The 122,515-nt window shown below is 40.2% G+C and overlaps 8 protein-coding genes across 13 annotated transcripts; 3 read left to right on the top strand and 5 right to left on the bottom strand.

Moving 5' to 3' along the window:
- Positions 1-184: 184 nt before the first annotated feature.
- On the bottom strand, positions 185-2,953 carry abhd14a (abhydrolase domain containing 14A). The gene is made up of 5 exons (XM_086087183.1): positions 2,590-2,953; positions 1,760-2,040; positions 1,525-1,640; positions 1,031-1,266; positions 185-877 (listed from the first exon to the last, which is right to left on the bottom strand). The coding sequence occupies exons 2-5, from the start codon at positions 2,020-2,022 to the stop codon at positions 695-697; spliced, it is 798 nt and encodes a 265-aa protein (XP_085943309.1). The 5' UTR covers positions 2,023-2,040; positions 2,590-2,953; the 3' UTR covers positions 185-694.
- A 734-nt stretch (positions 2,954-3,687) lies between these two features.
- On the bottom strand, positions 3,688-10,338 carry hyal2b (hyaluronidase 2b). Of its 2 annotated transcripts, none has more exons than XM_086088151.1 (3): positions 10,252-10,338; positions 8,092-9,044; positions 3,688-5,741 (listed from the first exon to the last, which is right to left on the bottom strand). In XM_086088151.1, the coding sequence occupies exons 2-3, from the start codon at positions 9,013-9,015 to the stop codon at positions 5,265-5,267; spliced, it is 1,401 nt and encodes a 466-aa protein (XP_085944277.1). In that variant the 5' UTR covers positions 9,016-9,044; positions 10,252-10,338; the 3' UTR covers positions 3,688-5,264. The 2 variants fall into 2 exon arrangements, with proteins under 2 accessions (XP_085944277.1, XP_085944276.1); XM_086088150.1 differs by lacking the exon at positions 10,252-10,338 and adding an exon at positions 9,649-10,045.
- Positions 10,339-11,282: 944 nt separating this feature from the next.
- On the bottom strand, positions 11,283-15,081 carry tusc2b (tumor suppressor 2, mitochondrial calcium regulator b). Its single transcript, XM_086087683.1, has 4 exons — positions 14,950-15,081; positions 14,173-14,401; positions 12,658-12,778; positions 11,283-12,052 (listed from the first exon to the last, which is right to left on the bottom strand). Exons 2-4 carry the CDS (start codon positions 14,319-14,321, stop codon positions 11,987-11,989), a joined length of 336 nt encoding a protein of 111 aa, XP_085943809.1. The 5' UTR covers positions 14,322-14,401; positions 14,950-15,081; the 3' UTR covers positions 11,283-11,986.
- Positions 15,082-15,357: 276 nt separating this feature from the next.
- Positions 15,358-24,077, bottom strand: rassf1 (Ras association domain family member 1). The gene is made up of 7 exons (XM_086087682.1): positions 23,811-24,077; positions 21,346-21,839; positions 18,917-19,041; positions 17,495-17,599; positions 16,160-16,442; positions 15,971-16,086; positions 15,358-15,886 (listed from the first exon to the last, which is right to left on the bottom strand). The coding sequence occupies exons 2-7, from the start codon at positions 21,611-21,613 to the stop codon at positions 15,737-15,739; spliced, it is 1,047 nt and encodes a 348-aa protein (XP_085943808.1). The 5' UTR covers positions 21,614-21,839; positions 23,811-24,077; the 3' UTR covers positions 15,358-15,736.
- A 1,419-nt stretch (positions 24,078-25,496) lies between these two features.
- On the top strand, positions 25,497-28,536 carry cyb561d2 (cytochrome b561 family, member D2). Its single transcript, XM_086086426.1, has 3 exons — positions 25,497-26,130; positions 26,219-26,256; positions 26,605-28,536. Exons 1-3 carry the CDS (start codon positions 25,998-26,000, stop codon positions 27,106-27,108), a joined length of 675 nt encoding a protein of 224 aa, XP_085942552.1. The 5' UTR covers positions 25,497-25,997; the 3' UTR covers positions 27,109-28,536.
- On the bottom strand, positions 28,534-46,173 carry rad54l2 (RAD54 like 2). Of its 2 annotated transcripts, none has more exons than XM_086086422.1 (22): positions 46,003-46,173; positions 43,711-43,939; positions 43,331-43,628; positions 42,108-42,244; positions 41,862-41,996; positions 41,424-41,656; positions 41,142-41,324; positions 39,919-40,052; positions 39,638-39,834; positions 38,816-39,158; positions 38,550-38,727; positions 38,277-38,474; positions 38,064-38,182; positions 37,582-37,700; positions 36,566-36,665; positions 36,249-36,454; positions 35,994-36,166; positions 35,428-35,624; positions 35,131-35,309; positions 33,932-34,021; positions 33,761-33,853; positions 28,534-32,110 (listed from the first exon to the last, which is right to left on the bottom strand). In XM_086086422.1, the coding sequence occupies exons 2-22, from the start codon at positions 43,886-43,888 to the stop codon at positions 31,152-31,154; spliced, it is 4,449 nt and encodes a 1,482-aa protein (XP_085942548.1). In that variant the 5' UTR covers positions 43,889-43,939; positions 46,003-46,173; the 3' UTR covers positions 28,534-31,151. The 2 variants fall into 2 exon arrangements, with proteins under 2 accessions (XP_085942548.1, XP_085942549.1); XM_086086423.1 differs by lacking the exon at positions 46,003-46,173 and adding an exon at positions 45,489-45,549.
- On the top strand, positions 45,775-55,411 carry bap1 (BRCA1 associated deubiquitinase 1). 2 transcript variants are annotated; one of them, XM_086086425.1, is made up of 17 exons: positions 45,775-46,594; positions 46,873-46,902; positions 47,010-47,064; positions 47,699-47,831; positions 47,921-48,040; positions 48,309-48,370; positions 48,463-48,605; positions 48,716-48,794; positions 48,871-48,994; positions 50,352-50,490; positions 50,572-50,735; positions 51,051-51,184; positions 51,272-51,735; positions 52,768-53,006; positions 53,083-53,175; positions 53,267-53,339; positions 53,598-55,411. In XM_086086425.1, the coding sequence occupies exons 1-17, from the start codon at positions 46,558-46,560 to the stop codon at positions 53,729-53,731; spliced, it is 2,223 nt and encodes a 740-aa protein (XP_085942551.1). In that variant the 5' UTR covers positions 45,775-46,557; the 3' UTR covers positions 53,732-55,411. The 2 variants fall into 2 exon arrangements, with proteins under 2 accessions (XP_085942551.1, XP_085942550.1); XM_086086424.1 differs by having other exon boundaries at positions 45,777-46,594; positions 52,765-53,006.
- Positions 55,412-56,409: 998 nt separating this feature from the next.
- On the top strand, positions 56,410-117,252 carry bsnb (bassoon (presynaptic cytomatrix protein) b). 3 transcript variants are annotated; one of them, XM_086086418.1, is made up of 13 exons: positions 56,410-56,709; positions 62,923-63,313; positions 74,543-75,319; positions 96,998-97,207; positions 99,341-105,520; positions 106,676-108,785; positions 109,115-109,923; positions 110,927-111,038; positions 111,121-111,267; positions 111,382-111,437; positions 111,618-111,743; positions 112,985-113,118; positions 114,541-117,252. In XM_086086418.1, the coding sequence occupies exons 1-10, from the start codon at positions 56,528-56,530 to the stop codon at positions 111,420-111,422; spliced, it is 10,959 nt and encodes a 3,652-aa protein (XP_085942544.1). In that variant the 5' UTR covers positions 56,410-56,527; the 3' UTR covers positions 111,423-111,437; positions 111,618-111,743; positions 112,985-113,118; positions 114,541-117,252. The 3 variants fall into 3 exon arrangements, with proteins under 3 accessions (XP_085942544.1, XP_085942543.1, XP_085942542.1); XM_086086417.1 differs by having other exon boundaries at positions 96,998-97,789; positions 106,679-108,785; XM_086086416.1 differs by having other exon boundaries at positions 96,998-97,789.
- Positions 117,253-122,515: the final 5,263 nt, after the last annotated feature.

The raw sequence follows: 122,515 nt of genomic DNA, 5'->3' as shown, positions 1-122,515 counted from the left end.
AAGCACCAGAACCCGTGACTTTGCATGAGTAGCTACTAACATACTGCGTGAGATTGAACATAAATGTTGTAATCCCTTAGACATTATTCTGTGTAAGAGAAATGCTCAGTAACACACATAAAAAAAAATAGTGTTTAAATGCAGACTCATTTACCTGAAAATAGCTGTACAAACTCACTGCAAATGCTGTATATTAGATGTTACTTTATTATCATAATACATAAACATTTTTTTTTAAACATGAACTTCCTCACATTTTTCATTGCAAAGCACATCTGTTTTGCTTTGTTTTTCCTCTTTTGCGCTCAGCTAGAATAGCTGAAATAAATACAGACCAGCTGGATTGACTGAAATGAATACCGACCACTAACTTTTCCTGGAGCACATGCACCTGCTGCTGCTACATTTTGCACAATTTACAGCAATCAACTCGCATGTCACCTACAAAAATGGCAACACTGATGCAAACTCAATCCTTTTTTCTTTTTCTTTTTTGCATGCAAGGGGAGCTTATTGCACATATTGTTTTAATGATGATGAATAAATTATACATAGTCAGAAATCTCATTTTATTGTCTCATGACAATAACATTTTGTACTCTTATTTTGCCAAAGCAAGCCCACTAAACTCATACCAGGCAAAAACTCCAAGTCCCTCCTCATTTTTCCTTTTTCATCTTTGCCGCAGCACATCTCACTTCAGCTTGCCCAGAAAGTCGATCAGCCCTTGGTGAAAGGCTCCGGGTTTGTCCATGTAGCACGCGTGGCGAGCTCCGTCCAACTTGAGCACAACGTGACGAGGAAGCTGGGCCAGGTTCTTGTGGGACTGGGCGCCCAGATTAGTGTCCAGGGCCCCGAACACAATGAGGGTGGGTGTCTGAAGAGTACATTACAGAGTCAAAATATGACTAGTTGATTAGCTTTGCACATAGAATAGTAAACCTTTTAATATAAAATTGATTAAAACTGTGTGGCGTACCTACCTGATAATGATTAGATTCGATTATTGTGTTGTGGCATCTTTCCTCACCTGGATATTCTGATACTGTTGTGGCGTGTAGCTGCGAGTGCCGACAGGCGCTATGGGAACGAAGCCTCGCAGCTGTTCGTTGTTCTTCATGAGGAATGGGATGGAATAATGTCCGCTCATGGAAGGGCTCACAAGCACTGCTGCCCTCACACCTAATGACTCCATGAACCTGGAGAGCAGGTCCACTCGAGACTGATCCGTCTTCAGGGCCTCAGAGTCGGGTGATTTACCATAACCTGAAAAAAAAAAAAGTATTGCGAGATTACAGATATACAACTATACTTTATACGCGAAATAGGGATGACCATTCTCATTGGGCATACAAAATAATTATTTTTTTAAACCACAAGAGGGCACATTGCACATTGTTGAGTCAATATAGGGGTCACAACTCATACCAGTTACAATACTGCGTAGGCTTGTGCTATCACATTTTACCTGAGCGTGTACAGCTAGCTCAATTGACCTTCTCTAAACTTGACTGATATTTGTACCTGGCAGGTCCATGGCTAAGGCCTGATATCCATTAGTCGCAAGTAGGGCCATGGTACCAAGTTCTTCCCATGTTTTGGATGTGAAGGCCTGGCCATGCAGAAGCACCACTTGTAACCTGCAATAAGATATATAACGATATCTCATCTGAGAATCCACCTCACTTACTAATTTAAGTCGTACGAGAGAGTTAAAGAGACGTTGATAGACATTGCTCAGCTGTGCGGCGGCGCTCACCTGGGCAGTATCTGCCGTCCAGCTCCGTCAATGGGTAAAGCTTCTCGGAAAAACAGTGGCGGGTCACCAGGCAGCTGTCCTGTGCGAACTGACACATTGATGTTGAGAAGCGGAGGCGGCGATGTCACCAAGAGTCCAAGTCTTTTTGCGTTGAGGGATGGCTCCATGCTGCCATGACGCATGGAGGGCAGCAGCAGGTACAGTAGTAAGGTGGCCATCAACACCATGCCGAGGACCGCCATACGATTACGCAGGAAATTCATTTATGTGAGATGAACGACCTGGAAAAAGTGGTGAGAATTGCATTCTAATGGATTTTATTTATACCCATTATTTGTTCAAATGTGTCTAAACATCAAAACATATACAGTATATGAATTGTTAAGTAAGTAAATGTTATCCATGACATATTAACATATACTTGCAATTATTTCTGACCACAGTGAACACTTCAAATACACACACTTGACATCTAATCGGTAGAATTAAGTATCATCTAGACAATATCATGAACATTGCTGGATTACAACTTCCTCCTTAAAAAAAAAAAAACAATAACTGATTTTATACTTTTACTAAATGTGCGTGTAGTTTACAGTAGTGTAAAACTGCATCTGTCATCTGTCATAAAATTTCGGTTAAGAGGCAAAACAAGGCAAGTCCCTAGTATGATGAAGTATTTCTACAGCACTGTATTACAACCATAACATTGTTAAATACCTCAGCCCATCACATCATCAGGTGAAAGAAAGCTAACAATATTAGCTAAGCATGCTATGCGTCTCAATGGAACGCTGAAGATTAATTAGTAGGATCTGAGTAAAACATACCGGAACAAGAGAAGACACTGCAGGACAGTCACTGACGATAAGACGATTCTGTTGTCTTTATCGTCATGTCTTCCGATTCAAACCTGTCGGGTTAACGTAAGCTGTTTTTAAGAGGCTTGACGTTGGTTAGCTTAGTATTCTTCTATGCAAGACCATCAAAGGAAAATGAGTGCATCTATTCTAGCAGACACTCGATGCGTACTTCGTAACGTTAGAAACTAGGTCGTGCACAGTTGTTTACTTTGCAAATGAACGACAAAGACATCTGCGGTAGCTGCTGTCATAGACGAAGGTTGATAAACATAAATTAGCTCTATATTACGTGTCATGTTAAAACACTGGCCTTTAAACATTTGTTGCTAGACGGACCACATTACGTGTTGCACACAACAAACGGCAATGTGGTACGTAATTTCCTGTAACTATTACTGCCTAATCGTGTGTGTAAAATATGATTTTGTCAGGTTGCTATTCAAGATATGTTCTTGAATGTAACTTTGTGTCAAATTGTCTCCATAAAAGCAATTTCATAAAATAAAATAAATAAGCATGTGTGTAAAATATCCTATTCTAATGCTAACATGAAGTGTAATATATATATACACGACGCATTCAACAAAAGAGGAACAAAATAGTGCCTAGACTGAACAGTTTTTCTTTAACTCTCCACCTGATATAACGTGCAAAAAAAGGTTTTTGCCTTATAAATATTGTATTGAAAATAGTCAACTCAGTAGTAATTTTTCATGCAAGCTTTTTTTTTATTCACAAACAAAAACGTTACAAATGTTTCCCCAGATTTATGTTTTTCGTGCTGCACTTAAAATCCATATCCCATGAATCTTTAGTTGTAAAATAACCAGATGGTTGACGGTTAATTTGATCATAATTATTTAATCCCCCCCCCCCTACTTTTATGTAATAAGGTTAACTCTGGAAAACACATCTGCAATGGATTCTTATTGCATTTATATGGAGAGATGTTGAGAAATTCCATGAATATTTCAAAATGTTGTTGATTGGTTGATTTGATAAAAAAAAATGTTTTGCAGGAAAAAGTGGTTTTGTTTAGAGAAGACAAAATAATTGCTGTACAAGTTTAACATATTTCAAATGCATTTTAATGTAAAAACAAAATAAAAAAACATATCTGATCAAATGAGAACATTAAATAGTCAGATACTTAATTAAAAACATGTAATCAAACATTGTTTGTTTTCCTGGTTTGGTTTCAGACTATAATAAATGTGAGCAATACTAATCTTGCAAACACTCCAAAAAATGTACCTGTAAATTCCAAATGAAAAATAACAATGCACTGTTCGTCCCTGTACAAACTTTATGCAGCAGCCTATTGCTCAACGGAAAACGTGTTAAAGTGCAGAATTCCATAAAGTTTGCAGCATTGTAAACATTTTGTAATAGCATTTGTGATATCCCTTTTACTGCCTATACATTTATGTGGCACAATACTCTTTTGCACACCGCACATCATGAATAAATACAGAACCTATTTTGCATATAAACTGTCCAGCTAGCGCCAGCTAGCAATGACTTAACAAATATACTGTATGATGATGTATCTTCAGTAGTCGCTGTCGTCACAGCTGCATTTTCAGGAACTCAGACAGGAAAACAGCATGCAAGCACTTAAAATTGAAATTGAGCCCAAAATGATACATATACTGCAATTGGAAGCCAATAAAACAGGTTTTCATGTAAGGAGTCTTTTTTCATAGCAGGACAAGAAAATTCTCAATTCTACATGAAAGTATATATTCATTAATAAAAGGCTTCATAACCTTTACTTTTCTTGTCCTCTCCCTAATACTCGAACAATTGTCCTATGACAAACTGAAATGCATTTGTACCGTTACAAGACACTAAACCAATACAAGGCTGAGATGAAGACTGCATTAAAAAACTTCCATAGCATCAGTAAACAAAGAAACTCTTGACTGCAACATCACGCTTCTCAAATAAAACAGCTCAGGTCCAGCCACATTGTTTTGGAGCATTCATTAAAAAACCAAAAGAAAACATACAGCCAGGTTTTGGTCAAGCTATTGGCGGTTTAAAAAAAAAGGTAGAATTATAAACACAAAAATATTATTTCAAGAAACTTCAGAAATGATTGTTGGCTGGAGCAGGAAAACAAGTTGGAGGTGAACAGAAAATGCAGATATTGATATGTGAAATGTTGAAATGATTATTCTAATATGAAAGATGGCTAATTCAGCACCTTGTGGCATAATGAAATGTTCAGCTTTTAGAACACCAACGTGATTAAAATTAAAACGTTGCAATAAAAGGTAAAAAAAAAAAGTGCTGTCATTTGTACTTATAATGCTTCTCCTTACGTTTCCAGTAATAAGGAAAAAAGTGTCTCTCTCAATACATTCTGCGGTCGAGTGTCTCACCATCTGGAGGTCAAGGACAGCATGGAGCATGAGAGAAAACATTACATCATATTACTCTTGTTAAAAGGGTGCTGGGAGGGCAAAGGAAAAAATAAGATGAAAATCTGGCTACCGTACAAAATAATTGATCCACTGTTTATTCAGCAGCAGTGTTATTATGAATGAGGAATTTGGAGCCATTTCATGTCAAACAGCCCAACTGTTGTTTTTTTGGTTTGGCACGAGCAGTGAATATTTTTAGGTTGCTTCATTTCCTCACTGTAACAGAGTGAGGAGTCCAAGCGGCACCAAAAAGTAAAGCGACAATGTTCCCAGAACAGAGGCGGCTTTATTCTGCCCCGTGGCTCTGAGCGCACAAGCCTCCCCGTGGTAGCCGGTGTAGCACTGGCACTGGAAGTGTTGACGGAAAAGAGCCAGCTCGGCCTCGCCGGGCTTGCCGCTCACCTTCAGGCCGCCGTCCTGTCGGATGATGCTGTGCGTGCTCGGGCTGAGGTGCAAGTACACGTCGGCGTCCGGCTGACCGCGCTGACAGCGGCCGCGCAGGTTGCACCGCGCTCGGCTGCACTCCTCCGCCGCCGTGGACGCGTTGAGCAGGTAGCGGCCCAGCGCCCCCATGAGAAATCCTTTAAGGTCCGAGCAGCTGCTTTCGCTCGAGTAGGACGAGTCGCCCCAGAAGATGACTCCCGCCGCTCCCAGGGCAACGCTCTCGCCGATGGTGGAAACCAGATCTGTCTGTAAAAGGCAACCACGGCAGGTCACATATTGGCCACGATGAACATAGAAACGTTTTCTTCCGGGGGCCACATACAGAAAAACAAAGATTCAAAGGCCACTTAAAAAAATATATATAATTTTTTTTACTTTAACTTATTTATTCATCACGGTCAAATCAATGAAGCAATGATACATTGTTTTTCGGTCATATGGCAAAATAGTTCAGGATTTCTTTTTTAGGTTTTGGGTTGATCCACTACATATCGTCCTCCACACTGAGCAGCAGCTGAATCCCAAGTCAACATTCTACACCACAACAAGAACAATCTGCAGTAAACTGACCACATTTAAGAACTATTCATGTGATGTTTTCACTAATCGGACCTTGACACTAAAGCAAATTGATGAAAGCATTTTTGTTTCTGAAACTGAATTATATATATAAGGCTGTGCAATTAATCAAAATTCAATTACAACTTCAATTACTACACGCCACAATTAAAAAAATCGGCATAATCGTGAACAAAAATAAAAGATTATCAATACTAATTTTGAGTCGTTTAAATGTATATATTTCCACCTTTTTATTTAAAAATGACTAGTTTAATAAATCTTGATTGGCCCAAAGGAACTTGCATAATTATATAGCGTTTCAGATAAATGTATTTGTCTTAATATTTTTTTTACGTGTTTAAACATTTTCATGTTTTGTGCCAAAAAAACAAATGATTGTCCCAATCGGCATTTCAATTATTACCAAATGAATCGTGATTAATATTTTCTTAATAAATCGAGCAGCCCTACTGAATTATCTTGATCTCCACAGTGGTACTGACAGTTACTATTTTAGCTGTAAATGTATGTGTTTTTGCATAGCTAGAAACGTTTAATCCACCCTTTAAAAAATATAATAAAAAATGTGGCCATGTCAAAAAATTTGGGTTGCAAGTGAGTGATGTCAAAATACCTTACTAGAAAGCAGCTAAGAAGAGTACTTGCTTACTCGCATATAGACGCAATCAACAATTTATACTTCGATTAACTTAACATGCAAGTTTTAGGAACGTGGGCCAACAAGCAAATTCCACACCGGAAGGCCTGAGCTGAGATTTGAACGCAAACCCCAGAACTGTGAAGCAGATGTGCCGAGCACTCGTTCACCATGCTGAGTTAGAATAAATGTAGGCGTTCTCATTGAATTTTTGTGACGTCACCACAAAATGTACCAATGATGGCGCAAAGGAAACTTGGTGATAACCACAGGACAGAAAATGGAAGTTACTGCAATGGAAGAAAGCGGTACAACATAGCTGAAGTGACAATAGGTAAATATCAACAATAAAAGATGCACTTTATGACCACCACTGTCCTTTTCTTACAAGTTAAAGATGAGGACACAAGTATATGATTAATAGGGGTGGGAATCTTTGAATGTCTCACGATTCGATTCCAATTTTGAGGTCTGTGATTTGATTCAGAACGATTTTTGATTCAAAATGATTTGATTGACAATGACTTTTGCTTCAATCAATAGATGTGCAAGGAATTGTAATGATCTACTCCAGTCTGACTCGCTAATGCTAATTAGCGCGCTACTCGCGGCACTTTGATCACTCAAAAGAACAGCTCCACGCTGAAAAAAACCCCCACTTTTATTGGAATAACTTGATCGTGACTTTTTCCTTCTACTCTCTAATGTGGCTACAACTTAACAGTGTATTAGACCGCGTGGAACCACACTGCCCCTCAGTGGCCAAATTGGGTACAACATGAACAGCGCTCCAAATAAAGCCACACACAGACAAAGGTAAGACCGTATAAAATAATTTAAATAAAATTGATTTTGGGACATTTAAAATCGATTCTGAATCGTACTAAATGAGAATCGATTTTTTGGCACACCCCTAATGATTAATGGCCATACAACAGTGTACTGCAATTTGTGTTTTACAATAATACATCACTACATCTAGAATTTTATAGATACCTAAGGCTAAAAATCAAGCCTCTCAAAACATCCACACACTGCTTTAATGTTGCCCATATCCTCCCCCTCTTTGTGGCAATCCACTTCTTCTTTGACAATCACGCTATGTTTTTGTGGTTCAATTCGAAATACGTAAAGTATTTGGTATGTGGGGCCTCAAAACAGTACAGTTTGCTGTTGGTGTGTGATGTGAATTCATGATTTTACTTTTTGTGACATTTATGGTGCACAATGAGATTGTAATGTAAAACAAATTTCACACTTGTATGGCTTAAAAATGTTACTTAAAACATTGGTGTACAGTCAGCTAATATTTTATGGCGGTGCACACCTGACTGACATGTGAACCTAAGCCCTGTGATGTAACATAATCCAACTAACCTCAGTGAGGCGAGTCATCTGATTGATGTACGTAGGTCGAGTGTAGACGAAAACCGGGCGTGCCAATCCCTCGCCAACAGACGCCAGGCGCATGGCCTCCTTCACCCTGTTGCGCACGAAGAGGCGCCCGTAACGTGTTGAGCTCAGCACGGATCCCATGTATATGGAGGGGAAAAGCGCCGTGCACTCCATCCACAGCCAGTTGAGCTGGTCGTTACGGGCCATCTCCAGCTGGGGGCAGCGACCAGTGTAATTCGTCAGGCCGTTCCTGTAGTCGTGGTTGTAGCAATCCGGAAACAAGTAGAAGCCCCACAGTTGATTGGGCCTCAAATTCTTTGCAAGTTTCAGCGTTTCCAGCATGAATTTGCGAGCGGACAGCTCAAACTCCTGCTGGGCCACTTTTGAAGCTTGCTCCTGGCTCCATGTTGGGTTCTTCTCGAGCACCATCTCTCGGGATTGACTTCGATAAATGTCTTTAGAATCCCAGTTCCTGATCCACAGTGGGCGCCACTCTTCCCAGTCGATAACAGCCAAACCTTTGGCCTTCGGCTCGCGTATGTATTTCTGCACACCTTCTGGCATCTTTTCATAATGTTCAACCAGGCTGGCAAGCTGCGGAAGGCCGCCGTTAACTGCAGTGCCATCATGCTCATAGTAAGGGTACAGGCCGAGGCGCTCTTTGTAGAATATGGTCAAGTTTTGTCGGACGAAGCCCTCGTTGGGCGAGGCCACAATATGAAACTGGTCCAAGGGTAAAGTGACACCGTGCCTCGGGGCACAGTCCTGCGTGGGGGCATTCCAAACCAGGAGAACCGGTGTCTGGGAATATAAAGGCCATCTTGTTTGCTTTGCATGAGTCGCACACACACCCGTCCATGTTGTTGTCACGGTCAGGATCAAGCAGTGCAGCCAGATAGCCTCCATGGCCAACGCTCACCTTTTCTCCTGTGACTCTGCCAATAAGAACACATCATACAACAATACTTTAGTTTTAGTTTGAGCTAATTATTGGGTACAGCGGACCCCCCTTCCCCCACCCCCGCATTTTTCTAGTTTCTTATTCTTTCTTTTTTTACTTTTTGTGTTTTTAAATACTACGAGCCTCGTCGTGTTTTGGAGTCAAAGTTTGTGGTATAGTTATTAATAAAGGCAGTTTTAAACACTTTTTCAGGGATCAATTACTGAGTATATCAATTACTTATGAAGATTTTTGATCATTTTCTTACAAAGACAAAAATAGTATCGTCATTATTTAAAGAATATATAAATTTGAAAATTAATCATCGACAGTCCGCAAACGCATCATTTGCGTTTTGTTGTGTAACTTCAAGTGATATCTTCAAATCCTTAAAAAAAAAAATATATATATATATATATATAATAAATAACTGTCAAGGTCCATACATATACTGCATACAACTTTACTTTTGACAGCTTCGTTAGTTTTAAATGAACCGACCACCGGGTTTAGCTCCAAGCGGAAGCTTTCAAATGTGCTGAGTTAGCTCAACGTGTCTGCTCAGTTCAGTCAGATCTGTTCAACTTCCTTCTACTCACCGATTGATAACTGGCTTTTCCACGTGCCTGCCATGAGAAATATAACCGTCATAATTCTTCAGTGCATGCTGTTCATTTAAAGAAAAAAAAATCGCACTTTGGACTCTGAGACCGCCGCAGGAGAGATGACTGGAACGACGTTTTTCAGTAACAGACCAGATATCTGATATCACTGCAGGGGGGTGTCCAAGTAGACACAAATTAACAATGCGATCATTTCCTCTCTATTTCGGATTATAAAAAAAAAAAAAATTGTTACTTGCTACAACAGTTTACCACTAACGCATATTTTCGTACTCATTAGATCAATATTGCTCACTTATTGATACCGCAAAGATATAAGTCCACCCCCACAGATAAAACCAATCGTTGGTTCCTCAATCGCTGCTGTCCACTGACTTGGCGGAAACAACTTCCGGTGAGGGAAGAAAATACAGCAGCTTTTGAAAGGTTCCTAGGATGCGCCTAGTTTAAGTGATCGCTCACAAGTTAAATATTATATTGTACGTATATTATACAGCACATAAACTAATACATTGTTTACGCTCATTACACCTCTTTGAGGGAAGTGATTTTGCGATAATATATCAAAGTATATCTTACCTCCTCTCAAAAATCAGGATAATTAGAATACAGCAGTTGTATAGTTCTTTGAGGGGTTCCTTCTAATCGAAGTGTGGTCGTCTCCGCTGAATAGATGAAATGAGTTGTAATCCACCTTTGGCTCGTATTTAAATCTCTATCAGACTCCACCTCTGATTGCCCTGAAATGCCTCACCAGTTGGGCGTCAACTGCACTGGAATTATAACTATTATTTAGTCAATGTTTTATTAGTCATCAGCTCACCAAAGCATGTTATATATTTCAAAACTAAATTTCCGATTGTACACATGACACAAGGTTTCATGTATCTACATTTTGTAGAGTAGAATTACCAGTATTAATTTCTTGAGATATTTGGGCCAGAGTGGTCATTGCTGTATTGTGGACATAAAGACAATTGAGAACTTGTAAGTGGCTCCACATATCCAGACTATCCTCACAAGACATTTAAAAAAAAAAAAAAATTATAAGTAAGAACCATTTTTGAAAAAGCAATAAAATGGGATTTGAATTCAGTACAGCCCTGATTCATCTCTTTATCCGTTAAAGATAACAATATTGAGGAGCTTTGCTGAAAGCATTTTCCCATGGAAACATTAATGATCTTTGCAGACCTCTGCCTCTCCTTCAGCACGCACTCAACTCTGCCTTTAAGAAAATCGCGTGGCCTTGCAATTTCCTTTGCAGGTGGGTCAGGTATTAGTCATCAGTGGAGGTCAATAACGTAAGATTGAAGTACAATTACATTTGATGTTGTTGAGGTTGGATTATTGTCAAATAGCTCATTTAAAACAGTGGACAAACTAAGACAGTAATACAAGCATTTGGGGATTTTTGTTATTAAATTAAACACACAATTGGGAAATACTACTAGTAGAGCAGAATTAAAGCTCATCTTTGATGTTGTGAAATCTGGTTAAATTATTAAATGCAGTCATTCCTCACAAGTTGGAATTGAAAAGGTTATTGTGATCCATTTGAACTGGATGTCCTGCAAATTACATACAACAATAAACCCAAAACACAGTGATGCATTTCATAGTGTATTTAAAAAAAAAAAGTTATAATAAATTAAATGTGAAATACCGTATGCAGAGAAGCAGCAACGCACACACTCAGCTCTCACGGCGGGCGTCTCTACTAATGTTCCGTGTGTGACATCTAGCCAAAATCATTGAAGCAATTCATTTTAATTGGAGGGCTACTGATTGTCAACTCCCTTCCTTATTACAAGCAATCACCGGATCCTTTCCCCATGCATAGCAAAGTCAAAAAGAAAAAGAAAGAATAAACAATGCTTAAGTGTGCAACTACTTTCCTTCTGTAGATAATACGACATGTGGGGAGGGAGTTGGTAATAATCCCCTTAAAGAGTTCAGTAAATCATACCTGAAAATAATCTGCAGCAATCAATTCAGGAGTCGAACACGTCCCATGTCTGCAACACCACACTTACATGCACACACACACACACACCATGTAAACCGAGTATGTTTTCCCAACTTGGCGCCATCCTACATCTCTCCCATAGGTGATCTATAAAGCGTCGCTAACAACAGATCACATGCAGAGGCTCAGCTCACATGACATCATCTTGACCACAGATGCACTTCAAATATATCAAGAGATGTGTGGTGTGTTGTCGGAACGTTTCTGGTCTCCAGGTTGCAGGGGGGGGAACCGCGGGACGGAGCTGACACGGCGTGTTTGTCTAGAGACGCTTCTTGGACATCGTCAGACTTCACAAAGGACGACGGGGAAATCTACGTGGATGCACGGGAGGTCCAGCTTGATGATTCCCTGCAAGAGACAAAAGAGCGTGTGTATAATCTTTACACAGAGCAAACGACTTGGCTGTAACCAGCAGTTTCTCATCTCAACTTCTGATTGTATATACACACACGTGTGTGTTATTCACAAGATTTTATGGTATTAGGATCTTCATTAGCTTTGGGGATTTTTTATTTAATTTAGATTTTATTTTAAAAATATATACATAAACACAGAATCATTTCACAAAATGTGTGCCTGGCACAGATGATCAAACGCTGTAGTATATATGCCAGGCCTGAAGGGGCGCTGTAAAGCTGCCAGTGGAATTAACAAAAAACAGAAAATTGAGCATGTGCAATGTAAACGTATAACAATGGCAGCAAATTCAAAGCGAACAACTAAAAATGCAAGGCCCGCTTTTTTCTAATTTATTTGTCCTGGGACCTGGTTTCAAAATATTCAGGATCCCCAAATGCCAGTTCCATGTGAACGAAACATAGACCCAATAAAATGTCAAAATAAGATCAAATAAACTTCTGTGGATGGGCTTTGATCAATTAAGTGCTACTTCTTCCGAAAATAGTTTCAGAAAATTGTCAAATGCCCATCGTTAATTTCAGCGCACTCCTCACCTGAGGTGTCAAGTTTTTGTAAATCCTCCTCAGTTTGGCTTTTTTACGGCCATTTTTTGTCACAATAGTCTCTTCGTAGAACTCGTGGGCCAGGTCGCCATCTTCATCCAGGAACAAAGAGCTGCGGCGAGAGAGAGAGAGAGGTAAGAGTAAATCTTTTGTGAGGTTCTGAGAATTACTAAATTGAGCAGATTTAAAGGGCTTCAGATGTGTTTATCATTCATTTGGGGAGCAGGTGGACGAAAAGCAGCTTCCAGTTCGACCCCTGGATGGGATGAGTTAGGAAAATGATCCTCCTGAGCTCAAGATCAGGGCTGCTGGGGGTCCAAAGCTTTTCTAACTGTTATTAAAAAATGCACAGCCCTTTAAAGTGCGAGTAGGACCCACAGACTGTGAGAAGTTTGGCTTTTAACATGTTATTAACAAGCTATTTCCTTTGCTATTAATATGGGGAATTGTGTGAAAAAGTGTGACTAAGATGACCAAAACTAATTTGACCTTTATTCTGTGCTGCGGATGGGAGGTGAGTAGCGCCCTGCTGTATGGTGTGCTTCTTTTCTCTTTAATTCAACATAAAACAGTGACACAAAAGCAAATTTTGCAAGAAAAAAGATGTCTTCTATTCCTTAGTATTGTTTTGGGAATAATTTTCCTGCATGTGTCTGACTTTGGGCATCATCTGTCATTTTTTTAATGTTCTGGGCTGTTTGGTATTCATTTGTATAATCCAGGTCTTCATTTTGTCGTCCATTTTCCTCTTGCGGCCACCCCTATCATGGTTGGCTACCGTTGTGAGGACCTTGAACTTTAAAATAATATATGCAATTTGTAGTTGACTAATTGTCACTCTTTAGACAGGCAGATTGACTGATTACAAGTTTGAAGACACCTCTGATCCTAATGGAGAGACTGTACTTTAGTTTAAAATATCCCTATGGTCAAAATATTTTCAAATTTTCAAGGTATTCCATCATTTTGTTCCAGGTCTGTTTCATTAGTTTGGTTTTTACACTATTCAAAAGCAATGCCTGATTTTCATTGGTTTATTTTCAGTTAATTTGTATGTAATATATTTTGTCATTTTCAAGTTATTTCAGTGACCACAGTGGATTTATTGATTTAATTAAAAGAGAGGTACCAACCTACAAGTTTGTCTATAATTTTGTACAAGGCACTTCCGGTTCTCTACCTTAGTGTCTCTTTTACCTTTTGGAAGAAAAATTTGAAATTTGCAACAGTGAGCAATAACTGCTGTCGAACATTACGCTAACCTAACCCCAACTTATCAATTAGCTAACCTAACCCCAATTTATCAATTACAAACATCACCAGCTGACATGGACAAAGTATGTGTGAGAATGTTTTCTGAACTAACACAAGTACAATCATTTGATTGCAGTCGTTTGCTTATGTTGTCAAAATAGTCCCATCCTGGCTCATAGGTGCATTTTTGACGGGTTAAGATAAACGCATACAGTATAGCGAGAGAGATGATGCTGCGGAGGAGCCACTTACCTTCGCCTGGTAAACACAAAAGGTGTTGCGCCTGGGAAACTTCGCGCTCTCGCCAGTGACTGCTCATTTCCATCTTTGGCTTGGTCATCGCCACTTCCTGAGCCAGAGAAAGGCCAAAATCCTTTGGATTTGGAGCCGCTGCCACCCATCTTCAGCTGCAGCACATAATTTACTTGGGCGGTGCTCTTAACAGTTGAATGTGACACCACTGGATGTGATACCTGGGAAACTAACAGACCCAAGAGATGTTTCTTCATTTTGATATAGTAGATATGATGATATGCATTACAATTAAACTGTATGTACAAATCTGATAACGAGTTGCCATTTTATTAATTAAAAGTGGTAAATCGGAGGGGAAACAATCTGAAACACCATGTAAAACAAGGGAACAGTAAGCATGATAATATATTAAAATAAAAAATAACTCTTGTATTTGTATCAAGAAGAGCCTCAAATAAATCAACCATGTGGGTGTAACGCGGAGAGTGAAAACATAGCCGAGTTCCCAGCAGGAAAGGCGAAGCTAAGCAGGCTAGCTCGGTTTGACTAAAATTACTGACAGTGTAAGTAACATGTCCAAATTTTACCAAAGCTATAAAACATAATTACACTACACGCCGCCTACTCTCTAACACGACTACACAACAGCAATAGTGTACCGTATGACATTAACTCAGGTCAGATTGCACTTAAGTGGTTTACAGAATGACGCTGTCAAAAGCTACGATTTAGAAAAAATGACAACTGTGGAATTCAGCTTTGTCAATAACATACCGAGCGAGGCCTTTGATCGTTTTTGAAAAAAATGTGTTTTTCTTGACGAACTCGATTTAACAGCTCTAAAATCGGGTGTACTTCACTAGACCTAGCAAGAGCGGTAGCTAGCGAGAAAAGCTATTGGATGTATTTCTTTGCTTTTTGGACGCTGGTGAAGGGGCCTTATCGAAACGCACCGCCCCCTGTAGGACAGGAGCTAAACTGCTCCATTACAGTACAGTACTGTATGCTGAACTATTAGAAGAAAGCGCTGGCCAGCGTCTTATATTAATCAGGCCGCACATATAATGGGGAGCTATTTTAATGCATAATTCATAAAATTTAAAAGCATACACGTAGTTTCATTGTGAGTTACTTATGACACAACACACCAAGTACCAAAGTACAGTCACGAATACCCTAAGATCAGATAGTTATCATCAGTTTATTAGATAATTGTACTACAGTATAAACACAACAAACACATATTTCCACAGGTTCTCTAAAGTGCCAACTTGTAAGGAGTGTTGCTAATCTAATCTAAACAAAACTAAATGAAATAAAATATATAGACTAAATGTGTTTTTGAGCTCACTATAAACAATGTAAACAAAGCAGCATTATTCTCAAAAAATACAGGAATTCAAATAGACTATTCACCCTGGCATGTATGACCCAAAACATTTAAATGAAAAAAATATCACATTGTTTAAAATTCAGTGTCTGCCTTTTTAGTAAACTTTATTAAAACATTTCCAAGTCTGATAGATTTCCCTTTGTTTTTTAGATGCCTTTCCCCCAAATGTCAAGCAGGAGCAGTAATCCTTGCCATGGCCTGCTTCATCGTGTCCCTGGTGCGAGCGTAGCGCCCCACTATCTGCCGGACATGTTCTTCTTCCTCACGCTGTAGAATACGCAGGAAGTTGCACAGCTCAGGAAAAGTGAACGCATGCCACTGTGAGGGAGAACAAAATGTAAGGCGCATGCCATGTATGTACCTTTATATATTGTTTTTGTCAAGTTTTCGGTATGACCTTACATTCACGTCACCAGTCTCATTCTCTTTGAGGACCAGACTTAAGACTTTTTCACTTGGTCCCGCACACAAGCGCAGATGGAGGGGATACTCATCGTCGCTCAGTTTCCGCATAGACACTAGCAGAGAAAAAAAAAAACATACAGCAGTTGTCATCTTATAGTCGAGTTTGCTCTCATTCGAAGATCTTACCTTGGTTCTGTCTGTCGGCGCGCTCAAACAGGGCAAACTTGGCTGGGTTGTCCACCAGTGTGAACTTATTGAGCAAGGCCTCGATGACTTCTCGTACCCGCGTTTGAGAGCTTATGTGCAGGTGTTTTGCAGCGTCTTTGGGGAGGTAGAAGGATGTCCGTCGCGTCAGCCGCCAGCCGTACTCGTGCTTCTCCTGTGTTGGGCTCTGGGGAGGAGGCAGGGTGATCGGACGGACGAGCTGAAAGTGGACTTTGATGAAACCAGTGTAGGAGCCATCTTTGTTCTGAAAAGAGGACGGAATGAGAGTCATCAGCGGTGCCACTGCATTCATTACACCACCGAATTGTATTATTTTTCTTTCATTCAATACGCTCTTAAAAAAACGGTGGGTTAAAAATAACACAAATTGCTCAGAAGTGGACATCTTCGGATATGTACTGGTCAGAAAGTACTGAAACGTGCTATTCGTGTTGTTTGCGGTTGTGGATACAGAGACCACATCATGACATTTTACCAGTTAATATACAAACTGCATTTATAAAAAGGGAAAGTGAGTACAAATTAGGAGGAACAGACATTTTTTCCAAACCTAAATATAGAACAAAACAAAAAGAAAGATGTATTTCAACCCAAGGTTTTGTAAAACAAAATCTACTCAGTCTATTTTTTATTTATTTTTTTAATGTGTAAAAGCACAATTACTGCAAATATATATATAGCACAAGGACACACAGTTGAATTATTTCGAAATATTTTGTAGTATTGTTACACTGACCGCTCGCTGTCATAATTATATATATTTTTTGACCAGGGGCAGACAAAACAAGTTTTACTTCTTTCTGTCCCCTTTCATTTCTTTTACTTTACTTTGAATTTGAATATTGCCTTATATTGTCTTTTTTACAAATGAATGAAATAAATGATTGCCAAGAAAAATGAATGTTGAACAGTTGGATATTCCAAGTTGAGAGAAGGCCAAATGAAATTCACCTGTAAAGGTTACAGACATTGCAATTTAGGTTCATCCTGACATCGGAAAGATGAATATCCCGAAATTTTTGATGACTAGTGTATCTTCGTTATTTTCTTAGTGTGTGTGACATACAAATTATGCCTAGTAACACAACTGACATAAACTTGAAATCTTAAATTGCATTTTATAATAAATGAAGGATTATTTATGTTGTCTGTAGTGTACAATCTAAAACAAAAGCGCACGAGGCAGTGAAATATGTCACTATCATTTTAGCTATGGAGATTCCCACCATTTTATTAATGTAAAGGCCCCACAAAACAGAACAGAAGATGCCATGAGAAAAAGGTCAATCGTCTCACCACCACCATGTAGAGATTGCTGTTAATCTGAGCATTGTACTCGTTGACCTTCTGATGAACTTCGCCAACACTTAACTCCTGTTTGCGCCCGTCAGTCTGCTCATCCTAACAAGAAACCAGCAGCTCCAGTTTAGTAAAAACAGAAAACATGTCCTTGGATTTTTGAGGTTGAGAAGAAGGCAACCAAACAGTGAATAATAAAAGAGACGTGTCAAAAAAAAAAAAAAGGCAACACAAAGCTCACCATTTCCCATTTGACCATGTGACTGAAAAATTCACATACAGCTCTGCTTGAAAATCACTGAATGCTTCCCCGATTGCCAAAGTCAGCGCAAAGGTTCATGTGCATCGTCTTGTACAAAAGCATGATGACAATAACTAGTCTGCGCTCAATGCCCCCCCCCCCCCAGTCTCATTTGTACCACCACATTTACATTCGCTCCGCCCTGACCATAAAAACCCACCGTAAAAACGCCTGTCAAACAGCATGTTATTGTGTCCATTGTGTGGGAGGAGATATAGCGTGCTTCCGATAATGGATGCATTAATTCTAAAGAATAGCTTCATTTTACTGTCACCCAAATAATGTAATGTATGTAATGTACAATCCAATCCAGTGATCAAATGCTGGCTGTATTAACAATTTTGCTTTTAAAAAGAGAATAAAATATTTGAAATTGTCACATTTAACACTATATTTGCTATTGTGGTTATACAGTGCTTGTAAAAAAAAAAAAGAGTCTACACTCCCTTGTTTAAATGACAGGTTTTTGTTGATATAAAAAAATCAGACCAAGACATTTTGTTAAAAAAACTTTTTTCCATTATTAATGTGACCCATATAACTCAATTAAAGTCTTTCTTTTTGAGAGAGGAAGTAAAAAATAATCAGAAATTATAACTGGAATGTCACAATCACAATCAGCCATCTTAAATGGGAATCAGAACTCGCTATTTAAAGCGCTTCTGACGTTCTAGTAGTCTTTTCCTGACTTTTTCTTCTTCTTTTTTTTTTACAATTTTTTCCAGAAGATGCTTGTGAATCAAAACATTCTTCTTATTATTTTTTTAAACAAAAGACAATGGTGTTATAATAAAAAAAAAAAAATTGCACCCCAAATGTTAGTTTAATAATAACTTGTGGCTGTCCATCAGATGTCACTACCTAATTGGTCCTAACAACAAAACAGATGCTTTGTCAACCCACTGCCTCTCATCAGCACTCTCCTTAATGACATTCCCGACAGATACCGTAAGAATGAGAGGGCATAAAAGCGAGCCGTGGAGGACATATGGCTGTACTGAACACTGCTACAATGGTACACTGCTTTTATCACTTTTTGCAGTGACATGCACACACAGAAACAGATGTACTGCATATTTCAATGCAACGAAAAGTTTGATTGAGACTTTACTCCTCACCACATTTGTGTCCGTCTCAATGGAGTCAATTGAGAAATCCACCTGCCCTGCTGGCAAACTTCTGTCTGCGCTGCAGTCCAGCTGGATGAGCCGTCGGCATCTGTGGTGACAAGTGTAGCAGCAATCTGAGAGAGAGAGAGAGAGAGAGAGAGAGAGAGAGAGAGAGAGAGAGAGAGAGAGAGAGAGAGAGAGAGAGAGAGAGAGAGAGAGAGAGAGAGAGAGAGAGAGAGAGAGAGAGAGAGAATGTGCGTTTTAACATCACAAAATTCCACATTTTGGCTCATGTTGGGCGTCAATATACACATTCTTGTGAATTTGTTTCCATGGTAACACAGCACATACATATCTGACACATGTTTCAAGGCCTAACACATCCCTGACAGATCTTCCTACAGGTTCGAGGAATGGTAACAACACAAGCCTCTTGCATTTGACTGTTAACACAACTTCGGCTGTGGAATCCTAATTCTTCATCTTATCCTGCAACGGAAAAGCGTTGAATTCATTTTTACATGCTCGGAATCAGCTCACACATATTCTCATGATGCATCATCGTCGTCATCGTCAACGCGGCTCCCGTTTGCAGGAACATGATGACTCAACAGAGGCTGACAAACAGGCCCGTCATCCTGCCCGGTTTGATTCAGATTTCGTGCTTCTGAGCTATATAGGTCATCGCCTCCAGTGCACATGCTAACTATAAAAAAATCAATTAATTAAAATCAAATAAAAATGAATTGATTAGAAGCTAATTGTGGTTGTTCTGGCCTATCTCCACCTTCAAGTTTTATTAATTGTACAGTATTTTATTGCATATTTATCAGAAATCTATCCACCCAGGTAGACAACATTTTTCATTATCAGCATTGCTTTCCTGTGCCTGAATGTCTCAAGGAAACAGTTCTACCACCTGAAAAAAAAAAAATACATTTTTTGCCTTAGTCCTCACCTTGGACTTAGACTGTAACTCCTACAAAAATAAAATGGCAAGAACAATGTTTTTTTTTATTTGCATGATAATGCAAAGAAAATATATGAAAAATAAAATGTCTGTCTCCGGCTATTGATGCAAAAACAGAGCATGCTTTTTGTGGTTGGATGATTATAATCTATTATCTATTAACAGGCTGCTCTAGCTAGCCTCTCCAACAGATTAAAAAAAAAAGCTGCTGCTCAAGTGCTGACTAGAACTAGAAGAGATTTGACAAATACAAATTCATATTTCCTAATTACACTACTACCTCATATTGTTCTTTTTTATTTTTCTTACGACTGTGACTTTGCCCCTCCTTTGCTGGCTGATGTCGAGAAACCAACAGATTTGATTATCAAACTGCTCTATGTACTCCAGCGGATCCAAAATGTTGCTGCTCTAATGCTGACTAGAACAAGAAGGACTGACCAGAAGACAATGTGGACAGATGACATTGTTCATGATCATTATCTTTCTTACAGACATTTGATAAAATTAGGCAGTTTTAACACATCATATTAGGATATGCAGGGTCAGTATAATAAAATTGTTTTATTTCTTAACACAGGGGTAAGCTAGCTTTCCTGTCAAAAGAACCATTTTAGGCCAAATAAATAACCAAAAATCTGTGAGTAGCCACAAAACATTTGAAGATTGTGATGAAGAAAACAGCAATAGCAGCATCCAATACGTTGACATTCATTTTCTTCTACCTGTCATCTTCCATTTTGGAAAAAATAAAATATTGGTAATTTTTCATATTTAATTTTTTATAATGTTTTCTGCATTAAAAAAATATACATTTTATGGCTTTTTTTTTTCCATCTTTTTTGCTATCAATTCCATGACATTTTTTTTGTCAATTTTGTGGTATTTTAGGGACTTCTTATGATTTTGGACATTTTATGGTTACTTTTTGAACATTTTCTTGTCTGCCTTTTTCATTCAATTATGCATTTGATGGTAATTTTCTGCTTTTCCTCGTCCTTTTTGGACATTTTACTGTCACTTTTCGGACATTTACGGTTGGCATTTAAAAAAACTTTTTCAACAACATTTTGTGTCTTTTTATCTGACAACCTAAAAATTTGGAATCTGACTTAAAAAATGTTTTTATTAATTTGTATGTATGTATTCATGTATTCATTTAAAGAATATTTTATCTAAAAAAATAAAAAATAAAAAAATTCTACAAATGAGATTTACAGGGAGCAATAGAAGAGGGACTAAAAGAGCCACATGTGGCTCCAGAGCTTATTTATTCATTTATATGTATGTATTCATTTAAATAATTTTTTTATCTAAAGAAAATGAAAATAAAAATGTTACAAAAATTTTTTTTTTTTTACAGGGAGCCATAGAAGAGGGACTAAAGAGCCACATGTGGCTCCAGAGCTGCAGGTTGCAGACCCCTATCTTAACAGAAGCCTGTTTACACTATAGGCGGAGTACTTACTAGTGCATCGTAACGCCTGCTTATAAAGACCCCAGATGAATTCTCCACACAGGTCACACCAGGTGAGGTGCGTGTGACCGTAAGGCTGAAAATCATGACCCACACCAGCTTCTCCAGACGGGGCCTCGATGCTGACGGTGTCCCCAACCAAACGGACAACGTGGAAGTGACTGCCGTGACTTGGAGCGGCGCGTGGCCTCGAGGCCGCTAGCTCAATGGGATCATTGACACTGAGGTCCTTCAGCTCAATCAGCTCACATTTAGACATCCTGCTCGAAACCCAATCACGGACATGTCAAGTGAGGTGTTGATGTCCGTGAACCTGTGTGGTCTGGGATCCACCACGGCGACCACATCAGTATTTGAGGACTCGGTGAGTGTAGTTCAGCATGTCACGTTCATGTGTTTATTTGGGTGGAAGAAGTACAAGATTTGGCTTGGATGCCTCGCCAGCTTCATGTGCCGCTGCAGCGAAGCACAGGTCACCACCAGCCCTGAGGAGATGAAACAAAGCAACTGCTTGAAATCATACACAAGTTCACGCTAGAGCGCACTCTTAAATGCTTGGACCATAATGTAATCTTCCAATCTGAAACATTCGCTTTTACTGCAGTTGACAGCACAGTGCAGTTGAGACATTTGTTGTTTATAGACTAATGTAAGCGTCACACGTGCCAAAAACAAGAGATTAACTTCTGTTATCTGATATCAGGATTCATGCGAAAACATAAAAAAAAGTGGGACAAGATGATGAGGATAATCCTGTACAATACAAACGTGACTCTTCATACGAGTATTCACTGCATGTGACTGAGTGGAAAACCAACATGTGTTGTATGTTGGGGACAAAAAAAAAAAGCAGGTCAGAGAACAAACATTACTTCACAAACAAAAACAACAACAACAACCTCCTCTTGAGGATTTTAGGAATACCACTGCTTAAATGCCAGAAAACGTACAATATTATTTGTTCACATTGTTTATACTAAATGTCAATATTAGGAAGAGCATATATATATATATATATATATATATATATATATATATATATATATATATATATATATATATATATTCCATCTTTTCCAGAGATGTTGGCTATTCTGTCCTTTTGTTGTGCAGTAATACGATTACTTTTTTCTTCTTCTTTTTTTTTTTTTAATCTGTTAAGCAATTCTGGGCAAACTGTCAAGGTTTTTATTTTCAAACACATGCTCATATGCTACAATTACGCAATCATCATTTAAAATGTAGGGTAATAGCACATATCAAATATCATTTTAAATGGATACATTTCATCCCATGGTTTTTAATACATGTAGTTTTGTCCTAGTGTGTTTCATGATGTTGTCATGGCAACGTCTCTTGCTGAGATTGAAAAAAGACCATCATGCAAATAATTTTTTTAAATGTGTTAACATAAAATCAACTGAACTCTTATTAGTGAATCTGGCTATTATTGAAATTAATATGCATATGAATAAGTAAGTACACCCCAAAAAAATTTGAATTGACTCACATAGTGATTTTTATGTAACATTAAAATTTGGGAAATTTACTTGCTTCAATTCAAGTACAATTCAACAGAACAGGACCTCTGTTTATAGCAGGGGTGTGTTATGTGAAACCAAATAAGTGTTTAATCACCTCACCTCATCCTATTTTTTACATATACACAACAAATTAATGGATTACTGAAATGTAAGGATAATACAGTAGTTGGTTCAAGTTACTGCAAAAATGGTAACAACAAAATTCTCAATATTCTCAGTTGGAAAGGATCATGGAAGTTGACACACATGATTTGCTTTCACGGGCCACATTAAAAGATGTGGCGGGCCCGATCTGGCCCCCGGGCCTTGAGTTTGACACCAGTAATACGGGCTTCCTATTCGGTACTTGTCAAACTAACCAAACTATAACGTTTTTGACTTTGAAAATGTCTTAATCAGAAGCACATAATTTCTTCACACATTTGTTGACCATTTACAACAAAATGATATCTATAGCTCCATGTCATTAAAGAACATGTGACCCCATGCAAAAGTGTGCACATCTTGCTAATGTGCTACCACTATTATTTAAACCACTGCATAAATTCCAACCATCTACTCTATCTTCTCTTTCTACATGTGAAATTTAGTGGCATCGTTTTGCAGTGCAGGCGCTGCATTGTGAGTTGCATATGAACAACCCGGGATCTATATTAGTGCCAAGTGGGTCACCGCACGGTCCATTTAAACCAACTAACAAGAGAACATTGTAGTCCAACACTACTTTTTGTGTGCAATAAGTGTTTAAAAGCCCGATGCGTGTCGAAAAAAAAGTTCACAATGTACTGTCATTATGCGTGTGCGTTGCAAACGCTCAGCGGTTCAACAACCCGGATTAAGATTGAAACAGAATAAAGACAGTGAAACGCACATGAATCGCATCCTTTGACAGGTTGAATAAAACCACGTTACCTTGATCAATTCATCCCCGGAGGCTAGAAGTGAAGAGGAGACGAAGTGACTGAATGCAATTTGTCGATGAGTTAACGAGCAGATGGTCCTCTTCCGACACTCGCTCACCTCACTTCGCGCATGCACAAAGCGAGGTTGTGGGGATTACTTTTTAATCCCGTATGGCTGTCAGTGTCCAGCATTCAATATAGAGAGGAATCCCCTCTGTCGGAAATCCCAGCAGAAAACACACAGCGTCTTCTCTGCTGTTGCTTATTATCTGCTGCAGCCACCAGTTCATATAAATGCAGCCCATAATAATCACTGTCATACTTTATATAAGAAATGCACAAAATTCAATTTCTGGAGGAAAAGATGGAGAGGAAAAAAAAAGAAGTGTTTTGAATATTTAATTTTGCCCCATTTGGACATCACTCAGAGGGAAAAAACCCTCAAGGCTCAAATATGGAGATCAGATAGCTAACTATAACAAATACAAAGCTCATTGTATAATTGTATCAAGTAAAACTACTTTATAAATTGGTTTTATTTGAATGAATTATAAAAGATACATAAACATGACCATTGCCTTGCATTGGAGTATTTATTTATGCATGACTGCATTGCATAAATAAATTATTTTTCTAAAGGTTAAGGAATAAAATCTGATAGTGGAAGAAAAGACTAGTTGCACACCACATTGCAATCTGTTGACCGTCTGTACAAGTGTGTGCAGGCAATGCACAGTCACAAGCTTATTTGGCAGTAATTGGAGCACAATAACCAGAGGACAGCTGACCAGTGATGGTCCATTGAGTTGTTGGTTGTGGAATGGGTGCGATTAGTCTGAGAAATGGTGTGCATTCAGTCTACTATGCAGTAGTTTGCAGGCACCAGGGCGGAATTTTATTGATATATTTGTGAATGCAGCCCATCCACCATGAAGCAATTCAATAAATTGATACATTAATTCAATAAAATATGCACATGGGAAACAGGATGTTATTAAACGTGCTAATTTGTAGGCTTTACACTATCAAGATTTTTCAGCCGATCACAGATCAGCGATCAATGCCTTTGAAAAAAAAACAATAATTGATATATATTTACTCTACAGTCGACTGCCACCGTTCGCGGGGGACTGGCTTGGCCTACGAATATTGAAACCCCACGTATTAGTGATGCCCATTGAAACAAAACATAAACACCCAGAAATTCAACAACAAACAAAAAAAGCTTATAAACATTAAATATTGCATTAAGCAATTGGGCAATTTAAGAAATTACAGCCGAACACAAATTTTGGATAAAATGCAAATTAACATCTGATCCGATGCAGCTGATTGGACCAGTATAAAGTTAACTAATTAGTCACTCGTGAAGTAAAAATTATTTAACAACTGGACAATATTCATTTAACTACCAATCCATCCATTTTCTGTAGCGCTTGTTATCTTGGCCAGGTCACCATTGTAAAAGTCTCAACTGGTCTTTTACATGGGTAAATAAAGGTTGAACAATTAATTATTACAAAAATAAATAAAGCCAACATGCATGATTTTGGTATGTGTGGAGGGTAGGCGGTCAGATACGTTGTACATCAAATAAGTAAAACCTAAAGTATTGACTTTTTTCTGCTAATTATTACAAATAATGAGAAATTGACCTACATCTAATTGTCACCACAATGATGATCTTTGAGCATAATACTGTATGACTTTGATAAATTAAATTAAAACCCATTGGGTTTAGACAGCTAAAAAAGTTCAATAAGTGATAAAACGATTAGCCTTTTGGCCACTTCTACTAAATTACTACAAATCTGACTCTTGTCGTTTGGCTATTTTGTTGGGTGACTAGCAAAACAAACTCAACAGTGACACTATTGTGAAAATTAACCGGAAGTAGCTGTGAAAAAATAGCACTTTAATATGAAACGGAAGTAACCGGAAGTTACTCGAATTGGTTTTCCCGGCACGGCGCTGCCAACAGGTCACATCAATTATGTCCATTACTCATCACACCGCTGAAATATGATAGTTATTTAGATTTGATTGAATGACTTTCTTGATGCGTTTAATGCCGACGCTTTTCCTTCGGAGTTACCTTTGGTCCCGTTTCGTTTCTGCGGGCAACTCTGGGTGACACGGTGGCGTGTGTGGGTTGCCGAAAGCCGTCAATATTATACATTTAGTATTTTTGTCGAACATGGCCCAAAGCAAAGAGGCAGAAGCGGAACCTCGACTGTTCGCTTTCGCCCGAGTAGCTTCCGCAGTGCTGATACACTTTCTCGGCATTACCCTCACGGGCTTCGTTGCTGTTCTGGCTCGACCAGGTTCAAGTGAGTGAATCATTCATTATTGTCACACACGTTCCTCTTTATGTATTATATTTTACTAGACTTGACCAGTTGGTTTAACATTTTACAGGTTTGTTTTCCTGGCATCCTTTCTTCATGACACTAGCAGTAAGTTGCATCGTTTCAAAATAAAACTTCAAACACGTGACACGTGTTCTTTGCTGTGATTGGTCATTGGATCTGGTGCACCTGAATCTAATGAAACTTGACGGCCCAGGGCCAGTGTACGCACGTACCCATGTCTTAGTGGATACATTTTAAAATATTTAATATTACATTTTCAAAAAGCAAGAATACGTTTATTTCATCATATTTATTTCTGAAATAACATTTGAACCCTGTGTTCTAGAAATGGCTGATCGCTATTTAAAATGTTGTCTCACAAGGCAGAAAATCGACCAGGCGCCAACTCGTAAGTTGGAAAACTAACGACTAAGTTGTTTTCCTATCCACCAGTTCTCCTTCTTCATGACAGAAGCCATCCTCCTCTTCTCACCCCACGGCTCCGCCATGAAGAAGTTTTCCCACAAGGTCAAAGGTCGCGTGCACTGGATGCTGCAGTGCGCCTGCGTGACGTGCGCCGCGCTCGGCCTGGCGGCCATCTTTTACAACAAACACCAGCGCGGCAAGCCTCACTTCACCTCCTGGCACGGCCTCCTGGGCGTGATCACTGTGTGCACGGTGGCGGTCCAGTCGCTGGCCGCCGTGCCACTCATCTACAACTCTCTGGCCAAAGGCTGGTCGCTGGCTAAGCTCAAGCGGTACCACGCGGCGTCAGGGCTGGTCACCTACCTGCTTGGCAGCGGCAGCCTGCTCCTCGGCCTGACTTCTAAGTGGTTCACCTCGTCGGTCAGTGACGCCATTTGGTACCTGGCGGCACTTTGTCCTGTTCTCAGTGCACTCATCATCATGAATCAAGTCACCAGTGCTTATGTGGCAAGGAAACGTTTGCAGTCCTAATCGGTGGTGGGAAGTAATGAAGTCTAAATACGTTGATTTGTTAATATACTAAAGCTGATCTTTCAGATTTGTACTTTACTTGGGTATTTATTTTTATGATGACTTTTCATGTTTGCTCCCTAAATTTGAGCACAGATGTCTGTACTTTCTACTCCTTCGTCAAAACACAAGGCTTGTTGAGTTTTTTAATCTCACACATCATAAAAAAAGACACAAATTGAGGCAGCCGTGGTTGAGTAGTTTGACGCGGACATGGTTATCTCCAAAAATAAGTCGTAAATGCGTTGTTTTGTGCCAGCCTGAAATGATCAAATTTGGCTGTTCAAAACTTGTAAACTAAGAAACACGTCCAGCTATGGTCCAGTTTTGTTCAGTTGTTATTAGCTAATTCAATGTTTGCAAAAAAATATGATAAAACATTTTGATAGCATAAAAGTGTTATCCAACACTAGCAATCTCCTGGTTTAAAAATAAAGCATTTATTCCTTGTGGCAAGTCATCAGAACAGGTATTGTATAAAATTAACAGTAAAAATAAATTTTTACTTTTATACTTAAGTATGTTGCTAGGGAAGTCCACCCAGAAATGTTCTTTGCAACATGTTGTTAAGCAGCCAAATTCACCCATTTTTATCCATCTGAGGGGCGGCCATTTTGCAACTTGCTGCCTACTGAAAGCGACATCACAGTTGCTCAGGTAACACCCAATCACGGCTCAGCTTCAGAAAATAAGTGAACTGTGATTGGTTGTTATCAGTGCGCTGAGCGATGTCATTTTCAGTCGAAAAACAAGTAACAAAATGGCCGCCCCCTGAGATGAATGAAAACAGGTGGATTGTGCTGCTTTACTCATATTCCACAAACGCAATATTTATCAGAATGAATAAGACTAGTATGTTGCATAGAACATATTATTGTAAAGAACATTTTTAGGTTGACTTCCCTTTCAGAGTATACTTTTTAACTTTTATGTAAGAATTGTTTTTTTCTCCAGTAAAACTACATTTTTACTTTTATACTTAAGAATGTTTCAGAGTGTAGTTTTTCACTTGAGATTTTTTTGTATTTTACACAAGTATCTGTACTTTTCCTTAAGTATACCGTGTAATTACTTTTGCCACATCTGTTCCAAATGAAGTTTGCAATATGGATTCATAATGTTACTGACACTTATTCAGGGACTATGTTTTGTACAAGGCCATTAATTGGATGTATTTATGGTTAACAATTGTTTTCACAATGTACACTGATACTTACTGACATTGTATATTTCTGTCATTTAATTTCCATGAATACATTTTTATTCCACAAGAACCACAACTTGTTTTTTTTGGTGGTTCTCGATCATATTGCAGACCAAAAATTTACTTCTTTTTTTTTACTGGCCAACCAAAGCTGTGTTGTTTATTAAAAAGCAAATTGAATATTCACACAATAGAAGTGTTTTATTTTTAAAATAACATTGACAACACATTTTCTGCTTTTGTCTACGTGGCATTGATGGGCCATCTAAGTGAACATAAAAGTAATAAAAATAATAAATACATTTCAGACACTACAAACACTGAAATGAGGGAAGCTACTATAGGGTACATTATGAAATTATAAAAAGTATTTAAAAAAAGAAAGAAAGAAGCCAATCCATAAAAATGATCCTACTAGACATGAAACAACAGATTTGAACATAAAGCAATGATATCCATCATCAAATTCTAACAAGAGTACAAATATAGACAAAGGATCTGCATTTTTTCCCCCATAATTCACCTTTCAGAGTCACTTTACAAGATTCCAAGACAGGCTAAAAAAAAATGTTGAGAAAAAAAAAATCTCCACCACTCTACTCTTTACAGGTTAGGTTGTTCAATCTCATGCTCTCCTGTTTTTTTCCCCGTCTTAAGTCTAATAAATCCACTGCGTCAACCAATTTGCAAACAGATTCCTAAATCTAAACACCAGTGCGGCGTCATCACAACATAAAAGACAACAAGGCTAGAGAGCAGCAGAGACCTAACACGCCGCTGACAGAAACTACTTACACGGGAGGCCATTGCAACTCGGGATGGCTGGCCAAGGCCGCAGCACCACCTGGCCCGGCCGCCTCTGCCACAGTCGCCGGCGGGTGCGAGTGTGAATGTGATGCAGACGCTGACTAAACACTCGGACCGCGTTGGGAAACGTTTGCTTGCTGCAAGGCTCCGCGAATGTCAAATGAGTGTGTTGCTTTGACTCGATTGTTTTTTTGTTTCGGGACACAAAAGCGTGTTCCCGTTTGTTATCACAATGGTGTACAAAAACCCCCAAACCCAAGTTAAAATCAGAATACTCAAGACCTCTTTGTGTTATTTAAGGCTAAATATGACAGAACACATGAGTGTGTTACTGAGGGCAGGTTAAGATACATTCATTTGAGAGTTAATAGGGGGGGAAAGTGACCCCCTTCCCAAACCATAACAAAACAATGCATGTTATCTTCACAGGTGCTGTAATTATACACCTCCCTACACATTGAACTTGAAATATAAACAGTGACAATAACTGCTATGTACAGATATCTATCTACATGATGCGATGAGTCATAGAACCACAATCTCTTTTCAATAGGGGATGCTACACATTTCTGCAGACGGAAAGATTTCAGTTTTTTTTTTTATGTCTGGGCTGTAAAAATAGTTTGTTGCTGGAGTGAGTTTAATGAATTTTGGGTGGTGTGAAATAAAACTGCGGGGCGGGGAATTCGGCCGGTGAGTGCTGCTACAAACACTTGCTCCATTTCACAGCAAATCCAACACGAAAGGCAGTTTTATTCAGCATAAAGATTTGTTACCGACATGTAACATTTATTAAAGGTGCAAGAGGATTCTCTTGTAGATGTCTCTCTGTGGCACTGTTGGGAATGCAAGAAGAACTAAGGAACTGCATGGTCAACAATGAACATCTTTGAATATTTAAATTAATAATCTGTTAATTTTTTTTTGTCAATGATTCAATGAATCTCATAAAATAAAAAGGCTTTATTTGCCATCCCTGTATTAAAAAACTAGACATTATTTCAAATTAACAGTGGAGAAAATTTAGATATTCGTATGATTCATTTACTGGTTTGGCCCTTAAAGGGATACTTGACTCATTGAGCCATTTTCAGTAGTAAAAAGTTAATATTTTGTCCAGAATTAATCTTATAACTTCATTACTTTTCATGTAAAAAAAAAAAAACCACAAAAAAAAAACCACATTGTTTCCCCGCTCGGGAGACCATGTTTGTGTGAGAGAGTGAAGAAAAATAATAATAAAAGTTTTTCCACTTGCTATCGACTGACGATAACATCACCTGTGCTGAGGAAGCAGGTAATGACCAATCATGGTTCAGTTTGCTGACCAAACCCAGAAAACAGATGAGTCGTGATTGGTCGTTACCTACTTCCTCAGCACAGGTGATGTCATTTTCAGTCGACAGCAAGTGGAACAATTACTTTTTAAAAGGTATTAATTGCACATGAAAAATAATGAAGTTATCAAATTTATTCTGGACAAAATATTACCTTTTCATTACTGAAAAGGGTCTAATTAGTCAGCATTTAACATATCAGAAATAAATTTTTATTTTGATGAGGACAACAAAAATCAGAGTTTTTTTAACTGTTAGCTGCTGAATATTTATTGTTGAGAAGCTGAGATTTGGAGAATTTCTCATGGAAAAAGGTATCTAAACAATTTCTTGTGTATCAAATATTTGATACATTTTGATAATCGATTAGTTGCCGATTAATAGTTGCACCTCTAATTTAAATGAAGCTATTTATGGCAAACAACTGCAATTGGCTGACAACCTGCCTACTGCCCGACACCAGCTGGGATGGGCTCCAGCACCCCGCGACCCTTGTGAGGAATAAGCAGTTCAGAAGATGGATGGCGAACAAAGTAAGTATTTGACGCATATGATTATGCCAGGGTGTTTTTTTAGAAGTAGTACAATTTGTCAAATCACATCCCGTTTCCATTAGCATAGCCATGATTAACATTTGTGTCCAACAGCACCAGTCTTCAGTGTCCCGTCACCTCTATGACATCATCATCGGAACTATCGCCTCCGTTCTCTGCGCTCCGATACCGGTCCGGTTGGATCAGAGCCGCCCCCAACAGGCTGGATGTGGGATTGTTGAAATGGGAGAGGAAGCCGGACGTATTGGAAGCAGAGTTTGCCGCGGGGAAACCTGCTGACCCGGACAGAAGAGGGTTGGGGAACATCCGGGGTTCAGGGAGCAAGGACTGGTTGTAGTTGATGGGGAAGCCTGATGGAAGCAAGCCCGCCACATTGGGGCTCATCAAGTATGGCGGCAGAGAACCCGATGCCAGTGAGGAAGTAGTCGCGGATGACAATGCCGACGATATGGGAATGGTGTTGGAGGCGGAGGTGGATAGAGCTGATGAGGAGGGGGGAGGAAGTTGTCCGTTCCCAGGTGCGGAAGGGAACATGGTCTGTAGGTCTGCCAGTGTTTGTCCTGGTGTCTGAAGGAATGAAGATCCGCCACTTCCACCCATCAGAAGAGGGTGAGTCATATGTCCCAAGCTCCCCAACAGCGAGGACGAGTTCAACCCCACTGGTGGAAAACTGAGCCCACCGGAGTTCAGGGACAATCCGGGGTAATGCGATGCAGCCAAAGTCCGTTTGGCCGCCGCGGCGCTTTGACTTTCAGTATGCTTGCGTTTCACCCCTTGCGTCTGCACACTCAAACTCAGGAGGTCGTCGTCAAGTGGTGGGCGGAGGTCCGGGAGCACGCCGCCGCCATCTCCCGCCGCATCCAAAGAGGAGGAGAGTTCGTTACCTGCGCTGCCGGGGCTGTCGCTCGTGGATGCCGCGTAGTTGCTGAGCTCGCGGAGAATCTCCGAGCTCAGCGGAGAGGACGACTGCTGCTCCACGTCAATTTCAGGCGAGTGTTGCAGTTGCTCCCCAGGGGAGGCGCAGCCATTACTGAGTGGATGGATCACAGAACGCTGGCTATCTGAAAGGGGAGGGGGGACATCCAAAGTGCGAACCATTAAAAGTCGCTCTACTTTTCAGATATTTATTAAAAATTTGCGATGTCAGGCGTTTAAAATTTGTAATCGTAATTAATCGCACGACTTCAATAGCTAAGTCACAATTAAATGAAAATTGTATATCTGTGCTAAATGTACAATAAAATATTTTAAATACATTTCATACTCTTGTTAACATAAAAGTGGAAAAAATATTAAACTAATAGAAATATGGCTACATCTGTTGGTCACTGGTACAGTAATTTCAGTAAAAATTAAAAAGATGTACTGTACTGTACAAAACGAGTGTGATATTGATTTGTGTTGGTCATTTTTCTGCCACTAGATGGCATAATTGCATTTGTAAGACGTTAGTGACAGCTCAGTGCATTTTTCTTTTCGTATTAAGAGCTATCTAATCTTTAACATGAAGTAACTTGTGAAATTCAGCACATTTTGAAAATTGTAAAATACAACTTGACCCGACTCCAAAAATATATGCATGATTATTAAATTTAATACTGCTAAATTTTGACATGGATGTGTATGCTGCGTTGCAACTGGAATTCCCCCAGTACAGGCGTTCCAAGTAAGGGGCAGTCACTAATCGCGCATTAAAAAATTTGTGGCGTTAAAGGAACTTTGAATTAACTCAAAATTAACGCATTCTTTTTACCCCCCCCCCCCAAAAAAAATATAATATTGTATAAATTACATTCAACTTGATGATTGTGACCCACTTAAAAATCTAATTTTATATCTTTAAGTTTGGCCATAAAGGGGAACTAATACTTTTGCAACACACTGTATTTTTTTCAATTCATTTCAAAAGGCATCAATTATATATGGATTTTCACTATTTGGTCCCTATCACCAACAAATAGTGAGCTTCCACTGTAGACAGACAATCTAACAATACTTAGCCATATATTCGCTATCGTCTGCAAAGAACGACCCATTAGCTTAATGCTAACACACAATGAAAACGGCGTAGCTGAGATAACAGACAGCATTGGTGTCACGATGTTAAAACCCTTTAAAGCAAGCAGTAGCACAACATGTAGCCAATGCAACAATACTTACGGGAATATATTCTTTATCCTCTACAACGAGCGACTATTACTGCCGTACTGAGGCGCTCAGACTCTATGTACAATGTGCGCACACACACACACCATCAATCATTTGTTAATGTAGAACACTCCAATACAACAGCAACTGTGTATAATAATAATAATAATAATAATAATAACAATGATGTGACGCAGTTCAGATTGCAAGGGCAATATTGTATTGATTTGGATGTATGCTTGGGGGTCATTGTCATGCTTGCCATGACTTTGGAAATGCCTCCATCCTAAAGCTCCGATTGCAGGGAAAGGAAAAGTAAGCCCAAAAGCCTGATATTGCGCCGCCATGCATCACTGTGGCTATGGTACATTACAAAGGCTACGTTTAGCAAAATAACAATCCCATCAGTAAACATGAGGGGAAATGTGTTCTAGTCTGATAATATGAAGCTGTATTATTCCGCCACTGGCGCAAAAACAACCCCACTCGCCTGCCTCCGCTCAGAATTATGACAGATGGAACCCGTTGTTTAATTACAACAATAAATCAAGATGCCTGTGTACCTCTGAAAACAGTGGCACCCCCGACGGATGGTCTAGTGATTTTTCCAGATCTAATTGCAAAAATTCGTCCATCATTCGTCCTTATGTAAGTACCTGTGGACATGAAAACGCCTGATGATGGACTCGGTACACATATAATGAATACAGAATGAACAAGGAGGTTGCATCTACCTTTGGATCCTCTGATAACATGGATGCTCTCGCCAGCGCGAATTCGAGCTTGGACATCTGTTGTGCTGTTGGATCCTGGGATGAGAATGTCTATAGATTTACGGACATGGAACATGAAAACACACATTTTAATTAGGGCTGAAATGATTAAGCAGATAACTCAAATAATTTGATTACAAAAAAAAAAAAGCTAAACATCTGCCTCGGAGCCTTGCCGTGATCATTTTGATGAAGACAGTGCAATCCGTCTACTGCAACAGCATGTCAGCAATCGCCAACGCAAGGTATCGACGCTAACTCATTTAGCCTACCACTGCTAGTTAGAACAAATGGGAATGCTCCCACCACTGCTACATGTAGTAAGCATACTAACACACAAGCTGCTACAGCGGCCTGCCCGACTTGAACACACAGCAGCAAATTCTACACTCATTCACTGACTCCCATGTCACTCACCAGGCCAGGACACTCAAAGTCAAAGATATTATAGTGTAGAATCTGAGGGTGGTGACCCAAACTGGACTTTTGGTTACTCGATTAATCTACTGTAACATTAGTAGAATAATAGATTCCAAAAATATTTGATAGCTGCAGCCCTTTTCTTAATTACTCAAAATTAGGACTGTGATAAAAAAATTAAATAAATCGACCAAGTCGGATAAGTCGACTTTAAAAATAGGTGGACTGAAAATGTCTCAAAGCGTCATCGCCGTCCAGGTTTCTACACGGACCTTTTTTGCAGATGCACGCAGTGGACAGGAAATTATTTAGGCAGCTCGGCTCCACTTTTCCTCATAGATTATTATTGAAGCATCATCTATAAGTGACTTTAATAAGGCACTATTACATGTGTATGTGTGAACTAAATGATAGTGTTTGTTTACCTTAAATGGTCATCGCTAGCACGCTAATGCTAATCACAATTGCTACCGGTTTAGCATAGGCTAATTTTGTTGTGTTTAGTAATACTCACGCACAGAAGATAATAATTAGTAGTTATATCCACTCAACTCAAGTCATGTAGATATAATGATGTGTGTGAACTAAATGGTAGTTAGTGTTTGTTTACCTTAAATGGTATTTGCCAGCGTGTTAATGCTAATCATGATTGCTAACTGTTTAGCATTGGCTAATTTTGTTGGTGTTATACTCAAAATAACAGAATTTGAAAAAACAACAACAACAACATTACACAGTACCAGTTGTGGTGACAATACGCTGAACGTAAACTCCAGCCTTCTGCAGGAAATTGACAGGCAAACTGCCAGGGGAGCTGCCCATGCCCATGACAACCTGGCGAGGCATCATGGGGATCGGCGTCGACTGGATCGGCCTGACACTTGCTACTGGCTTCTCGTCCGGCCGGGCCATCTGACGCCTGGAAATAGGAATGAATGAACTGATCAGCTGACTATGACTGAACTTTGCACGGCAAAGCAAACCGACACGTCTTGTCAACTGCTAGTCAGACGAGATTTAAATATAGTGAAACTCACCAGCCACGTTGACTGAATGCCGGTATGTTAGCAAGCGCGTGGTTGCTTGTTGGATAATAAGGGGCGTAGGAGGGTCGAGAGTAGGGCACGGAGGCTCGTTTTTCATCCTCGTAACTTTTTTTGGCTGCTCTCTTTTCCGCTTTGGTCAGTTTGGATTCCTTCCGGTCCATTAACAGAGATTCATGTTGGAAAGGATGCTGGAGACACAAATGGAGAGAAAGACATCTACCAAATACATCAAACACACAATGCACCCTGATACCTTCATTTCATGGTATTGTAATCGCAACGCGGCCGTTTAATGATCAGGAACTAGAAATGAGAAAATTGCCATTCATTTCTTGCAATTTTGAGGAAACATTCTATAGTGGGATATATAGGTCCTTCCTTATTACTTGAATTATCTGTCAGGTTTTTTTTAAGGGGGGGGGGGGGTGTTATGTATCAAAACAAAGTACTAGTGATATTGGTGACGCAAGAGAACTTGTACTGGTATTGAGTCTGGAAAAACAAATGGCATTGAACATCCCTATTCACTAATAATAATAATAGAATAGTCATTGTACTTTAGTGATGAGGTGAGGGTAGAGCTGACAGGCTTGATAGATGACTGGCTCATCTTCCAAAGTCCTCAGACTTATCTTGTCCATTTCAGGTTCCTCCTCAACAAAATGCAACAACGACTCCACTTCCTTTCGAGTGAAGTTTAGTGCCGGGTTCAGGTCATCCACCACCCGGTCTGCAATCATAGCATTGCATAGTGAGCTTTGGCGAACACAGAAAACAATTTCAATTTCTTTCTTTCTTTTTTTTTTTCTCACCGGACATGCCCTGTTTGGAGACCTGCCGATCATAGATCTTCTTCTCCAAGGTGAAGTCACAAACCAGGCGGTAAATGTAACAGGGTTTCTTCTGGCCGTAGCGGTACACCCGGCACACCGCCTGGGCGTCATGACAGGGGTTCCAGGACGCATCGAACACGACGACACGGTTCGCTCCAATTAGATTTACACCCAGGCAACCGGCTCTGGCGGGAGGACAACAAAAATGGTACAAAGATGCACAGGTTTTATTGCCCGTCAATGGGGGAAGGGAACGACGTTTAACGAAATGATGCAGGAAGAACTGTGACACACACCTGGTAGACAGCAGGAAGAGAAACGATTTGGTGTTCTCTGGGTCATTAAACAGGTTGATTAGGCGTTCTCGTTCTGAGGCAGATGTACTCCCATCCAGTCCTACACAAAAACACATTTAAAAAAAAAAAACAACAACATTTATTTCTAACAGCAGTCAGTGCTTCTCAAAGAGTAGTACTCAGGATCACTTTAGTGGTATCAAAAGGATGACTAAAAGAGTGCATTTGTTAAGTACGGAAGAGGATTAGAAAAGGAAAAAAAAAGGTTTGATAGGATTCTAACTTTGATCTCAGAATTTTGACTTTGAAGTGAGAATTATCATTTTATTCTCATAATTCTGACTTTCAATTCTGAGATAAAAGTGAGAAAGAATCCTGCTAACTTCTTTTTTCTGTACTGGCCCTGATCCCCTTCCGTAGTTATGTACAGTTCAGTTGTATTTGAGGTCAAAGTTACATTTGCATTTAATTATTTACCTGTTTTCAAACATTTATTAACTCATTCACTGTCATTGACGGCATTTGACGTCAAAAATTCATTTGAACTATTTTTATTATCTTAACATTTTTTCCACTTTTGTTAATAAGAGTATGAAAACCTAGAAATGTTTTTATTGTACATTTAGAACAGATACAAAATGTATGATTAATCCTGAGTAAACTATTGAAGTCATGCGATTAATTACAATACGAAATTTTAATCGCCTGACGCGATTAAAAAAGAAGAAAAGATTATTAAAAATTAGGAGTGTCAGACGATTAAATTTTTTAATCGTAATTGCATGACTTCACGAGGTAACTCACGATTAATCACAAATTTGATATCTGTTCTAAATGTACAATAAAAAAATTCTAGGTTTTAATACTCTTGTTAACAAAAGTGGGAAAAAATGTTAAACTAATAGGAATAGTTAAAATGAATATTTGACGTCGAGAACCGTTAATGGCAGTGAATAAGTTAAGATACTTTTCCCCCCAATCTTATACACAATACATTCTAAGAGCACAGAACTTACGGTAATAATTGAGATTGCGAACCCAGTTGGGGTTCAGAGACTCTGCAGCAGCGTCTTGCGATGGAATGGCTCTCTTTGATAAGAAGTCCTCAATGACTGTCAGGGTGGATAAGCTTTGACTGGCAATGCAGGAGGAGATATTAAAGAAGTGAATGAGCTATGGCCGCCATTTGAGGTGAATACATGCATATGACTAACTATCAGATCATCGATACTGTATCTCTATCTTACTGTAAAATTTATGTTTTTAAGTGACATCTTAAAAGGGGAAGCAAACGTAAACATTTCTTGACAGTAATGTTATATGTGACCTCACCAGTCTAATCATTACATTAAAAAATTACATTTGTGGAATATGAGTTACGCAACAAAATCAAAACGTTTTTATCCATTTCAGGGGGTGGCCATTTTGCCACTTGCTGTCGACTCAAGATGACATCACAGTTGCTCAGTCTCAGGCAACAGACACCAAAGCCACTTACCTGAAGACCAAAATCTTGTCTCCTCTTCTGACGCTCTCGTCAATCAAATGAAAGAGCAGCACCATTTTGGCAGAGTGTTCCAGAAGTCCTATCTGATAATGTGACATGATCTCCTTTGCCTGTGTCAGAAATGAGAATAATACAGTTGAGAGCGCGCAAATGATAAGTAGCATTTTTATTTTTATTTTTTTTTAAACAGTCACTGCTTCATACCCATTCATAAGTGATGACTTGATTGCTTCGATCCTGGGAGGGATTGAGCATGGGCGGAATGTTATTGGCTTTGCTGTTGCTGGAGTCTGACACTTTGCCTTTGGGGCCGCTGGCGATGTCATCAAGGTCCAAGTCCTGCTCGTTTGCCTGATTCTCTTTCTGTACGGCTTCATAAAGCACGTCGGGGTGATTCCAGATCTAGCGTGAAGATGAACAACAGTTTCAATGATCAAAGGCGTATCCTGCGTGACACTTTTGATTCAAGAATCTTACCTTGCAGCATACACAGAAGGCCTTGAGAGGGTTTAGGCCAAGCCAACCATTATTTCCCGCCTCCCTAAAGCGATTCATGAATTCGGTGTAAAGCGCTTTCTGTATAGGAGACAGCCGCACCAGAATCACATGCTCCATCTTAATGGGAAGCTGGTGCTGCAGAATATCATGGCCGCGCCTATAAAGCAGAGAGAGAAAAAAAAATCATAACAATGAGCAGTAGTTATTTTTCTTCCAAAAACAGCCCATTTAGCAATCCTGCTCACCTCTGAACAAAGCCCTCCAACAGGCTGTGCAGCACATGGCTACGGTAACGCATCAAGCGGACATCTTGAGGCGTGCTGTCCATACATTGCCCATTCAGAATGGGCCGCTCAAACATGTTGCTGAACTCCTGCCGTGTGCCCAAGAAGTCGGGCCTAACAAAGTCCACCATGCACCAGTATTCGATGAGATTGTTCTGTAACGGGTAACCTGTCAGGACCACTCTGCGCCTCGAACGGATATTCTTCAGAGCCTGCGACGTGCTGGCATGATAGTTCTTAATGCGATGGCCCTCGTCACAGATCACCACATCCGGACCAGGTCGGAGAATCGACTTTTCAATACCTACATTTAAAAAAAATAATGGCATATTATTACAATAATATGTTCCATGCAGCCCCACTAGTCTAAATACAGTATTTTGGTTGATATTGTGTTAGTGGAATATGAGTTAAGCAGCAAAATCCAGCAGTTTTTACCAATATCAGAAGACGTCAAGTGAAAATGACATTAAAGTTGCTCAGATCTCAGGTAACAACAACCAATCACAGCTCAGCTTCAGAAAACAGGTGAGCAGTGATTGGTTGTTGCCCGAGCCCTGAGCAACTGTGATGTCATCTTCAGTCGACAGCAAGTGGCAAAATGGCCGCCCCATGCGATGGATAAAAACGACTGGATTTTGCTTCATAACTCAATATTCCACAAATGTAATATTAATCAGAATGTCACATATAACATATTATTGTCAAGAAATGTTTAACGTTTACTTCCCCTTTAAGCACACATCAGAACACTGCTATTATATACTAATGGATTATACTTGCCTTTCATGAGTTCTTGTTGTCTATCTTCCTCATCGAGATCAATGATGACCGGCCCCACAGGCTTCTTTGATTTTTTCTTCTTGCCCGTAACAAAACTCTTCTTCATTGTCAGGAGGCGGTACATCTCATATCCCATTAGCAACACGCCTCCATTTTGGCTCCAGTCCTCCACCACCTTAGCCCGTACCGTCGTGGTTCTGTAGGACAAACATCCAGAGGTTGATCAACACTTTAAACATTGGACGCGCGACCGTTTATGTGCTCTGTGGCGTGCACCGTACTTGTGCTCATCGTTCAGGATTTGAACTTTGAATGTACGTCCAGTACACAAAGTGGGGTCCGTGTCAGGGGAAAACGCTTCTTGTGGTGGGAGCCACAGGTTGAATTCTGCCAGCCAGTTCTGAAGCGTGTTGACCTAAAATGAGTGCAACAAAGAGATCAGAGATCAATGACGAAAGTAGGAAAAAGATGTGATTGAGGAGGTGTGTACAGCAGAAAGTAAGAAAACTCAACCGATGCCGACAGCAAAATATTGCGGATGACTGTGGCATCAAAAAGAAACCATTTTAGAGCTGTCAAAATTAATCGATTAATCAACAAGTACAGTGCAATAAATGAAATCCGCAAAGTAGTTAGCATTATGTTTTATATTTATTATAAATGTTTTAAGGCTCGAAAAACCCTCACCACAGTGTGTATAAACACTTTTCTCAGCGAGGCATTTACATTTTCTAACATTTCTCTCATTTAAACATTCTCAATGTTCAAACCTTCATAGATTTTATAAAATAGGTACATTACAGTAAAAATAAATAAAAATGCATGCAGAATTGCACAAAAAAAAAAATCCTTGAAACAGCGAGGCAGCGGAAAGTGAACCGCGCTATAGCGAGGGAACACTGTAATCGATTCTCAAATTAATCAACAACTAGTTTTATAATCGAGTAATCGTTTGGAGCAATTGTTTCATTTAAAACAATAATAGTTTTTTGATGCATTGATTGGCATATTAAAAAAATTCTGAACCGATTCAGAGGTATTAAAAATCGATTTTTAAAGATTAAATAAAAATAACTTAAAAACACTGTTGCCTGCTGCATATTGCGCCTTCAAGTATTCAAACACAGGTTACGCTAAATCAGATGGATTAAATATGTTTTTGTAAATGTATTGTTATAGGAAAAGTTAGACAAATGCCGCCATTGGTATGTTTTGAAATTTGTGTTGACACACTATTGTAAACCAGGTTGCCTTGCCAGTAAGTCAAAATGTGAAATATAAATTATTGCTCTTCCTTGAGGTCTGCAATTGTTTTAAAAAGGTACCAGTGTTTTACATGGACTATAAAATGCAAGCCGATGTAGTGATGCATCGGAATCAGAATCGAATTGAATCCTAGGCCACTGAATCAGAATCGAAGTGAATCGTGAAGTACCCATAGATTCCCAACTTTACTAAATATAGGAAAAACTGTGCCCAGACAACATACACTAAAATTACTCACAGGAACAATGGCCAAGACGGTGTGCGCCTCAGTATTCCGCAGCAGGATGTCGATGAAGGAAATAACCTGCAGTGTCTTGCCAAGCCCCATACTGTGAGCGAGGATGCAACCAAAACCAGTGCTGGTCTTGTAACGATCCAAAGACTCAATCAGGTTATCATACAGAAACCTGATACCACCAATCTGGGGAAAAGACGAGTGGAAAAATGTCACATTGACACACTTGGAGGACAAGCATTTAGCATTTTGGCAGCTGTCCAATAAAGCACACCGTGGACATACCTGGTGAGGTTTGACAGCCTTTGCCAGCTGTGGTGCGAGATAAATGTCTTTCTCCTCCGCAGGGTGGTTGATATTAACCATCACGCGGCCCTGGGCGTCAGGCAAGTTCACAGCATCATTGATGTGCGCTCCACTGCTCTCTGTGCCGGCGGGACTACTGTCGTCCTCCTCATCACCCGACTCGCTGCTTATCTGCAGGGCGTCCTCGTCCCCTGAGCTGAGTTCAATTATATCTGTGCCATCAATAAACAGAGCATAAGGGCTTGCCGCATATACCGTATTTCCTTCTATAGTGGCCGGGGGCATTTGTTTATTCAATTGTAGATAATGTCATTAAAATAAAACTTTTATTATAATTTTTCTAGACACTAGTTAATTGGTGTATCTGAGACGCACTGTTTATTTATTAAAGTGACAATTGGGCATGAGTTCGATTACCATCTCCAATGGCTATCTCAGGGAGTTTTGAGTCGATGATTTCGTCTTCATCACTGTCCAGACAGATCACATCCTGCTTGCAGAGAAGGGCGGGGACCAAGTGAGAGACCTCTCCTAAAATGGAAGTTGGGTCCACTGTTGGAATGATGGGAATGAAAAAGTCATCGTCTTAATTAGTCTCATTGAAGTACTCTGAAAAATGGCAAAGTTATTTAAAGACAGGACAAAAAAAACAACAACACAAACCTAGTTGGGACTCCAGTAAAGTTGGAGCTGGTGTAGGGAAGTCTTTCCTCTGTTGCTCCAGACGCTTCAGCCTCTCCACCTCTTCCTGCTGAGCAGCCTTGGTTCCAGCCTCCAGTTGGTCCTCATTTAGCAGCTTTCTGTTGGAGACAAACACGAATACGGAAACTTTGACACGAAGAGTGGTTCACCTCAAATGAGGGGCAGCATACTGGTAAGTAGGAGTGTTAAAAAAATAATAATTGTTTCGCCAATATATCGCGATATTACCGTGCACAATTCTTGTATCGATTCAATATGCGGCCAAATCGATTTTTAAACATCCATTTTTTATGGAAATATTCAACACAACATCTTAGTTGAGGTTAGCTTTTAAACCAAGAGTGCCATCTTGAGGAGTCAAAAAATATCACAGGTGCCTCATGAAGCTTCATTTGTCCGTCTGTCTGTCTGGTTAGCTGTTTAGCTAGCTAGCACCTTTAAACCAAGAGTGCCATCTAGAGGGGTCAAACAGTATCATAAGTGTTTCATGAAGCTTCATTTGTCTATCACTACTGAATAGTATTTTCACAATTTTGAATAATGAAAAAAAAAATGGCAATAATCGACTTAGATTCATATCGGAGTCAAAAAATATCAGGTGCTACAGAAAGCTTCATTTATCTGTCTGGCTGTATGGTTAGCTAGCTAGCTAGCTAGCTGGCCCATTTAAACCATGAGTGCAATCTAGAGAAGTCAAACAGTATCACAAGTGTTTCATGAAGCTTCATTTGTCTATCACTACTGAATAGTATTTATAAAATTTTGAATAATGAAAAAAAAAAAGGAGGCAATAATCGACTTATAGATTCGTATCATGATTAATCGGTATCTAATGGAATCGTGACCTATGAATCGTGATAAGGTTCGAATCGCCAGGTACGAGGCAATTTACACCCCTACTGGGAAGCATTAATATCCATGTCATGGTGTTTTGGTTTAAAGAATGATAGAATACTAATTAATTTCCAATAAAAATAAATTGTCCTAATCGCATCAGTGCAGTGCTTCTTAATGTGTGTTTGGTCAAAGCCGAGGGGCTCAGTGAGTCAGTGTCAGGGGTTCAAGCAGTGGTCAAGAGGCATACACTGTGTGTCTGTGTATGTCACACACGAGTGTAATTTTTTGTATGATTGACAACGTGTCAAGAAGATCTATTTGACAGGAAATATAAAACACATACGCACCTGATATTTTTCCTCATGTGTGCAGGCTTTACAAGCTTGGACCGTTTTGAAGGCTTGGAAGATTTGGTTAGTTTAGAAGATTTGTGTTTCTTTGACTTGCTGGACGTTTTCTTGCTCTGACTTGATTTGCCAGGGCTGCCCGGAAGTTGAGAGCGAGAGTTTGGTCTGGAGGACGCCCTGGAGGACGCCCTGGAGGCCGGCCGTGACGGTGGCGCCGAGGAAGGCTCTCCGGATGTAGCGGAGTTGGAGTCTCGACTGTGAGTTTTGTCATTCGAGCTTTGTGCGCTTGAAGGTTTTTCTTTGAAGAGAAGAATATATCAGTTTTACATTGACTGAGTTGATCTGCTATTCATGAGATAGTGAGATATAGAAACGCTTACCCAAACTGTCATCCTCGTCATCTCCATAGTTTTCATCCTCATCATCATCCTCCTCCTCCTCCTCTTCATCCTCCTCCTCCAAATCGCCATTGTCTTCCTCTTCGTCATTTTCCTGATAATCCTCTTCACTGTTAAGGCTAGCCTCCAGGTCACTTTCTGAAACGACCTCTTCAGACATGGTGTCTTAGGGGGCTTTCAAAGTATTACCTGCACACCTTCATCAGGGGTCCTAAAAACAACAACAAAAAAGAAACACACTCAAAAGAGAAGTTTATGCAACATTTCAATGCATTTGATATTAAAGAATCAAAGGAAATGCTGTTCATCCAGAAAGTATTCTCAGCGCTTCACTTTTTCCACGTTTTATTGTGTTAAAGCCTCATTCCCAAAAAGTTCATTTTTCGGCTCAAAATTCCATAATGACAATGTGAAAAAAGTGCTTTCGAAATTTTGCCTTATTTATTAAAAATAAATCATATCTACAAACGCATTCACACCCTTTGCCATGAAGCTCACAATTGAGCTAAGGCGTATCACGTTTCCACTTATCATCCTTGAGGGGTTCCTACAGATGAACTCGAGTCTAACTGTGGAAAATCCAGTTGATTGGACATGATTAGAAGAGGCACACCTCTCAATATAAGGTCCCGCAAATCAGTGCATAAACCAAGCACAAAGTCAAAGGAATTGTCTGTCGATCTCTGAGACAGGATTGTTTAGCAGCAATAATCTGGGAAAAAGTTGCTTTGAAGGTTCCAATGAGCACAGTAGCCACCATCATCCGTAGGTGGAAGAAGTTCCGCCACCAAAACTCTTCCCACTGTCTAAACTGAGCCATCAGGGGATAAGGGCCGGAGTTAGGGAGGTGACCAAGAACCCAATGGTCGTTCTGTCAGAGCTCCGATGGTCCTTTGTTGAGAGAGAACTTTCCCAGAAGGACAACCATCTCTGCAGCACTCCACCAATCAGGCCTGTATGGTAGAGTAGCTGGAAGCCACTCCATAATAAAAGGCACATGGCAGCCCACCTGGAGTTTGCCAAAAGGTACTTTAAGGGCTCTCAGACCATGAGAAAGAGAATTCTCCGGTCTGATGAGACACATATCGTACACATTGGCGTGTTGTTTGGAGGAAACCGGACACCACTCATCAATGCCATCCCTACAGTTAAGTATGGTGGTGACAGGATCGTGCTGTGGGGATGTTTTTCAGCTGTAGGAACTGGTAGACTAGTCAGGATCGAGGGAAAAATGAATGCAACAATGTACAGACAGCCAGGGTGAAAACCTGCCCCAGACTAGTGCTCAGGACTTGAGACTGGGGCGCAGCTTTACCTTCATACAGGACAACGACCCTAAAGCACACAGCAAAGACAATGAAGGAGTGACTTCAGGACGACCAGCCTGAGGTCAGACTTGAAGACTTGAGAGATCTGAAAACGGCTGTTAACAGACGCACTCCATCTAAACTGATGGATAGAGCTTGAGGGGTGCCGCTAAGTAAGAAGAATGGGCGAAACTGCCCAAAGATAAAAGTGTATCAAGCTTGTGGCTTTGTAATCAAAAATACTTCAGGCTGTAATGTCTGCCAAAGGTGCATCAAAAACAAAAAAAGTTTACACTTTGTCAATATAGGGTGTTGTGTGCAGAATTTTCAGAAAAATAACTTATTTCATTTTGGGATGAGGCTGTAACATAAAATAATTTAAAGAGAGTGAAACACTGTACATACTTCACAGTTGCACTGTAGTGGCCCAGTCATATGAACAAAAAAACTTACATAGCTCCCAGATCGTCAAATTAATAAGAAAATAGGTGGATGAACTATCAATAATGACAACTGAATGCCTTTCCCCCGATTCCCTTTGAATAAGGGATGCATAAGCAGCTAAATCAAAGATAAAGCTACACTTTCTACGTTATGTAATAGCTGATGAACAGCCATATGGCACGCACAATCGTTGCACTTACCTTCTGGTATAACTCAACTACAGTACTATTGTTTCCTGCCTCAAGCAGCAGACCAACACGCTAGCTAGTTATGAAACAGCACACGTAATTGCAACCCCCCGCTCCCAACTATTCGTGTTCATTTGAGCAGCACACTTATTTTACAGGAAAACACATTTGCGTAACCAACGGGGTTCATTTTTTGGTTTTGATAGTGAGCATGTATTTTTGTACTGTGTGTTACGCTCGGGCAGCTAACGTTAGTCGAAATTACCCATATGCTAACATTCTCGGCTAGTAAGACGCGCGAACTAGCTCCATCATTATATATTTTAGCAACATACCGTGAGAGTATATGCGTTGCACGCTTCTGGAAATGTCGATGTTAATGCACACAACGGCCGATCAATTCATTTGCAGGGTAATTATGAAAGTAAACCGATAAACGTTTCTTCTCATTTCCAATTTTTTCCCCCCAGTGTTACAATGTATTTCTTCCTCCGAGTGTTGCATCGAACGAAGTCGTGTTCCGCCGGCAAACTAAACTGAACCCCTTGAATGAAATTTAAGTACATGCGGGTACTGTATTTCATTATCTGCGCTCGCTATATTTTTTGAACGAACCGACTAAGTATCTAATTATTGCAACTGTGTTACATTTACTATTTCGTATATATTTTCTAATTCCATAAAAATGAGGTTAGAATTGTTTTTGTGTGCGACAGCTCGTCGATTGTTGATGACGTAAATTGTAGGCGTCCGATTCTTGTCTTTTGTGTTTATCTTCAGCTCGTAGTTGTATGGTGAATGAATAGGTGCCTTCAAGATTTTTACGTGGACAATGGACATGGACAATAACACCGCTTAAATGATAGTGTGCATTGAGTGCAGACGCAAACATGAACAAAGGGTGGCTGGAGCTGGAGAGCGACCCAGGTGAGTTATTTCAACACAGTAACGTTACGACAGCTAGCGTTGATTTTTCATTCAAGCAACAGCTCCCCATTCGCATGATGCTACGAAGATGCATATTTATCATCCGTTTACAGTATTTTGTGTGCAGTTTATTTACCACGCGTTTGGGGAGCTATCGAGTTTGTCTTTTCTTAATCATCTTCACTATAGTACACAATATGACTGCCATCATTTTTGGCTTTCGCTCATGAAAGATATTAAATGTTGGGTTAACTGCACTTTTTCCCCCTTATTATTAGGATTGTTCACTTTGCTCGTTGAAGATTTTGGTGAGTAGTTAAACCTTTATGTCTGGAATTGTAATAAAGACAAAAAAAACATTTAAATCCTTACTGGGAAATTTATTTAATGAGAAGATGTTTCACGTTTCCTGCAGGTGTTAAAGGCGTACAAGTCGAGGAAATATATGACCTTCAAAGCAAGTGTCAAAGGTACGTGTTTTATTAGCCGTGCAAGTTAATCACTATAATGAGGACAATCTGAAGTAGTTTAAATCAAAATTATATGATATGCATCAGAAAAGTTCCAGGACTAGTGTCACAATAAATATATTTGAAGATGGAGTCTTAAAACACTTTCCCAACCTTCTCTGCTAAATATTCATGTACTTCTTGAAAGATTCTTCGGTAGCACACTCTTCACAGCCAACTTGATGTTGTCCAAATATTCACCCTTGATGACCTCCTTAAACTTGGGAAAGAGCAAGAAAATCACACCTGTTTGGGTGAATTGGGGAGGTTGCTTCTGCATGGTGATGTTCTGCTCAAACAGGAAATGATGTAAGCTCAGAACAATTTGAGCAGGTGCTTTGTCATGGTGAAGTAGCCACAAGTTGTCCTGCTACAACTCTTGGCTCTTGTCGCGCACTGAAGGACGCAAACACTGCAGAATCTCGTTTCTGGTTAATTGTTTGGCTCACGGGAAAACTCATAGTTTGTCGTTTGGGCTTGAAATATATCTTATGTGACACCAGTCCCGGAACCTCCCTGACCACACCCTGTATACCCATGCCTAAAATTCTGTAAGCTTGAACATTTACGAGGGATGCTTAATTTTCTTTTCCAGCCCCGTCTATGGCTTCATCTTTTTGTTTAAGTGGATTGAGGAGAGGCGATCCAGGAGGAAAGTTAATACATTGGTGGATGAAACCTCCGTCATCGATGAGGAGATCGTTAATGATATGTTCTTTGCACATCAGGTAATGGATCATGGACCTCAAAAACACATTCATAATGAAATTAGTGAAATGCCATTTGAATGCTTATTTGCTGTAATTTTTCCTTTTAGCTGATCCCAAATTCATGTGCCACTCATGCCTTGCTGAGTGTGCTTTTGAATTGCAGTGGTGTCGAGCTTGGCATCACCCTGAGTCGCATGAAAGCTTTCACAAAAGGCTTCAGCCCAGAGGTAAGAGTTTTCTGACATAAGGATGTCTGAGAATAATTTACTAAATTAATAATTTCTATAGATTAGTTTTGTGTAGAATGTTGTTTTTTGTGTGAGTCTTCTCTTTTCCTATAAGACACATTTAAGGGATCAGGAAAATCCTAGCATCATAATTAATCGTCAGTCATTGCCCAGAGTATAATGAAAGTGAACAAAATGGACAGTATGAATTTGCGTGATTCCGCTTGCTAATATCACATACAAGTCTAAAATGGCATCTATTTTACAGAGCAAAGGTTATGCCATAGGAAATGCCCCTGAGCTGGCCAGAGCACATAACAGCCATGCCAGGTAGGGTTACATTACATTTAGTAAATGGTTCTATCCTATGTTGGAAAAGTTTTTTTTTGTTGAGATTGCACTACCTTTCTGTTTCTGTGAAGACCGGAGCCTCGGCACCTGCCAGAGAAACAGAATGGGATAAGTGCAGTGCGAACTATGGAGGCCTTCCACTTTGTGAGCTATGTCCCCATCAAAGATCGCCTCTTTGAACTTGATGGCCTCAAGGCCTACCCGATTGACCACGGTAAGATTTAGATGCTTCAGTACAAGTATTTGCTCACTGGTCTGTTAGTAGAATTTTGGCACTTTAAACGTCATAAACAGGAATGTGTAATGTTTGCTGAACACTTTTAGGGCCATGGGGAGAGGAGGAGGAATGGACGGATAAAGCTCGGCGGGTTATCATGGAGAGGATTGGCCTGGCGACTGCTGGGTGAGTGTTGAACTTGTGATTCCTAAAGGCGTCTCCCGAGCTTCACTGTCAGCGCTTGTGCTCCTCTCGTCCACAGTGAGCCATATCATGACATCCGCTTCAACTTGATGGCAGTGGTGCCAGACCGTAGGATGAAGTATGAGTCCAAGCTGGAGGTTTTAAAGAAAAATCGACAGACTATTCTGGAAGGTCTACAGAAGGTAGGAAATGGACACAAACCTGTGCCCTCTTTGAAAGGGCAGATTCGCAACATGCCCATTGTCCAAGTCTGAGAGTTGTTCCTCCAATGTAGATACAACCATTTGAGGCCAGTGCTACCAAACTTAAGACTTTGACATTATTATTGTTATTTTAAGTTAATAAAAAAAATAAAAAAAATAAATAAAAAAAAATAAAAAAAAACGGAACCCAGGATTGAAGATACATTTCTTCAGTACTCCTCTTCCATGTGACCAGAGTGAGCAAAACTGCGGCTACCACTAATGCTAGTTCTGTTCAACTACGTGAGGATTGTAGACCAGAGGAGAGGATGAAACATACAAGTAGCTAGCACGACTAATAACCCTGAAATTGAGGAACCCCCGCCACTCCTCACTAAAGCTCATTTATGTCAGCAGTATGGGTGCAATTCGTTAACGTGCTTCAAAGAACAACCCCAAGTCACGGTCAGCATGTTAATGCACCTTCAAAGACACAGTCCCAAAATGAATTTAAGTGGGGCACGGAAGAAATCACAAGCACAGTCTACTTTGACAACTTTATATGTTTTATAAATGAATTATACACATTTAATGTTGTTATAAATAAAGTAATATAATAAATATTATACGTTAATTTGTAATATTATGTTATTGTATTAATTTATTCATAAATATATATTTATTTAGGAAGAAAGCTTGAATTGTGTGTCAAAAATTGAGATGCTAATCAAATCTTAACCTTGGCGTATCGTTCTAGCCCTAGTCCCAACAATAGTATATAAACACAATACACATATGCACACAGGATTATTTTTTAAAAACTCACATACAGTAGATCAGTAAATACTGAAGCTCCGATCCATGGAAGACTGATAGCATAACATTTTCTCCGTGTTGGAATTTGATAAGCACTTTTTGTAATGGGCATTTTGATACATACAGGCCTGGAATAAAACGATATTAATCCAACATCCATCTTGTGCGCCGGGTCATGGCAGGCGCTGGAGCAGAAAGCTGATATCTCACCGAGCGGTGAATGCTTTCAAGCGTAACGAATTTTGGGTTTCAGTCGGGGTTTGTAAAAAGGTTGCAAAGATGTTATTCTTGTCGCAAAGAAATTTTCAACATGTTTAACTTCAAACCCACTCTAGCTGCATTAGTCAGCTATGTGAACTACACTATCCTCCCGCCCCCATTTTACTGTTCTTCTTTTGTTTAAGTTGGAGTCAACAGCTGTTAAAATGACCAATAATTAACAATTGTACTTGGAAAATTGCACATCAACACCGCTTAGTGTTTGTTATCAAAATAATGTTTTGTTTAAAAAATAATAATAATGAATTTGTCGTGTCTGCAGATGATCCGACTCACCCAGCCCGAGATTGTCCATGACAAGAAACAGCAGGACTCTTCCACGCTTGATGGCAGCACCAATTCAAACAAGAAAGAAGCAGACGAGCCAGTGCCATCCCAAGGGACTGATCAAGCTTCCCTTGGTACTTCTTCCTCTATTCTTGTAAATATCTTTGTTGACACCAAAACAAGGGATTTTAGATAAAATACCATCTCCTTTATAGATGCCGTAGATGAGGCTGGAGGGAAATCTAAAGCTGCCCCCAACCCTTCAGGAAAGGCCACTGGAAAAGCACCTGGAGGAAGCACACAGCAAGTCACCAACCTTATCGTTCAACGCTTACCTGCCTTCCTTGATAATCACAACTACGCCAAGTCACCGATGCAGGTGAAGGGGGGGGGGGGGGGGGGGTCATGGCTCTTGAATCTTTAATGTACGTTCACCTTTTGCCAGTATGGAACTACATGTTTGTATGTTTAAGATCCAACAAATGTCAAGCATTTTTCTGTACCAAACAGCTTCAACCTTTGTCACCTTCTGGAGAATGTTCAGAGTGAGATTATATGACATCTCCAGTATTTTTAATATGTTAAAGATGTTGGTAAAAACCCAGTTCCACAGAAAATACTGCCCCCTACAGGGCATTAAAAAGGTCAGGAAGTGTTATTTTTAAACGCAATCTGTCTGAATATACTTTGACAGGAAGAGGAGGATCTTGCTGCCGGTGTTGGACGTTCTCGAGTGCTGGGACCTGCACGGCCAGCGTACTCTGAGGATGAAGATGACTATGAGGATGAGGAGGAGGAAGTCACAGCACCTGCAGGGGCATCAACAAGGTTAGTTACCTGAGGATTTCTTCTCTGTCTTCTTCATGACCACACCAAAGAGCACTTGAATTTACATAAACATTTTCTTTTCTGAAGGTTCAGACGGAAGGCAAGTCTGCGATCACGAACAGGAAGGGTCGTCACTGGAATGGAGAGCCAGATTGCCCTCAGTGTCTTGGCTGAGAAATTGAAGAAGGAGGTCCAAAAAAAAGATGCCCTTAACACACCGCTCTCTGTGCACACCGAAGGCCGGACTGGCGGCATTTGCATCACCTCCGCTTCGCAGCCCTCACCCACACCCAGCAACGAGAGCACCGACACGGCCTCGGAGATTGGCAGCGCCTTTAACTCGCCGCTTCGCTCACCCGCACGCTCTCAAGCCGCCACACGTCCGTCTAGTCCCGTAGCATCCCATCTGTCGCGCGTGCTGTTTGGAGAAGACGAGTTGCTTAGACTAGACGCTCGACATAATCGTGCTGTAAGAGAACTGGGGCCGTCTGTCAGTGTGGCCCTGCTACACCTGCTGGAGGATGGAGTTATCTATTCTCTTCCACCATCTGGTGAGTATCCACGTTGCTCATTGTGGTTTAAATTCAAACATCAGTTTTACTGTATGTCCATGGCATATAACAGCAATAGCTGTAGTCCAAATGCCAGGTTTTTGTAATACAGTATACAAAAATGAGACACAAAGAGAAATTATTTGAATACTTTTTCCACTGTTAACATGTTCAATTCGAGTGGAGAAAAAAAAGGGGCTTAAAACTGATTCAAATATCAGTTCATGTTGTGCATCTTTATTAATTATCTTGGTCTCATATTTCTGTATTACACAAAAATAACATTTGAAGTTCAACACCATATAATATATTTTTAGTTTTACCTCTCACAAGCGCTTTAAACACACTTCTCACACACATTTATTAAAGAGGCACATTGTGCTTGCTTCACGGTGGTTGTTACTCACTAAAAGGGAAATTAAACCCAAACATTTAATTTACAATTATTATGTTCTATGCGCCCCCACTACTCTAAACATGGCATTCTGATTAATACTGTGTTTGTGGAAAATGAATGAATTGGCCAAATCCACCTGTTTTTGTCCATCTCGGGGGCGGCCATTTTGCTATTTGCTGTCATCATCACAGTTGCTGAGGACACTGGAAACCAATCACAGCTCACCTGTTTTCTAAGCTTGGTTATGTAAAGTTCACAAGCTGAGCCGTGATTTGTCGTTACCTGAGTCCTGAGCAACAAGTGGCAAAATGGCCGCCACTTGAGATGGATAAGTTACAACAGGTGGATTTTGCTGCTTAACTCATATTCCACAAACACGATAATAATCAGAATGCTGTGTTTGACTAGTGGGGCTGCATAGAGCAAATTATTGTAAAAAAAAATTTGGGGGGAGGGTTGACTTCCCCCTTAAAGTAATGGAAATTTGCATAGAAGCTAAAATACTAATAAACATATCTCGTCTGTCTCTTCTTCTTACTTATGTTGCATTTCTTCCATATTGTCCAGCGATGTTACATACGTAGAATGTATTTGAACAGTTGTTTTTGTTATATTTATTTTTGCCCTTATAGCAGATTTGGCTGCAGATGCTGTTAAACCGCCTTGCAGTCCTGAGAAGAAGATAAAGGACAAAGATCAAGCGGAGAAGGAAACGACGAACGAGAAGGACAAAGGACCATCTGTGGAGGTGAAGAAAGAGGAGGAGGAGGAGGAGAACAAAGATGCAAAAGATGTGAAACCCAGCAAGAAAAAGCTTGATGCGCTCGAGCCGGCTGCAGACAGCAAGCCCCCGGGGGATAAGTACTCACCCAAAGTAAGTCCAGAAATGACCATTTCTGCCGTGTGTAGAGCTGAGCAACATAATTAAGACACTATTCTGTCAATTGCAGGAGCTGCTCGCGCTGCTGAAGTGCGTCGAGGCAGACATTGCCAATTATGAAGTGTATCTGAAGGAGGAAGTAGAAAAAAGAAAGAAATACAAAGTGGGTTTAATAAATCCACAACCACTTTTGTGTCATTTGGCTGGCAGTTTGTATTGGATTTTCATCAAAATGTTTGTCTTCCCGTATGCAGATTGACGATCAGAGGAGGACCCATAATTATGATGAGTTCATTTGCACCTTTATATCAATGCTGGCCCAAGAAGGTAAATATTGTCTTCTCTCTTGTCCAATGGCGTTATATGTTTAGCCTTTCTTTCCTTCTTTTTTTTTTAAATTGACAGACCTTGCATTGAGGCAAATAATCAATATCAAAGTCAATACAGATTTACAGCTGTAGTACCCCCAAAATAAAAGAGCACTAATGATCATTTGCAAATAATTTGCATAGTAAAAACAAAAAAATGAGTTTCATTGCGGCCTGCTGCTGTATATTTTATTTCTAAATTGGTTGATCTCTGCAGGGATGCTAGCCAGCCTCGTGGAGCAGAACATTTCTGTGCGTCGTCGGCAGGGAGTGAGTATCGGCCGTCTGCACAAACAAAGGAAGCCCGATCGCAGGAAACGCTCGCGACCTTACAAGGCCAAGCGCCAGTAATTTTAAGCAGTCATATCTTTTCAGTAAAGTCACGTCTCGCTGTAAGGATCAATCGTAATCATCATGGTTAAACAGAAATCGCCACACTCGTGAACGTCATCATGTTTCTGGTTCATTGTGGCGTTTTAGTCCCAGCCTTGTCCTCTTCATAAAATTGACCAAATGGTTTGCTCAGTTTTTTTTATCGTGTGTGTGTGTATAAATGTACTACTTTTTAGTAATGCTGTATACTGCTATTTACAAATTGTAAATACGGAAATAAAGTAATTGTATTTAGTTAACTTGAATGCTCATTGGTCACGCAAAGTTTTGAGTGAGTTTTGTACACTTCTCTACAGTTTTATGGTCAGCAGTTTCAAGAAACCACAAATTATGAATTCTTCAGTGTCTGTCTTATGCTTGTTTCCGCATTTCTGAGAACTTGCAAGTATTCAGTGGGTCAGCCAATGTTACAGTACATTTTTGAAAGAACTATCCAAGTTTTAAAGGACTTTTGAGTTTGTCGTTTTAAATTTAGTGATGATGTCAATATTTTTTTTCCTTTTTTTTGTAAATCAAAAGCCCCAACCAGGTTGATTAAAAATTTCAGTGAGATTTTCAACTAAATCCATAAAATAATTATTGAATGCATTTGCAAGTTTATCACGTTGGGATTATTAGATTTCCAATTTTTACATTGCATTGTTCTTCGAGATATTCTTAGATTTCAACAAGCTGTTCATTTGTTTCCAAATCAAATAACGATTGCCTTTTGCTTTGGTTATCATATGGATGTAGTATGTAGCCTTTGCTGTGCGCATCGCTTGAATTGCAGTACTCTGTTTCTTAGTCCTTTAAATATACCCATTGCAGCCAGATCAAGATTTATTACTTGGCTGATTTGAGTATTAATCTATGGAGAGGTAAACTTTTTTGTGTACCGGTAATTGTTTTTTTAGGTTCATGAAAAATTTGTATCAATAATAGCTGCTAAAATCATATTGTGATCTGACAAACCAGTTATCAAGTTGGTCAAAGTGTCCATTATATAAATATTATGACTACCCATCCCCATCTTCCAGTATTGAGATCTTATATAAAACATTGATCTCCAGGCCTCATCAATAAAAGTAGTTAACATTTTACTGTGAAGCCAGCTTTCACTTAGCCATAAAAAGTCCAAGTTGGAGTGCAACAATAATTTGATTTTGTCACACTTGGCAGAAAAATTCAAACATTTAAATGACCACCAAACATTCCAAAGTTTTACATTAGACTCCCATTTTCACATGGTTTGGAAGATATTACAATTTTAGTACTGTCGCAGTCATGCATGATTCCTGTAGAAAGTGTTGTGTTGAAATACATCTGCTAACCAAAATGTTATAACACAGCAACTATTTTTAAATGTTCATTCCAATACAGTTTTAATCTTTAAGGTTACCCTTTTGTTGAGACATTTCAGCTTGCTATATATTTTTTCTTCTTCTCAGTCTTCTGTAAAAGATAATCTGTTGTTATTTTTGTATCTATAAAAGTTCTCAGAATGGCGTAAAAAATAATTTGCATGTGTGTATGTGTGCGTCTTGTACATATTTATCTGTTACTCTGCTCAGCAGGAACGGAACTCCCTGAGCTCAAGTGTTATTGCCATTGTGCTTGCCATTTCTATACTGTAATAAAATCAATTCTCAAAGTGAATTATTTTCCAGACCTCGTTGTGTGTTTTTTTTTTTTTTTTTTTTTTTACTTATCCTTTGCAGGGTCTCTGGTGATCTTGAAATATCAGGATTAATATTGTTTTATGTTAAATGTATTGAGGCATTTTTCTAAAATAACCATTCATATGGATAAAAAAATAATAATATATATATATATATATATATATATATATATATATATATATATATATATATATATATATAAATGTTTGCTATCAAATATGGGCTGTATGTGGATTAAATTGTGCTTTATTGCTTACTAACGCTACTCTTGCTAACCCTTCCAGATTTCACCCCAGCAAATTTGAGCAGTATAAACACAATAATCTTGTGTAATGGCTCTCAGGCAAAGTTAAACTCGTGTGGGATGTTTCCAGTCGAACAGATGTGTGTGTGCTTACCAGAGTGATGCTATACTGTTACATCACTTTTTGTGATAATAACCAGCATAAAAAATAGAGTAAACAGAAATGGATGGATTATAACGGTAAATTTACCACTCATTGTCAAACATTGTATGGTAACATTTAAAGTACAGGTGTCAAACTTGCTTTATGTATTATGTGATTATGCTCATCTACTTCAATTTTCTTGGTTAAAAAGTTGTACCAAATTTGCTCATTGTATTCCCTTTTGGTAATGTTGACATATTGCAAGCATTGGTTTCGTTAACAACTTCTTAAAAATACAACTGTACAATTTGAAAACTGTTTTTTTTTTGTAGCCCGTGAAATTGTTATACACCTTTGATTTAAAGCATTTGCATGAAAGAACAAATAGTGCGTCAAAGGGCAGTCTGACTCGCTTTGGTCTCTGTGGACTTCGGTCATGTGCCACGAAAAGCTCAAGAGCTATTTGCGTGTGGCCTAAAATAAGCCACTCACGGGAACGCGCACGTACGAGGCACTCACGTTCCCACCCATTGCGTCAGCGCGCCCCCGCGGCCTGTCCGCCAGCGCGCGTGCTCCGTGCGGGATGCTGAATTGTAGGCGATGATGGCGGAAGGGGAGCACCGCTGACTTTTATACGAGTTCTTCCCGCGGCCGAAGAACCGTCTACGACATCGTTTCTCTCCCTCCGAACCTTTCCCGACACGATGGGGAACGAAGCGAGCATGGAAGGGGAGGGACAGGCGGGACAAGGCGGCCCATGCGCCGTTCCTGCTGCGGGTGCTTCGGCTTCCATTTCAGCACCACCGGACTCTGGACAGCTCATCAAGCCGAGCAATGGAGCGCCTGCCGGAGGAAGTGGCACTGGACCCGGCCCGGGGATTAACAGGTAGCCGATCGGGCTAGAAAAGTGTGGCCAGATACGAGGGAGGTTACGCGGCGAGCCGCATGGGGATTGCTTGCGTGTAGATGTAGCACCAAGCGACTGTGAGTGGTGATAGACTTGAATGGGTGCTTAATTATTTATTTCAATATCCTTGTCAACACAATTCGCCCCCCATTTTGACCTCAAATTCGCAGTCTTTTTTTTTTCTTTCTGCAAACTAACGTGCTTACTAGCCATCGCTAACGTGTTAGCATACTGCCTCGTTCGATTTCAACATCAATACAACGTAAATACAGTACGGCGTTCATACGGGCATTTTCTACGCCCCTTTCCACAGCGCCTGTCCTCGGGCTTCGCTAGTATCATGAATGAACGAGCGACATTTGTGCAAGTGATTTCGGCAACGATGTGAACAAATTGCGAATAAAAGCGAGCGTTCGCTTTCCGTTCATTTCCCGTACACACGTCGGCATCATGTCCATTAAATGTCAAAGTCATTCCGAGAACTCTACCTCGCCTGGTGAGGCAACGTCTGGATCCTTGTGTCACTGCTGTGTAAGATGACAAATGTACAAGTCTGACAGCATCATTGCTGAGCACATGCCAAGGCTGCCCGATCTATCAGATCACACTCCAAATCATTATGCATCCAGTGGGAATTGTTTACCACCAATGTGCAGGAATAAGGAAGAATTGTTTAATGTCCCCTTTATGAAATACACAATGTCTGCACAGTAGTTCTTAAGCATATCCTTTATTATTCATGTTTAATCGTGCTTAGTATCAAAGGGCGTGCAGGGAACATAACCCTTGCTTACAAAATGTGATATTACCTAACACACAGCAACGACAGAGTTGCATCTCATCCATCGAAATGGCTTGGAATCCCCTGGCCTTTCATAGCTATTAATGGTTTGATTGGTGCTATTACACCAAGTGAGGTGTAACATAATCTTAAGGCGCAGAGAAAGGCATTATGCCTTTAATGATGTTTAGAGAGTGCTGTGTACATGTGTTGGTTTGGATGGGGGGCTGTTTGGGCATGTTTAAGGCCGACTATACACCCGGCAACATGACTGAACTGTCATGCAGTAAGCGCTTATGACCCCCAGGGAACATGCTTTTTTGTTGTTGTAATATAATAAATTGTAATTACACATCCACTGCAGTAGGTGGCAGTGGTGCTCCAATTGTTAGAGTGCGCAAGCAGTATTAGCTCCTTTGCTGAGGTGTACTTACAACTATTTTATCGACAAATTATGCTATGTATAGTCGTGGTAGAGAGTTGGGGGTCGGGGGTGCGAAATATTTTCTTCTTCCATGGGGGTTGGGAGGGGCGTAACAAAAAATTATTGAGAAGCACTGATATAGCCTATAACTAAGCTGTATGTGTTTTACAGTTTTGTGTACTATCTCACATGTAGCTGTTGTTAAAAAGCTAAGCGTGGATATTCTCTAAATACAGGAGTGTAGTCAATGAATGCGACGATCATTGCCAAGAGTCTCTCAAATGTCCACACTTTCTCCTTTATTTCTTGCCAATTTCCTCTCTTTGTATTAATATAATAATACAGCTACAGCAGCCATTTCAATCTGCTTCTTAGTTGACAATTGTGACATGTTGTTTGCGGGTAAATAAAAAAGATAATAGATTAGTCGTGTATATGCGGCGTCTCGAATCGCCGTTTCCTGTTAAGAACACCAGTGGTTGTAATTTTTCTGTTGCAGTGAGTTGGCTATGCCACGTCGCTCGGTGTGCGTTGGTCCCAAGACTCGCAGACACTATGCTTGTTTTTCTCTTCATTGTATCCACTCATCAGCCGCTCTTCAAGTGAGGCAAGCACTCAGAATGATGTGCAGAGAAGCACACGGAGGAGGGAGAGATGAGAAATAGAGAGTAGATGGCAGATTAAGTAAACAATATACTTCTTTTGAAATTAAACCACATTTTATATTGTGCATTATTCATAACTCAGAAGTGAAATACAACAGAAGTCAAACACCCCAAAAGTCATATCATTAGGTATTGAAGCAACGATTTTCTCGATAATGATACCTCAAAAACCAAACAGAGCTTAGTGTGTGCTTACCAGAGTTGGAAAAAGAGACAAGATGTAGCCATGGAAATGGAGAGCGTAAACCTCACTGTTTTGAAGTGTGGGTTTGAATTTCGGCTAAAGCCATCTTGTTCATGTGTTCTCCCTGTGCTTGCGGGGGGGTTTTCTGCAAACATGTATGTTAGGTTCACTAAAGACTCTGAATTGCTTGAATGTGTGGGTGTGAATGGTTTCCTGCTCTCCTATACTTAATAAACGGCAATATTATTGTGGTTCCCTAAAGCACTGTTAAAGTACTTCAGTGAGCAAAGTCAACATATGCTTTATGGTAATTTTAGTTACAAATTAAAAGCAAAGTTTTATGGATGCGGTCATATTCCAAGACACAATGTTCAAACTGTGCGGCCTCATATTTAATTTAACTCACACAATGAAAGCCCTGTCCTCAAGCCAAATGGTAGTCACAACTCAAAGAAATAATGCAAAAGCAGTTAATATTCATGACAATATGGTGACAGAGAATAGATGTATGGCAATGAGATCAACAATATTATGAAATACCTTCAAAACAAGCTTGCGGAAGGCAAGTAAGATTTGGTGCTTAAAACACATTCTTCCAAATGTGTACTTGATCATTTTAGCTTGCAGATGGTTCAGCTCATATAGTTACAGGAACTGTGCTGCCGCCAAAGCTGAGTTTTGCCCAAATGTCCACTGCCAAATGTAACTATTTTTAAGACAAATTGAATGAGCCGACGCGACAGCATGCGCCCGTCCATCTCAGTGAGGCGATGCCAATGTATTCACGATTAAATGTATTTCAAACTGTTGCTGTTTCGATGTTAAGTTACATAAGATCTGTGTCAGAAAAGTTCCAGGATTGGTCTCACAAAAGATATATTTCAAATCCAACCTGTAAACTACATGGATGTACCACCTTGGACGTAATCCCCCATGAGTCTAACACACTTTGCCTGCCTTCTTTGCCATGGTGTTCCCACCTGTCAGATGCTCAGGGCATTGGTTGATCGTCTGGCCCACACTGAAGGGGAAAACTCGTAGTTTTAGTTTTAAAAAATATATATTTTGGTACATAAGTCCTGGAATCTTCAGACACACCTCGTATACTGATCTAATGTGAAGAAAAATGTGAAAGAGTATCTCGTCTACCAGAACTGGCAAGTCAGTCGACGACACATGCACCCACTCATACTACAATTCCCAGCATGCACTGTGGTGGTGTACTGTATCACTCTGGCTGCTAATTATCCCCACCCTTCTGTTAGCTGTCATGCTATATAGTGCTATGCAGTTTGTTTGAGTCACATTCATGAGGTAATTCAATTTGTGGTGCTGAAAGCTGATGTGAAGCATTTGCTGCTATGTAAATTAAATTGTTCTCTTTAGCGTACAAGCTAGTTTGATAGCGTCAATCCGCTAAAAAAAGTCTGAGTTAGCATTGTCAAGGCTAGAGGTAGCTAACTCAAGTCTTGTGTTGAGTCTGTACAGTCTCAACTCAACTGAATTGTATTTATAATTCATATCTTCTCCATTATTTGTAAACACAAGATAATTTTGAACATGTGATGTGCTTTTAAACAAACACAAAGGATTTTATAGCTAGCTTTATTGTTGTAAAAATAGCTTGCTGTGCTCTTATTAAGAGTTGAGTTCCACTAATGGTCTGAACTCAGAAGTGCTTTTTGTATTGTCCATCTGATGGCAACCTGTAATTCTGTCTTTTTTTTTTTCATGGTTCTTTCTTTGCACACACGCCACATAACACAGTATGTGGGCGTGAAGATATAAATTTGATATTGGCAGAATAATTCTAATGCATTCAACCAGAAAAATGCATTAGTCTTTCATCAAACCCTTTTGAGGCTTTTGACTGGTTGGGATTTCTCTCGCTTTGGGTTGTTGGCTTGGCTTCTACTTACTTTACAAAAGCAACTTGTAAATGTATTATCATTGTCCCCATGTTGAATACTAGACGTACAATGTTGTGTGACATATATAAAAACATACAGCCACCTTAGTGAGGCTATGCAAAGAAGTCTCTGTCTGCTTCCAGACAATAAAACATTTCATTAACGGCTCCCATTACAAGAGTGGCAGTTTATAAACCTCTCAGTAAGCACTTTGTGATGAAGCCATTTGTCAAACCATAGACATAAAACTATAGACATAAAATGGAATGTTTTCCTCTGTGGATTCCCATTTGCTGACGGATGGAAGAAATCTCTTCATAGCTTCCTTCCATTTATACCTTCTTTCATTTGTACTGGTCAAGTGCCTTTGCACTCCACTCTGATTGCCAACCTCCTGTACGAAAGTCATTAAAGGTGGGGGCATCACTTAATGTGCATGTGACAGGCGGAAGGCTATACCAAAAGTGTACCGATCATGGCCTTTTTAAAGTGGCTTATCGTCAAACACGTATACTGTACACACTCTTTAGTTCCCTCTGAAACCTATTATTTTAGATTTACCAAAACATTTTGGACAATCCTGTGCTTGGGGAATGTTCAAAACAGTTTGGTTGTAATAACTTAAAAGTCTTGACCACAGCTATCAAAACATTAAACATCTTTGGGAGGAACTACTCATCGGGAATGAAAATATGAATCACCCATGTTTGTGAGCATACAAAATGTAGATGTCATTTTCCCTCACAATATTTTCATGGTCACGAGTCGGAGCTTTTTTTTTTTTCTTCTTCCTCTCCAGTCCAGTTTAGCTCACAGCAGAGACAAGAGTGGTGGTCACCCTGTCAGTTTGAAATGTAACAGAGCAGTGATGGTTTGCAAAGACTTCCAGTTGTGCTGCGGCCCAAGTCAGTGACAGTGACTCACAGTGGCTAACACGCTCTATTTTAATTCACTCTATTCCTGCCTTTATCTCCACTCTACTCTGACCACGGAGGCTGAACTGATGCCGAGAATGTCTTTGAAGATGACGGCCATGACAATATCATATCTAAGTTGTTATGACAAGCAAATTCTTCCATACTTGTTTGAGAATTCCGTTAATGCCCGGAGGCCAGACTGAGAAAGTCAACAAACGTTTACAGTGCGTCACCTTTGTTGCATTGAAATATATCACTGTGGCCAGACAGGTTCAAAGAGTTCAAGCGAGTCCAAGATGTACTAAACCTTTGTCCGACATCTAATAGCAAGCATGTTTGGTTGGCTCCCCCCGCATCTCTCTCCTTGCAAGAAAATATCCTCCCCATACATTTATTACCACATATTCAAAATGTATTGTTGGTTAACTTCTCTTCACTAATTACTGTCAAAAGAAGCGGTGTCGTTGTCAAAAGTGTTGATTGAAAGTGTACTCAATAAATGCCGCTTGCCACAGTGTGTGAGCATCAAATTATGTGCCGTGCATTTTAAAAATGGAATAGTAGTGTAGAAGCAATTCGTCAAAAATAATTACTCTAAATTCAACAATTTATTCTTGCCGATGATTACTCCATCTTGTGCTCATCATTTTTTCCTCTCATCATTTTAAATGGTTGCGATGGTAATGACTTACAGTGATGTTTAACTCATTCACTCCCAACCCAGTTAAAATGGATCTTTGACATCTATATCCGTCAATGGCAGTGAATGAGTTGAAGTCCTGTGATTGGATGATGATCTACTCGTCTCTTGCCGAAATTCAGCTGGGACAGACTCCTTCTCACACACAACCCTATCAAAGGGGAAGTCAACCCCAAAAAATTCTTGACAATAATATGTTCTATGCAGCTCCGCTAGTCTAAATATATGGTATTTGGGTTAATATTGCGATAGTGGAATATGAGTTACTAAGCAGCAAAATCCAGCAGTTTTGATCAATATCAGAAAACAGGTGAGCTGTAATTGGTCGTTTCCTGAGCCCGGAGCAACTGTCATCTTCAGCAGTCGACAGCAAGTGGCAAAATGGCCGCCCCATGCGATGGATATAAAAACGGCAGGATTTTGCTGCATAACTCATATTCCACAAATGTAATATTAATCAGAAAGTTATGTTTAGACTAGCGAGGTCACATATAACTATTAGTATCAAGACATATTTAAGGTTGACTTCCCGTTTAAGGCATAGAAACTGGATGGATGGGTCTGTTTTGAATTCTCAAATTCCACCCTGATCTGCGTATGTTCTCTTTCAGGCCACCTGCATCAGACCAGGGACCTAAATCAGGAGTCCAGAGCAGTCATGGGACAGGGGACAGGCTGGCCTCCCATGACACCCCCCAGTCTGCCCCATCCTACGGGGAGCAGGGCCACGGTCACGTGTCCAGGAAGAACCTGCACGTGGACGTGGGCAGCAGCCGGACTGGGAGGTCCCCTTCGGCATCCCCGGACCGAGGCAGCGTCCCCACCTCTCCTTATTCTGTGCCTCAAATAGCGCCCATGCCCAGCAGCAAGCTGTGCCCCGTCTGTAAAACGGCCGACCTGACTGGCACTGGTGATGACAGGCCAAGCTTCAACACCTGCACACAGTGCCGCTCCATGGTGTGCAACCAGTGTGGCTTCAACCCCAACCCTCACCTCACTGAGGTAAGTACTACACCTCACATCCTATGTTTAGAATGTTGTCACAGAGTGAAACAATCGGCTGTCAGTCTATGGCTTAGCTATCAAACTCTAGTCCCAGGGGATAGATCTGGCCCGCCACGTCACTCCACAGTTTCTTTGAGGAGGGGAGGGGCGGAGTGGTGGACGTCCCCGCGGACTAGCGGACATGTGGCGTGCACTTAGGATCGTGCACGTACTCGCGCGCGCACCATGAACGAGCCTGACACAGATGCTGCAGTTACGCTTTGGGCCAGAGGTGGCAGTCACGAGTAAAAAAAAAAGTGACAAACTGCACAAACATCCTTTCAAAATATTTTAACAGTTTTTATTGTGCTATAATTTCAAACCTTGTTATTCATTAATTTGTTGTTTATATGTAATGATGCGATCATACATTTATTTAGGTTTACAGCAGTACTTCTCAATTATTTTTTGTTATGCCACACCCTGGAAAAATAAGTTATATCCTGACCCTGCCGCCTTGTAATAAATAGTATAATTTGTCTATAAAATTGTTGTAAGTACACTTCTGCAGAGGAGCTAATACTTCTTGCACACTTTTTGACAATGAGAGCACCACTGCCACCTACTGTAGTGGATGTGCAATTACACTTTATTCAAGTACAGCCGAGAGAAGAAGAAAAAAACATGTGCCCGAGCGTCACACTGTCTGATGCATCATTACATCATTACACGAGTCTAAGTGAAAATTGAAGAACATGGGGAGTCGCCCCCTTTTTGCAGCTTCTACGTGTGCCTGTGGAATTCTTGTATTTCTATTCAGAATCATAGTATTGTCCAAAATGTCAAGAGGATTTAGATTAATTTGTAACTTGGCACAAAGGGCTATAGCCTGACCTCTGATTGATTGACCATTGACCATCTTCATCAAGTCTGACTAGGCAAATATTCCGAGTTCCGGATTTCTTCTTGTCATCCAAAAGCATAGGGTCATTGGTGATGTTACAGTGTGAAAATAGTGCCCTGCTTATAACACTAACTCGATCCTTCTTGAGAGACACTAATGAGCATCCAAATGAAGCCCCGAGCTTTGACCAAATAAAGCATTTTTATAGCCCCACTGAACAGCTCCCCAGAAGCTCCCCATCATTGAAACGCATCTTAAGCGTCATTTCTGTCAACAGGTAGAGGAGAAAGACTTCTGCCGTCATCCGAAAATAAATCACTCGCCTAATTTGAATTAGGCCATGCTTCACTGTGACTCTGAGTCAGGTTTGGCTGTGTCATCTGTCTCAAAGTTTCACATCATCTCCAGTGATTCATGCTGAAAATTACAGCCAAGATGCGCCGTCACTTAAGCTGACCCGAAGGCTTGTAGAGCAGCTGCAGGTTGAATAAATACTTGACGTGAGGTGTGAAAGGTTGAGTTTTCCGAGCGTACATGTACAGTATGCGATTGTAATGACTAATAGGTGAGTGTGCAGCTTTGCATAAAGTAATTGCAAAAGTCTGAGGGCATATTTACATCACAGCGGGTTTGTCTGTTTTTTGGGGATTCATGTGCCTGTTGTGCAACTTTGATACAGTCAACCGTAGCTGATTTGCCATCTTATTTATGGTACTCATTTCCCCCCTGTAGAACTTAAAGTATTTGCTGAAAAACACCTTTTCGCACCAATCTGCGGATATCAAAAATATTCAGAAAACGATTTTATTTTAGTGCGTGCAGTCTATATTCTATACAGAATATAGAATTGAAATGTGAAAAATGCTTCTTTACTATTACTACTTTTCTTTAGCCACTGTATTACGTTTTTTACTCAGTGATACTTTCATTTATTTTTCAAATAGCGACATTATTTAGGGGCGGTCCGATCAGGATTTTATGCTGCCGATTCCAATCAACCATGAGTGAGATACTGATTCCAATACCAATTCCAATAACGATCATATGAATTAGCTGCACATTTTTCAATTCACTAACTATTATTTTAATAATGATTAATAATGTAAGTCATTTTATTATTATTATTATTATTAATTAATTAATTTTAATTATTTAATAAATTTAATTTAAAACATTTATAATTAATTGATTAATCGAATTAAACTACAAAAAAACATTCTATCCAAATTTCCATCCCTTTATTATACAAAAAAAACCTGGACATTATTTTAAATTGACAGTGCAGAAAATACACAAACATATATTATGATTCAGTTTCTGGTTTGGTCTGTAACGTGCAGTGTTAAGGAAATAGGTTACACTGCACGCAGGCTGGTGTCTAGTTGGCTGCAGGCTGCAAAGTACGAGCTGTGTGTGATTGCTTTGTTGTAATCGGCAAAGAAAGGCATTCATTGACATATGCCGATCACGGACATTGACATGGAAATCGGACGATTACGATCAACTAGCATTATTATGTCACAAACAACCCCTTATCCTTAGTTCGGCACTTACTATACCGTATGTGGAGCTGCTAGCTTTTACCAGCTGATCAACTGTTGACTTCCAGTGTTGCCCAAATCGACTTTTGACCTTTCTCTGCAACATCTAGCGGCATTTACCACCCTTAACCAACCCCACGAATTATTGTTCAGATTTCTGAGGTCAGTTGAAAGGAGTCATATACAGTACATCTATTATTATTATTATTATTATTATTATTATTATTATTATTATTATTATTATTATTATTATTATTATTATTATTATTATTATTATTTGTGTTTGGGATCAGACTGTGCAATATCTAAATGCTTAAACCTGTCATTTTTATTCACGTATTGATTTTGCAGGTGACAAATGTCTAAACCTTGGTTGAGGTTTGACTGCGCTCCGTGTGCTCTTGTTGTTCGAGTAAGTGTAAGGGTTGGTGGTGCGCAGTAGTTGGACAGAAATGTGTGGAGCACAGCCGAGGGAGACAGTAAAGAATAGCTCATGGCAGGCAGAGGAGGAGAACGCGGCAGCATAGAGGACTGCGGAGGTGGATGTTATAGCTCAGCCTTGGTGAGCTTGTCAGATGCTGACAGAGCAACACCGAGTGAAAGCGGCCTGCCTCTGGAGATCTGAAGATTTACCACCCTAACCTACTTAGAATGGATTTGACTTTTCCCTCACAGCAACATATCTTAGTAGCCTTATCATTTGTCAATGAAGTTGATTATGGCCACATTGTCACTGATCAATGCTAAAGAAGAAAATAGTTAGGTAATATGGATTACATTCATTTGAAAGAGGTTACGGTCGAGTTGGAGGCTATCCCAGCTGACTTGGGCAAGAGGTGGGGCAATCAATTGCAGAGCACGTTTCGAAAAACAAACACTCCCACATTCACACCTGTGCACAATGTAGATTCTTTAGTTAAACAACCGTGTATTTTTTTTAAGTGTGGGGAGAAGTTGAAGTACCTGGAAGATGCCCGTAAATCTGTGTAGATTTTATTGCTTTATATTAGATTTTTGGCCTTGTGTTTCTTCTTTAATAAATCAGTGTATACCCTAAAATTGAATGCCCCCGAGGTCACCCAATAATTTTTTTTATTAGAAGTGAATTGGTTTTACATTTTACTATTAATAGTGCTTAAATAATATCCCCCTTGGAATCCATAACCTACAGTTATCCCATTCAAATTTGGGCTAAAAGCGTCAAACACAGGGTTTTCTCAGAGGTTGTCATTTACAGATACTTAAATGATTTAGACAGTTGGTGCCTAATCTGCCCATTACAGTGCTGGTAACCAAGGGACATTCCATATTTGGTAAACATTAAAATACCCACAAAAAAGCCAAAAAGTACCACGTTTGCTTGTTTTTCTACTCTGATTTCTACATGTATTCTTTCTACTGTTTAGCTTTTACCTACCAATGCCATAAATTAAACATTTTCACCATTAAAATACCCACAAAAAAGACAAATAATACCATGTTTTCTTGTTTTACCACTCCAATTTCTACATTTATTCACATATTCTAACCATTTTAACTTTCAACTGTTCAGCTTTTACCTACCAATGCCAGAAATTCCCACTTACCACAAATTCAACATTTTTACCATTAAATTACCCACAAAAAGCTAAAAATTCCATTAAGAAAAGAGCAGTTTCTTTCATATTCATCAACACCTAATGGCAACACAATTCTCGTTAATCTGGAAGAAATTGAAGAATAGTCATTTGTCTGATTAAGTCACACTTCACGCTTATGAACAAAATGTCCTACTCATTTAACACATCACTGTATTGAACATAGCCAGCTCGAATCGGGGGGTAGATCGATCCGCTGATAAGAAACTATCCAAAGACTTATTTTAATTACAGCATACCACAGACAGTCGCAGGACTGTCAAGTGTCAACACCATGACTGCAGACTCAACTGTGGACAATGACGACGTATTACGTAGGCGTGCGTGTGAGTCACAGCTATATTTACACTACAGTATATTGCATATGCATGTACCCGTAAGCTACACAGCAATGAGGAAGATGGTGAATTCAGAGTAGAAGAGAGACGGTCATTATTTCAGATGGGAAGTATAAGCGAGAGCCGAGAAGAAACGAGACAATCGAAAACCAAAGCTCGGAGAGATAAAGTAGTGCAGAAGGTCCCCAATGACAATGTTCCCCCCACTATAATACAGGGGAGCATGTGCTTCATAATTGGTCCACTTTCTATTAATAGCTCCTACCTTGCAGTTGTGGCTTGGTTCTAAGGTGCCACAGTAAAAATGTGGGTGGATGGCAAAAGGTGACAGAATAAGAAGGAAAAGTATCATCATGTATTTCAACTTAGTCTGCCTGCTATGCATTCATGTAGCTGAGCATTCACAAAGAAGTAGTTGAGGAACTACTAGAAAAGAAAAATCTCTACAAAGTTTGGTGTTATTTCCCACGATGATGGTGTCAGCAGCTCCCATGCTTTCTGTAAAATGGATTACTTTGAACAAATTCATGCAGTCATGACTTTTTAATGCATCTGTGTGAAGGTTGTTGTAGAACTGATTCTTTTTGTAGTCTTTCTCTTAACCAACAATCCCACGAGTTGTGGAACAGTTTTAACAAATGCTCCCACGCAAAAAGATTACAGAAGACCACCGGAGCAAACTTGGCGCATCTAATAAAATGCACTTTGAATTTATCAGCAGTTCAATAGTTTGTTTTCATATTTCATATTACATCAACAAAGTAAGCTGTCAAGGGAAAAAAAACTTCACTAGACATTAGACAGGGCGAACACTGACAGTAATGAGAGATGCAATGAAAAGCTTGCATGCAAAGAGATTTACAACCCGATGGCTGCCTGATGTGACCATCTAACGGTCAAAAATACTTATATTCGTAAAATTGAGTTAGAATGATATAATACAATCAGAAGCAATGGTTCAGTAATAATCCAATGATTTTGGCCTGATGATACATCGTGAAGGAGCAAGTGAACGAGGTCTTAACGAATCACTTTGCCACATCCAAAATGGTTGCGGCGTTGACGTACTCAAATAGCGGTCTATGTAGGCTATATGTACTATACAGTGCTTGTCACAAATTCAAGACTATTGACTGAGAATGGCATCGCTATGTGCATATACATCTAGTAGCAAAATAACGACTACATTATATCCGTATTAACAATAATTGGGCCCCCGTGTATTTAATGTGCCCCCATTAGGACTGAGGTCTGGGGATGTGTCTGTTTATTAGGTTTTAATTAGCATAGAATACATTTTATAAGTGTGTAGGCATATATCGTTTTCTATTCATCTGATTTTTGTCATGTGCTCACACGCTACCACTTATCAGCAGTAACTCCTCTTGTGATTTCCATGAAACATTATTGTATGAGATGGGTTAAGTGAGGGGCGGCACGGTGGCTGACTGGTTAGCACGTCCGCCTCCCAGTGCAAAGGTTGTGAGATCAAGTCCAGGCTTCGGCCTTCCTGGGTGGAGTTTGCATGTTCTCCCCGTGCTTGCGTGGGTTTTCTCCGGGTACTCCGGTTTCCTCCCACATTCCAAAAACATGCATGGCAGGTGAATTGGACACTCCAAATTGTCCATAGGTGTGATTGTGAGTATGGTTGTTCGTCTCTGTGTGCCCTGCGATTGGCTGGCAACCAGTTCAGGGTGTACCCCACCTACTGCCTGAAGCCAGCTGGGATAGGCTCCAGCAACCCCGCGACCCTTGTGAGGACAAGTGGTACAGAAAATGGATGGATGGATGGATGGATGGTTAAGTGAGAAAATGAGAGAATGGATCCGTGCATTTTACTATATTTATGGATAGCTACTGGCCATAAGTGAGTGTACAGTGTTAAGGGAAGTCTGCACTTCTGTTAATTTTTACCTGAATCTGTGTGTGACTTGAAAGGAATTGGTTTCTGTGATGAAGCCACAGGAAGCATTTCAGAAATGTTATTTAATTAAGTCTATTGTGCCTCAGGTTGGTTGGGCACCTAATTTCCTCAAATTCATTAAAATGTTGAACTTCGTCTCCATTGTGGACTGGAACCAGTGTTTGAGAAAATATGGAATAGAAAATAAAATATATATATATATAATATGTGTGCAGTAATATTAGTTTTCCCCATCTAATGAAATATTTCTGTAGCAGAAATAACCCACAGAAAGAGAAAGAAACGCTTTCTGTGTGTTGCAAGCAGCAGAAAATGCATTTAAAACTGAAAGATAATTATAAGCTTGATTATTTGTCACACATGTTTTTAGCTTGCCACTCTAATTTACTCAGAATCGTTTCATAGCAAAAAAAAACAAAAAAAAACTTCAAAGTGAATATCTTCATTATTTATGACCCTCCGTCCACGTTATGCATCACTATGCAGTAAATGTCAATGTTAAGCACATTTGCATATAATGTCAAGCTGCAGCTTTAAGTGGACAAACAGTGTGAACTGGGTCAAGAATCCATCTGAGACTCTAAATTCTGAATTTTTGCATATACTGAAATATGTGGCAAGGAGAACTGCCAGAAAGTGAATCTGGGACACTGGTTTAATTATTATCCCCTAACTCACGGCATTTAAAGTTTATTCATGCTACATTCAAATTGGATGGGGCTCTTAAACAAGAAATCTTTGATGTGGCATATTCCTAATCTATGCTTTTTTTTTTCACTGTTCCTTTAGTGACATTTTGTGACATGGCAGTGAATGTTAGTCCAGTTATTGATAAAACATTTCCTTTCTTTATATCATTATAGGTTTGTTATATCTAAAAGTAAGTTATGTGTGCCAAGGAATTGAGCCAAGGGGAATTCAGCAGACATAGCAAGCAGTTATTTCTTTTCTCCAGAAACAGTAGCTCTATATTGCACACTTGTGCATATAGAACAAAATGAATCTCATAAACCTTCACTGGTGCTAATCTCCAGTATGTTGAGTAAAACCTTGGCCCCCCTGCTGTCCCGTCAAGACTCCAGCATACTTCAGAGTCATTTCATCACTAGACGTACTGTATAACCACTGCGCTCATTTTCACACATACATCAAGGCTGTTTCGTTAAGCAGCAAAGTAGAGATTGATACATCGAGGGAGTTAAGAAGCATCAGGAAGAATATCAATGTGTTTTGGCCCAATTTGAGAGGGACTAATGGGCATTTGAATCACAAGTATTCTCATTGCATTGTGAAATCAAAGAGGGATGTCTCTTCTTCAAGTTTCAGTCTGTTCAGTTTGTCATCCAACTAGCTTCCTTGAGCAAGAATATAAGTTGAATGATATTATTCAAGCGAATGCGTCTGACTACGGATCAGAAATAGTACACAATTGCCTGGGGGGCCCTGAGGTGTTGCACTTGCTCTGTCCTGGCGGGGGTCGACGGCTCCCCTCTTTGGTGGAGATTTTCATGCATGCCAGATCCACCACACCAGCATCTACCGAAACTCAGACACAATCTGCTTCCTCCTCAGGTCATTGAATCGGTGGAGGCTGCTGTCTGTGGATCTCACTCTGCTTCGTCTGTCCTTCCTTCCTTCCCTCAGTCTCTCCTTCGGTCTCTTGAGGTCTCCCTGATTTTTAATTTTTTTTTGGATTTGTTGGAATTTAGATGTTTCTTGGGTTGAGGAAGAATTCTGGTGGGTGGCCCGGTGGGTGGTGTCTGGTCGGTGCTGGATTTCACCTTCCTTGGTTTTCTTTGGTCCCCTCGGGTCCCCTCGGGTCTCCTGACGGCGGTGTTCGGTTTAGGTGAACGGTATGGGATTTTTTCGAAGAGGTTTTTGGTGAGCTAACAAATACACGCACGCACGCACATACACATTCTCACACACATACAAAAAAATAAATAATATGTATATATATATATATTTATATATATATATGTATGTATATATATATATATATATATATATATAAAAAATAATAATAATAATAATAATAAAAAAAATAAAATAAAGAGCAATGATGATGACATTTCCGAATGAACAATACTGAGCTCTTTATAGAAAAAGAGAAGAAAAAAATAAAAAATAAATAAATAAATAAATAAATAAATAAATAAATAAATATAAATAAAAAGAAATAGTACACAATTAAAAGTATTAAACTATTACATACATATTAAAGTAGTAAACTGTTTTGGAACATCCAGTAGCTTGACGTTATGGTCTCCAAACCACCTCGTAGCCATTGAGATGCTCTACAGCTTTGTTTTCTTTTAAACTTTTGTTAAAGGAAAATTTTATATAAATTGTAGGTCTAGTTGTAAGAGAGGAGTCAGTCTGGGATTTAAAACACACACACACGCACACACACAAAATGGGCTCCAGAAAAGTGGGTAAATAAAAGGATTTACTGTACTTAGAGTAGAGATAGCGGCACTATTTCCTGGTTACAGTAATTCATTTTATTTTCCCAGACCCACAAGGCCAAACAATCTTTATTTGGATTGGCACCAAATCTTTATAGACTCCTCTGTCGGCATATGGCTGAATTTTGACATTAAGGGCACTGTAACCACAGCAAAGTTTTTTTGGAAAAGGGTTTATCTTCTTTTGTTTTTTGTAACGAAATAGACACCAAATATCGATGGCAAGGTAAAAAGACAGACAATTGTAAAAAAAAAAAAAAAAAAACGGCGGCGAAGGAGGACGGAGAGACGCTATGTGCAGAGTGCTCGTTTTTTTCTCTGATAGAGATCAGATTTCATAAAGATCCACATGATTGCCTCATAACAAGGGGGACGCAGAGAGAAATGAAATGGAGAGATGAGGCGGAGTGGAAGGCAGAGCTGCGATGAAAGTGATAAATAGTTGCTTGCTGTCCCTGTAGCGGCATTCTTTGGGGGGGGGGGGGGGGGGAGGTTTCACCCTCCAATGAGCTTAACTTATTTGATTATCCCAACCGTAATTTGGAAGGGAAAAATAGAGACAATGACAGAAAGAGGATTTTCTATTTGTGAATCTCTGATTGGATGATGTTTTGTTGCTCCACATTCTGTCGACATTGCTTCCCAGACTATACAGTTTTCCTGTTGACTGACAGAGAGAACCGTGACCTCATCACTCTTTGTATTAAGGATTGGCGGGAGACCAGACAAGGGGCTCAGATGCTGCTGTGCGTGTGACTTCCTCTGTCTGTGCTGACCTACTGAATGACTGAGGGAGAACGACTGTAACACGCCAGTCTTCATTTGCATTTAAAATATTACGCTCACATCATATTACTTCATCGCTTTCCTCACCTGGCTGTTTCAGTCGGATTCCCCTGTTCAATTGACTTCATTCCGTTAGCCTTGCTTTGTGTTAGCTTAAGTGATTAGTGCATCTGACACAGTGCCACTCCCAAGTGTGTCAAATGTCATTTTAGTCGATTCAGAGTTTCTAGAAGTAGTCAGGAGGGATCGCGTTTTCACGAGGATTAGAGAAGCATGGCGGATTGAGAGTCAGTCCCAACGTTTTCATTTTATATCGGTGTTGCTGTTCTAGGGAACCAGCTGTTCATCCCAAATTGCTAACAGATTTCTAAATGGGTAACTCTTTTTGAACAGTATGAAACGACATTAGTGACGAGTTGAATGGCTGAGTGAGTTAAAAATAGATAAACACACTGATACAAATTGCTAAAATACAACAGCGGTGACATTATAATGTCCACAATTAATTGACATCAGTAGAATTTGAGTGTCTTTCGTTAAAATATTTTCTGACATACAATAATAAAACACTAGAGAGGCTAATGAAACTCATTACCATAATTGATCTCTCTCTCTCTCTCTCTCTCTCTCTCTCTCTCTCTCTCTCTCTCTCTCAATATATATGTATATATATATATATATATATATATATATATATATACACACACACACACACACACACACACACACACACATTTATATTCAGAATTTAAACCACAAGGCAACTGCACCTAAGTGTGATTGAACTGTCTTGGTGTGTTGGTCCATTTTGAACATCCACCTAATTTACCAAATATGGTCACGACAAGTATTGGCCATAAATCCATGGCAGCTACAATGGTGAGGCAGCTGTCAAGTCACCAGAGTGCCAATTATTATGTGTGTATATTATTACAGCCATGCGCCATCAGGCAGACGAATGCCTCTTACTGACTCTCACCTTATTCATGTGCGTCTATAGAACCAAGCAAAAAATAAGAATTTTCCGCTGCAAAGATGAAAAGGAAATGACCACAGCAAAAGAAAAGAAGAACAGAATGGGTGGGAGGATTTTAATGAGGAAGGCAACACGTAGTGAGACAAAATGTAGAAAATGGCACTGAAATGAGATACAGAAAAATCACAAGGAAGATGACAAAATCCGAGGCTGTCTGGTTCTATTGAGTACAGCCCAGAAATCATTTTACTTGTCAAATTTATGTCCTACATGTTTGTTTCTGGCTAAATGCTGTTTGCCAATAAATTCCCACCCGAAGGCAAAGGGCCGCTTAAATCCTTACTCAATTAGGGACTTTACTGTACATCACTCATTATTTAATTCAGTGCTCTTCCATACAAAATGTTGCAGATTCAGAGAGGGTTGGAGCCAGTCCCTGCATGCATTGGATAAAGGATCGGGAAGAAATCTTTTTATGTCACATAAAAAGATCTTGAAAAGGATGACTTATTTTCTTTCATTAAAAAATAGTTTCCAGTGTAGCATAGTGGTCTTCTTTATACCCTACAATACAATAAGAATATTCCGACATTTGTTTAGAATGGAGCAAATTCAATGTCCATCACATCCTGTATATTTACTTACTGTAACATTTTGTCTGTGTTTATTTCAGGTGCAAGAGTGGCTATGCCTGAACTGCCAGATGCAGAGAGCGTTGGGGATGGATATGACCACACCACGGTCCAAGAGTCAACAACAAATAAACTCTCCTTCTCATGCTGCCAAACCAGAACAGAAACCTGATGTTTCTTCTCAGCCTACCCCTCAGACACAGACAACCCCTCAGACTCGGCCAGGACAGACACATCCGGCCTCAGGCCCTTCCAAACAGACTGGTCCAGCTGGCCCAGGTCGGCAAGCGATAAAGTTGCCTCCTGGGGCGGTGCCTCTCCCTGGCATGGCCAAAGCCCCGTCCCAGCCCGATTTGTCTCGGAACTCCCCTGCCCACCAACCCCACCACCCCCGCCAGGATCAGACGCGCAGCGCAGGCAGCTCTCCTTCACGGCAGCCCCCACCTCCAGAGCAGACTTTTGGGAAATTATTTGGCTTTGGTGCTTCGCTCCTTAACCAAGCCAGTACACTTATATCTGAGACAACTCAACCGCAACAACCGTCCCCAAAACAGGCCCCCAAACAAGGTGGACCTCATGGTCCAGGGCCTGGGACACCGAAACACTCAGGACCTCCATCTGCACAACAAGGGCCTCGAGCTCCACCTCAAAAGCAACCCGCTCCTCCAGATTCCTCCAAACCCAAAGCTTGTTGTCCCCTTTGCAAGGCGGTCCTTAACATAGACAACACAACTGAACCCAACTATAACACCTGCACCCAGTGCCACTCCAAAGTGTGCAACATGTGCGGATTCAACCCCACACCACACCTCGTCGAGGTAAGCTCCCAGTACGGTTTCATCATGATCTATCGATAAGCTTCTGTGAGAGATGCTGTGTCGTATTATTATTGCCCCGAGGGGTTTTGTAGTTATGAATTTGCAGCGGACTGTTGTCAGTGAGAAAATGTCAAAATTCCTGCGTGGATGATAAAGTGTTACGCTTCAGGTGCCGTAAAACGCCATCAATCGCTTCTTTTCACCTCCCTTTGCTACGGCTCGTTTCATGCTCCATCATAGGGTCTTTTGTGGAATTTGCTGAGTCGTGTTTCAGGATGTGACACACTGTGTCAGTTTGAATCTACAGGAACACGATGACGATAAACGTTTGATATACTTAATTGAATTCATTGATTATACATAATAATTGATCAGCCATTGCCACAATGATTAGGCAGACTTTATAACTACCTAGACTGTTTGAAGAAAAGTATTGAGACTCAGCCTTCAACACACATAGTCAATTCTGTAGAGTATTTTTTTTAAACTCTAAATAGAGTCTATTTGATCCCACAGTAAAAATTACACCTAGAAGAGAATAAAATGTTCAGAGTAAATTTCACTCAAAGTATTTTTAGTGTAGAGAGAATTTGCCTATCCCCTGATAAAACCTATTAAATAGTTTTCACTCAGAAAAAGAAAAAAAAAAGACTGAATTTTACTATAGTTTATAAAAAGTTTTTAAAAAAGTTACAGGGTTGAGGAACAAACTCACAACCTTCAGATACTGCCACTCTGAGCTCTCTCAGGGAATAGATTGGCTGTCTCCCAATCCGAAATTGTGTGTTTGTTTCTCAACCCTTGAGTAACTTTTATTTATTTATTTATTTTACTCTCTTCGAAGTGTAATTTTTTTACTCTGTATCGAGTGGGACCAAGTAGACTCTGTCTCTACAAAGTTGACTGTGCAGTGATTCCCAACCTAGGTGCAGTGATACTGTACAAAAGGGAAAAATATTCAGTTCCACTCAATTTTTGCATAAATGACTATTTATTGACGCCAATTAGATCCGTTTTTCTAGCTATGCCAGCGACAACGCTTTTCAATTAAATGGAAGATGGTACAAAAAACCTGTTACCACTTGTTGCCAACAAGAATAAAATGAATCTTGCTGAGAGTAGATCCGTTTTGTGAACCAGATTGAATAAATTAAGACAAACTCATCATTATTTTAGGACTCATACATTTTGTGACAAAATGGGTTCCTTGGCTCGGTGAAGTTTGTATACCACTGCTCTAATCAATAGGTTTTTGAGCTAAACCGTTAAGTTCTCATTGTGTCTTAATGCTTCAGCTTCTTGTGATATTTTGGATAAACCTACACTTAGGTTGAGATCTGTAGGATAAGCTCAAAAGTTGCCGTAGTATTGAGAAACTTTGGACGCAACGGCATCGACACGATGACGCCGTCATGAACATCTGTGGTCCCTACACAAGTCAAACATTTCTCACTGCTCAGCTGTGTGTGAAGACAAGCGGAAATAAAACTGAGACTGTTTAACTTAATGACCCAGAACAGTTGACAGCCTGGCTTATTTCAGCTAAAACAGAAATAACTTTGCTTAACATTAGCCTCAAGGCTAGATGGTGGTTGGTTGGCATGGCGGGAGTTGTCTGCCTTTTAGCGGTAATCAAAGAATCCAATCAGTCAGCCGAATCAACTGATGTCCTGCGTAAGATTTGTATGGTTTGTATGCTGCTCATTGATGCTTTTGCTTATAAAGTGTTGATGTTTTTCACAATTTGCACCTGGAACCAAACTAAGCCCCATCATTTTGCCAATGTAATAATGTATTTTTTCCCCAGTTCAGTACCATGGTAGGAATCCAATTGGTAACATACGAGATGTGCATAGACTTCCAGAGTTGGGCTTCAACAAGTCTAATTATGCAAATGACTTCCAACTGAATGACAGAAATAATCACATGTGTTCTGCAAGGCATTGTTTTTTTTTCATGGCCGCAACTTGTCTTCCTTGGCGTCTGGTTGTCACAAGCTCCAGTACAGGCCATTCATAGATTGCTATGGAAACAGCAAGATGGTTTTGTTTTTCCAGACGTCCCTTTCATGCTTCACTGTTTATGGAGCTAACAATCTACCAAACTTTTAGACGACTTTTACTCTGTTATTACGTGGGTTGTTTTTCTGCTCCATTCGCTACGTTCCAAAGCTCATTGGCAGAAAAGGGGGCAATATTTTACAGAGCTGTGAACACGTTTTGTGTCTGTTCCAAGCAAACTGGCAGGTAGGATGTTCCTGAGTGTGTGAGTAAGACGAGGTTTTGAATTTCCAATCCAGCTTGATTTCCACAGTGTGTTTGACACAGTCCTCATCCTCTTCCAATCTCTGCAAACTTGACTGTTCTGTGTCTCAGCTCTGTTTTTTTCTCCCCCACTTGTCAGCAGAATTCAGCTGCCTGTCTCACCAGGTGACAAAACTTGAAGTGCTTTATTATTACCACACCCTACCACTAGGGGCACCTTGTCTAGTTGAGATGGCTAAACCTCATTTCCATTCATTTAAACATCCACAACGAGCATAGATGTTTATTACTTATTTCAATGTGAAGTGAACATCGACTTTCACAAGGTTTTATAAAACTAAATGTGTTTACCTTGGGTGCTCTCTTTGTGTTTGTATAAACAGTTGCACAGTAAATTTTACTCTAGACTGAGTCTATTTGATCCCACTCTAAATACAGTCATATTTACACTTGGAAGAGAGTAGAATACAAATTTTAGAAAATTGAGCCTCTCAATTCCTGCTGTGTTAGTATATTGCTCGTGTCAGCTGGAATCCTAAGTGAAAGAGACCAAAAACATGTTTTGCTCTCCTCTTGTATATAAGCAAACATTAGGTGTGGCGTGGCTAAGGTGGTAGAGTCTCCTCATCTCCCAAGATGAAGGTCGTGAGTTTGTTCCTCAACCCTTGAGTGACTTTTTTCTTCTTCTTTCAATTCTTTATTTTACTCTCTTCCGAGTGTAAACATTACTCTAAAACTGAGTCTATTTGGTCCCACTCTAAACAGAGTCAAATTTACTCTACAGAATTTACTGTGTGTATAAACAATTTGTAGTATTAGTTATGGCTCTCTAATAATGCAGACATTTATGAACAAGATAGTGATGTAAATTTTGGCTACTGGTAATAAGGAAGTTATTGAATTTCCCCCTTGGCGTAATACATTGTACAATACATTGAAAATATAATCATTAGGGATGCACCGAAATAAAAAAATTTAGCCCGAAATTGAAAAACAAAAATGAAAATTGCTTGGCTGAAAACCGAAACGGCCAAAAAAATTATGCCAAATTTTTACTATCATTGCATTTATTATAATTAATTAAAATTATAATAGTATTATAAAATATTTGTTTAGCACTGGCATTTTAACAAAGCACAATATAAATTAAAAATGCGTCCACCACAGACATGCTGGCTAATGGTAGCCTACATTAAACACCAAATGCGGGGTGATCATTTTCTGGCGGGCACGGGTGTGTGCGGTGCTAATGACGTGTTTGTATTTGGAGCGGTGCGGTGAGGTGCGGTGCGGCTCCTTTAAAATCCGCACATTCACATATTCACCAACGCTAAAAAATAAATAAATACATTTATTCGCACCAGCCAATTGTTTTCGGGAACGGACTGCAAAATCACACACAGCGTCCTGTAGGTCTGTAGCCACCCAGAGATAGTGGTGTTTACGTGTTTAAAACTGTTGATAGTGCTAGCATTAGCTAAAGTATTTAGCACGGCCACCGTAATGCGTGAAAAAGTGGAAGCGCTTGAATCAAAGGGGAAAAAAGGCAGGCGCTGCAGGAGAAAGAGTGGCTCACCTGTAGTGCAGTACTCGGCAGCACTCTCTTTTTTCTCGACACACTGAAATGCTGTACAATAGTTTACCAGAAAACGCGTATTTTTGCCATTTTCGGTGGCGGAATATTCGGTGCATCACTAATAATGATAATGCAAGTAGTAAAGTAACACAGATTTTTTTTTTTACAATACAAATATTGACGCAAATATAGGTACTTCACAAGTGACAACATGCATAATTCATCCTCAAACATAGCCGTTGTCTCCCCCCGCTCTCTAATCTGTAACGAGACAACGAGCGCCAGCGTCTGTGCGAAAACGAGCGGAGGAGGAGAGAAGCGATCGAGGTGATAAATGGAGAGAGGAAAGTGAAAATATGAGATAATGAGTGTGCGGACGCCAACTTTGTTGTGTTGCGAAATATTCCTCATCAATTAGTGCCCAAAGTCATGTGCGGCTCATATATGAGATGCCCTTGCGTTGGGAGTCTCTCCTCGTCCATTACGCCTCTCAAGGAGATTAAGAGCAACCTTGTCTCGTTTTTCTTTTCCCCGGAGTTTACAGTGCACTACATGCATCTTCATCTCTCAGGATGAGAGGGGAGCAGATGCAGCAAAGTGCATGCTAAACCTCGGCTCTCGCTTGAATGTAAATATATGGAAATGTGTGTTTGACATAATTTATTATATTCAATTTGACCTGACTGTTTCGCTGAGAACATTATTTGTATTTGTGCACAGATACGATGTGGTCACAGCTTTCAAGATATACACCCGGAGGCAGAGGCCCTTAAAACATCTTTAGTAAAAAATATGGAATTGTTCACAGAGCAGTAGAAAATGTGTAGAAAAACATAGCTCATCAATTATTCAATGAGGGAGAATATTATAAATAGTTCATGCAGTGTGGAGCTGCGAGAGAGCTGTGTTTGATTTCTCGTGCCATATAAGGTCAATATTTTTGTGTGTGCGCACGTGCATGAGAAGAAAATTGAATACTGACAGTTTTTCCCTCTGATATGCAGAATTAAGAAATTAAATAATTGCATACAGCACACCCACGGCCCTAATCAGGATAAGCAATATGGACAAAAAGTTTGCTTGCTCTTTGAGAACTTATATTTGCTCTGTCCTATTTAATGTTAGCCTCAAATACATATTTGTTCCCCTGACAGTACATTGGGGATTTATCCATCCATTTTCTATACTGCTTATCCTGTTCAAGGTTAGTGGAAGTCAGAATCTATCCCAGCTGACTTATGGCGAAAGGCAAACTACACTCTGGACTGGTCGCTCGTCAGTCTCAGATTTGAATTTGTATTTTTAGCATCTTAAATGGAAAGTCAACCAAAAAGTTGTTTTTATGTTATGTTGTGACTAATATTGTGTTTGTGGAATATGAATAAAGAAGCTTTTATCCATCTCAGGGGGCGACCATTTTGTCACTTGCTGTCAATTGAAAATGACATCAGAGTTTAGGGATCTTAGGGATCAGGTAACAACCAATCAGAGCTCAGCTTGCAAATTTCACCTGACCAAACTCAGAAAACAGGTGAGTCATAATTGGTCGTTACTACTTTGTTGTCATTTTCAGTCGATAGTCAGTAAGTGACAAAATGGCCGCCCCCAAGATGCATAAAAACAGGTCGGTTTTCCAGCTGTATTCATATTTCGCAAACACAAAATTAATTACAATGGCGTGTTTAGACTAGTGCGGGCATACACTATCATTTGTAAAGAAAACTTTGGGGTTGACGTCCCCTTTTAAGGACTCGCTGTCACGCTCACACAAATGACAAATGATACTGACATTATAATAGTCAACTAATATGGATGTGACTTTCAGTTCTGCTCTTTTCTTGTTGTAGCCTTGTAACTCCAGTTTGCTGAAGAGCTCTCTTACAGTCTCATTCTTTAATATCCTCGGCTGTGACAAAGCAATTATAGTCTGCACAAGGGCACTTTTTATCATTTGCAACACCATCTGCAATAACTACGCTTCAGCTCGTTTTGTGTGCCCGCAACTCAGGATGCAGTAAAACGGTAAATGTTTCGCACATGATGAAATGCAAAGAGGAATTGCATATAAAATACAATATTTATTTCAACACCATTAACATTGCTCTGACTGTTCACGCTGTTTTCTCGGATAACGATTTGTACGAGGCATAACCCTAATCCATTTATCCATTTATCAATTTCTCCATTCACGATTCCAGTCAGTACAACCAATATACTGTATATGCAAGGCATATATTGTGGATACATTAGCACGTCAGAAACGCAGCAGCCACTCTCACACAGGCGCGGAGTATTGATGAACATGTCATTCTAATTCTCGAACATGCTAGAAGTGTTTTCTGAAGGTTGGCACTGGCCTGCATCTCCCTCAGGAGTTCCTTCCAAAGCCAGATGGCTGGCGGCATCGCGCATCCAAGCCTGCCGCGCGCAGCCTGGCGGCTCCCAATGTGACGATGGTACACTAGCAGCGATTCAAACAGCCATCCGTCCCCCGTCAGCCGCTTGACGCCTTTTAATACTTCTATATCCCTTTGTGCTGCTTGTTATGCAAGCCGGCGTGCACACAAACCACGTCGGCGACAGTGATTGAAGAAATCGCATGCATTTGAAGAATGCGTGCGTGCAGTTTGAATTGAATGAATTCTAGCGGTGGTTTACACGAAGCAGATCATGAGAAGGCTGACCAGTTTATTTTCAAACAAGCAATACTTGTATTATCAGTAAAAAAAAAAAAAGAAAAGAAAAGCTGGACGCAGTAAAATAAAATCATTATAATTTTGTATAATTTCAATCTCATTCTAATATAGTTCTGCTTTTATATCCATGTTTCAATGAAGTGACTGATGTTTAATCTGCAGGAATCTCACACACCTATTCTATTATTTCAAATGGGCACATGTACTCATCGTAAAATGGCCATTAAGCCAGAAGCGCGCACTCTTAAAACTGCTGGGGTAAAAGTAGGAATGTTTGATACCACTTTTTTTTAATCACCAATACCGACGGCGCTCGTATTTTTGATACATAAAATGACAAAACAATGACAGATAATTTTAAAGAAAGACCTATGTATCCCAATATTGCATTTTTCCCTAAAATTGCATGAAATTAATGGAAATTTTCTATTCTTCTAATTTCTAATTTCATGTTCCTGATCGTAAAACAGCCACAGCCACCAATAATGGTATCTGCTGCCATATCGAGTACTGACACCTTGAAATAAGGCTGGGTATCTGCCCGATACCAATAGTTGGTATCGGTATCTAGAGATAGACTGATGTGTTTTTTTTCCAGGTCCAATACCGATTAATAGTACTGAAGGAAGGAAGGAGGCCATTAACTCATATTTGGAGCCAACATTCACTTTCACTGAAAGGTTAAATATTGGTGTCAAAATTAGTCCTATTCTTAATTTTAAAATGTCTATAAGAGTATGTTTAACATTGTCAGATTTGCAAAATTATTATTATTATTACTATTATTATTATTATTATTATTATTATTATCTTTGACAATAGACATTCTTGATTTAAAATCCAAATAAAAAGTTCGGGAGGTCTCACTGTCATCAGCATGTCTTAAAAAGTTAAATGGAAACTTAAAACAAGTAAACCTCTCCCTTTTGTTTTTCTTCAGCAAATAAAGTTCTCCAAAATGTTCCCATATCTTAGTTTTTACATTTAAACAAAAACAGATGAGGCAGAGAGTTTCCAGGCTTAGTAGCCTGTTTTATAAAGTCACTGAAAGTTAAATACGTAGTTCCCTGAAGTTAACACAGTTTTAAATTGATCTACTATCGCCTGTCATATTTTTTTGAAAAGGCCCGAGGCCGATATTCGTCAAAATGCTAAATATCGGCGCTGATAATCGTCACGGCCGATAATCGATCAATACCTAATAGGCCTTCCCTATTTAGAAGTAATCCAAATTGGGTTAAAAAGGGACCAAGCTAATGCTGTCTTATTATTTTTACCGAGTGATGAGGTTGAGTCAAGATTCTGATCCAAGGGCTAAATACTACCCATACTAATGAGTTAAAGCTACCAGTAAATTAGTTACCACATTTTCAGTATAGCTGTGATTCAAAATATATAAATAAATACTAAATAATAAATATTTAATTAAAACAAATATTATCAACATTTTCTAAGTAGAAGAAGAAGCAACTTTCCCATGTTAAGGGTCACCGCATCACTCGCGTGATATTTTTAAAACAGTTTTTAGCTCTTCAGCAATATTTCATTGTTTTTATGCTGTTTTGACTTGCTGCATCATCAATTATTTGTAATTTTTTTCCTACATTACATTAAAGTGATAGAAATTATAAGAAAAGTTTCCCTTGAATTTATTCTTTCCTGTGATGCCACAGTTGTTGCCCCCCCTGTCTCACTCAGTTGTCGACACATGCACATGCACTCACATCCTCTTCTTGTCAGCACTCTTCTCCCTCCAATTGCATTCCTTGCTTGAAGACTACTTTCAGATGACATTGATTGAGTTGGCAATTACTTGTGGTTGGATTGCTCTCCGTTGACATTGCAACGTAGATGCTTAGCCCTCTGTTTGCAGCAACAGCAGGGAGAGCGTTTTAAAACTTCTGCACACAATACGATAACGTTGCAGGAGGTGATTTGGATAGAATAGAAATAAACAGAGGCATTGAATATAATGTATGTGTATGTGTGAGTTGTGTAAGTAGGGGGAGACTTTTGATGAAGGAGCTAACAGCCGAGTCTTTCTAATCTGTGTTGAGGGAGCGCAGCGATCCCCTCGAGTACAGTGCTTAACCCCCCTACACAACATTGTAATGCTCCACCTACACAAATAAGCGCCATTTGAGAATAGTGCGTCTTGTTGTGTGATTACACTAATACAAAATCTCGTAAATATGTTCGAGTGGAGCAAATTGGAATGGCAAAACAAAAGTTAAGTATAACTCTTGCATTTCAGATTAAACAGGACAATTCTAAAATTCTAGGCATGGCATGTTTAATCCGCAGAGAACTTGACGACAGAATTCAGTGTGTGCCTCTGCTGCAGACAGGAAGTGTCATGATGTGGTGTCCAGCAGTGACTGTTTCCTGTTGAGATTACAGTATGTGGCACCCAGCACAGATGGCACGCTGGTTTGGTGGCTTAAATGACCGTCATTCTCATTTCAATCTCGTTGTTGTCAAAAATGTGTAGGATCCACTGCCATCTAGTGGTGAGCTAATAATTTATTAATATAAAAAAAAAAGCTATTCATTTCAATACTATGCAGAAAAATATTTTCTATCAAAACAATGTGCATCTTTTTATATATATCGTAGGTCTAGTAATCGGTAATTATTGCATATGTCGCGTCATGACGCCATCTTTCTGCTACAGATACCCGGAGGTGAAGAACTTCATGAATATGGTTAGCTTCTGGTGGTGCTTGTGTTGGACCCAATGGGTCGACACTCGACCGCCGCTTACCTTCCACAGTTGGGGCCCGCAGGTGGCCATCGCTGAGTTTTGTGATTCATGCTTCCGCCGCTTGTGTTAACCGCTCTAGCCAGTTCTTGTTAGCCGCTCCTGTTAGCCACTCTAGCTAGTTTTTGCTAGCCGCTCTTGTTAGCCACTCTAGCTAGCTCTTGCTAGCCACACTTACTCTCCGTTCCCGCTTGCTCCTGCTAGTCGGGCTGCTCGCTCGCTCGCTCGCTTACTCACTCCAAATAATAACTGGTTGTAATTGGTGGTAGTCTTGTGAAGTTTAGGCTCTCTGAGGCACCGTAGTGTGCGTGCTTTAAAATTGTTGCATTCCATTCACTGATCGATGGCACTAAATCCTACACACTGTCTCCTTAAGGAAAAATGCTAAATTGGGATGAATAAGTTTTACTTTAAAATTACCCGTCATTGTTTTTGGGGAGATATTTTATATATCAAATGTACTAGTGGTATTATTTGGTACTTGGTATTGGTGTCTATTCAGGAGTTGAGTACCCGTAATGGTAACGTTCTGAAAAAGAAAAAGTGCTATAGAACTAGCCTGGAAATCCAGACTCACTTGCGGCTTTGCCGGGGAGTGAGTCTGGTCAACCGCCCTATCAGTCGCATTTCTGAGGCGGGGCAAACCTGAGCTAACAGTGGAATGAACCAATGAGCGAGCAGCGGACGTTTTTTTAAGGAGTAAAAATCCAACATGGCTACTAGCCGAAAAGAGACAGTAGTGAATGACTTATGTCGTTGTTGCGGGAAAAACTTGAAGATTCATAGTGTCATGAGTCACTCTGTTTTGATATTCGAACAGCGTTGCTCACGAAGACGACGTCAGGCAAATAGACGAATTTGATTGGCCGGCCTGTTTTCGGCCGGTGCCGAATCGCTGTCTATGGACGCCTGTCCAGACCCACTTTCTTTTTCAAGAAAGTAGGTATGGCTTGCCAGGCTAAGTAATATACTTTAATACTAATAATATAATATGTAACATTTAAAATGGTTAAATAGAATAAAATAATTATTTTAACTATATTGTTTGCCTTTTTCAGCTTTATTGTATTGCCGTCTTGTAAACTTAAAAGTGAAAGAAAATTGATAAGTGAGAGATTGATTCTGCTAAGCCTCCGTGCAGCATGCAGTTCATTTTTCACAAGATGTCGCTGTAGTCAGCCTCCACCTGTTCCCAGTTTTGGCTGCACTAGCAGCTCTTTTGATGAATGACTGTCCGAGAAGCATATAGAACTTAAATGACCAATCCCTCCCCCATCCTTTGCAGCGGCGTTTTATGCCTCTGCCATCTTTCTCTTACCTTATGAGTGAGTGTGTCTCTGCGAGGCCTACAAGGGACCTCAGCATTGGCTTAATCACCTTTTCAGAACTCATCATCTTCAAGGCCTGGCGGCTATGCTAACGAGTTTTAGCGATGCTCCGGGGGCCCCTGGCAGCGCCGCGTCTATTCTCGCTGTCAGAGCCACGGAGGTGGGCTGGAGCACTCCTCCCACCCCTGCTTCTGGGTCCTCCTGTCTCAACACATCATTTCACCCGCCTGATGGGTGTACCCGCTCCCTCCTCTCTACTGCACCCCGGGCAAGCAACTACTCCCTAACGCGAGCATTAAGGGACGAAGGGGGGTTCGTTTTGAGTGTTCTCTGTGCTCTTAGCTCAGAGGCTGCAAACACTAAAAGGCACGCGACACAAATTTGAGATTATGGAACGGAGGTGCGTGGTTGTATGTCAGCGGATAGCCAGACAGCGGGAGATCTCTGATGAAAGGGTCAGGAGATTGACAGACAAAATGAAAGAGATAAAGCTCACTGATCGCTCACATATTACATTTAACCCCTTGCTAATCTCTCTGTGCTGCAGCTGTCGGGCAACTGACCAGATCAGTTAGCGAGGGGCCAACCGTCGCTGCGAGCCGCGGACTGACAACAATAGCACGGCAGGCAAAAGTTAGATGAGGACATTTTGCCCAGCTAGCGATGGGCAACCCACTGCCTCCGTGTAGCGGAAACACTTCAGCTTCACTGTCTGCAAAGTTCACTGCCGCAAGCGAGTGCAATGCACTTAAAAAAGGAGTCACTGTCGGTTGCGTGTTTGAATGCTGGAAACTGAGTCTGTCTCAAAGTCATTTGGGGATTTGTTTGCTTGCTTTAGACGTCCATTGAATATTTGCCGATGGGATTGTTAGTCTGCTTGTTCTTTCCCTTTAGGGAATAGTACCTACATATCAAGCATTTTTTATAGGCTCTTAGATGCTCTTTTACTCCCAAAATGCCTTTAGTCTTGAAGCCAGTAATTTCTTTGAGTTAAAATAACTGTGCTTATTGCAGGTATTTTAGACATTGTATATATGTGACGACAAATGATGACAAAGTGATGATAAATGTTATTTGGGGGGCAGCAACTGTAAAGTCTAATCTAATCAAATAACCCACACGGTTCACTTGAGTCCTAAACATTTATTATGAAGGAATTGTTCACATAACTCTCGCACTAGTTCAACAGGTTTTTAAAGCAATGAATGACTGTGACTGTGGAATCCTTCTCTTATAAGAAAAATCATGTTATTATAGGCAGCGTAACCTTTGCAATGATTTGATTCTTGACAACTACCATGGTTGTCAAATGCATGCAAGGGTCAGAAGCGATACAAATCTAGCTTGAACATTTCAAATTAGCACCCGAATGCATTGTTGCAACAGTGAATGAGTCAGCTGACACACTGGTGATAGTTTGCAAGCAACACATGAATATGAATGAGAGTACATTCTTGCATTAGCTGCGAGTTACTTTTAGAAGCTTGTCTAATATAAAACAAGGGTACAAGAGACAAGCTGATTAATGTGTCCTGGGGACACACATATGTGCCAAGACACGCCTGTTTGGGCGCATCTGCCCAACACAGCATAAGATTGGTTTGCAGCTTTAATAACATTTGTAAAATGAGATAAGCGGATAGAGGTTTGGTTTGAATATAGAAAAAGCAAATTTGAGTCTTTCATCTTATTGCGTCGCCGCGGGAGAGTAAGAACGGCCCGTGCTCTGATGCTACCGACAAACTACACAATTATTGACAGGTGCATATGCCTCATTTATTCAGCCACATTCTCTTATCGCACTGCCATTTAGCCTGAATGCTAATTAAAGCTGCAAAGGTGGAGAGCAGAGAATGACTCATGAAATAGGACTGCATGATCAATGAGATAGTTGCTTTTAGAATACTGCGCTGTAAATGGCTGATTTTTAAAGAAAGACTGCAGAGGAACAAACAATGAATCACATATTGCTGGGATTGGGCCAAATCCTAGTACCTCCAAAAATCGACCCCAAAAAAATGATGGTTTTTTTCAACCATTAATATGACATCAATAAAGCAATCAAGCCATTTTCATCACAGATTGGTCAATAATTCGTAAAAATGACACCCACAAGTGTGGTCTGACCAAAAGTATAGATTTTTGAAAAATATGACATTTGACAAATTGTGACTTACGAGGTTTCGGCCCGACGCCAGCGATATGTGTGTTTATACATGTAGAATTATAGAATTCAGTCCTGATGTCCAATAGGAGTTAACAATTGTGCTATACTTAGAGTTGCCCAATTGCCCATATAGAGCAACAAATACATGTTGTTTCCTAGCAAACGTAGACGATATACAGTACTCGCAGTCCCCATGCAAATCATATGAAAAAAAAGTAGCTACAAGAGTCTGAATGGGTTTATTATTTGACGTTGACCTTCACAGTCAACAGATTACATTGTGTTCTTCTCGATGGAAGTCGTGCTCAGTCTATAAGCAGTATAACAGCATTTACTGAAAAACAAACAAAGACTCTTTTCTTGGTGTGTGATGATGTTGCCGCCCGCCGAGGTGGGCCTTAACACTCTGTTTGGGCTGCATGCAAAAACAAGGCACCTGTTGCCCCTTCCTGAAGTGAAACGACATAGACGTGAATAAAAAAAAATCCCGACCCTGTGTTGCTCAGTCCCTGCAGAGACGGGAAATGCACAAGTAAAGCTTGACACACACTTAATGACAGATGACTGACTGTTCATTGTTTTGCAGCAACACACTCCCTTTGAAAGATTATCAGTTCCAGGCTCAAGAGGTGATATCATGCGCAGATTGAAACTGCAATTGGAAAATGTTGTTTTGCTCAATTGTAATATGAAAACATGAATAAATTCATTTGCGCCAGAAAGGATTTATGATCACTTTAACCCCAATACTCCCTTGTTCTATTTTCTCTATTTCAGGGAGAAAAAAATCTAAACAATCTTGTTGTTTAATGGCAGTAAAATCCGTCAATATAAATAAATCTATTGACACTTATATTTATGTATAACCCTAACTTCAGTTAAAAAAAATTAATTTATTTGTTTAATTGCAATATTAATGTTGCCTTAGTGTTTTTTTTTACTAGTACATTTGTTGTTAAAATGTTAGTACTAATTAGCAAGCATGCTAACATCCCAGAAAAAGGTGCAGCAGATTTACCCATTGTGGGACTAATATTAAAAAACAAAAACAGTTAATAAATTCATATCAATTTTATCTTGTCATATCTCATCTTTCTTATCTTGGTGTACGACAAGAGTCACCGACATGGTGCACGTGAGCACCAGATAGCCCCCAACAACCTCATGAGTAGCGGTAGTAAACTAATCACTGTCTTTACATAGATTAATATAATTAAGGATCAATATTAACAGATAATTAAATGTAATTTTTTACAGAAGTGTGTATGAAACTGGTATCTTTTGGCAATAATCAGAGGTAGCTCTCAGTTTCAAAAGCGTTTGTGACCCCTAATGCTACAATGAAGCATAGTCATTAATTCTGTGACCATTTCTAGTACTCTGAAAGTTTCTCAGATATCTTATTGAAAATTCACCTGTTGATATCAATGAAGGCATATTTTCTGGACTTCATAAACGGCCCAGCATGTCTTCTTCTAGACCTTGCTATCGTATATTATTTCATATCCCCCTGTAATGAGCCTGGCCACGCTGCGTAGAAGCGACTGTGACTGGGTTTGAGTGCCGCTTGCTCTGTGGATGATCCTTCATTTCCGCTCTAATCCACAGGCCCGAGCACGTGTCCCCATTGAAGGAGTCGCGGGGGATTGACCTATATACCTGCTGACTCTGGCCGACCCGTCACAGCTGCGGCGTGGCGTGGCGTGGCACAGCCCGGCACACTCCCGTGACATGTGCTCGCTCACGCTTCACTCTGCGCACTTGCTCGTCGTAAAACCGCTGTTCATTCAGACCCGACCGCACTTCACGCAGTTGCAATGATTTAAAGGGCTCAGGGAGAGTTTCTCACGCTTGACTGCTCTGCAAAATATCACTGGATTGAAATTGAAAATCTAAAGCTGTATTAGATTTTCTGCCTAGATTGCAACTTTTATCTGTTGCACTGTTGTATGTTGTGTTACAAGGTTATTATGTACCATCTTGTGGCATCAAATGCGTATGTGCTGACTGAGCCAAACATATTTATACACTCACCCTCTCCACACCTGCCTTGGGAAATATGCCAATGTCCATGTTGTGGTTGTACTGACCTCCTGCTCTCCTGACCTTCACGTTTTAAATTAATTATGATCTCCTGTGTGGCGTGGCTAGTGGCTCATCAGTCTTTATACACCAAATGAGAAGAATTATTCTGAGTCGCCATCCTTTTTTGAGTGCTATTATTATAGTGCCTGTAAAGTGTTGTTAATAACCTTGCCAAATATTTTTTTTTATATAGTGGGGGAGGATGGTAACACATGTCCAATGCTGAAGTGTGTCTCTGGGCACTATAACCTGTAACCAGGCCAATTAACAAAAACAAAAACATTAGGAAAGCTGAAATTATGAAAAAAACGTTTAAAGCTACTCAACAGACTCAGGTTTGAGCTCTCAACAACTGAGTAGTTCTTTCAGCATTTATCTTCACACGTGTATAATGTTTTAGAAAGAAATCTCGGAATTCACTTAACAGGGTGTTTAAAACAAACCCATATTTCCTACAATTCAGAAATCAACCAAAATATGCCTTTCAATTCGCACAAAAACTTGGTGGCTGAACGTAATATCGCATGAGATGTTAGCATTAACTCACTGTAGCTCATTTTAGTTAGCATCAAAGGACAACGTGCACAGTAAATTCTGGAGAGTAGGCTAATATTTACACTTGGAAGAGAGTAAAATAAAGAATTGGAGAAAAAAAAGTGATTCAAGGGTTGAGGAATGAACTCACTCACTTTGCTTATCTCCAAGAGGAGACCCAAAACATGTTGGGTCTTTTGGAGTTAGGAAAATTCCAGATTCTGCAAAAATATCACTGGATTGAATTGAAAATCTAAAGCTGTATTAGATTTTCTGCCTAGATTGCAACGTGTGACGAGCGATATAATAACACACAGCATGAACTGCGTGGCTCAGGGAGGAGATCGGCTGTCTCCCAAGATGAAGGTTGTGAGTGTGTTCCTCAACCCTTGAGTGACTTTTATTTAGTTATGTTTCTAAATCTATATTTTACTCTCTTCCAAATGTAAATATTACTCTAAAACTGAGTCTATTTGGTCTCACTCTAAATAGAGGCAAATTTACTCTACAGAATTTACTGTGTGCGTGTATTTTTCTCTAATACTGTATGTACTTACTTTTGATACAGTAATCAAAATATCATAAACACCTGTTAGTGTTGTGCATTGCTAATTAAAAGTTTGTAGATGTACCCAATGGTGCGGCCAATGAACACCCAATCGGTGCGAATGTGAGTTTGAATTGTTGTTTGCTTATATTTGCCTTAGAGTGGCTGGTGACCAGTCCAGGGTGTACACTTGTCTCTATAACAAAGTCAGCTGGGATAGGCTCCAGCTCACCTATGATCTTATGAGGACATACAGTATAGAAAATGGATTGATAGATGAACCTATGGTGTGCTTATTATAACCACACTTATTTCTTAAAAACACCAACAAATGCGTTCCTGCCAGTGCAGAGAGGATTTCTTGTCGCTCTCTTGTAACCAGCTAAACTGTTCATTCTTTCCGAGGTATGCAAGTACGTTTAATGACAGCTGACATTTATTGCTCACAGTTTGCAGTCTGGTTACTGGCAGAAAGCCTACGCAGGGGTGGGGGGGGGGGGGGGCTAACTCTTGCTGTGACTTGACTGACAGTAGGAGGGCAACACCGAGGTTTTGTCTAGCTGCACCTTTTCAAGGCCCATACACTTACATAAGAAAAATATCGACTACCGTGTGTATTCATGTGTGCTGTAGCTGTGAAATGGCTTGGCACAAATGACTATAAGTACTGTGTAAGGAAAAGGGGAAGAGGAATGAATGAATGAAGCCCTCTCCCAATTGGAATATTTAGCAGGATTCATCAAATCGGACTCAGGCACCCGTGAGTTTGTTATTCTGCACTGTGCTTTCATGTTACTGTGTGGGCGTGTGTGATCCCACAGGGCTCCACATCCCCTAATGGAATATTTGCACTCTCTGGCACCCTCCATGGGCGGGAAGTGTAAAAGCTTTCCAGACTCCCTCAGCAGGACTTGTGGCTCAATTATTAGTTTATTTTCTGCAGTCAAACAAGCAAGCCAACAATATATATATATATATATATATATATATATATATATATATATATATATATATATATATATATATATATATATATATATATATATATATATATATATATATATATATATATCCATATGCAAAGACAGACGCAGATGCACACCAGCGTATGTGACTTCTCAGGGCTATAGTGTCTCAGAAGCATCCTCTGGGAGCTGGGATCAATCTGTGAGAATAGGATCAATCTCTCTGACCTTTTCCTTGCGGTAACCCGCAGTGTTCAATCTCTCATTATTTCGACAATAAAAGGGCAGCTTTTCCAGCTGCAAGTCGCCTCTTTGCTGGTGGTTCAGTTTCTACTTTTGTCTCTCATGCCAGCAACCGCGTTCTGCTTTGTCAACTGAATTTCATAAAGCCTCCAACTGAATTTACATTTGCTATTGCATCACGATGCCTGCACAGAATAAATGCTGCTTTTTTTTTTCTCTCGCAATTCAAGTCATAAATTAGGCTCGGCCTGCATCTGCCTACAGCGTTTAAGCTCATTTTCTGGATATATGGTGTATTATCTGCAGCAGAGACTTATGACTGTGGGAAAAAATGCAAAAGGAGGTTCAGAATACCCCAGACAATATACTGATGCGCAGTATACTGTATTAAACATTGCATCTTTGAATAGAATTCCAACATATAATAGCATTGGTCAATGCAAAACCAATCAGAGTTAAAAATAAAGGCACAATATTTTATTTTATTTTATTTTATTTTATTTTATTTTATTTTATTTTATTTTATTTTATTTTATTTTATTTTATTTTATTTATTTATTACATTCACCAATGAGGTTATGGTTAGGTTACACTGTGTTTTAAGTCCCCCAATCAGATACTTAAATTAAGCTAGTATCAGTGGGACGTTTTGACTTTTTGGACAATCAAACAATCAAATTTTTATTTATATAGCACCTTTCATACTTTAAAAGCAACACAAGGTGCTTCACTTAAAAAAAGAAAGAAAGGAAAAAAAAGAACAAACACAACGAAAATCAAAAAACACCAACCGATTCCCTTCCACCCCCTGTAGTATGTTGTTCCATGGGAAGCCCCACAAAGGGTAGGTGTAGTTAAAGTGGGATTTTTGTGGATTCCTTGCAGCGCAAACAGCCTAAACAAAGGTGTTAAGGGACAAAGAAGAATATACACAGGAAGTTATGTAATGTAAGAGGCCTCAAAATCAACATGTCCAGACCCAAGCATCTGCCATCCATTTCTGCAGTCTTATCAAACTTTACTGTACTCATTTGTTGTTTTTATGATTCATAATTATTAACTTCTTTTTAGACTTTTAACACTCTTCTTACACCATGGTTAGTATTTGTTTTGAAAGTGTAACGATAGTTGCTTAGAACGCGCCGGCGAAAAGTGAGGGAACACTGTATTACATTCTGGAGCTAGCTAGCTAACTAGCTAGCTAAAGCGCTATGCATTGCTCTTAGTGGCAAACTGGTGCTGATATTTTATGGATAGTAATGGGCACTACAGGCTTCAAACTTAATGGACAGATTAGTGTGTAATGTCTTGTCAGCTGCATCTGAGTTCCAGTTGAGAGCCAAGGTGAAGTACACTCGCCATTGAATAGACAAGTTAACCTCCTTCCATTTAACTAATAATTCACTGACGAGATGATCTCACTAACAGCCTGCTGCTACTGACACCCAGACACACAAATGCAAAAAGTCAAGTGGATTACTGTTAATATCGCATAGTGATACATTGAACCATTTCTTAAATTTTGTAGCCTGAGCTGGTTTATTTCCACCTCATGTGCTGTAATAGTGCCGCATTTACTTGGGGAACGTCATGGTGAGTTTGGTCTTTTCTTAGGGTGTTAGATGGCTGTATCTGAAACAGCTCCTGCTATATACCAGCTGGATTTTCTGCATACAGTGTGGGAAGAGGTGGGAAGCACAGCACATATTCCGCACCTCCGTACAGGCTAAAGCACTCTACATGAATAATTTGCCACTCTCTGATCCAGTTTGGTCTTCTCATATCTCCATTTCACGTTTTGCTGATTCAGGAGCAAAGGGAAAGTTTGGCACCTCAGGAAGATGTATGCTTTTGTGTCAAAGTATTTTAATTAAATTAACTCTACTTGAATGCCCAACTAGAACCTATAAAAGGTTGCTGATTTTTTCTTTCTTTCTTTTTTTACATAAAATGTTGATGATGACAGCGAGTATTTCTGGTAAGATTACGTTATTGAATATACTGAACACACACATGGCATTACTGTAGGCATATTTTGAATTTGGTCACATTGAGCCATAAATGAAGCATTTCTACTATATTTCAAGTTGCATGTTTATTTTTCCCCTTCAATAAACGTCTTAATCATGAAAGCAGGTTTGATTATGTGAGGAATTTGTGAAAGGGGTGTGGTTTTGGGTAAGCGTGTGTGATCATAACATATTGTGCCTTTACTAATCACTAATCATATGTGGGTCACAAAGCAATAGTGGCTCACCAACATTTCGACACAGCATTTTTTTTTTTTTTTTTTTTTGTGTGTGTGTGAAAGTACCGGCACAGATGGTGAGATTTTAGAGTGTACCTGTTTATATATAGCTTCTCAGTAGAGTACTTGAAAAAGATGAAAATAAAGCAAATCTGTCTCTTTGGCTTGTCAGTTGCTCCATCATCATCATCATCATCATCATCCTCATCTTAGCTGAAACAACAGATTCCGATGGACTTTGAAGAGTGTTGCTAGTAACCCTACCAAATTTGATTAATTAAAAGTATTCAAGATGAGGCTTCAAATGGTGAAACATGAAGTGTTTCTCTCCCCTCTCAAACACTGAATGTGCTGAAACCAGAATGTAGATCTGGTGTTTGGAATATGTACCACTGGCTTGTTGCAAGGCTTTCAAAAGCGTGACAACAGATGTTAGCCACCAGCTAGCTCGGGAGCTAACCCCGGCTACTTTTGGCCAGCGGACTTACAGGAGGTTTGTCCGCAGCATCTCTTTGGTGTTGGTCTGTGGGTCCACATAACAGAGCCTTATGGAAAGTTAACCTTTTATTTAACATGGTTGCACACGTCATTTAGCCTCTAGCTCACACCACACACTACATGACAGCCATTTGAGCACATACTGTACTTCCTGCTAGTTATGTACCCCAAAATGCTTTATGTTCAAACATATTACGATACAAAATACATAACAATAAGGAATTTGAATAACAACACAAAGCTGTTCTTTTAATTGTGGCATCCAGCTAAAATGCATTTGCGCAATGTAGGCATAACTAGCTAGCTAACCGCACGCTGTAGACGTACAAATGGGCCAAGTAATCATAAATAAGTAACTCGCTATTGTGCTGGATAACTGCTGATGCATAGGAAGGTTCTTAGCTCTTATATAGAGAGGAAGTGGGGACTCATAACTCCAAAGAGATTCAGGCAGCGCCGTTTTAGCCACGCCGAAAATCATCGGAAAAACAGAAACACTATCTTCAATATTAGGTACTACACAGTTCTCAGTCTTTGCACATCTTCAAACACGCATAATGTATTGTGAAACAAATCTCGAAATTCAACAAATGGCACATCGCAAATATCATCTGAATATCTACACGAAGATGAACTATTCTTAACTACTACTCCTACTAACTGTATTAAGCATGATATGAATATGAAAGTACAACATGAGCCAGACAACGGTTGTTAGGTGCTACAGAGTTTGACACAGACACTCCAATCCTGTCCTTTTATTATAGCTTTCACGCACAGCAGCTTTCATCTTGATGTGCTTTCAGGCCAGCAGAGCAAATCCTGTGGATAATGTTTACGGTTTCTGATCTCCAATCAACAGCCAAGCAGTAGGACAATAATCAATGTCTTTTTTTTGCATCATTACGGACTTCTTTTTTAGAGCACAAAAGACTGTATTGTTGGTGGGTCTCAGGATGATGTGAATCAATGTACTTGGCATGTTCCTATTGACTGAATGGCTGCCAACCTTGACTCGTTCTTTTTCTTGCCTATAATGTAGAATTTTATTTAACATTCAAAGTAATTGAATACGTGATACTAGTTTGTTACTATAAGCGGAAAATGCCACAGTATTGTATATGCGAAAGCAATTACCCAAATTAAATTTACTCCAACAATGTCTTCTTAAAATGTGTTAAATATTGACATTAGTCATCAACCCTCTGTATAATTAGATGTGTTATTGTGCTTTGTTTTGTGTTGTTATGCAAGTCTTGACAGACTGCCTCTTCAGACCTCAGGCAAAGACGATCCTTTTAGAAACGGAGAGCAGGGTTACAAACGTGGTGCTGCCGCCTCTCATTTCATCTTTCATAACCTGTAATATAAGTATCGCATTTCATTGAGCTGCCTCATCGATCTGCTGCACTGACCTGATATCTAATCCGTGTATGTTCAATTTGCTGCCTATGGAGGTTTTTCTGCAAGCCTTTCAGTTGTGTCAGTATTTATATTTACATATGAAGATAATGTTCAGTGCAAATAACGGAAGACAAATTGCAGTCTTGCTGATAGCAGATGTTGTATGCTCCATATAGGTTGTAATGGACAGTCCATCGTGACAGATGTTTGAATTTGTATTCACACAGCAATGAAAAGTGTTTTAACACTGTCAAATTAGTAAAGCATCTCAAACTGATCAAAAATCATCGTCGTATTCAGTATAAAGTAACTTGAGTTTCTTACAGTAGTCCTAATTCCCGTTGTCTTTTTTTTTTTTTTAGAAAAAAGAATGGCTCTGCTTGAACTGCCAGACACAGAGGGCTCTGTCAGGAAGTTTAGGAGACATCCCGGGCCCCGCCACCCATTCTGTGGGTTCCACCATGCCACCTGCAGCGTCAAATCAGCAACCACCTGAGCAGAAAGAGTCTGATCAGCGGTCAGGGCCAAAGGCCCCAGGTCCTCAGCAGCAACAGAAACCACCGGGTCTCCAAGTAAGTGGCCCTGCCTCTCCTATGAAACAGGCTGAGAATTCCTCTCAAACCAAGGTGATACGCCAAGCTTCCCCTCCAATTAAGGGTTCTACCCACTCTGTTGCTTCAGCCAAGGGTTCTTCTCAATCAGTTTCTCAAAGCAAGGGTCCAACACAACCCCCAGTCCAAAGTAAAGGACAATCTCAAAGTAAAACTCCTACTCAAAGTAAGAATCCCGCTCAGTCTGGTAATCAAACAAAAGGTCAGAGTCAGGCTAAAGGGCAGACTCTGACAAAGGGATCTGCTCAGCCCACTGCTCAGGTTAAGGGTCCTTTGTCTAATGCCAAAGTTGCGTCCACCCCTAAAGCAGCACCCAACTATTCCAAGACATCTACCACCTCATCAAAAACAGCACCCACCCAGTCTAAACCCACAGGTACGTCTCAGGTACGCAAACAGACGCAGAGCCAGGAGAAGACAAAAGTCCCACCTAAATCTCTAAAGGAGGATGTCAAGGCGTCACCAAAGAAGGCCTTGTCAGAGACTGTCACTTCGCCGAAAGACTCCAAGACAAATGATGTGCAGAAGTCAAGACAACGAGAAGTGAGCTGCTTGAATCTTCGCCTTCTCTTCACTCCCGCAATTCATCATTTTGAATATGATTTGTTTCGTTTGATTGCTTGTATCCATTTTTTTTATCATCTTTACCAACATATATTCAATTATATTGTTATTATATTATATTGTTACCTCGCCTTATTTTACACTATCTATCTATCTATCTATCTATCTATCTATCTATCTATCTATCTATCTATCTATCTATCTATCTATCTATCTATCTATCTATCTATCTATCTATCTATCTATCTATCTATCTATCTATCTATCTATCTATCTATCTATCTGTTCTACCCATCCAATTTACAGTAGATTTAATGTATACACACCTGTGTTTGAATGCCAGGCACAGACACGCTTGCGAGCATTTTACATTACACATTTGTAAATGCATTGCACATTACATTTACATTTCACATTATCGCAGTTTTTATATTTTTACCTCCCCACTCAAAAACATTTATTTTTTGTTCAGTTGAGTTTTACAGGCAAAGGGTCTCATTATGGTGGAAAAAAAATCTGAAGTGATTTGTTGATGGTCTTATTATTTATTATCACAAAATCTAGTATTTGAATAGGGGTGTGTAGACTTTTTCATACATTGTATGTAGCTATCTGTCTATCAAGCAGTCGTCTCATTCCCGCCATTATGATTGAACTTTTTTTTGTCACAAATCCATTAACATTATTTGTCCTATCATATTATTGTTGCTGTGTTACTGTAATAGTTATCACTTCTTTTTGTAATGTATTTTGTGTTTTTTATGAGTTAATGTTCATTTCTTTAATTTGTTTATCATAATAACCATATTCATTCAGCGACATAAACATTATGTTCAATGGGATTTCAATTGTAATTTTTGTTTATGTCCCTATTTTTGGTTTCTATTCCCTCTTATTTTTTGAAGCATTTTGTTAAATGTTAACACTTTGTGAAAATTGCGATAATATTTTGAGCATTCAAAGCATGATCATTGTTCTTCAACATCTCAAAGAATGCATTAGAGAATGCACCGTCATCGCAATCAAGCATGTAACAGAATGACATTTGTTGATGTTTGTTTAAAAGTCTGTTTTTATGAGCAGTGTGTTTTGAATTGATCATTTGTCTGTATGCTGAAAGGCAAAATCAACCAAAATGACATTCTATCACAAATCAAATCTTATTGACAACCTGATCCAACCCATGAGCATTACTGAACATTGCTGATGGCATCTATGTGGAATGTATTTGATATGTAAAGTATTTTGGTTGATTTGATCTTAAAATATTACTACTAGAATATGGTTGTTCTATTTCATGTACTGTAATATGCTCTACTGTGTTCATATTAGAGAGACCATCTGTATTTGGCACTGTGCATTTTATTCCTTATTATTGAGAACTGCTCAAAATTTAAACGCTGAGGAGTTTGATGAAATAGTGGGATAAAAGCTGTCTACTAAAGCTTGTAATGGACCTTGAAACCAGTTAACTGAATATTTTTATTTTTATTTCATTGCTTCTGACTCCTCTACTCTTTTTTCCCCCAGGATTACATCAAATCAAGTACACATAGTTTAAGTGACACTGGATACTCCTCGGATGGAATCTCTAGCTATCATGGGGAGATTATTGGTCGGATTCATGAAGACGCAGTCAAGCTCAATGAGAAGGGTGTGCCCATTTCCTCTGAAATCACTAAGTTAGAAACATCAATGAAGCCTTTGTTGGAGTCGAAAACGGCATCAGACCAGAAGCATAGGCCTCATTCATTGTCTGTTGGACAGGGACGGGACATAAGTCCAGATGACGATGCAACAAGAGATGAATCAGACGATGAGCTCAGCTGTAAGCTTCGTCATGATTATGTGGAAGACAGCAGTGAAAGTGGTCTCTCGCCATTACCTATAAGACAAAAGAAGTCACATAAAGATTTAACAGATGAAGAGTTTATGAGGAGGCAAATTATGGAGATGAGTGCCGATGAAGATGAGTTGGAGGAATACGGAGACCAGAAGGCTAAAAAAGGACATAAAACTAGTGGGGATTTGAACAAAGAGAGACGACGACTCCCTCACCATTCCAATAGTTTTGAGGATGCAGCCAAAGAATCAGCAGGTGTATATAAGGCAGAAGAAGAGGAAGATGTTGTAATGGCTGGGGGTCTTCGCCGTTTTAAGACAATTGAGTTAAATAACACTAACAGTTACAACAGAGACATGGAACTCAGTGCTGAGCATGACCTACGAGAACCAGAACTAGAGATGGAGAGTCTGACTGGTTCTCCAGAGGAGAGGTCCAAAGGAGAATATTCATCCACTCTACCTGCTACCACTCCTAGCTACACTTCAGGAACTTCACCAACATCAGTATCATCCATGGAAGATGACAGCGACAGCAGCCCTAGTCGAAGAGCAAGACTCGAGGAAGCAAAACAGCAGAGGAAAGCTAGACATCGCTCACATGGGCCATTGCTGCCCACAATTGAGGACTCCTCAGAGGAGGATGAGCTCAGAGAGGAAGAAGAGCTGCTCAGAGAACAGGAAGAAATGAGAGATCTTGAGCAACAGAGGATTCGAAGTACTGCTCGAAAAACAAAGAGAGATAAGGAGGAACTGCGAGCACAGAGACGCCGGGAAAGATCCAAAACTCCCCCCAGTAATCTCTCCCCCATTGAGGATGCATCGCCAACTGAGGAGCTGAGACAGGCTGCGGAGATGGAAGAGCTCCACAGGTCATCATGTTCCGAATACTCACCCTCAATGGACTCTGAAGCAGAAGGCTTTGAGATAATAGGTGGCAAGCTCTACAAATCAGGGAATGAATATAACCTTCCGACTTTTACATCATTATACTCTCCAACAGACAAGACACCGTCTATGTCTTCTACTGATAAAACACTAAAAAGTGCAGAGGAAGTCTATGAGGAGATGATGAAGAAAGCCCAGCTCCTTCACAAACAAGGAAAAAGTGTTACACAGCAGAAACATTCGGTTATTGACAATACAACCCTTCAAACAGGTTCTGCCTTAAACCCTGGCTCAAGCCCAACCCAGATTTCTACACCCATGTCCTTCTCCACAACTGGAAATGACCCACGAATTCCAGGAATTCACGCAGCACAGCATCTCTCAAAAGAAACTCAAAATAGGATGGTGTCACAGAGTGCCCAAATTGAAGGTGTCGTTGGCGGCGTTACCACAACCAAAATGCAAGTTAGTCACAGTGCTACAACTCGAAATGCAACTGGTGCTGGCTCCCAACGGCCAGCGCAGGCCTCACCCGACTCTACCACATCCTCTTTATCTTACAAAGTTTTCTCCCTTTTCAAAGGGTCCAGCCCACAAACCTCACCCACCACTTCTCCTGTACAAAGCCCAACACATACAACCCCCGTGCGACCCACAGGAGGTGGTGGCAGGCAGTTGCCAACTCTGCCTGGCGGGCCATCGTCAACTGTAGCTTCCCATGGAGCTCAACGGTCTAATTCGCCACGTCTTGTACGACAACAGTCCTCTCAAGATGCACCAGTAATGGTAATAACACTTGGATCTACAGCACCTCATCCTGCCAAACCTGTCACTGTAAATTCATCCACTTCCCCTTTATCATCACCAACACAGGTTAGCTATAAAACCTTGTATAGCTCCCAGCATCCATCAGCAAGTTCTCCAACTTCACCGCATTTGTCCCAGCAGCCCCCAAAACATTCTTCACAAATGGCTCAAAATGTTGAAAAAACAAATGTTGCTAGTAGCACACAGAGTCGTGGATCACTTTCTATGGAGAATATATCTCTATGTAAACTCTCAAATATTTCAGGCACTTCAGTGGTCATGGTCCAAAGTCAAACCCATCCAGCTAATATTATGGATCTTAGAGCCCCAATGAGATCTGCCCCAATTATAATGACAGAACAAGGGATGGATCTAACATCCTTAGCTTCTGACTCGAGAAAGTACTCTTTAGGGACAGAACAGCCATCTGTTCGGCACACAGCAGTGCAACCTCTTATCATGAACCTGAATGCACAAGAGCAACCACATGTCTCTGTATCAACACCAACAACAGTAAGTGTGACAGTTGCAGGTGCTATGTTCATATCACAAACCAAACAGCCAATTATCTATGGAGATCCTTTGCATAATCGGGTAGATTTGGGGCAGGGAGTGGGCTCAGCTGTGTGTTTATCCCAGAGTAAGACACCAGTTTCAGATCCGTCTATTCCCAAAATCGATGCCTGTCTTGAGAACTTAGGTATCCAGCAGCAGCAACTGCAATTACAACAACAAAAGCTCCTGCAGCAGCAACAACTTCTCGAGCAGCAACTCCAACAACATCATCAGAATTCTTCTTTTGCTCGTTACAATTTAGCTAATCAAATTCCTCCACTTGTGATTAAAAAAGATCTCGTAGTTAGTCAGACAACCAGTTCCCAACCGATAGTTACTGCGAGAGTAGCTCCACTCGCTTCCCAACCTGTTTGTAATGCCCCGCATGAAATCTATGGTGGAGTTGCTCTCGAGCTCCAAAATAAACCAACAGTAATGAACCTGTCCACAGGAAAACCACATGTTATGATGGTTCAGCTTGATGAAAGTAAAACTTCTCAGGCAGGAACAGTGACTCAGTTACTCAAGAAAGAAGAGCCTCCTCCCACGCCTCAAGTCTTGGATTTGACTGGGCAGATAAAACCAGAAAACCAAGTTGCTTGTTGCGATGTTGTATACAATTTGCCATTTGCTGGCTCCTGTGCAGGGTCATTCACTCAGAAGCCAACGACAGTATCACCAGATAAAAAACCTTCCACTGAGACTTCAAAAGCTTCACCTCCTCCGCACTACAGTATCAGTCAACATCAACAATCTCAGGCGCCACAGGGCGTAACGGAGGAACGTAAAGCATACCAAACACCAATAGTTCCATCAGGAAGAATACAACCCTCCATGTCTGATACTAATCTGCCTTCTATGACTGATGCTGTTCACTACCAGAGGAATGTTAAAGAAGGTATGGCAGTAGACCTTAGCAACATGAATCAGACTTATGATAGCGGATACCTTGGCATGGGAGCTCAGTATGGCTCATACACAGACTTGCGTCACCAAGGAGACATCGCAGGCCCCACATTACCTATTCGGCGTTATGGCTCAATGTCAAATATCGATTCTGACTACTGCTATGGGCCAAAGGAGTTGACAGGACCACAGGACTCCAATCTAGCTCAATTCAGTGCAACCACTGCAAGGGAAATTAGCCAGATGTGTGCTGCTCTTAACACAGCTGATCAGTTTGCGACACGGTATGGAAATAATCATGAACTAATACCCTATGGGGTTGGAAGAGGTGCACAGTTAGGTAGGCTAAATCTCCATCAAAGTTTAGCGTCAATAAGAGCTAGTCTGATGTATGGCTCAGATGGAAGAGCCTTGTCAAATAGCCAAAACCTAACTAACCTAATAAATGCAAGACAAGCAAGTATACGTGCCTTGTATCCTGCTGCTTTAAGAGGAGGTGATGGCATGATATATTCTACCATAAACACTCCAATAGCCTCTACCTTGCCAATTACTACCCAGCCAGGTCCTGTTCTGCAACCCATGCCTAGAGGCATTTACAGGCCATATCCTGCAGGTGTAACCGCTGTACCATTAGCTAGTCTTACCAGATTGCCTCAAGTGAGTCCCAGAACTCCACTGGCCACACAAGGAACCTATTCATATCCTCCTTCAAACCAGTACTCTGCTTCAGCCACAACCTCTGGCAGTATACCTACTCTAAGCACCTCACAACATGAAACTCCCATGTATCTTGGAAAGCCTTCAACTGCAGCTGCAATTATCCCACCAACCCAAGCTAGTGCAATCGTCACACAAGCCGAGCAGACTCAACATACGTCACAGATGATGTCCAGCTCTCAAGGTCAAAGTCAGCCTCCAACTGTCAAGCCACCACAAGCCCAGATGCAGCAACAGCAACTACCTGCTCAAACTGAACCTTTATCATTAACCCAAACCCATCCTCAAGCTCAATCCATCAGTCAACCCCAGCCCCCAGTTTTGACACATGGTAACATCACACCCAGTGTTACTGCCCCAGCTTCAAAAATATCTCCTAGCGATGCTCAGAAAGGCAAGGAGGATGAGAGGCTTAGTCAGCAACAAGAGCACATGCTGCAGCTGGATCGAGAGCGTGTTGAATTGGAAAAACTTAGGCAACTGCGCCTCCATGAAGAGCTTGAACGAGATCGTATGGAGCTTCAACGACACAGAGAAAAAGAACAACTAATTGTTCAGCGTGAAATTCAGGAATTGCACACCATCAAGCAACAGGTCCTACAACAACAGCAAGCAGAGCGGGAGACTCAGCTTATTATGCAAAGAGAGCAACTGGCCCAGCAGAGAATGCAGCTTGAACAAATCCAGTCTCTGCAGCAGCAACTTCAGCTGCAGCTGGAGGAGCAGAAAAGACAAAAGACAGCAGCAGTGGAGGCAGCAGCATCTGCTGCAGCCGCGGAAGCAGCCGCGGCTTCAGCAGTCGCTGCTGCAACATCTGCCCAGGGTACCATACAAGGGGTTGTGGTTGGAGGAGGGCCTCCTCAAGGCTTCCTTATTTGTGATCAGAGTGGAAGGGTTATTCAGCAAGATGGGCAGACTGTTCAATTCTGGCAAGATGGACAAGTGGTCCAAGCTGTGGTGGCTGCTAGACCTATTCACAGTTCTGTGTCTGAAATGTCTTTGAGAAGCACTGACAAACAGGCTGAGTCCAAGATAATGAAGAAGCAAAATTCCATGCCCCGTCTCAGAGATAGCGCAGAGGATGATTCCGGAAAGAAGATAGCAGACAGTTGCGTGCAAACAGATGATGAAGATGGAGAGGACCGATTCATAAACCGGCGCAGAAGAACAAGACGTATTGCAGACTGCAGTGTGCAGACTGATGAAGAGGACCAGGCAGACTGGGACCAGCAGCCAGTAAGGCGCCGACGCTCGCGTATATCAAAGCACTCAGAATCCAGTGGTGAGACGAAGTCAGAGGGGTCATCTAGAGCGGTATCGGCAAGTATAGCTATTCAAACCTCAAATGACTCCTCATGCCAGACAGAATCTGACCAACTAGGTAGGGTTTCACCAGCTATTCATATCACTATGGCAGAGAGCTCAAAGGTTGACCTGTTACATTACATAGCAGCGCCTGAGAGGACCCACAAGGGAGAAAGTCTGGCTTGTCAAACTGAACCAGAATCACAGTCTCAAGGTGTGGTTGCTCCTCAACTCAGTGTCCCTACAACAATTAGTCCATACTCTACAAGTCTGCACATAGTTGGTACAAATACATCTGACCCAAACTCCCAGAGACTTCAAGGAGTTGCGAAGTTCGAGAGACGAAAACCCGACCCTCTGGAAATCGGTTATCAGCAGCAAGCAAATGAATCTTCTCGCCAGCCCCCCAAATCCCCTCAGGTTTTGTACTCCCCAGTGTCTCCGTTGTCTCCTCATCGAATGTTGGAGACAACATTTGCCTCACAAGAAAAGCTGAACAAAGCCCATGTGACACCCCAGCAAAAGGCCTTCACTGCTGAATCACCGCAACGCCACCAGTCTCTACCAAGACCCATCAAAAGTGTGCAGCGCTCCATGTCTGATCCAAAGCCTCTCAGCCCAACATCAGAGGATCCCGGCAAGAACAGATTCTCTCCATATTATCAGCAAGCTGTGTCCAACAGTCAGGTAGTAAACATTTTATTTGTTTATTTATTTATTTGGTAGCCTTAGGGGAAAATGACACATTGCTGTTATACTGAATATTAACTAAACTAAATTAATGGATCTTGGATTGAACTTGAAGTGGATCCTATTAGAATGTACAGCTATAACTAATGTAGTGGTCAATGACTGTCTCTTGTAAAATAAAGTTAATAAAATCTAAAAACGTCCCGTACATAATGCAATGTGATCTACGCTCTGTGTGGCCATAAATACACCAGATCTAACATTACAGCAGAATGTTTCCAGATGAATATGTTGGCCATGCCAGAAACGCTTTTCCCTTCAGCCTTTTCTCTACTTTTCCTTACTTAGTATCTCCACCCCCTTTTCCTCTTATTTCTCTCTCTCTCACTCTCTCTGGCTATCAAAAGCTTAAGAGTTGCCAAGAGGACACAATATGGATACATCATTGTTATGCTTACCTTTCTTACTTTTATCAGCCTTGAAAAGTAAATTAATATTGCGTTGAAAATTATCCAGAATAATATGAGACAAACATAAATCATATTATCACTTTTTTAATCATCGTCATGGATCCACCCATAACAACTAAATTGTAAGTACAAGACAGGCATATTGTCACTTTTTGTTTGTTTGTTTTATTATTTTTTAATAATACTTTCTTTGTCTTACTGCATGTCAGTGGTAATAATTTGAGAAACATGCAGTTTTGTCATTTAAAAAATGTACTATTGCAGAAGTTTGTAAGATAACCTATCTCTGAAATTAATCTGTGTTTTCTCCTAGTCAAAAATGTAAATGTGAACTCTCATGATTTGTGACTCGTGACTCTGAATAGGGCAGACAATGTGAATGTTATGATTATCTATTTTATAAAGTTATGTATGCATGTCACTCTTTTATTTTTCACAAACATACAATACAGGAATGTGGCATAAAACAAAATCAAAATGTTTGAAATTCTGATATTAATAATAGTCATGCTTCGCATGTAGGTCAATTTAAATTGAGTACTTAACTATATATCAATCTATATAGTTTTTAAATTAGGGTATGCAGACCCTTCGTGCATACCGAGGTACATTAATGAGCCTGATTTACATAAACACATTCTGTTTATAGCTCATTCTGCTGATGTGTCTCTGCCTCTCCTAGCAGATGGCCTCCCTGCAGCAGCAGAATGCTGTGATGAGGAAGGTAAAGAGGACTCTTCCCAGCCCCCCTCCAGAAGAGATTCCGCTCCCCATAGTTACTCCAGCACAAATGTACAATTCTCCTGGCATGCCTCAGAGGGTTTTGCCTAGACCTGCACAAGGAGTCACCAAGGCAGGCTTGCTAAGTGAACTGAAAGCCGTGGAACAAGAGTCGTCAAAGCTCAGGAAGCAGCAAGCGGAACTGGAGGAAGAAGAGAAAGAGATTGACGCCAAATTACGTTACTTGGAATTAGGCATTACACAACGTAAGGAGACCATGGTGAAAGAGCGGGAGAGGAGAGAGTTGGCTTACTTGCGCTGTATGGGTGATGCTCGGGACTACATGTCAGACAGCGAGCTCAATAACCTCAGGATGGGAACTGCAACGGTAACCTTTGATGCGAATGGTTTGCTGACAAGGCCCAGCACTGCACCATTGAGTCAGTTTAATAATGATCTCAATGCAACATCCCAGTATTCCTCAACCTCCGCCTATATGTCTTATCCTTACCCTCAAAATCAACCATCGACACAACAGCCAGGCTCCTCTTACCATCAAATTGGCTTCCAACCTCCTCAGTACCCTTCATCCTCTGCTCCCCAGCCAGGGACGTTCCAGCCCCAGCCAGGGACGTTCCAGCCCCAGCCCCCTCCAGGCCCTGGCTACCAGAACCAGGGAACCTATTCCTCCCGTATGTATAGCCAACCATCTTACCAAACAGACCTTGGCATGCATCAACATAGTCACCAGACCTTCCATCCACCAAGCCAGCCAATGCCAGGCCAGAGCCTTCCTTATCCCAGCCACAGCTCCTACCAACCTGGACTGTCTTACCCATCCCAGGCAGAAATCCTCACAGTACATCAAAGACCAAGGCAGACCTCTTTGGCAGACCTTGAGCAGAAACTTCCCACCAACTATGAGGTCATCAGCAACCCTGCAGTCTCGGTGGCCACATCAGCTCCAGATGCGACATATGGCTCCGCCTATAGCAATGCGTATGGACAATATCGCCCCTCTGAGCCTGGCCTCACACACTCTGGTGACAGCCCAACATCTACTTATGTTTCAGATGAACATTACACCTCTAATTTAGAGCAGAACATTCCAAGGAATTATGTAATGATTGATGACATCAGCGAATTGACAAAAGACAATACCGGTCAACCAACTGATGCCCTAGGTCATCCGGTAGGAGGGCGATATCGCAGCGAGAATGGCCCTGGACGTGGCGGCACCTATGGTAGACCTGAAGATGAGCCGGTAGACGCATATGGAAGACCCACTGGCACAATGGGTTACCAGAGCACAGTGGACAGCCGTACTAGCACCACAGTTAGTGGAGGATCTTATTATTACGATGACTACAAACACTCATCACGGAGTAACTCCAGTAGCCACAAAGGCTCACCCAAAAATCTTGCCCCTGCCGTAGTCTCTTCTAAACGCAGTAAGCACCGAAAACAGGGAATGGAGCAAAAAATATCAAAGTTTTCTCCTATTGAGGAAGCTCGAGATGTGGAGGCAGACCTGGCATCCTACACTATGACAACCTCGACAGGAGGCAGTTGTACGGTGGTGTCCCGGTCCAAGAAGCAGGATGAAACAGCATACGGAATGAAGAGGAATGCATATGACCAGCAGAAATATTACGGCACCAGTCGCGAGGGACTTGAGGAAGAAGATCGCATGTACGGCTCTGGTAGGTCCAGGTCCACCGGATATGGCATGGATAAGATATCATCCCGAGATGCCCCAGGTCACAGAAGCAAATCCTATGAGAGGGATGCCATAGAACGTTCTCAGAGAAGCAGCCGCAGTGGACGGCCACCCATACGCAATCAGAATTCAGAGGAAGAGAGTCCAATCAGTCCTGTTGGTAAACCTGTCGGAATTGGACGGAGCTCTGCTGCGGCAAATGCCCATGATGTGAGGAACCAATATGGGTCAAGTCATTCGCTTCCAGATGTGCAGGACCACCACAAGAAGGACCTTCCGAGGAGTCATGTGTATAAACCAGATGACCCTTACCTTGTAGATGACATGCACTGTGCTGTTTCTGACAGTGAAGGTAACTGGTGCTGAATACTTTTTGCTGTCTTACATGTTTATTCCACCTTTACTGAAAAGAGACTGCATGCCAAATGAAGAGTGCTGAAAAGAACGCCATTATTTTTGTTGTCTTTTTTTGTTGTCTCCTCTGATTTCTGCAATGTCTCCTCTGATAAAAGAATTTACTTTTATGTTCTGCATGCTTTGGTGTGCTGTTTTTTTGCACTGGCTTCCTAAAATGTGCATGGCTTCACAAAGTGGACTTTATTTATCGCATGGCTTCTATCTACACCGCACTTTGCAAGAAAAAAACTATTGACTGATAATGTTTTTCTGGTTTTAAAAAAGCCTATCATTTGGGCCAAGAGGAGACCGATTGGTTTGAAAAGCCTCGGGAGGCCCGATCAGAACGTTCAAGACATCACAGAGGTGGAAGTCAGTCATCGACAGGTCGGCGCACAAAGCACACCTACCATGACTATGATGAGCCGCCAGAGGAATACGGACCCCAGGATGACAACCATCAACGCCATTCCTCGGCATCATCACGGGACCAGCGATATCACAGCAACAGTTCTGGGAGGCACAACTCTTCCCGAAACGCTTCAGAAGATCCCAGGTCCTCCCGTTCTACCAGGACACACCCCAAAGACACTTCAGGACGCTCTGATGGCAGGAGCGCTTCCTCTGCCCAGAGGCGGGGCGGCCCAGACTCCCATTCTGCCCAAGGAAGCCCCCGGAACTCAGGAGACTTCTCCCGTGACCCCACTGCCGGTCCTCACCACGGCACTGGGGGGCGGAGCCAGAGACAACCGGGAGAGCGCACAAGAAGGCAAGATCCATCTGCTGCAGGCTCCAAGATGCAGCAGCAGGGCCATGCTGGGCAACGGTCAAGTGGTCAAAGTCAGTCGGGTAGACATCCGGTCTCTGAAGCTCTTGATGGTACTCAGCAAGCGCAGCAGCAGCCGCTAAGTGTACAGCAACAACAGCAGCAGCAGCAGCAGCCGCAGCAGCACAGTCAACCCCCTCCGAGCATCCAGCCAACAACTACCGCAGGAACTGGACCACCACAGCAACAGCAACCCAAACCAAGCCATGCACAGACACAGGGACGTCCATCAGGAGGCTCTGCAGTAGGACAGCCAGCAACTACAGCGGTTAGTAAAAGTAAACAGTACTTAGTGTTTAGTCGGTTAGTAAAAGTGAACAGTACTTAGTGTTTAGTCGGTTAGTAAAAGTAAACAGTACTTAGTGTTTAGTTAAAAACAATGCGCTACAAGTTAAATAATTGGTAGGGTAACCATATTTTGATTTCCAAAAAAGAGGACACTCAGCCCGGCCTTGAGGTACTTATATGATATTCAAAGTTTACTCAAAGATGTCATACATTATAACTATACCTACCTCTTCTGTTTGGGTAGAAAGTAAAACAAAACAAAAACATAACTCTTTTAAAGTCTTACTTCATAAATGAATAAATAATGAAATAATGTTTTAAAGCAAACCTTTTTTGCCCCAAGATCTACTTTACAAGAAGCCAACCTCCTGCAATCGACTTTTAAAATGTTTTAATTTATTTATTGTTAAGGGGGGTAATCGAACCCGCACCGCTACTACGTCTATGGTTTGAGAAGCACAGCGTGCTACCAGTGTGCTAAAATTATGGACTGCTGACACATATCAGCACCTTATTTGAACGCTCAGGACGTGACATAGATAGAAGACTGACCTACGTTTTTCTTTTTAAAATATATACTTTTTTTTATACATAACAATAATAACAATAACAATAATAACAAGCACACAAAACCCACAACTTTTTCCCCTCACGATCACTTGGGAGCATTCCGCAGTCTACCAGTCACAGTAACAATACGGTGCGCTCGGCCTCCCATTTGTTGAATGAAGCGTCAATCAAAATCAAAACATGCTAATTGGTAGTCAAAAACAGACATTTTCATGAATTTATAGGAAAAATATATATAAGAAAAGAAAGTAGAGCCACAGTTGTTGGTGTGTATTGTCCTGCTGACAAACAATGGCAATACAATTTTAGGATAAAGACATCCATAATTTCACAGACAGCTAAATTTAGTTCAACTACTTTGCCATTGTGGTGAGTTGCGTCAATATTTGTTTTATGGCCATGCTTTTCTGCAGGTAAAAATGGATGCCACACCGTCAGCAACTTCCATAGGAATGAAGCCTACAATGGCAGTCCCAACCATACCTCAGACTACCAAAACAACTCCACCCCCTCTAACAGGCATTGGTAAGTCTCAGAACTTTGGACAACAACAAACTTGAACAAATAGAATATAGTGGTTAGATTTTTTTTTTTTCTCTGTCTGCAGGCTCGAAAACTGCCCCTGTTGGGATCGGTAGCAAAGCCGGTGGTATCGGCAGTGCTGCAGCTGGACAAGCACCCGCTGAAGGAGAAAACGTTCTAACCAAAATTCTGCAAGGAGGCGCAGCGGAGCAGGCGGGAAAACTGGGAGACGGTACGGCCACTGATAAATATATTATGATGGTTATCATTTTTTTGCTGCCTATCATGGAGTAAATTGTGCAACGATTGAGTTGCAGTGATGTGTTAATGTTACTCATTCTTGCAGCTTTGTCTGGCCTTGGGAAGAAATTTACTTCATTCTTTTGAATTGAAGAGAAGAGGGTGAGTGAAAACCTAGACAGACCACTTTTTACAAGATAAGACATATGAGTTTATTTTAGGATGTGTGGCATCAGATGGCAACCCACTTGCCTACTAAAATTAATAATTAATCACACTTTTTTTTTTTTTAAGAATATTTTCTAATGTACACTATCGTTGAAAATGTGTCTCTCTCCACAGGGTCTGCAGAATCACAACAATACCAAATGAGAAGCTTTGTACCAGAAAAACCTATGAAACTTCATTTTATTGCATTTTACCATCCCGGAGGATGTTGAGCGAGAGAGTGGGATCCTAGGAGCATCAGTAAGTGTCTTGTTTTTTTGCCTCTGGAGATGAACACACCGACACCTGCTCGATCAAGCATTGAGTCACTGTCAAGAACTATGACGATAATCCACTTTGGGTAACACTTGCATCATAAAAACAAAATGCAACCGTGGAGGAAAATTGTTGATCACTTGGGTTCTTTTATGACCACTGTGGAAATATTAAGACTGTTGCTAGAATGATATTGTTAATATTTAGCGTTTTATCAGATATTCTCTTGAGAGTCAATGTAATATTAGCAGCAACATAACAAAAATCTGCCTTTACAAAGATACAAATGCTTGCTTGATTTACTGTATTTTAAACCAATTACATAATAATAGTATTAATAATTAGGGTCGTTAAAATAAGTTTATAATAATAATTTTTTTAAAGCGCGATTAATGACCGCCTCCTTACTTGGAACGCCTGTACTGGGGGAATTCCAGTCGCAACACGTCCACATCAAAGTTTAGCAGTAATTAATTTAATAATAATGCATATATTTGTGGGGAATGGAGTCAAGTTGTATTTTACAATTTTAAAAATGTGCAGAATTTCACAAGTTACTTCATGTTAAAGATTAGATAACTCTTTTAATGAAAAAAAAAATGGCACCAACGTCTTACAAATGCAATTATGCCATCTAGTGGCAGAAAAATGACCTCAATATAAATCAATGTCACACTCGTGTTTTACAGTACAGTACATCTTTTTGTAAACTAAATTTGATAAATTATTATGAAATTACTGTATCAATGACTAAAAGATGCAACCATATTTCTATTAATTTAACTTTTTTCCCCCCACTTTTATGTTAACACGAATTTTGAAAACTTAGGGGGGTAAATATTGTACATTTTATTGTACATTTAGAATATATATAAAATTTGTGATTAATCGTGAGCTAATTATTGAATTAATTACGAGTAAAAAGAAATATCACTCGACACCTAATAATGATGATTATAATGATGATGATGATGTTAATAATACAAATTAAAAATAAATAATAATAATATCAAAACTGAGCATTATTTTTGATACAGCTCCTATGTTAAATCTCATCGTTTGGACATGTGTATCTAATGTTGTGGCTGATGAGTGTACCGGTAGTTATGTTAAGCATAGTCTGCACAGCACATGCAGACGACTTAAGGTAAATGATGACTCATGAAATACTTTGCACGTTGGGACTGATCTCGGGTGCCTCTACTTTACCTCACATTACTGAACAGTTAGAATCAAAGGAGAGCCTTGTCAGCACTGAAATCCCCAGACGTGCATGTGATTGAAGTGGAGCTGAATGTGGAGGGGGATCTGAAAATCAAGTGGATGCCTTAAAATGACTGAAATCCAGCATCAATGGTCGGTAAGTAAAAAGCCATTAAAACACACTTGTTGATCACATCCGCATTTAATTTTGGTCTCACTCATTTGTTCCCAAAAAACGTATAAATATGTTCTATTTTGAATGTTTTAAGTCTCGCAAAGACGTATTTAAACCGTTTTTTAAAAAAAGGTTTGTTTATGGTAGTTATTTACACAAACGGACAGCAGGTGGCAGCAGAGAAAAAGAGATCAACCAGGGCCCTGTTGGGAAAAAAAGCTCATTTACTCACAATTCTAAATAGATTTGTGAATAATGATAAAACGTAATTATATTGTAATGCTAATTGCTACAAAACTAAATAATACTTTTTTTCCTCATAAAACAAGAGACTCTAATCTTTCTTTTGGTAGGTTCCATGTTTTTATAGCAATAGAACACAATATTCTGTGGGCCTTGCAAAATCATGCAAAATCCAGTAAAACAGCCGGGAGTGAAGGGAATTGCTTCAGTGAAAATGACTGGGAGTGAATGAGTGAATGACCCCGTGATGTGAATTTAGAGATTTCTTTTTAAATACATAATTGTTGAAAACGTGAAAGATTCAACTATTCATGGATGTAAAAAAACAAAAAAACATTTTTCATATTTTTGGTGGTGCAACCTCAAACACAGCCACCCGGAAGTGTTCACAATCACTCTGAAATGGTTTAGTGATTTTTATAGTATTGTTGCTTCACGGTTGATGAGTATTTTCAGTTCATTAAAGTTTTCTACTTTCTGCTGCAAAACCAAGAGCACGAGATCTGAAGGCTAAGACGGTTTACCTTGTGACTCCACAGTCACACACTTCCATCATAATCCGGGCCAGGCAAACAGGGTTAAAATGAGCCCGAGAAAGCTAATTGTGGCCTGGATTTAATGTCACACACGCAAAGACGCACGGGAACAAGAGCACACGCGGGCTCACAGATTCATGACTCATGCTTAGCAGTCCTCATTACACGGTGCAATGAACTAATGGACTAATTCTGCTCAATGGCGCAAAGCCGCTGAGGAGCGAATAAAGTGAATTAGAATTCATTTAATGTTAGCTTCTGTCCGAGAACCTGCTGGGACCCTCGCAGAGTGGACTTGATAGGTTCCTTCGTTCAGCTGCCACAAATGCAAGTCCGTCAATTTGAGTCTGGGGCCGGTCCGAGGATTCATTAGGAGAATGTGACGATAAACCCGACTCATCGTCCCAGTGGATTGCCGCGGTCACCATCAGGCCTGCGATTGGCCGGCAGAGATGCGATTTAAACTCATTGATTGGTTTCATTCGGATTGATTTGGTCCATGTGAAAGGATCTAAAAGCACTGGTCACGTGAGTTAGCTTTTACATTTGGTTTGTCTTCTTAGGCTGGTAAATGCGATCCCGTATGGATGTATTAACCTTCAAGAGGTTTCCGTCTTCATTCCAGGAGGACGGTAGGCGGAGGAGAGAGGCTAAAGGAGCTCTCGCTTCTTCTCCTCCTCCGTGGAAAAGCCTTCTGGGATGGAAAAGAAAGTTCAAGGCCCACTGCTGGAGCAGGCTGGTTGTGCTCCAATCGAAAAAAAGCCTCAGTGCGCCCTCTACTGGATGCTCTTCCATGTCTGAGGATTACACATCTGGCGAGGATTATTTGATTCCACACTGATGCGGATTCTTAAAGCATGTCATAGGTTTTTCTGGTATTAAAGAAACTCACGGACGACTCCACTAACAAACCTGAGCGCTCGGTTTTGTCCGATCTCTACATTCCAGTATGGGAACGTAACCCTGTCTTTGAATGTGTTCTTACTTCTCCTCGTTTTCTTTTCTGTGTCTCTACAGAATGCATCGTGTCCATGCGTACATGCACGCACAACTATATGACAGAAAAAAATAGAAAAAGAAATCCATATCTGTACTTTTCCAACAGCCACTCGTCATGAGCTTTATTTTTTTTTGTTTAGTTAGGGAAAGAAATTACTGCCAGTGTGCCCATAAGTGTGAGATTCACACAGATGAGAGGACCAAATGAAAGAGTGGCAGTGGCTCGTTATCTTGCCATCACAAAGCAATCGTTATCGTCTGCACGGAGCTTTCGTGTCTCATCTTTGTGTTCCTTTTCAATTTGCCTCATAATCACTGATTGGACGGGCCTTATTCAGATTTTGTTTTTGTACTTATATACCTCGTATGTTTTCAAATGTCCATATCATGACGCGTTTATTTTTACGCAGCTGTATACTACTGTATGTACATAATCTTTCAAGATGTCCTGATGTAAATTTGTCATTTGTGTATTTATGGAATAACATTTTTACCTTGTTGTTTTATTTGGTACAACTTTATATTTGAAGCTTTTTATTTTGTTAACTGTCAGTTTTCTCGCATCAAATAATTTGCTCGGTGACTTAAAAAAAAAAGAGAAAAAAAAGCAATAGCATGCAGATAACGGTATATAGCACAATGGTATAAATGTCGTGTACGTTAGCGATGGGGAATTGTCCGACGCTTCTTGTTGTACAATTTGTCGAACGGTTTACAACCATCGTACCAGATGTCCAGACGTGCACGTGTGTTAGCATGCAGAGTGGTAGGAACACATACAAACGCACATATTTTGCCATCACAGAGTTGCTTTCTGCTCTACGGTTATAAAGTCATCAACGATCTTTCCAACAAGCTGGGCCCACTGCCTTTATTCCCCGCGCGCGCGCACACACACGCACACACGCACACACAAGTGTAGATGAGCAATTCTGATGTTCTATGCAAAGACTCATTTTGAATCCGGTAGTGACGTCATCACAGCGAAACGATTACCGAGTGGAGCAGTTAAAGATATACTTGTACGTATGTTTTTACGATTGAAGTAGAGTTTTTGTTTCTCCGTTGCATGTTTCTTGAGCTGTCACCGCCCTCCACGGGGACTTGTTGCCAAAGGGTAAACCGTGTCTACTGTCCGTTTTTTGAATGTCCGCCATCCTGTCGCTTGGTAGCATGGGTTTGCTTGGCCGCTTCCTTGGCTGTTTGTTAGTTCCTGGAGCGTTTTTGCCTGACCTGGGCTTGCAGTGACCGTCTGTGCTGCTATGAACCTGTGACGAAAAACAAACACATGGTCAGCACTTCATTCGTGTCGATATAATTGTGTAGATATTTGGGTGTTACTATAAACCTTTCAAGGGTGAACGGAATGCTTATTTTCGATATGATTCACCTTTGATTAAATCACTCAGCAACAGCCAAGCCTTCATGGCGGGAAAGGTGCATGATTAGATCTATTATGCTTCAATGCTCGGTTATGACTACAGCCTGGCATGATTTTCTGCAAGGTTCGCAAACAGGACGGTGAGCGGGAAATGAGCAAAAGTTCAGCCAGTCACACAAATCAGGGCATGTCTTTTTGTGTTGAAAGCACAAGCCTGGCTGGTAGTGGCCGCTGCTCCATGACAAGCAGACAGGCGGAAGTTACGTCACAGTGCCTCCGAGATCTGCTTGACGCGAGGCACGGACGACTCAGCAGCTTTGAGCGCAGCCATCCTCATTCCAACTGTAAATACACGTTCAATCGACTGTACAGCTTTTGTTTTGAGTACGGCTGTCATGTGCATCCCCATGCCGTATTTGCTGCCAACTTTTGTGTATAAAAGAACATTTATTATCAGTAACAAGGAAGATGATTATGATAATTGCTTATGCATAGTCTATGTGGCTAACTTGTACTGACTGTTTACAGCAGTGGAACAAAAATGGAACACCAATTCCCGTTCAAAATATACAGTCTATGTCGAGATTCTATCTTTATTGTATTTTAGAACCTCCGAGGCAACAAGTTGCCTTCACGTCCCGCAATCAGGAGGTTTCAGTGGTTGCGATCTAGAATGTGATCAGATTATTTTGGAATAAACGGGGGGAGAAAAAAAGAAAAGAAACAAAACATCTGGAAAATGTCATTCACTGTTGTAAGTGCAATGGGGCAAAACGTCAGTCGTGTATCCATTGTGAAACCTTGTGCTCTATTCAGTGTATTCCTGTAAACTGATAAATCGATTAGTACATTTTGGTGCATCATGTCCAGTAATGTGATTCAATGAAAATATTGACCCTGCAATTTCCAAACAGAGAAAAAGAATAAAAAATTAAAGGAATATAATGTTGTCTTGTACATAGGTGTCTGTGTCACCTTATTTATTTGCTAAAGTTTACAAGTTTTCCTTTGACAGTAGCTACGTGTGTGTGTGTGGGGTGGGGGGGGGGGGCGTGCCAATGTTAACCTAGCATTTTGGGTCAAAGCCATGTTCACAATATCTTGTGATTATGAAAGTGTGCAGTGATAGTCATAGAGAAATCAAATCATATCAAGTTTCTACAAAAAGCTAAGCAAAGTGTAACGTGAGGGTTCGCTGGTGTTTAATGAAACACTCTTTATAATATGAGAAAGCAGCACGTAGACGGATTTCTTCAGAACAACGCTATTTTCACATCACACAGCGACAACACTTCCTGAATACTCATCAGCTGACCAACTCTAACCAATCAGGTAAATGCAAGCAAATTAGAACAGCAGATTTAACACGTCAATTTAGCTATTATATATATATATATATATATATATATATAGAGAGAGAGAGAATGTGTAAATAAGAATTCTAGAAACATAAATGTAAAGTAAATATATATTTTAACAAATTAACTTAAATCTTACTTATTTCTAAACCTTACATTTAGCACTATAAACAAGCCGACGTTAGCCATAGCTGCTACGAACAGCAGCTCTTGTCAAAGTACATTTTCCCACCTGGTTCCCATGAGACCACAAACCAGCGCGCACCTCCTCAATGTTCCGTTTAAAGAGTCTGCAGATGTCGGCTGCCCTCATCTGGTTTCACTCTCACTTATCACAGAGTCGCCACCATTGGTCCCCTTCAGCCTCAGGCTCATGTAGACATTTGGCAGTCCAAAGGTGTCTCAAGGGAAGAAATTAGCCTCAGGAGGGAAAATGTCACTAACACTTTGGATGAAATCCTTATTTTATGTTTTTTTTTTAAGTAGTGGATGTCGTGCTTAGTAGGAATTTCTGCCTGCTACTGCTAAAAAAAAAAGAAGCTTTTATTAATAATTCTGATGGCACCTCTGTTGGTCCAATCTTGCATAACGCTGAGAGCCATTCGGTCTGTCTCTCTGCTGCCCTTTAAATATCAATGCACCTCTGTGGTCCGCACCTGCTCCTCACCACCCAGCAGTTGCTTCCATTTAAAGCACACGTCACCGTCACCCGCATCTGTCATTTTGATCATCTTGAGAGACCTATCCGACTTAAAATTCAGCATTTGAACCACTGACAACAGTTACAGTGTTATTATTGTATTTGTAGTGGTATATTCTAGTTCTAACACGATTTACAGGGCACTGATCAACAATTTATTTGTAGCTGAAGAAAATAATGAGCGATAATCTATTCTAGAGTAGCACTCCTAAAACCATTTATAATTGCACAGGCACATTTTTAATCAACATTGTATTATTCTTGACTGTCATTACAATAACTAATTGCCTGATGATAAAACTATACTCGCCTAAACTGTTGAAGACTTATAAAATCAAGACAGATTTTTTTGTGACTTTTAAAAGAGGAAGACCACCTAATTAACTTTGAAATCATATGTTATGTGCACCCCACTAGTCTAAACATGGCAATCTAATTAATATTGCGTTGGTGGAATATGAATTAAGAAGCACTATCCACCCGTTTTTATCCATTTTAGAAGGCGGCTATTTTATTTCATTTTTTTCCCCTTTTCTCCAACAATTCTTTATTTAACAAATTGAAATCAAGACACAGATCATAATTAATTGCTAAGGGCACAAAACAACCAATTACTTGTATATTTAGTTTGGTCATGAGACATTCAGAATCGGAGCTGTGATTGGGTGTTATCAGTGTCCTGAGCAACTGTGATGTCATTTTTAGTCGATAGCAAGTCGCAAAATGGCCGCCCCCTGAGATGGGAAAAAAATGGTGATTTTTGCTGCTTAATTTGTGCTCCACAAACGCAATATTAATCAGAATGCAGTGTTTACACTGGTGACAGCGCATATAACATCTTATTGTAAAGATGATTTTTTTTGGGGGGGGGGGGGACTTCCCTTTTAAGGCAATGTTTCACAATGTATTTATTTATTTGATCTTTTATGACATTCAAATGTGAGTTTCCATTGTATTGTTTATTTTTGATGACTGGGTCGGAGCAGTAGTAAGGCAGGTTCATTTTTGATCACCTGCTTGAATTGAAGACCCTGTAAAGATTTGTTTTGAATTATATACATGGTTGAAGATAATAGCTCTCAATTGTGAAGATACAGTCTAGTGTTAATCTGTTTTCACTGTTTCAGTTTTCCTGATTTTCCCCCCTCCCACTCAGCTCAGGTATGACGTGCTATCTGGAGGGCAAAATATAAGCCATATTTTTTTTCCAATTAAGTCTTTAATATCCATGGTCCTTTGTCTGATAAAGGACATCATGTGTACATCAATATTAATACCTTCAAATTACTTACTGGAATTCACTCGGGCTGTCATAAAATTTTGTATGCAGTCTATAGAGTAGAAAATACAAGAAGATAAAAGCCCCTCTTGTGTCTTGACCTTAAGTTTAATGTTAAAGAATTGACTGAGTGTTTGAGTCACTTTCTTCAATAGTCTGCTACTAATAGAATGCCACTTAACTCATTCACTGCCATTGACGACTATAAACATAAAAAAAAATCATGTGAACTATTTCTATTAGTTTTTAAAAAATCCTTTCATTTGATTTTTAGGAAAACCTAGAATTTTTTTATTGTACATTTATAACAGATATAAAATTATAATGCGATTAATTACAATTAAACGCCCCTTATTTTTTAATATTTTGTCAGGCGATTAACATTTTTAATTGTAATTAATCACATGACTTCACTAGTTAACGAACAATTAATCACTAATTGTATATCTGTTCTAAATTTACAATACGTTTTTTTCTAGGTTTTCATACTCTTAGCAAAAGTGGAAAAAAATGTTAAACTAATAGAAATAGTTTAAATGAATTTTTGACGTCTATAGCCGTCAATGGCAGTGAATGAGTTAATGGGTTTCCTCTTGAAAAGCTTGGAACTTTTGGCCAACTGGAATCTGCCCTAGATAGACACAACTGATGTGTAAAACTAAGACTGTTCAAATAAAGCAATAATTAAGTATTAATATAAACATTCATATGGAATAGAGATGGTTTAGGGTGACACGGGTTAAACACCTCTAAAAATGTTCCTATTAATTGACGAGCCATCAGAGATGAATTTATGGCCGCAGCAGCAGACTTCAAAAAGCCCATCCAAATCTGATTTAAAATGCCTAATGACATTCCACGCCGCCTTTTGGAAATCAGCTCGCTTTTCTTATGAGTGCTTGTCTGAAGGACCCCTCTCACTTGACCTCAACGTCCTCCGATTAAGGACAAACTGTCAACTCATAATCTGTAGCCAGCAGCAATCTGCAGCCTTTTTGTTTCCCGAAAACCCATGATGGAAGTACCGGCATACCGCCCACCAGGCATGACCTTACAGGCCCACTGACTCATCCGCTAGTGATGGGAAGCGTGACATCAATTATAAGAGGGAAGCGAGGACTACTCATCTTTATTTGTTACTCTCTTTCAATAAAGCTTAAAAGCATTTTTAAATGAACGGCCCACTATGCAAGGACTCATTTTGAACCTGATTACCATCGTGATGATTATGTTTTTAAATGAAGCCTTTGTCGGGAACTCATTCCGTTTAATAGGGAGCCATTTCACTGAGTTGAATGTTGACTCACACCACTGGAGGTCAGCAGAGAGCATTAATGATCGACTTGTAATGTTCACAACTCGCATTATTTCCAAGAAGCAGCAGAACTGCTGTGCAAAATGGCCATTGAGTGTGTGACCAAATCACTAAACAATCACTTGCTAAAATGCTCAAAAGGGCCATTGGAGGCTTTCCCATTGGGGCAAGAACAAATAAAAATACATTTTCTGATTAACTTTTGTATCACGTGCTAACGATCTATTTGTTAGCATCCATTAAACTGACAAGAAGTGACCATTACAGCCACCTTTCAGTAAGCTTGATAGCTCACACACGGCGAGAAGCTAAATAAGCTAACACAGTACTCTGTGTGAGCTTTGCCCCCCCCCTTGATGCCTTTTGTAGCGATGAGACGAGTGCGCCGTGCCACTTACAGTGACTTTAACCAAGTATAACACAAACGTGCATGAGGGGTACTGCGTGCGTGTGTGTGCGTGTGTTTGCAGCTCACGACTCTGAATTGCTGATGCTTCTCCTTTGGGCCCTGTCAAGCACACTTAGCGTCAGCGTTTAGGATGCGGCGTGGGACAAAGTCTCTGTAATTTGGGTGGAGAGAAGCAGGGAGCTACGGGGACCTTTTAGTTAACACTTGTGAAGGGCATGCTCAAACTCAAGTGAGTGATTTGTGCAATTGTGGACTCCGGTCCTTTAAATTCAGCGCACTAATGTAGTGGCAGGTGTGTCCAATTGAATAAATAAATGCCTCAGCGCAAATAAACAAAGAATAGTGCTGACATATAGGCCATCCATTACATTTTCTTCTGCTTATCCGGGGTCGGGTCACAGGGCAGCAGCTTATGATATATTGTATAGCAAAAAAAAAGAAGAAGAAAAAAAGATGGGACATCACTACAATTTTTTGTTTTTTTTAAATGCACCTTCACTAAATACAGCGTTGTGATTGATATTGACTCAAAATGACATCACAGTTGCTCAGGAAATGACCAATCAAGGCTCCCCTGTTTTCTGAGTTTGGTTATGTGACTGGAGGACTCACTGAATGAACATGTACAATTTTACAGTTTGTGTGTCAATGTAAAATAGATGAGCATTCCCTCCAATGATATTCATATTGCATTTGGTCAAAAATGTAATTTACAATTGAATGCTCTTACAAGAGCACCGTCTTTGTTTATTTGAATACGTTTGTGAACATAAAATGGGCACACAAAAAAGGACAAAAAGAAACCAATAAGCAAAAGTACATTAAATGGGATAGGACATTTTACACTTCACAAGACAGGCTTACTAAATGAAGTTAAACCAGCAAGATTAAGGCAGCTAACACTGTACTTCCCTTTTAGTACTCTTATTTTGAAAAGTGTTCTTAACTTCTCACCACTTCTGGTGCACACCATGAGCGGACGAACGCTAACTTGAAGAAAGCAACGATAATCGTAGGAGGCTTTCCCATCATGCTTTGTTGCTGTTACTCGTAACACTTCTGATTGTGTTTTGCCTCTTTTATGTTATTTTTGCACAGACAAGGTTTAATGTAGTTCTATTGTTTATTGTTTCTATTTGTGGATTAACATTTTGCTACG

The sequence above is a fragment of the Leptonotus elevatus genome, chromosome 10 (assembly GCF_054856555.1).
Source record: "Leptonotus elevatus isolate MCC_2025b chromosome 10, RoL_Lele_1.0, whole genome shotgun sequence".
Taxonomy (NCBI): domain Eukaryota; kingdom Metazoa; phylum Chordata; class Actinopteri; order Syngnathiformes; family Syngnathidae; genus Leptonotus; species Leptonotus elevatus.
This window is presented reverse-complemented; position numbering and strand designations above follow the sequence as displayed.

Excerpts from the sequence above, each read along its gene's own strand:
- abhd14a (XM_086087183.1), bottom strand. The coding sequence starts at position 2,022 with ATGAATTTCCTGCGTAATCGTATGGCGGTCCTCGGCATGGTGTTGATG. Across the intron at positions 1,267-1,524 it reads CTTAGCCATGGACCTGCCAG|GTTATGGTAAATCACCCGAC; the intron begins GTACAAATATCA and ends TTTTTTTTTCAG. Across the intron at positions 878-1,030 it reads AACAGTATCAGAATATCCAG|ACACCCACCCTCATTGTGTT; the intron begins GTGAGGAAAGAT and ends TGTACTCTTCAG.
- hyal2b (XM_086088151.1), bottom strand. The coding sequence starts at position 9,015 with ATGGAGGCTATCTGGCTGCACTGCTTGATCCTGACCGTGACAACAACA. Across the intron at positions 5,742-8,091 it reads AGATGACTCGCCTCACTGAG|ACAGATCTGGTTTCCACCAT; the intron begins GTTAGTTGGATT and ends TGCCTTTTACAG.
- tusc2b (XM_086087683.1), bottom strand. The coding sequence starts at position 14,321 with ATGGGTGGCAGCGGCTCCAAATCCAAAGGATTTTGGCCTTTCTCTGGC. Across the intron at positions 12,779-14,172 it reads TTTGTGTTTACCAGGCGAAG|CTCTTTGTTCCTGGATGAAG; the intron begins GTAAGTGGCTCC and ends CTCTCGCCGCAG. Across the intron at positions 12,053-12,657 it reads ACAAAAACTTGACACCTCAG|GGAATCATCAAGCTGGACCT; the intron begins GTGAGGAGTGCG and ends TGTCTCTTGCAG.
- rassf1 (XM_086087682.1), bottom strand. The coding sequence starts at position 21,613 with ATGTCTAAATGTGAGCTGATTGAGCTGAAGGACCTCAGTGTCAATGAT. Across the intron at positions 16,443-17,494 it reads GCAATCTCTACATGGTGGTG|AACAAAGATGGCTCCTACAC; the intron begins GTGAGACGATTG and ends TCCTCTTTTCAG. Across the intron at positions 15,887-15,970 it reads ATGAGACTGGTGACGTGAAT|TGGCATGCGTTCACTTTTCC; the intron begins GTAAGGTCATAC and ends TCTCCCTCACAG.
- cyb561d2 (XM_086086426.1), top strand. The coding sequence starts at position 25,998 with ATGGCCCAAAGCAAAGAGGCAGAAGCGGAACCTCGACTGTTCGCTTTC. Across the intron at positions 26,131-26,218 it reads TCTGGCTCGACCAGGTTCAA|GTTTGTTTTCCTGGCATCCT; the intron begins GTGAGTGAATCA and ends AACATTTTACAG. Across the intron at positions 26,257-26,604 it reads CTTTCTTCATGACACTAGCA|TTCTCCTTCTTCATGACAGA; the intron begins GTAAGTTGCATC and ends CCTATCCACCAG.
- rad54l2 (XM_086086422.1), bottom strand. The coding sequence starts at position 43,888 with ATGTCTGAAGAGGTCGTTTCAGAAAGTGACCTGGAGGCTAGCCTTAAC. Across the intron at positions 37,701-38,063 it reads GACAAGATTTTGGTCTTCAG|TCAAAGCTTATCCACCCTGA; the intron begins GTAAGTGGCTTT and ends CTGCATTGCCAG. Across the intron at positions 36,167-36,248 it reads CTCCAAACAGGGCATGTCCG|ACCGGGTGGTGGATGACCTG; the intron begins GTGAGAAAAAAA and ends CTATGATTGCAG.
- bap1 (XM_086086424.1), top strand. The coding sequence starts at position 46,558 with ATGAACAAAGGGTGGCTGGAGCTGGAGAGCGACCCAG. Across the intron at positions 50,491-50,571 it reads GACTGATCAAGCTTCCCTTG|ATGCCGTAGATGAGGCTGGA; the intron begins GTACTTCTTCCT and ends TCTCCTTTATAG. Across the intron at positions 53,007-53,082 it reads GGGATAAGTACTCACCCAAA|GAGCTGCTCGCGCTGCTGAA; the intron begins GTAAGTCCAGAA and ends TGTCAATTGCAG.
- bsnb (XM_086086416.1), top strand. The coding sequence starts at position 56,528 with ATGGGGAACGAAGCGAGCATGGAAGGGGAGGGACAGGCGGGACAAGGC. Across the intron at positions 97,790-99,340 it reads AGAAGTCAAGACAACGAGAA|GATTACATCAAATCAAGTAC; the intron begins GTGAGCTGCTTG and ends TTTTTCCCCCAG. Across the intron at positions 111,268-111,381 it reads GGCGGGAAAACTGGGAGACG|CTTTGTCTGGCCTTGGGAAG; the intron begins GTACGGCCACTG and ends TCATTCTTGCAG.